This window comes from Dendrobates tinctorius, unplaced genomic scaffold, assembly GCF_039654945.1.
Source record: "Dendrobates tinctorius isolate UK_male_01 unplaced genomic scaffold, ASM3965494v1 ptg000062l, whole genome shotgun sequence".
NCBI classification, from domain to species: Eukaryota; Metazoa; Chordata; class Amphibia; order Anura; family Dendrobatidae; genus Dendrobates; species Dendrobates tinctorius.
Genome location: NW_027361730.1, coordinates 16,085,912 through 16,230,090, shown reverse-complemented (window position 1 = coordinate 16,230,090; position 144,179 = coordinate 16,085,912). Strand labels below are relative to the sequence as shown.

The window sequence follows — 144,179 nt, the reverse complement described above, 5'->3', positions numbered from 1 at the left end:
AATCTCAAGAGCCATTGTCAGACATTACATTGAACAATTATGCAGATTGCAATAAGGTGAACACTAGCTTGACCCGTGCAAAATTTTCGCACATTGGTCGTTGGGGGCGCAGGCAATTTCTGAAAAAAGCAAGCTGGTCAAATGTAAATGTATTTCATGAGCTGATGAACACAGACAGGCATTTATATATGTAGATTGGTGATACAATAAAATGTTTTGATAAGTAGAGGCCAAAAAAATGTTGTCCAGTTGAGGTGCCACCTGCAGGTCATTGTGTCTTTCTGCAGATTTATGAAAATGAATGTTTAAACTGTATTTTGTGATCAAATCATAGATGTGTGGTTTGTTTGGCTATTTTCTTGCTGAAGGGGGCAAGTTTACTTTTCAAATGGTGTATCATGTGTGGGTGTGGGGTGAAGTAATCATCAAAAAAGCAGTGCATGTTTACAAATGTGTTGGAAGTGTGCTTTGGGGTACTGTGGTGCCACCTGCAGGTCATTTTTCCTTACTCCAGGTTTATGAAAATCAATGTTTATACTGTATTTTGTGATCAAATTGTGGATGTGTGGCTTGTTTGGCTATTTTCTTGCTGAAGGGGGCAAGTTTACCTTTCAAATGGTGTATCATTTGTGTGTGGGTGCAGTATGAACGGGGATACAAAGGAATCACTGAAAAATAGTGTTTAGAAATAATAGAATAGATATTACATGTGAAGAGAATAAATTTATCTTTTTATGCTTCCACCAATGCTCAGTTAAAACTTTTTCCAATTCATAATGTCTGTATGAAGAGGAATTCCATGCATATGTGACTCTAATCACCTTAGGATTTCTTAAATATATCCAAATCTGAGGAAAATCTATCTCAAAAGATTAATTTAATTCCTCAGAGAAAAATTATATAATATGTACTGTATTTTAATAATTTTTAATTGAGAAATTAAGTTAATCTTTTGAAATAGATTTTCCTCAGATTTGAATATACCGTATATACTCGAGTATAAGTCGATCCGAGTATAAGTCGACCCCCCTAATTTTGCCACAAAAACTGGGAGAACTTATTGACTCGAGTATAAATCTAGGGTGGGAAATGCTCCATAGATTGTTCCCCCATATGGTGTCCTCAGAAGAAGCTCCATAGATTATTCCCCCATATGCTGCCCCCATAAGAAGCTCCATAGATTGTTCCCCCATATGCTGCCCCCATAAGAAGCTCCATAGATTGTTCCCCCATATGCTGCCCCCATGCTGCTGCTGCATGTAAAAATAAAAAAATAACATACTCACCTCTCCGTCGCTGGGTGTCAGATTCTCACCTGTCCTGCGTCCATGGCTGCTCACCACTATCTGCCACGTCATCAGTCAGTGACGTTCAGACTGCAGGGGGCGCGGCGCGCACTAACCACATCACCGCGCCCTCTGCTGTCTGAAGTCACTGACCGATGACAGACACAGACAGCAGCAAGCAGCCATGGACGCAGGACAGGTGAGTATCGCTATACTTACCCGTCCTGACGCTGTGTCTTGAGCCCCCAGCTTCTCCGCGCTCTCTTCCTGCCTTCAGCGGTCATGTGGTACCGCTCATTAAAACTCATGAATATGCGCATATTCATGAGTTTTAATGAGCGGCACCACGTGACCGCTGAAGGCAGGAAGAGAGAGCACGGGGAGAAGCTGGGGGCTCAAGACACAGCGTCAGGACGGGTAAGTATGACCTGACACCCCTGCCCCCCCTCCCCCTCCGACCCCCTTTGTATATGACTCGAATATAAGACGAGAGGGGGACTTTCAGCCCAATTTTTTGGGCTGAAAATCTCGACTTATATTCGAGTATATACGGTATTTAAGAAATCCTAAAGTGATTAGCGCTACATTTGCATGGAGTTCATCTTCATACAGAATTTACTGCCTAAGTAGATCCGAAGTAGGATCAGTACATAGTTCTCAAAAGTGAGCTGCACATCTTATTGGAATATACAAGACACGGAGAGGTGCCCAAAGAATTGATTGCTCGAGAATCGCAATGTGCATTTCTTACTGATTAAAAGTGAGCATAACCACAACTGAAGGGAATTTTTTTTTAATATTGGTAAAAACGTATTACGCTCAGAGGAAGATTTGCACCTGTCTTCTTTCCCTCTCTCCCTTAATTGGGGTTTTTCTAAAGAATTCCAATTCTTAATGACAGGCATAAGAATAAATCACTGAGAACACCAGCCAATTAACATTGGAAGAAATAACGAGAGAGGAAGTTCATCACTGACGGTAATACATTTGAGTAATGCAGTGCTGACAGCCTCAATTTGAAATTTTTTGAGTCAAATGTGATTTTTTTTTTACCTTTTTTTCACTCCATTGTAGTAGTGAAAGACCTTCAATTTTTAATAGAAAACTGCCATTTAAAAAGTTTAATCACAAAGATTAGTAACATACAGGACCTTTCTGAGAGAAGTGGCCCCAAGAGCAAAAGGAAAGTTCACTTTTGGACCCATAAATAAAGGACCAGTGAGGAGCTTCATGAATTTATAACCCTGATAAACACTAATGACAGTAATATTAAGTTTACATATAAGATCTAAGTCTAAAATTCTGCATGTCCATCAAGTTGAAAATATTGACTCTGGCCTGGGCTCTGAGCATGTAGGCAGCAAGAGTTCTAAGCTCCCACAGTCACATTCTAAAGCTACAAAGTAAGCGTGCATAGGGTTAACCAAGATAACCTTGCTGGACCCTATTTTATTTATGAAGTTTGGGTGCCCATTTTGAGACAAACAGCAGGACTCTGGTCCAAAGAGGACTGAAGAAAAAAGGATTTACAAGTCTGGATGGCTGCGGTGCAGCAGAAGCTGAGGGACATCACCCCACATCATCTGCCCTCCTGTGACGAGACCGGAGTGCCAGCGCAGGCTTTACTGAAGCCAGGATTGATCTGGAGGATCATTATTGGTACTGAGCACTTTATTTGGACCCCCCAGTAAGGCACAACGTAAATCCAGCTGTCTGCACGGCTTTCTGTCTGTGGTGTGTGGAGGATAACAGTGTAGCTGTGGCGGAGGGATACAGACTCCTGCATATTCATCCCTGCTGATTACACCTGATTGCCGCTGAATTCTGACTGCTGTAACATCAGGGTGCGGTTAGCGGAGACAGAGGAGCTTCCCTTGACATATTCTAGCATGGAACGCTGAAGAGGAAAGCAAAGACACCGGCGGGGACTCTTTCTTTGCCAAGGAGCTGAAGGGCGGAGGGATACCACCGGACTTCTAGGACCAGACCCCAGAATCGGCCAAGAGCAGCGCTATACAGCATCATAAAGGACCGGATAAGAGGCGACTAGCACCGGGGGAGCCTCTAAAAACTGCTGAGGTGAGGCACAACTGAAATCTGGTCACTAGAATCGGACGCTGCACACTGGTCACAGCCGCAATAGAACTCAATGGGAAGTAGTTCCGGCTGTGTCCAGCCTGTCAGCGTTGCAGAAACCTGACATCACAGGCCCCGCAGCACACAGCAAGTGGCCCCTGGTACTATAGGCTCAGCTATACCCCTGAACTGTGCGGCGCAGCAGATAGTCATCCCCAAGAGTACTGAGGAGGAGGATATAGATTGCGGGGAGGGCCCTAACTATCCCCACACAATACAGGAATACTGACTATTCTGCATATACCAGCAGCGCAGACTTATAACACAATAGTGACCGCAGTTTCTGGCTGGTGGCCCTGGTGCCCTATACTCATCTGTGTAGTGCACCTGTGGCGCCCCTGAGGGTTCAGTCGCCACAGAGGTACTGCACCTCCTCCTGAGGTGTGGTGCCCCACCATTCAGGTAAGGTGGAGACTCCTGACCACGCTCCAACACCTGCATCCCACACAACATAGTAGTGTAGCAAAGCACCCTTTGGTGGCTCCCTGCTTGGAACACAAAGAGTGCTGGGAGGTGGGTGGAGTTTAGTCTGCACCAAAAGAGTGGGAAGAGTTTAGGATTGAGGCAGTCTGACAGAGTCAGAGGAAGAGTGAAGATGCCCTGAGTGGGATGGATGAAGGAAGTGCTGCAGCCGACCTCAGTGACCTGGGTCCGCTGGCACAGGAAAGAGACATTGATAAGAAGCCTGACTCTCTCCATAAGAAGGAAGGATTAGTACGGAACGTAAGGAGAGGAGGACTAAGGATCAGGGTTAGAGCAGAACCCTTCCCAAGTTCACAGCACAAGGCCGGGGTCTGGTCCCCGAGGTTGTATGGATACTAATGGTCCTGCGGCAGACACCGGAGGAATAGAAGTTGTCACCACTTTATTCCCACACAAGACTTGGGGACACAACAGCAACGATAGTGAGCCGGGACTTGGTAGCAAGGAGTCCCCGAAGCAGACTACAGCTGTCTGCCGTACAAGTAGAGTTCATAGGAACATCTGACAGGAGGAACTCCATTGTAACTCAGTACTGAGAGTACTTCACTATAGGCGCAAAAGGGAGACGTTCAGAAAAGGCACCTATGTTGGCGGAGTGATGGAACGGAGTACTTCATCTTGCCTGGTGGTTGGCTGGGCCCCTGACCCGGAGGACACGGCACGGATGCGGGCACCTGTATGCTCAACAGACTGTGAGTAAAGCTTTGGAACTACATGCCCTGGTGTCCTCCACTTATTCATGTGCCAACAGACTCAGCACTGCTACATCGCTGTGCCTGACACTGCACCATATACGTCTCTTCCCTATCTCTTCACCTACACTGCCCTGGGACTACAGCCCTACCTGTGGAGGGCCACACCATCATTGCTGCACCACACCATCTGTCCCAGAGGATCTGTCTGCAGCGTCGACTTAACATCTTCATTGCCGAACACCACAGGTAGCGTCACGAATCATTCACTCATTAACGTTAATTAGCATTCACACACTCAACATTTCCCCCTTTTACAATGGATGCCCAGGGCCACGGACCGGGTCACAGCTACCGTGACAACTCCCATTGAAATCAACCGGGCCCAGCTCCGAGTACCCCGCCGACCTGGCAAGACCCTGGGGGAACTCCACACCATAATAGAGGATTATCCACTCTTCAAGCAAGGATCAGAGCTACAGTGGACTGCTTGCATTATTATTGAGGAATTGTGTGACTTTTGGCACTCTTTCTGAGGGTTTCTCAGTTGACTCCTTTTCTGAAACTTGTTTTTAGATCATTTTACTTAACTTGTCTGATTGATCAAGCTAAAAGGGTCATAGATCTGAGGCCAGGGAAGGCTGGCAAATTAAGATGCAGTCAGGCAGAAGCAGAATTAATAATAGCTCACACAGGGTGACGAAGCACAATTTGGGGGCATATTCAAAATCCTATGAGGATATCTCTAATGTGTTAAGCCCCACAAAATCTAGGTCACCTTTGAAAAGAGGTGAGCCCAAAACGCCTTATATAAAACAATCCCATAACCCTGCACCTGTCAAAGCTGCAAAAGGGGGATCAGGTATCAATAACCCATTGACCAAAACACTGCCTAAAACACAACCTGAAACACTTCAAAAAAACAAAAATTTGGGGGGACACATTAAAACTCCTCCTCCAAATCAGATCCTCACGGAGGAAATGGACACTTCCAAATCAAACAAAAGGAAGGGCCCAGACGATCAGGAAAACACCGAGAGTCTTTCTTCTGAGAACTCCAACAGTGTCTCAGCTGACTATACCCCAAACACAAGCCCTGAAAGGCAGAGGCCTAGAAGGGACACTGGAGGTCCATTTCCTTCATTTGAGGTTCCTCCTCCATCCATCAACCTGGGGGAATACAAGGGGTCCAATAAACAAGCCACCGAAGGATTCATGGCGGATCTCTTCCAGTCCTTCAGTGATGCCCTAAAAATAGGGTTTGAGACTCAGGCTAAGGCCCTACAGGAAACTTGCAGGAATCTTAGCCAAAAGGTTGAGAAATATGAGGTAAAGATGGTACAGGCGGAGAGGGACATAGTCTACCTCTCAAAGGAAAATTCTCTCCTCAAAACTGAGGTTATTTAAAAACAAATTAATGGATGTGGAGGACCGCAGCAGGAGAAATAACTTAAAAATACGAGGTATTCCTGAGTCGGTCTCCCAGGCAGATCTTTCAGATTACACTAAAAATTTATTCAAAAAATTATCGCCAAAATTGACAGACTTAGAAGTAAATATTGATCGTATACACCGCCTCCCACGTCCAAAAGGGGTCCCACAGGAAAAGCCTAGGGACACTATCCTCAGAGTCCATTTTTTTGAAACAAAGGAGAAGGTTCTAAAATCTCTGAGAGAGAGAGGTTCACCTCCAGAGCCATATAAAGATTTAAAGATTTTCCAAGACTTCTCCAAAGAGACAATGGACGCAAGAAGGTCCTTCAGAGATTTGACCTCTAAACTTAGAGAGCTCAGAGTGTCATATAGATGGGGTTTCCCTACCAAGCTATTAGTCTGGTATAATGACAAAAACTACCCCATCTATACTCCACACGAGGGTCAGAAGTTCCTTAAATTTCTGATGGATGACCCAGCATTTAGGGATAGGGATTAGGACTGATTTTTATCTTATGTTCGAATTTACATGGCGTATACTATTAATTTCCTTTTCATGAATATGAATATCTTATGACCCATATTTATGGTTTACTGATGTCACTGTGGGAACTTGCCACTTAATTTTTTCTCACTTTTTCCCCCACACTAAGGTGAGACACCAATCGGTTTGGAGTCCTCCAGGAGAACGCTCAAGTTCCTAATTTTTGTTTTCTGTATTTCACTGTTTTGCTTGTTTCCATATTTCTGTTTTGATATTGCAGTCTAACGATGAAAATCTTATCATACAGTGTTAGGGGGCTCAACAGTCTGAATAAGAGGTATGCGGTATGGAAGGAGATCAACCGAACCCGTGCCGAATTGGTATGCCTCCAGGAGGTTAAACTGGCCTCCGATCAACACCCGATCTTCCAGCACAAGAACTTTCCACACATGTACAAGTCACTGTCCACAAAGAAAAAGACTGGGGTCATTACACTGGTAGGTGGCACCGTTCCTTTTCAGCTCATCAAACAGATACCAGACTCGTTGGGCAGGTTTCATATACTCATATGCTTACTCCATGAAATGCCATGCACAATAGTGAATCTATACGCACCTAACAAGGGACACATTCGTTTCTTGAACAAGCTAATCAAAAAAATAGACAAAGTCAAAACAGGTGATCTGATCTTACTAGGCGATTTTAATATTGTCCCAGATAGTAGCATGGATTCATCCTCATTAGTTCGCCAAAAGGTTCCAGCTTTGAAAAACTGGTTAATTCAAAATGAGCTTTATGATGCTTTTCGTTGCTTGAACACATCGTCTCGTGAGTATTCTCACTTTTCAGATGTACATAAGACAGCATCTAGAATCGATCTACTACTTACTAGTATATTTACTTTAACCAAAATTAAAGATATATGAACTCGCTGAGTTCCTCATGGGTCCTCCCTCTGACAAGCCATTCCGCTGGAGACTTAACCCAGCCTTGTTATATATACCAAAGTACAAGCAAGAGATAGAAAATGTTCTCTTAAACTACTTCAAGGAAAATGTATCTGGGGAAGTAGATCAGTTCACGGTCTAGAATGCCCATAAGGCGGTCCTGAGGGGATGCCTTATGCAGATCCTCTCTAAACATAAGAAGAGAAATAGGGAAAAAATTACAAACCTACAGGCCCAAATTAATGATCTAGAAAAAAAACAAACCAACTTAAAAGTTCCTTCCCAAACCATCCAGGCTGAGATTTTGAGACTCAGACAGAGTCTGAGATCTGAAATCTACCAGGAATACGATGCAGCCATCAAAGCATCTAGGTATAAATCGTATACATCTCTCAACAAAAGGGGAGGGAAGAAAAAACTTCCTAAACAACAATTAAAGGTCAAAATTGTAAAATTGCTTTATTGGACACAGGGCAAGAAACAATACAACATGTTAAAGTAACTGATTTGTCAAAAAGACAACAGGACACCAATGCCCACACATGCTGCTTCAATAAACCTCAAAGAGGGGACACAGAGGGTAAGGGACCATCTTATGAGTCCAATAGACAGATAAAGCTCAAAAGGTTTGTGCTGATATCACAAAAAACATTAATATAGATATCAATATCCTCAAAGCCATATGTCCTACATTACCTTGTATATGCAAGTGCGCGCAGACAGGTGAGGGATTCTGGAGGTTTATTGAAGCAGCATGTGTGGGCATTGGTGTCCTGTTGTCTTTTTGACAAGTCATCAGTTATTTTAACATGTTGTATTGTTTCTTGCCCTGTGTCCAATAAAGCAATTTTACAATTTTGACCTTTAATTGTTGTTAAGGAAGTTTTTTCTTCCCTCCCCTTTTGCTATGTTATTTATACAATTGGTCTTTCCACAGTCCACAGTAGATATGTATGGGGTAATACATATTGTCTGTACTTTTTACAAATTTCCCATGTGACATTGATACTGTTGTGTGCTATCTTTTGCCTCTATCTTCACATCTCTCAACAAGCCTACCAAGTTTATGATGAGGAAATTAAAAAGAGAAAGAATAAAAAAAAGGATAATTAAGATTGTATCTCCCTCGGGTGATCCCAAAATTCACCCTAGGGACATTGTCAACTCGTTTGCAGATTTCTTTAAAAATCTTTATAACCTGAAAGATGACCCCCAAACACTGGTGGTTAACTCGAATTTTGTGGATTCTTTTCTACAGAGTATCGATTTACCAAGAGTTGATGAGCTGGACTTGAATTATGTCAACAGCCCTTTTACAGAGAGTGAAATAGTTGACGTTATCAAGAAACTGCAGTCCCAAAAATCACCAGGGCCGGATGGCTTCTCTGGGGAATACTATAAATCCTTTTCAAAAATTCTGGCTTCACAGTTGGCTTCCGTCTTTGGTCTGGCATCCTCTCAGGGTTCCTTCCCAAAGGAGATGTTAGAGGCAACAATTGTCATGATTCCAAAGGAGGGGGGGACCCCGAGAGGATACAGAACTATAGGCCAATCTCGCTCATAAACAGCGATATTAAAATCTACTCAAAGATCATCGCAAACCGACTAAAAAACATCCTTCCACTTCTGTTGGTGGATGATCAAATAGGGTTCACAGAGGGCCGCCAGGCCTCAGATGGGACTAGAAGGGTGTTGAACCTGATAAATTTAGCTAACAATTCGAGAACCGAAACTGCTTTTCTGGCACTGGATGCCGAGAAGGCGTTCGATAGACTAAACTGGCTATATTTAAAAACAACTCTCGCTAGATTTGGCTTTGACGAGGAGTTTCTATCAACAGTCTTCGACCTATACTCGGGTCCTAGTGCCAGGATCTATGCAAACTTCCTTTCTGACTCGTTCGACATTACTAATGGCGCAAGACAGGGGTGCCCCCTGTCTTCTCTTCTATTTGTGCTTGCCATAGAGCCCCTAGCCGAAAAAATTAGATTAAACAATGATATTAAAGGCTTTGAACTGCCATCACAAAATTTTAAAATCTGGTTATTCACAGATGATCTCTTCCTCACACTTCTTGATCCCACAAATTCCATTAAAGCCCTTTCAGATGAACTAGAAAAATTCTCTAGAGCATCCTATTTTAAGATAAACCCACATAAATCCAAATTTATAACTCTAAACATGAAACAATCCGAAATTAACGAAATAAAGACTCAAACCCAGTTCATTTGGGAGGAGAAAGAGATTGTCTATCTAGGGATTAGAATAGCAGGATCAATTCAAGCCACAGGTAGGGCCAATTTAGACAGCATTATAAAGACTATTACAGGCAATCTATCCTTTTTGGCTCAGTTAGAGACTTCCATTTTTGGGAAGATACTGGCAGTCAAAGCCTTTATCCGTCCCAAAATGTTATACATATTTAGGACTTTGCCAGTTAGCTTTTCACGCCAATCCATTGATAAAATTCAAGAGCTCATCCGACTATTTATTTGGAAAGGTAAGAAAGCAAGAATATCTGCAGACTTACTTTATAAAAATAAAAAACATGGGGGTGCAGGACTGCCCAACATTTACGCTTATTATCAGGCCTCACTTATTAAACAGAGCTGGCACTGGTTTATGGAAAACATGACACATCCGGCTTGGTATGGCTTAGAGAGAGATGCTAGTGATAGAGGTTCCACGCGAAAGCTTTTCTTTTACTTCCTTCTGCAAAAGCACAGTGTGAACTCATCGCATCCTATATTTCGGTCGATAATCTCAGCCTGGAGGGAACTCATTAAGCCGACTAAAAATATCAAAAAAGCAGAGCAAATCTTAAAACTACCCCTATCTTCATTTGCACTGTTGGATGATCTCCCGATGCCGGAGGTATGGGGGATATCTGGAATCAAAAAGTTGGGGGATGTTTTTAGTGGAGTGGAGTTCTTGAAATTCAGTGAGATCAAGGCTAAATATAATCTACCATCATCTGAGCTGGTCTTTTACACCATGTTGAAAGACAGAATTTTGAAAATCAAAAAAGGGAAGATTTTAAATTATGAAATGCTAACTTCACTGTTGTGCAACCTTAAAAATAAAAACCTCTGGAGTCTGCGTAATTTGTATAGATCTGTCGTCAAGGACCTAACGAGCCACAAAAACATGTACATGAAGAGATGGGAGTCCGATTTAGGTGCTGATATCCGTCTCGAGAATTGAAGCGATGCCATCAAATTCACTTACAATTCCAATGGAAGACTTGGAACAACAAATTCCATATCAAATAGACCTATTAAGAGGTATTATATTTTGAGGCCTAAACATGGCCGTTGTAGTACCGGGATGTTGTATCTTCTTCCAAGAATGTTACCCCATAATAAGGATTGGCGATTTTCTTTTCCTTTTATGTTGTTATTCGCTATATGCTATTTAATGCCTATTTGTGGGTTCTCTGGTTTTATATTTTTTCCGTACCTGTACAAGGTTCTTTATGTCCCATTCCCTTTCCTCCCTTCCTACCTTCCTTCCCTTACCCTGTTTAATTACTGAAAACCAATAAAATTATTTGAAAAGAGAAAATATTGTCTTTGACGTTTTAAGAAAGAGCATAGCAATGGACTCCTTATTCCATGCAACATTATGTCACCTGAAGCAACATCTCAGTGAGACAACTCCTTTCAATGAAACGGAAGGAAATGCATCTTTTAAAAACCAAGTACTTGGTCTATGTGGATGATTTTGAGAGAATTGTTAAAGAGAAGATTATATCAACAAAAGCTATATGTGTGATAAGAGAACAAGCAAGTCAGATTTACATTAACTCTAGTTATGTAAAGACCAACAAGGCAACAATAAGAGATGTGTATCCACATATAATGAACAGTGATCAAAATTAAAACAGACTTTATTTTCAGGGGATCAGGGGGTACTGATAGTAAATATGGCAACTTGAGGCCAAGAAATTGTCTCTGTGTCTGCCAACTATGGTGGCCTATTAGGCACTATCATAAGCAGAGCCTGATAGGCTATTTATCAATGTAAAACTGACATGTATAATAGGGTTTTAGAATGAAATAGCTGTAACGTTAGTCACTACTCACGAACAAGCCATGAGGTCCGAGGTCAACAGCCCAGTGGGTATGTCAAAGACAGAGTATTCAGGTAACTGTCCGAGGTGAAAATTCCAAGAAGGTAGTGGATCATGAGCCAGGGGGGTAGGCAAATGGATCATCAATATGATGAGCGAGTGTGCTCGTTACTTGAGTTTTCCGAGCATTCTCGGGTGTTCTCTGAGTATCTTCGGTGTGCTCGTAGATTATGTTTGTGTCCTCGCAGCTGCATGATTTGCTGCTGTTAGACAACCTGAACACATGCAGGGATTGCCTTTGTTAGGGAATCCCCACATGTATTCAGGCTATCTAGCAGTCACAAATCATGCAGCTGCGGGGACTCAAACATAATCTACGAGCACACCCAAGATACTTGGAGAACACCTGAGCATGCTTGGAAAACTTGAGTAACACGCACCTCCTCATTACTAATCGGCAAGCCAAATCCATGGTCAAGTAGCAAAGATCAGAATACAAGACAAAGAGCACAGAGCAAACAAACGCCTCTTGAGCAAAGCTACAATTGGCATCAATCTAAGACAGAGATCTGTCTAAAAAGCCAGGTAATTAATTTGAACATGAGATGCATAGATGAAGCCAGGACACACCCTGGTCCTGATTGGATGGCTAAACTGTCACTCAAGACACTGACAGCTCAGTATGCCCCAGCAACCGATTGGACAACTTATCTCTCAATCACCATACTGACAGCTAGCACGCTCCTGTTCTAGGCTGCATGGCAGAACTGTCATTCATAGCATCCAGACATTCTGATAGGAGTTGTGACAATAGCATTGTGGAGTATTAAACCAGCAATCAGCCAATTTAAAGTAATCACTGTAAAAATACAGTTTTTTCTTAATAAAGCCACACAAAAAATGGAATTAGAAAGTCCTATGGAAAGCAAAATGGTATTACTCAAAATATCAAATCATCATGCCAAGAACAAACCATCGCACAGCTTTTTCTACAGAAAAATAAGAAATAGAAATAAAAATTAATCTTTATTTTTTTATTCTGCCTCGAAAACTGGACCATGTAGCAATCTAAAAATGTTATGTAACCCAAAATGGTATCAATAAAAATGTCAACTCATCCTACTAAAAACAAGCCCCAGATAACGTTCGTGATCTGTCAATGGAAAGGGAAAGAATTTGCCTTCTACCTGCACTGATAAATAGTAGCGAATTATCAGGGCAAAAATAGGTTTGGGCTCCTAATCTTTTCCATATCTACACCTATACATTGTAACAACTTCACAGCAATTTGTACAGCAATTGTATTTACTTGTGATCTTAGTATTCGCAGCACTCATATGTGAACCCAACACTTAAAGGGGTTTTCCCACTTACAAAGCTAATTTTAATTAATATTTTAATCAATAGAGCTTTTAATAATAATAACTTCCACAATTGGATGTGTTTAAAAAATGTTCCTATGTTGAGATAATCTTATAAATGTGTCCCTGCTGTGTACTGTGTAGTGGCTGTGTCAGACCACGCAGGGACATGGTCTGATCATACCATAGCTGCTGGGCAGGGGAGGAAGCAATGGAGAAAGCAGACATTACAACATGGTATTGCAAATGATGTAAAAGACTCAGTATCTCCTTCCAAGCAAGTTGTCAGGAAGCCCGCACTGCACTTGCTCACTGAGCCAGTGCGTGTGTCCTGAGTACAAAAACAGTGCTCAAAGATACCTGTGGAGCAGGGCAGTAGCGGTGACAATGCGTGCTTCAGAGTATCAGGACCTGAAGCACGTGACTGCTGGGGGTGTGGCCTAAGCTCCACAGAGCTAGGAGCTGCAGGGAAACTCCTAGAAAGGTAACTACAGGACAATGTTACCAAGGGGCATAGACAGAGACAGAAACCAGATGAAGCCGGGGTCAAAGCACAAGATAGCAATACAGTACCAAAGGGTTAGAAAAAATGGATAGTCAAGACGAAGCAATAGATCAGAAAACCAGAACGGGCAATAGACGGTACAATAGGGACAAACTGTAACGGAGTAACGATAGCCAAGCCAGGAGGTCAGAACCAGAAAAGACAATAGTGCCAAAACGAGAGACAGAGTGAGGAGACAGACCTGGTCATACACGGGAAGCAAACAAGCAACGCAGAATACACGCACACCAGGGGTCAGACACACCAGAACAACAGTATAGCTGACAGAGAACCCTGATAAAGAATGAGTATAAATACCCCTCCCAGATCCAGAAAGAGGCCACGAACACTTAACCCTGTGAGTGCAGGGCAAGATCCCTGTTCAAACCATGACACAAGTACAGATGAGGAAACAGCTGAGGCATGCTCCACAGTCTCCAGCACAGATCAAGACTACAGCCCAGTCCATAGTTTGCGTACCTGAGTGTAATGTATAATGATTTGACCTGTCTGTTTAACAAAAGGAAGTCTTGTGACTAGAAGGTTATAGACAGGAAGTGGGTAGGGGAGTTTCAGTTTCAGTTTAGCCTGATGAGAGAAATATGATGCTACTGTATGTGCTGGAGGGAGAAAGAGAAAAATAAAATACAGTTAAAGCGTTCTCTCTTGAATTCCATATACCGTGTGGACATTACAACTGGCGACGAGGATGGGATGCAATCACCTGCTGCTGTGAGTACTAACCCCTGCTTTACCGCTTCACATGCTAGCGCCACTGAGAGACTCCATCATGGCTGACTACTTGCACACGTTCCCACAGTTTGATATGACTGATGTCATTAATCTCTCTCATAACTGGAGAAAATGGCTAAACCGGTTTGAGAACTTCCTGGAAGCTATGGACATAAAACAGGAAAAAAGAAAGAGAGCCACGTTCCTGCTCTGCGCGGGCACAGGAGTCTGTGACATATACAGCACGTTACCTGCAGCAGAGACAGACACGTACAGCAACTGCACCAAAGCTCTCACTGACCACTTCAACCCCAAACAGAACATCAGATATGAAAGATACAAGTTCAGGATTGCTAAGCAGTTTCCAGAAGAATCCATAGACACCTATGTTACAAGGCTAAAAGAGCTAGTACATGAATGTGCATGTACGGATGTTGTTGATGAAATCCTAACTCAAGTAATTGTCACCTGCTCGTCTAATAACATAAGGCGTAAAGCTCTGCAGCAGGATCTCTCTCTGCATGATTTACTCAAGATGGCCCGTGCTATAGAGATAGCAGATCATCAGGCCACCGCAATGGAGAATGGGGATAATTTACATGTGCATAATCTCAATCATAAAAGTGCACAAGACAAGCAAGCCCCGAAACAGAAGATATGCTATAGATGTGGACAAGATTTCCCTCATCACCTGAACAAATGTCCAGCTATAGGACAAACATGCAGTATATGTGGAAAAGGGAACCATTTTGCAGCTGTCTGCAAATCAGCGCACAACAAGTCTCCTCTGTCTATGACAAAGCCCACAAACATAAAAATGGTAGATCAGGATACAGAAGAAATGTCTGTGGCTGAGAACTATGTGTTCACTACCTCTGTCACTGGCTCAGTGCGATCTCCCTGTATCACGCTCACTATCTGCGACACGGATGTCACCTTTACAATAGATACAGGAGCTTCAGTGGATATCATAGACAGCAATGCATATCAACTGTCAGGATCCTGTCAGCGTCGGCAACTGCCACGGCTGAGCAGGGTGACTTACCCACACTGCGGGAGATCAAGGGGCCCAATACAGTAGTGAAGGTTTAAGCAGACAGGAACTGAGTCATGGAAAATAGTAAGGAGTACCAGGACCTACGATCATGTGACTGCAGGGGGCGGGGCTTAGCATCCTACTACTGCAGATAATGTAATGTACCTACTGCAGGAGTACTGTAGTAGAGGAGAGGAAAACGCAGGTCAGACAAGCAGAGGTCATACACGAGAGGGCGGTGCGGTACAAAAGGGATGAGCAGAGAATAGTCAAGTCACAAGCAGAGAGTCATACACGAGAGGGCGGTGCGGTATAAGAGGGACAGGCAGAACTCGTAACAGGGACAGAACCGGATCAAAACCAAACAAGCAACAAGTTATCAGGCACAAGGCACATGTACACAAGAGGTCAACTAACTAAGCCGAGGGCAGGAGTATAACTGACACTGGACCTAGGTCCAGTGAGCATTAAATAGCCACCATCTGCCAGAGAGAGGCAGAAACAATTAACCCTCTGTCTGACCAGGATGAGCCAAAGCAAAACCCCATCCTGGATCATGACAGTACCCTCCTCTCAATGGGGGGCCACTGGACCCCCAGGTCTCTCAGGATACTTGGCGTGAAAGGCCCGGACCAACCGATCCGCATGAACCGATCGAGCAGGAACCCACGACCGTTCTTCAGGACCGTAGCCTTTCCAATGTACCAGATATTGAAGGGCACGACGGACCAACCTAGAGTCGACAATTCGTTCCACCTCATACTCAGACTGCCCGTCTACCAAAACCGGTGGGGGGAAGCTGATGATCCCTCCCCACCGGACCTCACAGGTTTCAAAAGGGCCCTATGGAAAACATTGGGGATCCGTAGAGATGGCGGGAGATGCAACCGAAAAGCCACCGGGTTAACCGCTTCGGTAATTTCATAGGGACCTATAAACTTAGGTTCAAGCTTCGCCGAGGGGACCTTGAGCCTTATATTCTTGGTAGATAACCATACCTTATCCCCAATCTGGAACACCGGTCCCGCGGATCGCTTTTTGTCTGCAAAAAATTTAAATTTATCCTGGACCTTCGTAATGTTACTCTGGACCTCCCGCCATACCTCCCCCAACCGCTGGATAGTCTCATCCGCCCCAGGACACCCAGAGTTCAAACGGGAAAATTCTCCAAAGTGAGGATGAAACCCAGAGTTGCAGAAAAAGGGAGATGTACCTGTAGACTGGTTAATGTGGTTGTTAAACGCAAACTCGGCCAACGGTAACACAGAACACCAATCATCCTGTTGGGCTGAGGTCAAGCAACGCAGAATTTGCTCCAGAGACTGATTGGTCCGCTCGGTCTGCCCATTAGTCTCTGGATGATAAGCGGATGAAAAGGACAGACCAATACCCAACCTCTTACAAAAAGCCCTCCAAAATCTGGAAACAAACTGCACTCCTCTATCAGACACCACATTCAAGGGTACCCCATGCAACCGCACCACATGCTCAACAAACAATCTGGACAATGTTTCCGCATTAGGTAGAGTTGCCAAAGGCACAAAATGTGCCTGCTTACTAAACCTGTCCACCACAACCCAAACGGCGGTATTACCCTTGGAGGGGGGAAGGTTGGTGATGAAATCCATGGACAAATGAGTCCATGGTCTCTCAGGAATTGGCAGTGGTACCAATTCCCCGGCTGGCTGGTTATGGGGGGTTTTTGCATGGGCACAAACATCACATGCAGACACATATTCCCCAACATTAGAGGCTAAAGAAGACCACCAGAATACTCTAGCAATGGCCTTCCGGGAAGCCGAGATCCCTGGATGTCCACCCAGAACTGAGTCATGGAACGCCCAGAGGACCTTGAGACGAAATTGAGCTGGCACAAAAAGTTTATCCACCGGCTTAGCCGGAGGTGCAAGAGACTGCGCTTCCTGAATCTCCCATTCCAACATATTAGAAACACCTGCCACCACCACCCCAGGCTGAAGAATGGAGGATGGAGATTTGGGGAGACACCAGATCTAGACTGCGTGACAAGGCATCAGCTCTGACATTTTTGGATTCTGGCCGAAAAGTGATCGAGAAGTTGAATCGGGAAAAAAAAAGGGACCATCTAGCCTGTCTGGGAGTCAACCTTTTAGCTGACTCAATGTAAGCTAGGTTTTTGTGGTCCGTAATTACGGTTATAGGATGGACAGCCCCCTCCAAAAAATGCCTCCATTCTTCAAAGGCCAACTTTATGGCCAGAAGTTCTCGATTCCCAACATCATAGTTTCTCTCCGCAGGGGAGAATTTCTTCGAGAAAAAGGCGCAAGGTCTCAAATTGGTCAAAGTGGCGGGTCCCTGGGACAATACCGCCCCCACCTCTGAGGCATCCACCTCAACAATAAATGGTTCAGACGGGTCCGGTTGAATAAGAACCGGAGCAGACATGAAACATTTTTTTAAAAACTGAAACGCCGCTATCGCTGCGGCTGACCAATTCTTGATATCGGTCCCCTTTTGAGTCATGTCTGTGAGGGGTTTAACCACCTGTGAGAACCCCCTTATAAATTTACGATAATAATTGGCGAATCCTAGGAAACGCTGCAGAGCCTTCAAATCACAAGGTTGAACCCACTCGACAATGGCCTGCACCTTATTAGGATCCATGCGATACCCTTCAGCAGACACAATGAACCCCAGAAAAGACAGTTCCTGAACAAAAAATAAACATTTCTCTAGTTTAGCAAAGAGACAGTTCTCTCGAAGCCTTTGGAGAACTGCCCGAATATGACCAATGTGAGCCTGTTTATCAGGAGAGTAGATCAATATGTCATCCAAATACACCACCATAAAACGTCCAATAAAATCAGAGAACACGTGATGTATGAAATTTTGGAAGACCGATGGAGCATTGGTCAGCCCGAAAGGCATGACCAAATTTTCAAACAACCCTTCAGTAGTGAGAAAAGCAGTTTTCCACTCATCTCCTTCCCGGACTCGGATAAGATTATACGCTCCCCGTAGATCTAATTTCGAAAACCACTTAGCTCCAGACAACTGGTTGTATAAATCAGGAATAAGTGGGAGAGGATACGTATTTCTCACAGTTATCTTATTTAACTCACGAAAATTGAGGCATGGGCGTAAACCACTGTCTTTTTTCTTTATGAAAAAGAACCCCGCCGCCACGGGAAAAACAGAAGGACGAATGTGTCCCTTACAGAGACTCTTGGAAATGTATTCCTTCATCGCAGCCCGTTCTGGACCTGAAAGGTTATACAAGCGGGCCTTGGGCAATTTAGCACCAGGAACCAGGTCAATGGCACAATCAAATGGGCGGTGTGGTGGTAAAACCTCAGCCTCCTTTTTGGAGAAAACGTCCGTATAGTCTTTTAGGTACTCCGGAATACCTTCCAGAACCACGGACGACACAGACACAGTAGCAAGACATTTTTCAGAACAATAGGGACCCCATTTAACAATGTCTCGAGATTCCCAATTAATCACAGGATTATGTAATTGTAACCAGGGGAACCCCAACACCAGTCCCGCAGGCAGGTTGTCCATAACAAAACATGAAATATGTTCCTGGTGCAAGGAACTCACTTTAAGGAGAAACTCTTCTGTACGAAATGTGACATCATTCTTAGCCAGTGGTGTTTTGTCAATGGCAACAACGTGAATAGGAGTCTCCAACCTAACTGTCACTAACTTACACCTGGACACCAAGTCAGAGTCCATAAAGTTCAACGACGATCCACAATCCACGAAAGCAGAAGTGGTTGTGGAGACACTCCCACAACAAAGTTCCATTTGTAACAACATTTTAGAAAATGGAGAAAAGGGTACCTGAGAGCCTGGGTGACCTCCACGACAATCACCCGGGCTCAGTCGCTTGCAGGTTGGTGGACAAGAAGGGCAATCCTTTTTCCAATGTCCGGAATCCCCACAGAAAAAACAGCACTTTCCCAAGCGCTGTTGTCTATTTCCTTTCTCCTTGAAGTCGATGGTTCCCATCTCCATGGTTTCCAATGTAAGACTGGCTCCCCTTCCTTGAGAAAATAATGGGGTTTCAACCTGCATCACTCCCCTGGCCCATAGCTTGCGATCCATTCGGACGGCTTGTGTCATAGCCTCCTCCAGGGAATCAGATGGAGGGTGGAGAGCTAAGGCATCTTTTAGATGTTCAGACAGGCCTCTATGGAACAAACCTTGGAGGGCGGCATCATTCCAGCAGACCTCAGCAGCCCAGCGTCTGAACTCTGAGCAGAACCACTCGGCTGAGTGCTTCCCCTGACACACACTCATCACCCTGTCCTCAGCCATACGCATCCGATCAGGCTCATCATAAATATGCCCCAAGGCCTCAAAAAATGCATCCACAGTCATACGCTGAGGGGCAGTGGTAGGAAGGGAGAAAGCCCAAGCCTGGGGGGCTCCACTTAACAGAGACATAATGACCCCTACTCTCTGACTTTCATCCCCCGAAGAGTGTGGTCTCAATGAAAAAAAAAAGCTTACAGCCCTCCTTGAACACTTTGAATTCCCTTCTATCTCCAGAAAAAGTATCCGGTAACTTAACCAGAGATTCAGGGGAAATTACTGTAACCTCCCGAGCCCCTGATGATAAAACCCCCTGCACAGTGTCAGCGATCAGCTGCTGAGACTGAGCCAGGGCTAGTTGTTCCCCCAGGAGTCTCTGAGACATCTGAGTCAGGTGCTTTACCTGCTCAGAAAGAGCGTGCATAGGATCCATCACACACACAGGAGAAGGGGAGCAGAGAAAAAAAATGGTAATGGTCAGTTATAATGTCAGGATCCTGTCAGCGTCGGCAACTGCCACGGCTGAGCAGGGTGACTTACCCACACTGCGGGAGAGCACGGGGCCCAATACGGTAGTGAAGGTTTAAGCAGACAGAACCTGAGGCACGGAAAATAGTAAGGAGTAGCAGGACCTACGATCATGTGACTGCAGGGGGTGGGGCTTAGCGTCCTACTACTGCAGATGATGTAATGTACCTACTGCAGGAATAGTGTAGTAGAGGAGAGGAAAACGCAGGTCAGACAAGCAGAGGTCATACACGAGAGGGCGGTGCGGTACAAAAGGGATGAGCAGAGAATAGTCAAGTCACAAGCAGAGAGTCATACACGAGAGGGCAGTGCGGTACAAGAGGGACAGGCAGAACTCGTAACAGGGACAGAACTGGATCAAAACCAAACAAGCAACAAGTTATCAGGCACAAGGCACACGTACACAAGAGGTCAACTAACTCAGCCGAGGGCAGGAGTATAACTGACACCGGACCTAGGTCCAGTGAGCATTAAATAGCCACCCTCTGCTAGAGAGAGGCAGAAACAATTAACCCCCTGTCTGACCAGGATGGGCCAAAGCAAAACCCCGTCCTGGATCATGACATGAACAATTGAAAACAAAGCCAGTCTTACAGCAAGTGCATACTAAAATCATTCCATATGGATCTAAAACACCTCTAATTACCATTGGACAATTTGACGCTGAACTTAGCTATAAAGAAGATAGGCAGAAAACCACTTTTCACACATTACAAGGATTGGGAGGCTGTCTTCTCAGCTATCACACTGCCTTGAAGCTAGGACCCATCCAGATTATTCATACTACAACCGACCGAGCGGATCTGGATGTACAGGCCATGGTGAACAGCTTTCCCTCCTTATTTAGTGGTTTGGGAAAACTAAAGAACTCTCAAGTGCATCTTCATGTAGATGACAGTGTTCGTCCAGTAGCCCATGCTCACAGGCATATTCCATTTCACCTGAGAAAGAAGGTAGAAAAGGAACTCCAATTGCTCATGGATGAGGACGTTATTGAAACTGTTACTGGTCCCACTCCGTGGGTCTCTCCACTTGTGGCAGTTCCAAAACCAAAGACTCCAGAGCAGGTGTGACTGTATGTTGACATACGCCTGCCCAACACCGCTATTCAGAAAGAAAGACATATCTCACCTACAATTGATGATATTCATTTATTAAACGGAGCAACCATTTTTTCAAAGCTTGAATAAGGACTATCATCCAATCAGAATTGAGTCCTGAATCCAGATACTTGACAACCTTTTCCACCCACGTGGGTCTCAGAAGGTACAAAAGATTGACTTTTGGGGTATGCTCAGCAGCGGAAATTTTTCAAGACACGATAAGGAGCGTCATTCTACACATTCAGAATACCTTTAATTATAGTGATGACATACTGGTTTTTGGGAAAACTCAAGCTGAACACAATCGTGCTCTATATGCTATCTTCGAATGTCTGCTTTCTGCTGGACTTACTTTAAACAAAGAGAAATTTGAATTTGATAAAAGTTCATTGGAGTTCTCTGGTCACATCTCGGCAGATCGAGTACGACCTGATCCCAAGAAAGTGGAATCCATCAGAGCAGCCTCAATTCCTCAGAATGCCAGTGAAATGCGCTCTTTTCTTGGAATGACCAGTTATTGTGCTAGATATATTCCAACTTTTTCAACAATCAGCACTCCATTAAGGGAACTTACAAAACAAAGTTGTGTCTTTCAATGGTCCCAGGACTGTCAGGCCTCTTTTGAAACAATTAAAAATAAACTGTGCTCATCAACCACCATGGCCTATTTTGATCCAGCTCTTCGAACTGAACTCATTGTGGACGCCAGTCCTGTGGGACTGGGTGCTATTTTAGCGCAATACAAGGATGACAATCAAAGTCCCCACATCATTTCTTATGCAAAGCAAAAGCCTAGCAAGCACTGAAAGAAAATATTCACAACATGAAAAAGAAAGCTTGGCAGTTGTTTGTGGATGTGAACACTTTCACTTACTTCTCTATGGAGCTCCCTTCACCATTGTCCTTACAATTTTTGGAAATCCCCGAGCTAAAATGCCTGCACGGATCGAACGATGGAGTCTACGTCTACAGGACTACAATTACAAAATTGTTCACAAACCTGGAAAATATAGCAATCCGGCTGATTATCTCTCAAGACTTCCTGTGAATGATGATATACCTGGGCATTCCTCCATGGAAGAATACATACGATTTGTTACAGCTCCCGCCGTGCCAAAAGCTCTTTCTGTTGATCAGTTTGTGAATACAACAAGTGACAAGACACTCTGTGCCTTAATACAAATCATCCAAAGTCGAAGGTGGCATGAAATTCAAAAGGAAAAATTTCCTGATTCTGGGATTGATCTGAAGAAATTAAAACTATTTTCAAATGTATGTGAGGAATTGTCAGTCACTGAAGAGCACCTCATCCTTCGAGGTACCAAACTGGTTGTACCTAAGGCCTTGCGCAACTTAGCCATACAGATAGCACACGAAGGTCATCTAGGAATTGTTAGTACAAAAAAGTTACTTAGAGAAAAAGTGTGGTTCAAAAATATGGATCAATTGGTGGAAGAGAAGATTAGACACTGCTCCACTTGTCAACTAATTACTCCGTCATCAAGTTTAGAGCCACTACAAATGTCTCCGTTACCCACTGCTGTCTGGGAGGAAGTGGCAGTCAACATATATGGACCATTGCCAAATGGTCAATACATTCTAGTAACAATTGATGAATATTCTAGATACCCTGTTATTTCATTCATCTCTTCAACGTCTGCTAATAGTGTCATACCAGAACTGGATGACATATTCTCTACATATGGCTTTCCAAGAGTGGTTAAAACAGACAATAGACCTCCACTCAATGGACATATGTTCACACAGTTTTCTGATTACTTAGGGTTCAGTCACAGGAAAATCACACCTTGCTGGTCGCAAGTCAATGGAATTGTAGAACGTTTCATGCGCACTATGGGGAAACGAATCAAGGCAGCTAGTCTGGAGCATACCCCATTGAAACAGTCACTATACAAATTCTTGTGCAATTACCGCAATACGCCAAATTCCACCACTAATGCTGCTCCATCTCATCTAATGTTCAGCAGAACTCTTCGGATATGAATCCTTGATGTGACCAGCCATCCCCTACCAAGTGATTCTTCAGTGTGATTAACAGATTTCTCTAACAAGCAAGCCATGAAGCATTATGCAGACAGAAGGTGAAGGGCACAGCCAAGTGCCATCAAAAGAGGTGATGTCGTTGTTGTGCGTCAAAGATCAACCAACAAAACCTCAGCTATATATAGTCTGGGAAAATATAATGTTACTGAGAGAAGAGGCAACATGGTCACGGCTGAGCGAGATGGACACTCTTTAACCCGAAATTCCTCACATTTTAAAATCATACCGCCGAACAATGGTAATGAACTCCCATCGGTGGAAGATTTGATACCCGATGGTGGAGAGGGCCAACAGGGGGTAGTTGATCCGACAGCAATGGACACCCCCAATGAGCCCAGACATTACCCTACACGGGAAAGAAGGGCTCCATTGAAGAGATGTAATTAAAATGTCTGATTTGGAAATGAACAAATAAGACAATACAGACATATGTCTTTTTTTGGATGCTTCTTTCTTTTTTTTCTTTTCTTTTTCTTCTTTTCACGTAATTGCCTTGTCAATATTTTTTTGAGGTTGTTGGTACAGTATGTAGAAAAAAAAAAGAAATAGAGGGATGATGTAATGTATAATGATTTGACCTGTCTGTTTGAGAAAAGGAAGTCTTTTGACTAGAAGGTTATAGACAGGAAGTGGGTTAGGGGAGTTTCAGTTTCAGTTTAGCCTGATGAGAGAAATGTGATGCTGTGTGCTGGAGGAAGAAGGAGAAGAATAGAATACAGTTAAAGCATTTTATCTTGAATTCCTTATATCGTGTGGACATTACACTGAGAACTTTTGTTCCGTGGACCAAGAGAGTGCCACCACCTCTCCACAAAGAAAAGACCTACAGTCTCAGAAGACTCCTCCATTACAAGGGAAAAATGTGTGAGAAGCCTGCAAAACACCTGCGATGAAGAAGCTCACAGCTCCAGTGAAAACTGGCGCCCCTGCGGTTCCCCGCTCCATAGATCAAGGATGAGCCACTACTTCCACTAAGATAACATAAGCTTCTCTCACCTTCTAATGACATGATTGAAGCTTCCAAGGTGAATGTAATCCCTCTTCCTCAGCATAAAATATCTGTCACAGATTCCCAAGTAGTGCTGTGCTCAGGGACAACCACTGACAATCAAAATAGGAGTCTATACTTCTCTGCAAAGTGTCCAATGCAAGCAAAGCACTGGAGGGGATTAGAGCTGAAATAAAGAATCAGTCTGACCCCAAATTAACAGTGATAGACTCCCCTACAGCTGCTATAGGCAGCACTACAAGACATAATACGGAAACCAAACGTATTAAAGATTAAGCTGCTCTTCAGCCTGTGATCAGACCTAAGGAGAATATCCATATTCCTACATCTCAAGTATATGACACAATAAATACTACTAACTTCCCTAATGTGATACAATTAAAAGATACCCCTGCAGCATTACAATATGCAGATTGGGAGAGGAAAATGCCCTATACTTAAAGGACAACAACCTATAACCAGGATATGTCCCTTATTGAAGAAAATCACCCCAGATATGATTAACGTCATTCATCTTCTTTGAGTTCCCTAAGAACCTCATCCCTATCAGACTTTCTGAAAATAAGGATCAGAGAAGGTCTTAAACATGAGGACAACACATTTCTTAAAGGTGCAACTAAAGCTGCCATCAGGGCATTACTTCCCTTACTCCTGAATTTGGCTTGGTGAGCAGTGATACAGAGGGGGCCCCAGCCTCTTCTGCTTCTGCTCACTAGGCCCCATTGTTCACTAAAGTGGGGCCTGGGGGCTTTCTCAGGGTTCCAGGGCCATCTAACCCAGATGGCTGCGTAGCTCCTGTTCCCTTCCCTGGACTTATGGTGAAGAGCCGCACCTGCTGGGGATCACCTGTGAGGTAAGTATGAAAAATGTTTTTTTTTCTTAATAAAATTAATTAAATGGGTGAGGGGGCTGCAAATGATGGAGGAGGGCTGCAAATGATGAAGGAGTGGCTGCAAATGATGAAGGGGGATGAAAATGATGAAAGGGGGCTGCCAATGATGAAAGGAGGGCTGTTAATGATTGGAGGGGTGGCTGAAAATGATGATGGGGCAGTAAATTATGAAGGGGGCTGCAAATGATGGAGGCTATGAAAAATGAGGATGATTGACCTCATGGAGATCAACATCCGACACTGCAGAGACACCATCACGTGTTTCTCAATGCAGTGATTCTAGAGCACTGCCCCCATCCCTTATGGGAAATATGCAGAAGCATGCAAATCAGAAGCCGCGGAGACACCATCACATGTTTCTCAACGCAAGCAATGACTAGCCAGGTCTTTCACCGGGAAGGAACAACCACGGGAAGGGCAGTCTCCAATGAAGGAAACCACCTATGCCAAAACATGGTATCCATCCACAGACAGCTGTTTCGGGGTATTTGCCCCTCATCAGTGTGGAGTAGGAAACTGGCTAGTAGGAGCAATGCCTAGTAGAAGACTATGAAAAATGAGGATGATTGACCTCATGGAGATCAACATCCGACACTGCAGAGACACCATCACGTGTTTCTCAATGCAGTGATTCTAGAGCACTGCCCCCATCCCTTATGGGAAATATGCAGAAGCATGCAAATCAGAAGCCGCGGAGACACCATCACATGTTTCTCAACGCAAGCAATGACTAGCCAGGTCTTTCACCGGGAAGGAACAACCACGGGAAGGGCAGTCTCCAATGAAGGAAACCACCTATGCCAAAACATGGTATCCATCCACAGACAGCTGTTTCGGGGTATTTGTCCCTCAACAGTGTGGAGTAGGAAACTGGCTAGTAGGAGCAATGCCTAGTAGAAGACTATGAAAAATGAGGATGATTGACCTCATGGAGATCAACATCCGACACTGCAGAGACACCATCACGTGTTTTTCAATGCAGTGATTCTAGAGCACTGCCCCCTTCCCTTATGGGAAATATGCAGAAGCATGCAAATCAGAAGCCGCGGAGACACCATCACATGTTTCTCAACGCAAGCAATGACTAGCCAGGTCTTTCACCGGGAAGGAACAACCACGGGAAGGGCAGTCTCCAATGAAGGAGGGGGCGCTGCAAATTATGAAGGTGGGCTGCAAATGATGGAGGGGCTGAAAATGATGGAGGGGGCTGTCAATGATGGAGTGGGGCTGAAAATGATGGAGGGGCGCTGCAATTGATGAAGGGGGTTGCAAATGATGAAGGGGCTGCAAGTGATGGAGGGGCTGCAAATGATGGAGCAGGCACTGCAAATAATTAGGTGGGGGCTGCAAATGATGGAGCAGGCACTGCAAATGATGAAGGGGGCCTGCAAATGATGGATGGGTCGCTGAAATTGATGAAGTGGGCTGCAAATGATGGATGGGAGGCTTCAAATGATGAATGTGGCTGTAAATGATGAAGGGGCAGCAAATGATGGAGGGGGCTGCAAATGATGGAACGGGTGCTGAAAATGATAAAGGGGGCTTCAAATGATGGAGGGGGCTGCAAATGATGAAGGGGCTACAAATGATGAGGGGGCTGCAAATGATGGATGGGGGCTACATATGATGGAGGAGTGGCTGAAAATGATGAAGGTGGCTGCAAATGATGAAGGGGCTGCAAATGATGAATGGGAGGCTTCAAATGATGAAGGGGGTTGCAAATGAAGAAGGGGGCTGCAAATGATGAAGGGGCTGCAAATGTTGAAGGGGGCTGCAAATGATGGAATGGGTGCTGAAAATGATAAAGGGGGCTGCAAATGATGGAGGGGGCTGCAAGTGATGAAGGGGGCTGCAAATGATGGATGGGGGGCTACAAATGATGGAGGAGTGGCTGAAAATGATGAAGGTGGCTGCAAATGATGAAGGGACTGCAAATGATGAATGGGAGGCTTCAAATGTTGAAGGGGGCTGCAAATGATGAAGAGGCTGCAAATAATGGAGCGGGTGCTGCAAGTGATGAAGGGGGCTGCAAATGATGGATCGTGGCTGGAAATGATGAAGGGGGGCTGCAAATGATGGAGGGGGCTACAAATGATGAAGTGGGGGAGGGGGACTGCACATGAACGAAGAGACTGCAAATGATGGAGCTGCAATTGATGAAGGGGCTGCAAATGATGGACGGGGGCTGCAAATGATGAAGGGGCCTGCAAATGATGGAGGGGGCTGCAAATGATGACATGGGGGCTGCAAATGATCAAGGGGCTGCAAATGATCAAGGGGGCTGCAAATGATGAAGTGAGGGAGGGGACAGGGGACTGCACATGATGAACGGAGGCGGACTGCATATGATGGAAGAGGAGCTGCAAATGATGAATTGATGAACTGAGGGGGATTGTGAATTATGAAGTGAGGGGGAAGGGGGACAGCAAATAATGAAATGAATGGGGGGAAGGGAACTGCAAATGATGAAGTGAGGGGGACTGCAAATAATGAAGTGAGGGGGAGGAGGACTGCAAATGATGAAGTGAGGGACAGATGGGGACTGCAGATGATGAAGTGGGGGAGAGGACTGCAAATGATGAATTGAGGATGAGGGATGGGGACAGCAATTGAATTGAAGTTGTGGGGTTGGGAGAGCAAATGAGGACCTGGGGGAGAGCCAATAATGATGAATTTTGAGGGTGGTGGGAGTAAATGATGTATTGAATGTGGGGGAGAGCAGTTGATAATGAATAGAGGGTGAGGTGGGAGAGAGAGAAGACATGACAATGAATTGGGGCAGAAGGGTGTGCATGTAAATATAATGAATCGGAGGAGCAGGAGGTGCAGAGTGGGGGCCGTTGAGGATGCAGTGGCTGGTAATGAATTGGGGGAAAAAGTATGAGGGCTAATTAATTTATACTGTATATTTATTAGGTGAAGAAAATGGCTATTTATAGTTGGTGGGGTACAGTGGTGGATTACAATTTATATTTGGTGTGGTGGATTGCATAATAACTAGTTATATATTAATGGTGGGTGCACGTCTGTATTCAGCTGTGTAGTGTATAAGAAAGGGAAAAAGTGGGGAATGTGCTCTGGAAGGGTGCTCTAGCTAACTATGTGTTATTTTATGCAGAGAGGAGTCCTGGCTGGAAGAAGTGATGGCGATCTGCGATGCATGAAAAAGAAAAGCGAAGATGAAGGACATCAGCTAGAGATGTCACTGGTGAGTCAGTGTGTTACCTGTACACTGACACTATTCACTGACACTGTATACTGAGCTCCCATGTATAATGTCACTGATGATCATTGTATTATCTGCACACTGACACTACAGTATATACAGAGCTCTTGTGTATAATGTCACTGGTGATAACTGTTTTACCTGTACACTGACATTAAATACAGAGCTCCTGTTTATAATGGCACATAGCTTTGTGTTTTTATTTATTAATGGTCAGTATTGTAGTATTCTGTCACTATGTGGTGGTAATATGTGGTCTGGTCATAGTGTGGAGGTATTTCTTCCTTGTATGTGGTATTATTCAGTCACTGTGTGGTGGTAATATGTGGTCTGGTCATGGTGTGGCGGTATTTGTACCTTGTGTGTGGTATTATTCGGTCACTATGTGGTGGTAATATATGGTCTGGTCATGGTGTGAATGTATCCAATATATGCGGTACTATTGGTCATTATAAAAAATGTATGTAACTCATTCCCCTTAAAGAAAAATGAATAAAAATATACCTAAAAAGAGTATTGGATATTTTAAGAAATGTTTAATAGGTTAGAGTAGAGTTAGGCCCAGCCAAAAGAGTTTTTTGCCAAAACAAAAGCTGCTGGCTATGTAAGTGATCTGGTATTTTCTGGGAACTGTTAATATCTGATTGGTGAGGATGTGGTGCAGAAGTTGAGTTTTTCCAAGAGTGGGCGGTGGGACTGTGGATGGTTTGAGCGGTGGAGCCTGGCCGAGTCTCAAGGGGGCCTGAAAATTTTTCCAGTATGGAGCCCTGAAGTTCCTAGTGGCAGCCCTGGATAGAACATAGAAAAGGGGCAAAAGATAAGAAAGAGAAAATGACAATGTTATTCTTAAAAGAACCACAGCTAGTTCTAAATCAGATAAGGATGAAATAGATGAATTATGTGATGATTATGTAGAGTCGGTGGGCCGGGCTGGGGGGTGGTCCCTCTCTTTACCGCGCAGAGACAAAACAGAGACAAGATGGAGGCAGGTTCTGAGTGCAACAGGTCCAAGTTTATTCGTGCTCTCGCCGTCCGACTGACGGTCCTCACAAGGTGACACAGTACCTTCCTCATGGCCCTCCGTGTTCAGGGACACTTCACATACTGTACTTTTCACCTGACACGTACATGTACGTCCTGTACCTTTTCCACTCTTCGACGCTCCTGTCAGCTCCGTCACTGTGGCTGCCGTAGGCATGTACACCAACAGTAGTTTCACTTGTCAGACGTCGTGCCAAATACGGTGTCCTACACCCGGTGTCTCGTCTTTACTGCGGTTCTTCCTGTCAGGACCACCCCCCTGACTTTCTCTCGCCTCAGTCGCCCTGGTACGGTTTTCCTCACAGTGCGCAAACTGTCGTAGCTTTTCTGGAACTTTCTGGAACCCTCCTTCAAATTTATATCTTTCCCGGTTCCCTGTAACTCCGCCCCCCATGACCAATGGTTTCCTAAGCCCTAAGCTGATGTCAAGTCCTTTGCTCACACTCCTCCCTGCCCTCTAATGGTCAACCCAAGGTACTGCACGTCCACTACACTTTCTCAGCTGTTTCCCCACTGTAGTAACTAACACCTGTCTAAACTGTGCAAACCTCCCCTTCTCTATTCTGACAAGTCCGTCCGTCCTTGAGGTCACCTTCCCTACAATTATTTATCTAATAAATAATACACTTTACATAGCATCCAATGTACCTTTTGACTTACCAAGAAAATCATGAAAGATTTGATGTCAGCAGCTGCTACGCAACTCAAGCAAAATTTGAGTAAAAAAATTGACAACCTCCAAAACTCAAAGGATTCAAATAACCTCAAGATTATTGAGACTGAGAAAAAAAGTTGATGAAATCTCAACTATAACATGACGTCCTAGAGAAAAAACATGCCTCATTACTCATTAAAGGAGGAAGTGAAACAACTTAAATTTAAACTAATTAACATAGACTACAGGAACAAGTGGAATAATATCAAATTTAGAGGAATATCCTAAAAAAATTACCCAAACAACCTTCCATCATCAAAGATCTCATAAAGAAAACAATGCCATCAATGAGTGATTTAGATTTAACTATAGATAAAGCTCACAGATTACCCCAACCCAAATTTTTTCACAAGGATACTCCAAAGAAAGCCATAGCGAGACTGCATTTTTATCAAACAAAAGACTACGCAATGGGATTCTTAACGAAATACAACAACCTCCCAACCACATACGAGAATATCTAAATATTTACAGAACTATCAAGAGAAACACATATGGCACGCAAAAAGAAAAGACGGTATCAACTTTCTCTCACAATATGACCTGATCGAAGAAAGAGACAGAGATAAGAAGTTGATGAACAAAGAGGAGCAAGGTGAAACTTAATTTCATAATGTCATTTACTTTGTAACTTTGATATGCATATTTTGCAGCTTATTCTGCTGGTTTCATTTCTCATTTCGCTTAGGTAAATTGCAGGGATGACACTGAAATTTTTAGCTGAACTTTTCTCCCAACAGCAAGGCTAGTTTCACACTAGAGTATGGAGAAGCTGCGGAGGGATGCAGACTTCCTCAGTGAAGCTCAACCCACTGACGAGCCTCCTCCGTTCAGCTCTGCCTCCGTCGTCAGTCGGCCTGTGTACCCTATCTTTAGCATTGGGTACGCAGGCCATGCCGATGTATGTGGATGCCTCCGCATGCGTCGTTTTGACAGTACAGCAACCTGTGCCATTCTGTTGCGGTTGCCGCACCGTCAAAAAGATGCATGCATAGGCACCCGCATACATCGGCATGACCTGCATACCCAATGCTAAAGATAGGGTACGCAGGCTGCATGCCGACGGAGGTGGAGCTGAACGGAGGAGGCGCGGCAGTGGGTGGAACTTCACGGAGGAAGTCCGTATCCCTCCGCAGCTCCTCCATACGCTAGTGTGAAACTAGCCTAAAGCTTATATCTTTATATGGGTCATATGAGCCTAATCAGATGGTTTATTTTTGTTATTGGTTTGGTGTTTATTATTACATATGCTATTTGTATTACATTACTGTTGAAAAATACAGTGTTTGTACCCTTTGCCACACAATCAAAAGTTTTAGTTTTGACAATACTAGATTACCCCAAATATTTACAGATGTGCCAAAAAATACTGGAAGGTGGAACTACTTATGTTATCATGAGAAGGGACCTCACCAAGAACTTTTTTTTTACAAGAATTAGAAGGTTTATTAATTGAAGCAATTGACTTGAAAATAATTTAAAAAAAATGAAATGGAATTCATGTTTCCGAAGTTTTCTGACCTGGCCACATTATAACATAAAGCATATATATCAGGGTATGGCCCAGCATTTACAGCTTTGAATTGAAATTTCAATGAGGACCTGGTGTTTAAGGGAGTGGTGTAAGCCTTCTTAGCTGGGAGCCTTGATACCTCATGTAACACCTCCAATTTTTTTTTTTTAATCCCTGCCACACTCAGATGGCACTAACATAAGTTTCATACAATAATATTGGTAGAAAAATGTTACAAAAGTAACACAGGTAGTTGACAAAAAATAAGCGCAGGCCTGTCAGTCTGGGAGCTCTACATACACAGGCAACCCACCAGATAAGAGTCTCCACATTTAAAAATATAATTGTCACACACCACTAAAGTGGCATCAATTTACACTGAGTAGAAACAGTATAATAGGCCTCTGACAAACACCAACTACTACAGTTAACCCACCAGATGGAGACCCAGCTTGGAGTCTCCAGATTTAAAATAAAATTTGTAACATCAGCAACAGTAGCAACAACAGGCACAGAAGACACCACAAAGATGGCACAGACTATGATAATGTGAGATCAATGCATGAAACTAAAAACAACACCATGGCCTAGTCTGCCCTGTCAGTGACAGGGGTGCAAAAGCTATTGGAGATCCATGACTTGTTCTTTTTGATGAAAGGTAGGCTGTCTATACTTTCAGGGGACAGCTGGATGAACTTATCCATCAGGACACTACCAGCAATGCCGAAGACACGTTCTGACAGAACACTGGCTGCCGGGCATGACAGGTGAGCTCAGACCCCTCTTCCATTTTTGAAGACCAAACTGCAAAATGGTCCAAACTCACCATGATGGCAGTGATATTGAGCTCTAGATACTCCTGCACCATTCTCTCCAGTCGTTCACAAATTGTCAGACTTGTACTCTGTCCTGCTGGTGCACGAGCTAGTCTAAAAAATGTGTGAAACGATTCACAAAAATTGCTTATGCCATTTACATTGCTGCTGCTAATATTTTTGTGATGACGCCTTGACGTTCCCGGTGTTGGATGTCTAGAACTGGGATGCACACTGTGTGCCTCACTACTGTCTTGGGGAAAACCACTCTTAAAATTGTCTACAAGCATGCTATGATACTCCTGCATGTGCACATTCCTTTCCAGGGGGAGGGGAAGCAACTGGTTAAATTTACTCCTGAACTGTGGATCTAGCAGAGTGGCAGCCCAGTAGTCAGCACTATTTCTAACCCTAATAAAATGGGCATCGTGTTGAAGTGATGCAGCAAGAAGACACTCATTTGTCTTGTGCTTCCATGAGGAAGTCCATGGTGTGTTGGTGGGGGGGTAACACTAAAGGTTGCTTCCTTCTTCACCTTCTGCCAACCAAGGAACAACATAGAGAGAGGTTCATTATCCTCTTCATCTCCTAAGGCTGCGTTCACACGTTCAGGTTTTTTCGCAGCGGGTTTAACTGCGAGATTTTGCCGCGAAAATGCAAAAAAAAAAGCATCCCATGCATTTCTATGGGATTCCACAATGCTGTGCTAATGCTGCGGATTTTCCCGCGGCAGAATCGCATAGAGGACAAATCCGCAGCATGCTCATTAATTTGCGAAATTGCGGTGATTCCGCCAACATAGGAATGCATTGTTCTGCTTACTTTCCGCATGTGGCTGTGCACACCATGCGAAAAGTAAGCAGAACATTTGCAAATGGTACCCACGTTCCAGAGTAGAGGAGACTGTCCTCGGAGCTGTGGGTACCATATCCCTGTAAAACATAGAATTAAATTTAAAAAATCGGGTTATATTCACCTTCCGATGTCCCACGCAGCATCCCCAGGTTTCAGCGATACACGCGGCAGCTCCCGTTCCCAGTAATGCATTGTGATGACCTTTGCTGATGTTGGGTCTCGCGATGCTGTAGCAGTCTCGCGAGACCGCGACGTCATCAAAGGTCATTGCCGCAATGCATCACTGGAAACGGGACCTGTCGGAGCATCAAGGAGACCTGGGGACGCTGCGCAGGACGTTGGAAGGTGAATATAACCCAATTTTTTTTATTATTATTTTTAACATTAGATCTTTTTAACTACTGATGCTGCATAGGCAGCCTCAATAGTAAAAAGTTGGTCACACTAGTCAAACACTATGTTTGAGTGTGACCAACCTGTCAATCAGTTCTCCAAGCGATGCTACAGATCACTTGGAAAACGCTAGCATTCTGCAAGCTAATTACGCTTGCAAAACGCTAGCTTTTCCGTGGGAAAATCATGGGAATTTAAAATGCGATTTTCCCGCGGAATGGAATTCCGGAATTCTCACGATAACTTCTGCGGGAATTCCGCTACGTGTGAACTTAGCCTGACTGTTGCACATCCATCACCTTGTCTCCTCTATTTGTTCCTCGGCTCCTGCACCTTCACTAACAGTTTGTCTGGTACCGTGAGCCCCCCTCCATTGCTGTAAGCCACCCTCCCATGACATACGCCTGTGCGATGACAGTATGGAAATTTGAGATACTGTTATCCTTTCTTCTTCCACCTCTCCCTCTGGGCCCACCACCTCCTCATGCAGACTATTTAAAGTGTGCTCCAGCATGTAGATGACTGGGATAGTGATACTGATGACTGCATCATCAGCACTAACCATCTTAGTAGCCGTTTCAAAACAATGCAGAATGATACAGAGGTCCTTCATCTGTGCCCACTCACCAAGCATGATTTGCACCATGTCTGAACTGCATTGGCCCAGGTTAATCCAAAGAACATACTCCACCAGGGCTCGTCGCTGCTGCCACAGTCACTGCAGCACGTGCAGAGTGTAACATTGCAAATTAAACGGTTAACCTTTAGGTCGAAATATCTCTGTAGCGATTCAAGTCGATGACATGTGGGGTGCAATCGGCGGAAGTGAGCATACAGCAACCGTGATTTCTGCAGTAGCACATCCAAGTCGGGATAGTGGTGAATACATTTCTGTACCACCAGGTTGAGGATGTGAGCCATGAAAGGCACGTGTGTAAGGTTGCCCCAGCTTGGGGCCACCATGAGGTTTGCACCATTATCACACACAGCCTTCCCTGGCTCCAGGTTCAATTGATACAGCCATTGCTCTAACTCGTCCTGGATAACTGTCTACAACTCTTGACCTGTGTGACTGTGATCTCCATGGCATATTAATTTAAATGCTGCTTGATTGCGGTGAGCCATGGCTGCGCAGTAGGGTGCCAAGGAAATGCATGGTAAAAATTAAGTAGCAAGTTTTTGAAGGTCTTGCCTCCTAATTTTGTTCCTTTTTGGTCATAGATATTTTATAATTTTCTTTTTTTAAAATTAGTCATCATTTACTGGTTGTTCAATGGCACATCATATTGCAGTTTTAAATGTTTGTTTATTATTTATTGTCATGCATATCCCGCGTTGTGTATGGTATGTTATGCCGTTTACCGATCAGATTAATTGATTTTATATTTTGATAGATCGGGCGTTTCTGAACGCGGCGATACCAAATGTGTGTGTATATATATATTATATACTGTATATATATATATATATATATAAATATATATTTGAGCAAGTGGTAAATCTAAATTTAATGTCAACATATTTTACATGGTGAATACTTATGCCAAAAGGAACAGATTTGAGGGGTAAGACTTACCAATTTGCAAAGTTCATTTTTCCTTGGCACCATAATATATATATACATCTAATATATAAAGCTCAAAGTGTGTATGTATGTATGTACAGTATGTATGTATGTGTGTATGTATGTGTGTGTGTATGTCCGGGATAGGCATCCGCACCGTCGCAGCTACAGCCACAAAATTTGGCACAGTCACATGTCTGGACCCCGAGAGCGTCCTAAGCTATGTTGTGAGGTGAAATTTTAACCCCGCGCGTTCCAATTCACCAAACAATTTTTCCCTATCTTCATACTGGGGGAAAAAGTGTGTGCGCGTGAAGCCCCGCCCCTCATTATGATGTCACAAAGGTTGCCATGGCGACGCTGATGTCATCATAGGTTGCAAGCCCTGCCGCCGCTCATTATGATGTCATAATGGTTGACTATGGGATGGAGGATGTGTGATGGGTATATGGGCATTGGACTATGGGATGGAGGATATGTATGACGGGTATATGGGCACGGGACTATGGGATGGAGGATGTGTGATGGGTATATGGGCACTGGACTATGGGATGGAGAATATGTATGACGGGTATATGGGCACGGGACTATGGGATGGAGGATATGTATGACGGGTATATGGGCACGGGACTATGGGAAGGAGGATGTGTGATGGGTATATGGGCACTGGACTATGGGATGGAGGATATGTATGATGGGTATATGGGCACGGGACTATGGGATGGAGGATATGTATGACGGGTATATGGGCACGGGACTATGGGATGGCGGATATGTATGATGGGTATATGGGCACGGGACTATGGGATGGAGGATATGTATGATGGGTATATAGGCATGAGACTATGGTATGGAGGATATGTATGATGGGTATATGGGCATGGGACTATGAGATGAAGGATGTATGATGGGTATATGGACACTTGACTATGGGATGGAGGATATGCATGACGGGTATATGGGCACAGGACTATGGGATGGCGGATATGTATGATGGTATATGGGCACGGGACTATGAGATGGAGGATATGCATGACGGGTATATGGGCACGGGACTATGGGATGGCGGATATGTATGATGGGTATATGAGCATGGGACTATGGGATGGAGGATATGTATGACGGGTATATGGGTACGGGACTATGGGATGGCGGATATGTATGATGGGTATATGGGCACGGGACTATGGGATGGAGGATATGTATGATGGGTATATGGGCATGGGACTATGAGATGAAGGATGTATGATGGTATATGGACACTCGACTATGGGATGGAGGATATGCATGACGGGTATATAGGCACGGGACTATGGGATGGCGGATATGTATGATGGGTATATGGGTACAGGACTATGGGATGGAGGATATGTATGATGGGTATATAGGCACGAGACTATGGGATGGAGGATATGTATGATGGGTATATGGGCTCGGGCCTATGGGATCGTGGACATGTATGATGGGTATATGGGCACGGGACTATGGGATGGAGGATAATTATAATTTGTTATAACTAACCACAGTTAGTTACTATGCCCGGGCAGCGCCGGGCTCTTCAGCTAGTATAATATATACTTGATCAAGAGGTAAATCTAAATTTAATATCAACATATTTTACATGGTGAATCCTTATGCCAAAAGGAACAAATTTGAGGTGTAAGACTTATAAGACTTACCAATTTGCAAAGTTAATTTTTCCTTGGCACCCTACTGCACAGTACGGAGGTGGGGGGATTCTATCTCCACTGTTGAAACGCGTTTCTGGTTAAGGGAGAGGTTGAGGGCACAGGTGGAGGTCCTTGAGGAGGTGGAGGAACCAGAAGCAGTGGAGGAACTGTCCCACATGCCTTGAGGATTCAAAGACTTGTGGAGCAGCCCCTTGACCACCTGCCTGCACAGCCACCAGTCACCAGTCATGACCACAATTGCAGGACCAAGGGCTGGCTGCTGTGCGGAGAGAGGGTGGAGTACAGAAAACAAGACAAACTGCTGGACTGTGAGTGAGGTGCAGGTGGAGATGTTATGATGGATTGAGAAAGAGGTGTTGTGCTAGGTGACACAAAAGCAGCAGTCATGTCCACTTCCATAACAGCTGACAGGATCTCACTCACCCCGACTGTAAACAAATGGCGCTTCTATGGCCGGAAACCTGTGTGCGAAGACTTGGCATGGTGATGGAGGAGAAAGAAGGAGCAGATGGAGTTGAGATTCCCACACTAAGGCATGTTGATCGTGCATATGCTGGTTCATGCATGTTGTCAAATTATTGCAACTTTTGCCTGTACTGAGATTTTTTTTTTTGCAAATTTGACTGATAACGTGTGTTGGATCATCATTTGCGGTGTCAAAAAAGACCCAGGCTAGGTAACCCTTGCAGCCCCTACAAACTGCACACTCATGACCAGTGCTGACCACAGCCAGAGTTGGGACTGAGGATGCAGTACTTGTCGTGGTTGCATCACTTCATGTCTGTGTGGGAAGCTGCAACATAACCTCATCTTCATCCTTCTCTACCTCCTCTGCTGAGCTACTCAGCTGTGTAGTGCGTACCTCTGGGTTCACACCAAGTGAGATCTACAACCTCATTGTCAATCTCTCTGTTCTCATGCTCTTCAAACTCAGAGTCACCCTCCTCCTCCTCTTCCTGCCCTGACACCACAGTACAGTCGGGCACCTCTGGTATCTGAGTCTCATCAGGATCACCTCCACCCTTGGTGCTTAATGTCTGGTGATGAGGGTCTGGATTCTGCTCAGACCCTACTTCGTCCGGCCCCAGATTCAACATGAAAAAATTTTGGGCATCGGTGCAGAGGCTTTCCTCCTCTGGATTCTGTGATTATTCGCAGCAGACCTCTGATGCCCATGAAATAGAATGTTTGATCAGCTCTGCAGAAAGGCCCATCTGTGGTTCCCCACAGACAGTTTGGCATTTGGAAATTTTTGATGCGAGGGGAAAACAGAGGTGATTGGGGTGCACCTCTGAGGGTTGTACTGTGGGTGATGTTAAAGGGAACTTGTCCCCCCCCAGGCATTTTTAAGTAAAAGAGTCACCTTGTGCAGCACTAATGCTGCATTGTCAAGGTGGCACTGTTACTTAGCTTCCGTTCCACCGCAGAAATAATTGTTTATAAAATTGTTGAAAAATACCTGAAATTTGACAGGGGGGCAGGTCTTTCCCCCTCTGACAGACGCCTCGCATCCATCAGTCATTTTGTATTTGGCGCCGCCTCCTCAGTTTTCTAAAATGCTGGTGCATGCGCTGTACTATAGTTTCGTGGGCAGGCACAGTTAGTGCTGCCCGACGTGCCCATGCTCTCAGATCACATCCTGGCCTTCATATCGCGCGGCCACAGATCCCGCCCCGCAGTCGCTTATGATTTAATCACACTGCGGGGCTGGGAATCTTGGGCATGAGAGCCGCAGATAACTACTGCGCATGCCCGAGATTCCCAGTAGGGACCTCTCTGCACTGTGACACAGAAAGTAGAGTCAGCAAAACAAGATGTCTGCTTTTTATATGGACAGGGACATGTGACTTCAGCAGCCAATCAAAGAAAACCTTGTGTCATGATGTTGTGGATGGTTTCTGCGCCCTGATTGGCTGCCGGAACCAACACACAAAGTTAAGGGGAAAAAAGTGAGCGCCGCTCATCTAAACTTTCCACACGCTCCTCCCCTCACCAAACACGTCCCCCTGCTAATCATACAGCACCCCTATTCTAGCCAAAGTAAAAAATAATAACAAAAGCATTAATGGAAACACGACGATTTACCGAACTGTGACCAAATTTTGACGACTTTGACTAAAAATGCTGGTGAAAGCGAACACGAATCCAAATGTGCTACGTTCGTGCTGAATTTGAGATTGGTGAACATTTTCTGAACAAGTTCATTTCTCTCTACTCATCAGTGCAAAGTGTGAGAACTGATTTGACTAGGTGAGAGGCTCTGGACGGAGGTCTAAAACTTACTTTTTCTCCTTGTGGAGAGTGACAGACTTCAGTCTAGAGCCCCTTACTTAGCCAAATCAGTTCTCATACTTTGCACTGACGAGGGGCAATACCTCGAAACATCATGTCTGCAAATTGAGATTCTGATTTGGCTTTTATCTTAAATCATAGTGCAAGACTCGTTAAAGGGTCGACAGTGACTTGTAGGATTGCTGCTTCCAACAGATGGCGCTATACAGTTCAAGTCCTCTTCCTCTCTGAAGAGGCAATTTGCATATTAAATTACCCAGAGGTGCATTGCATTGTGAATAAGCCTCCTTACACTGGCATGTCATGTTACTCTCTACAAGGAGAAACATTACCCATTAGACTGAAATTTCCTATAAATTCTTCAAGGTACTTTGTTGTTAATGTTATTCATGCTAGTCCTGAGTCCTTGTCTTTATCACAATTATCTACAGCTTTTGTTTATACATCTTGGTTAGTGTTTTTGTATGTTGTGTAATCTTCAATAAAGAATTATTAAAAAAAAAATGGAAGGGCCTGCGTAATGGGGATTTAATTCCTGTTAAAATCAAAAGTAACTCATATGCAGTTGCTTTAAAATGTCAAGGAACCTTTATTCTAGTAATCATGAGTTTCTACAATTAGTCTTGAAATTCAAGCAATATTTTGCAAAAAAAGTGAGTATGCTAATTTTATTTAGGAATTTCCCTCGACTCAACGTAGGTCTTCAAGGGGTCCTCTTCCCATGCAGTCAGTGTGGACAATTTCTGACTGGTTGTTTCATCAATGGGCCATCCCCAGGTCTTGAAGAATGGGGACAAGTTTTTATTGATTACTTGAGAGAACTTTTCTGCCCAGAGATTCATCTTGTCTGTCTTCTCAGTGCTAACATTAGACATGGTCTGATAGTCAAAGAAAACTTGCTTGAAGGGATCCCAACCAAATCCCTCTTGTAGCTAAAAAATAGAAAGCACAACAAGTTATCCAACATAAAGTTAAAAATTGCAAAGAACAAAAGATAACAATTGTATTGATAATTGGCTGTTAAAGATTATGCTGAGGATTCCCTACTTCAAAAAAGGACCACAGCTTGTATTACACTTGCCCCGCACACGTTTGTTCTTAGCCATGGTTAAAGGGAATAATGTCGCCAAGTTTTCACTACCAAATCTAACAGCATCATAATGTGTATGTGTATGGCTCATTGATTAGCTTGCACATGAGTACAAATAGTAAAACCAATGAAAAACACATGAGTAAATATCCAAATATAACACAAAACAAAATTTATACAAAAAATATTAAGAAATAGGGTGACAAACACTTAGTTTTATTGTTTGGTAAATTGCTTTTACCTTTTGCAGCTATTTGTTATTGTCTCAATGTAGCCATAATAAAAATACTTAGAACTTTGCAAAAGCCTTGATTAAAAAATTGCAGACCTATATGCCTATACATTAATAGACATTAAACTCTGTAGCCTGATCCTTCAGGTCCAAGTTTGACCATTTGACAAAACATATGATTGAGAAAGGAGGACAATTTTTTAATCCCTTTACCCCCGAGGATAGTTTGCACCTTAATGACCAGGCCAATTTTTACAATTCTGACCACTGTCCTTTTATGAGTTAATAACTCTGGAATGCTTCAACTGATCTTGACAATTCTGAGATAGTTTTTTCACAACATATTGTACTTCACGTTAGTGGTAAAATTTCTTCAATATAACTTGCGTTTATTCGTGTAAAAAATGAAAATTTGGCGAAAGTTTAGCAATTTTCTATATTTGAATTTTTATGCCCTTAAATCAGAGAAATATGTCACACAAAATAGTTCATAAATAACATTTCCCACATGTTTACTTTACATCAGTACAATTTTTGACACAAAGTTTTTTTTTCGTTAGGAAGTTAGGCTAGGTTCACATTTGCGTATCATCCGCATGCGCAGATGCATGCTAAAACGCATGTTTGCGCAGCATTTTTTATGCACATCATCTTACGCATGACGGAAAAAAGCTGCATGTACATGCGTTTGTATGCGTTTTTACATGCGTTTGCGTTGTTTATGCGCATGCATTTGATATGACACCAGACAAAAATGGGCATGTCTCATGGGATTTCTATATGTATTTTGAATAACACATGCGTATCGAATGCATGAGAACGCATGTACTTGCATACCAATGCGCTCCCATAGACAGTAATGCGTTTTTATGCACTTACCTGCATGTGTATGCCTGCGCATATTTGACAAATTTTTCACGTCTCAAAAAATGCAACAGGTTGCGTTCGCCGCACACCATGAAACAACGCATGCATACGCAAAAGCATGCGAACTCATGCAAACGCATATCCCCACGTACACCATGTTAAATATATGTACGCATGACGCATGCTGATCTATGCGGATCAAACACTGCGCACACAAACGCTAATGTGAAACCAGCCTTATAAGGGTTAAAAGTTGACCAGCGAATTCTCATTTTTACAACAAAATTTACAAAACCATTTTTGTAGGGACCACCTCACATTTGAAGTCACTTTGAGGGATCTATATGGCAGAAAATACCCAAAAGTGACACCATTCTAGAAAAATGCACCCCTCAAGCTGATCAAAACCACATTCATCAAGTTTTTTAACCCTTCAGGTGCGTCACAGGAATTAATGGAATGTGAAAGGAAAAAAGTCAACATTTAACTTTTTTTCACTAAAATGTAAATTTAGACTATTTTTTTTATTTTCACAAGGGTAACAGGAAAAAATAAATCCCAAAATGTATAATGCAATTTCTCCTGAACATGCCAATACCCAATATATGGGGAAATACCACTTTTTAGGCGCACGACAGAGCTCGGAAGAGAAGGAGAAGGAAGAGAAGGAGCACCGTTTGACTTTTTCAACGCAAAATTGGCTGGAATTTAGATTGGACACCATGAAGAGCCCCTGATGTGCCTAAACAATGTACACCCCTCAAAAGTGACCCCATTTTGGAAACTAGACCCCCCAAGAAAGTTATATAGATGTGTGGTGGGCACTTTGAACCCCCAAGTGTTTCTCTAAAGTTTATAATGTATAGCCATGAAAATAAAAAAATCATACTTTTTTCCACAAAAATGTTCTTTTAGCCCCGAATTTTTTATTTTCCCAAGGGTAACCAGAGAAATCGGACCCCAAAAGTTATTGTGCAATTTGTCCTGAGTACTCTGATACCACATATTTGGGGGGAAACCAGTTTTTGGGCACGTGGCTGAGCTCGGAAGGGAAGGAGTGCCGTTTGACTTTTTTAACGGAAAATTGGCTGGAATTGAGATCAGATGCCATGTCGCGTTTGGAGAGCCCCTATTGTGTCTAAACAGTGGAAACCCCTGACAAGTGACCCCCTTTTTGGAAACTAGACCCCTCAAGAAACTTATCTAGATGTGTGGTGAGCACTTTTAACCCCCAAGTGTTTCACTAAAGTTTATACTGCAGAGTCATGAAAATAAAAAATCATTTTAGCCCCCCTATTTTTTATTTTCCAAGGGTATCCAGAGAAATTGGACCCCAAAAGTTGTTGTGCAATTTGTCCTGAGTATGTTGATGCCCCATAAGTGGGAGAAAACTACTGTTTGGGTACACGTTGGGGTTCGGAAGGGAAATAGTGATGTTTTAGAATGCAGACTTTGATGGAATGGTCTGCGGGCATCATGTCACATTTGCAGAGCCTCTGATGTGCCCAAACAGTAGAAACCCCCACAAGTGAACCGATTTTGTAAACTAGACCCCCCAGGGAACGTATCTAGATTTATGGTGAGCACTTTGAACCCCCAAGTGTTTCACTAAAGTTTATAACGCAGAGCCGTGAAAATAAAAAAATCATATTTTTTTCCACAAAAATGATCTTTTAACCCAAATTTTTTTATTTTCACAAGGGTAACTTGTGAATTCTCTTTCTGGCCTCCCTCTGGTTATTACTGAAGGTAGTGGAGCTGGTCAGATTGACAGAGGGGTTGTGAGTTCTCTTTCTGGGCTCCCTCTGGTGGTTAATGGACGTAGTGGAGCTGATCTGATTGACAGAGGCTGGCCACCTGAAAATGAGGATGACGATTGGAGATCTGGGCTTTCAGATTGGGATTTAAGACAGCTGACTCCCTCTATCCCTGCTGGTGATTTTCTTCCTGTTCCTTCTGAGGTCTGATGTCTCCTGCTCTGTTCCTGCATGGTTCAGCTAAGTGGTTCATTTACTATTCTGTTTGCATTTGATCTGGTTTTGTCTATCTCTGCTTTGTGCGAGTCAGCCAGCTCCGGCTGGCGCTGTGCTGAATCACCGCCCATATGTTACTGCTTGTGCCAGTTTGTTTTGTCCCCTGTTACATTGGTCTCTTTTTGCTTTGCTTTCAGAATATACCAGAGTGCTGATATAGTGGGGGTGAAGTCGTGTGACTTCAGTGTTTTTTGTGCATCAGACGTGTTGGACTTTTTGCAGGGTTTTTTTGCGTGATTGCAGACAGTGTCTTTCCTTTCCTGTCCTGTCTAGTCAGTGTGGGCCCCATCATTTGCTCAGTCTATTTTCCTGCCTGCATTTGTGTTTTCATCTTGTCTCACTGACAATATATGTTTGGGGGCTATCTATTCCTTTGGGGTTTGCTCCGGGGCAGTTTAGATTTCCCCTTTCTTGCTTTAGGCTGTTAGCTCTCCGGCTGTGCCGAAGCGTCTAGGATCATCGTAGGTACGCTCCACGGCTACTGCTAGTTGTGTGGATAGGATCAGGGGTCTGCAATCTGCTTAGTTTCCAACCTCTCTGGTTTTTTGTGGCTTAGCCTGGGCCTGCTATCCTCCTCCATGACCCATTCATAACAGGTAACAGGAGATATTGGACCCCACAAGTTGTTGTGCAATTTGTCCTGAGTACTCTGATATGCGATATGTGGGAGAAAACTACTGTTTTGGCACACGTTGGGGCTCAGCAGTGAAGTAGTGACGTTTTAGAATGCAGACTTTGATGGAATGGACTGTGGGCGTCATGTCGCGTTTGCACAGCCCCTGATGTGCCTAAACAGTGGCAATGCCCAACAGTTGCCCCCTTTTTGGAACTAATCTACTGTTTCCTGGTATGAGAATTTTATAATGTAGTGGCATACGTGAGTTTTGTAGTGTTTGTCAGGTTGTCATACGTCAGTTGTATAGTGTTCGGCAGGTTGTGATACGTCAGTTGTGTAAGTCAGAAATGAATTTAGTAGTGCATGGAGGTGTGGTACAGTCTGAAGCATTCTTTCACACACAGGCCAGGTTTGTTGGGGCAGGTGTCGCATTGTTAAATGTAGTCCTTGCGTATTCCCCTTCTATAACACACTTGGCACCTCTTTTGCAACCTTCCTTTTTTTCCACTTTGAGGAACCTCCCCCAGGAAATGTTGACCTGGTAAGATATGAGCACCTGATCTCCAAAGATTAAGATTAAGGCCTTCATCACTACCTCGAGGAACTTAAGGTACGACGTAGTGGTCTGACCTGCACATCGTGACAGCATGAAAGCGTTGAGCATTGCCAAATGTACAATGTGCATGGCCAGCTTCTTGTACCACACCTTGTCCTTTCTCAAATCGCTGTATGCTGTAATTTTTTTTTCTTTGTATTTTTGCATTCTGTGCAAGCTGGGGTGTGGCCTCCCTCTCCTGAGCTGGAAATTGGATTTAAAGGCATCCCCTGACTGGTGTCAACTGGTTGGGATCCGGTCCTTTTGTCTGCCCTTATTCACACACTGATGTCAACTTTGACACATGATAAGGTTTTTAATATTAGACAGTGTAGGACTGCCCCGATCACAGAGTCTTCTTGACGATGGTGGGACGGCTTTTATGCTATATTTGATCAAATACAGTATTACTAAGAACTCTGAATTATTTAAGTGCACTTTTCCTTTTTATTTATTTAATTACAGCAGAGTTTTTCTTATTTTGTCTTTTGTAGGTTTTGTATGCTTTATGGCCAATGTGAAAATGCGTTTATATGCTGCATGTATACCAACTTAAACCAAGCTCAATTTTTGTGCTTTTTTATTAGCAGTATAATGCAGGAATTTGTGGATGGCCTCAAAACATGTCCGGGCCATGACCATTCAGAACACTGTAGTGTTGTATAAACCATCAACAGTCCAATATTGCTGAAGTTCTGACTTCTTCAGGATCCCCATGTGAAGGAACAAGCCCCAAAACTGCTTCATTTTAACTGCGTCTACAGGAGACCAGTTAGAAAATGATGAATTGCGGTTTTGTGCCAAAAATTGATGAGCGTACAAATTAGTTTGGCCCACCATGAGGTTAACAAAATCCTCAGAGAAAAAGACTTTGAAAAGGTCTATTTCTTTGAGGCCGATGGTGTCAAACCTGATTTCTGATTCTGCCACAGAATCAGGAATCAGTGACTCATAATTTTCGGTGGGCGGGGTCCAAAGGGGGTCAGTAATGGGAGGCGCTGGTTCATCTTCTGGAATACGGGGCACTGTTTCATCTTCCTTCTTGGGACATCTGCGTAGCAGTTCAACAGCACCTGAGGAGGAAGAGGAGGAGAGGAAGAGAAAGAGGACGAGGATGACGAATCTGAAAAATAAAGAAATGTGGGATCCTCTCTCTCCCTATCAGTGTTGGAGACAAGGAAAGCATATGCCTTCTCCACTGAATAGCGTTTTTGAGGTGAACGGGACGAGCGGGATGACCTCTTTTTTTTGTATGTGGTGATTGTGTCAGTACTTTACTTGTGTGTGTGAGATAGTGCTTGGTGTAAACCTTTTTGTTTGAAAAGAAAAAGCTAAAAGAAAAAAAGCAGCAGCCAGGGAGAAAAAAAAGTCAGTGAAAAGAAAAGTGTAAAACAGCTGGCCCGAGCTCTGATGCGTGAACTGCGTCACTAATCAAAGCTCGGCGGCTGCTGAATGTGTGCACGGGTGTGGTGTAAAAGAAAAGTGTGTAAAACAGCAGGCACATGCTCTGATGAGTGAACGGCATCACTAATCAAAGCTCAACAGCTGCTGGATGTGTGCACGGAGGTGGCGCAAAGGGGGGTGGAGGGGGGTATAAAGAGGGGAGAAAAGTAAGAAGGGGAAGGGGGGATTGGGGTGGATGAGGAGAGATCGGGCAGGGATCAGGGATCAAAACACTTAACTATGTAACTATATGTAACAACTGTAAGTAGGTTGAATAAAGACCTATGTCCATCAAGTTCAACCTTTCTCCACCAACTGTACATTTCCTCACTAATCTAGCTATAGCACGCAATGTTATGTATATCAAGGAAATTGTCTAGCCCTTTTTTAAAAGCTGTTATATTGTCTGCCATTACTATGTCCTGTGGTTGGACATGCCACAGTCTAACTGCTCTAACTGTAAAGAACCCTTTCTTGTTTAGTCGTCGTAATTGCCTTTATTCCACCCATAATGAGTGCCCCCTAGTCCTCAGCACGGTCCTTGGAAGGAACAAGTCATGTGCCAGTGTTTTTTACTGGCCACACATATATTTATACATGTAAATGAGATCCCCTCCGAGTCGTCTTTTTTCTAAGCTTAACAAGCCCAACTTTTCCAATCTCTCCTCATATGAGAGGCCTTCCATCCCTTGTAATAATCTAGTTGCCTATCGTTGAACTGATTCTAACTTCTGAATATCCTTTTTAAAATGTGGTGCCCAAAACTGGATCCCATACTCTACATGGGGCCTCACCAGTGATGTATAAAGGGGTAATAAAATGATGGGATTGCGGGATTTTCTCTCTCTTTTTATACATCCTAAAATCTTGTTTGCTTTTGCAGCTGCTGCTTGATATTGAGTACTGCTGCTCAGCTTACTTGTAACGAGAATACCCAAGTCCTTTTCTTGAGCTGCAGTCCTGAGTATACTCCCATTTAATGTATATACAGCAATAGGATACTCTGTCCTAGGTGCATTGCTCTACATGTATCTATATTAAATCTCATTTGCCAAGTGTTTGCCCATTCAGTTATCTTATTCAGATCATTTTGCAATATTCTGATGTCAAGGTCAGACTTTAATATCCTACATAGTTTGGTGTCATCAGCAAAGACTGACACTTTACTCTCAATCCCAAAAAGAGGATTAAAAAGAATTGGTCCTAGCATAGATCCCCACTGCTAACTATATCCCATTTAGATAACATACCATTTCTGACAACTCTTTGTTTCCGGTCATTTAGCCAATTCCTTACCCATCTGCATATAGTTTCCCCCAGTCCTTGCTTCTGTAGCTTAAGTATAAGTCTGTTATGTGGAACTGTATCAAATGCCTTTGCAAAGTCCAGATAAATCACATCAGTCGCATTACCAATATCCAGATTTGCACTCACCTCCTCATAGAAACTCAACATGTTAGTTACGACTTATTCATCATGAATCCATGCTGGTTGTCAGTATATTATTGTCTGCCATATACAGTATTTCTGCAGATCATCTCTTATAATGCCGTCAAAAATTTTGCACACTACTGATGTCAGGCTTACTGGATGGTAGTTGCCTGGATCCACCTTCATACCTTTCTTACATATTGGTACCACGTGAGTCATCCTCCAGTCATGTGGCACCACCCCTGTTACAAGAGATTCTAAGAATATGAGATAGAGTGGTCAGTCAATTATTGAGCTCAATTCCCTCAGTATCTGTGGATGAATGCTATCTGTGCCGGGCGATTTGTCAATGTTTAAAATGCTCAGATGTAAATACACTTCTTTTTATGTTAAACTAATTATATCAGGTTGGGAATTTAGATTTTTGCCTTGTTGAATGATCCCTGTAACAGACAGTTCATTGGTGAACATGGATGAAAAGTGCCTGTTTAATATCCCTGCCTTTTCTTTGTCCTCTGTGATTATCTTGTTATTGTCATCTTTTAAGGGGCTGATACCATCTATTTTTTTCTTTTTGGCATTGATGTATTTATAAAAAATGTTGGGTTTTATTTTAATGTCATTGGCGATTTGTTTCTCTGTAGATAACTTTGCCAGCTTGATTTCTTCTTTACATTTCTTATTTAGATCTTTATACTCCTGCAATGCTATTTCAGTGTTCTTGGCTTTCAAGATTTTGAATGCCCTTTGTTTTTGTGTTATTAAACTTTGCACTGTCCTGTTCATCCATAATGGTTTCTTTTTATTCCATGACATTTTATTACCAGAGGGTATAAGTTTTTTGCAGGATTCAAGTAGTATTTCCTTAAAAAAGTCCCATTTATGTTCGGTATCCCCAGTTACCATGGCGTTGTCCCATTCTTTACGATTAAGTTCTTCCCTTAACTATTAAAAATCAGCTCTCTTAAAGTTCCAGGTTTTGGCATTTCCCCTTTTGAATGTTTGATTGAAAATTACATTGAAACTTACCTTGTTAGGCTAAGTGCACACGTACCGGAACTCTCGCGGAAATTACCACGAGAATTCCGGAATTCCAGTCCGCGGGAAAATCGCATTTTAAATTCCCGCGATTTTCCCGCGGAAAAACTAGCATTTTGCAAGCGTAATTAGCTTGCAAAATGCTAGCGTTCTCCAAGCGATCTGTAGCATCGCTTGGAGAACTGATTGACAGGTTGGTCACACTCGTCAAACATAGTGTTTGACAAGTGTGACCAACGTTTTACTACTGACGCTGCCTATGCGGCCTCAGTAGTAAAAGATAGAATGTAAAAAAAATAAAAAATAGTGTTATTCTTACCCTCCGACATCCCGCGCATCCGTTCCCAGTAATCCTTTGCGAAAATGCCTGCGATGACGTCAGTTCTCGCAAAGGACTACTGGGAACGAGAGCGTGAAGAGAAGCAGGAATGCTGCGCGGGACGCCGGAAGGTAAGAATAACAATATTTTTTATTTTTAAATTCTATTTTTTACAGGGATATGGTACCCAAAGCCCGGAGGACAGTCTCCTCTCCTCCGGACCGTGGGTACCATCCGCCATTGTTCTGCTTACTTTCCGCATGGTGTGCACAGCCACTTGCGGGAAGTAAGCGGAACATTGCATTCCTATGGGTGCGGGATCGCCGCGATTCCGCAAATTAATGAGCATGCTGCGGTTTTTACCGCGAAGCGATTCCGCCGCGGTAAAAACCGCAGCATTAGTACAGCATCGCGGAATCCCATAGGAATGCATGGGATGCTTATTTTTCGCGTTTTCGCGGCAAAATCGCGCGGTTAAAACCGCCACGGAAACGCGAAAAAAACGCCAAGTGTGAACTCAGCCTCATGGTCACTGCTTCCCAAATACTCTCTGACCTGTAGATCTGAAAATGTATCTGATCTATTTGACAGAACCAGATGCAGCAGATAACCTCACCTGGTTGGTTCATCTACCAGCTAAGAGAGGTAATTGTCCTGAACTGTGGATAAGAAACTGTAGCTTTTAGCACAACCAGAAGATTATATGTTCCATTGAATATCTGGATAGTTAAAATCCCCCATTATAAGAACCCTATTACTGTTTGCTGCCTTTTTAATTTGTTGTAGCATTTCATCCTCTACCTGTTCAGCTATGTTAGGAGGCTTGTAGCAAACTCCAATTAGCAGCTTTCCATTATTACCATCCCCATGTACATTTACTCACAGTGACTCTTCATTCCTGTAATGCCCCAAATGTCTTCATTGAGCACAGGTTTTAATGTGGATTTTACAAAGATGTTCATGACTAAGGGTGCTGTGACACCAGAAACGTGTTGATAACGCATTTTTTTGTCCGTACTATGCTGAATTTTATCCTCTATTTTTGCAAAAATCTGAGTGAAGAAAGAATTGTTTTTTCACTTGATCGTTGAGCTGGCTTTTCTCTTCATTTGAATCCTATACAACAAAACACGGCGGTTCCATGCTCCGAGCCTCATGATGTCCTTATCGGTGAGCTGGATTGTTTTACCGTATATACTCGTGTATAAGCCGACCCGTGTATAAGCCGACCCACCTAATTTTGCCACAAAAAGCTGGGAAAACTTATTGACTCGTGTATAAGCCGAGGGTGGTGCTGCACAAGGGTTAATGGTGGTCAAAAAAGATGCTCCATAGATAAATACCCCCATAAAATGCTGCAAAAGGGTTAATGGTGGCCCAACAAGATGCTCCAAGGATAAATACCTCCATATATTGCTGCACAAGGGTTAATGTTGTCCCAAGTAGATGCACCATACATAAATACCCCCATATGCTACACAAGGGTTAATGGTGGCCCAAGTAGAAGCTCCATTCATAAATACCCCCCATATGATGCACAGGGGTTAATGGTGGCCCAAGTAGAAGCTCCATACATAAATACCCCCATATGATGTACAGGGGTTAATGGTGGTCCAAGCAGAAGCTCCATTCATAAATAGCCCCCATATGCTGCACAAGGGTTAATAGTGGTCCAAGTAGAAGCTCAATACATAAAATACCCTCCCATATGCTGCACACGGGTTAATAGTGGCCCAAGTAGATGCTCCATATATATATACACCCCCCATATGCTGCACAAGGGTTAATAGTGGCCCAAGTAGATGCTCCATATATAAACACCACCCATGTGATGCTGCCGCTGCTGCTATAAAAAAAAAACAAAAAAAACACATACTCACCTCTCCGTCGCTGGGGGCCAGGCGCCGATGTAGCCGCTGGCTCAGGCCCCCGGCAATGGCTATATTTACCATTCCCGGTTCCATTGCTGTCTCCAGGTCCTGTGCAGTGACGTTAGCAGAGGGCGCGCGCTAACTATGTCACCACGCCCTCCACTAATGTCACAGCCAGAGGACCCAGAGTCATGGGGAGCGGTAAGAATTGCTCAGCTCCCCGTCATACTCATCGTCCTCCTGGCGCCCGGTCTCTTCAGTCCCTGCTTCCAGCATGATGTCGGCATCCAAGCTGTTCCTGCATTCAGCGGTCACGTGGTACCGCTCATTAAATATGTGCATATTCATGAGTTTAATGAGCGGTACCACGTGACCGCTGAATGCAGGAACAACTGGGACACTGAGATCATGGGGGAAGCAGGGGGGCTGCAGAGACCGTGCCAGGAGGGGGGAGTATGGTCTCTGACACCCCCCACTCCCCCTCCACCCACCGAACCTTGTAAATGTCTCGTGTATAAGCCGAGAGGGGGACTTTCAGCCCAAAAAAAGGGCTGAAAATCTCGGCTTATACACAAGTAAATATATACGGTATATTCATTTTACAAAGATGCACTCCCCTCCACCTTTTCTATCTTTCCTATCCTTTCTAAGTGTAGTGCACCTCTCTACATTTGTTACCCAGTCATGGCTCTCGTCAAACCAGGTTTTCATAATGCCCATCACATCATATTCTGTGACCATCATAAGAGTCTCCAGTTCATCCATTTTGTTTGCTAGACTTCTTGCATTTTCCAGCAGACATTTAATATTATTAGCACATTTGTTACTCTTATTCAGCTCCCTTCTTTCCTTACATATCCCAGCCCCCCTAAAATTTCATACTGCCTCCCTCTCTGTCTACTCTGTCTATCTCCTTATTAGAAAAACTACCCTCCCTTCCCCAGATCCTAGTTTAAAAGCTCCTCCATTTGTCTTACCATTTTTTTCCCCAAGCACAGAGGCACCCTCCTCATTGAGGTGCAGCCTGTCCCTATCATAGAGCCTGTAGCCGACAGAGAAGTCGGCCCAGTTCTCCAGGCAGAGGCGTATCCAGGGAGGGCAGCCGGGGCATTTGCAGTCGGGCTGCCTAGTGCAGCGGTCCGCAATGTCTCCCCTAGCGGCTGCGTTCTGCCGCCCCCCCGGCCTGAGAGTCGGCAGCTCTCTGTGTCAGCTGTCATGCTGACAGCCGGCGCAGAGAAGGTGTGCGTGCCAACTCCCGGGGATCAATTTACTGGCATTTATACAGACGCCAGTACAATTGAAGTTCTGACCGCCGGGCCAGAGCGACGTCAGCAGCGTGATCAGGTCATGTGATCACGCTGCTGACGTCACTCCCCGGCGCCCAGAGTGAACGCTGGTGGTAAGTGTGCTCCACTGTGGAGCTGAAGAACCACCGAAGATGGGAGATGGGGGGTGTTAATGAGTGGGGATGAGGGTTAATGTGGGGAAGGGGGTTAATGAGTGGGGATGGGGTAAATGTGTGTGGGGGGGTTTAATGAACGGGGATGGGCGTTAATGAGTGGGGATGGGGTTAATGAGTGGGGGTTAATGAGTGGAGATGGGGGTTAATGTGGGGATGGGGATTAATGAGTGGGGGTTAGTGAGTGAGGATGGGGGTTAATGTGTGGGGGGATTTGGAGTGGGGGGTACATAATGTGTGTGGGGGATTTGGAGTGGGGGTACATAATGTGTTGGGGATTTGGGAGTAGGGACGGTGGGTTATTGAGTGGGGATGGGGGATACTTAATGTGTGGGGGGCTTTAGAGTGGGGATGGGGGGGTTATTTAATGTGTGTGAGGGATTTGGAGTGTGGATGGGGGATTTAATGTGTGTGGGGGAATTTGGAGTGGGGATGGGGGGTACATAATGTGTGTGGGGGATTGGGGATGGGGGAATTGAATGTGTGTGGCCAGAAGTATACAAATCACATACTTGTGCTGACATGACTGTACATCGGCAAGGGAGAATCCTAAATGTGTGCAGTGCATTAGTTGTGAGAATTCAGAAGACTGCAATGTCAGGATTCAGCAGGTTCCAGTAGTCATCACATAGACACTTCACTCATATACGATTTTCATAGTTATGGTCTTGTGACAATGAGCTTCTCTACCTGCTTTCAGTTTTTTTCTGGAATTAATGTTCACCGCACACTCCAGTGGAATAACTTGCATAAAGAGTAAATTTATTGTGAGATAAATAATAAGCCAGGGAGCAAATATACAAATGCGATAAGAGGTTTGACTTTTCGACCCTGCCAGGGTCTTAATTATTAAAAAAAAAGTGTATAAATATAAATACAATACACCAAGAATTAATTGGGTACACAGATGACGAATCACCCCGGGTACAAAGTCAAGCAAAATTACAGAATGGAAGATATGTACAGTATATACAATATATACCAAGAGCACAGCTCTATGTAGTAGATAAATTTATACAGTTCATAGCACAACATAGTACGGAGCAAGTCAGAGGCATGAAAAAAGAGGTATTTGTTACCTTAAATTTCAGTGCATACACGAGATAGAGCACAATGGTGCAGTAAGAGTATAAAGCGATCCCACAGGCTGCAATGAATCATAGCATAATGAGAATATGAATTGTAATGAAATCATAATGAAGAAATGAGAAAAGTGGATACCTAATGGAATCTCGAAAAAATCATTACCCCACTAATCAAAACCATGAAAGCATTTTTACTGGACACTGGACATTTTTTGGGAATAATCAAACAGCTAGGCCAAATACCACCTAATAGCTTTCTAGTGACAATGGATGTCAATAGTCTTTATATGTCCATTCCACATGATAAAGGCATAGAAGCCACCAGACTACTTCTTGAAAATTCTGACTTATCAACTGATTCAATCGAATTATGCATTGATCTACTCAAACTAGTCCTATGTAAGAATTTTTTCTTATATGAAGACACCTTCTTTATCCAAAGATGTGGGACCGCTATGAGATCGAATGTAGCACCCGGTTATGCAAATGCCTTCATGAATCAGTTTGAAATTGAACATGTTTTTTCCCATGACCTATATATTAATCAGGTGATCGGCTACCATCGTTATATCGACAATATTTTCTTTGTTTGGACAGGTACTATAGATTCTCTCAACACCTTCCATCAACATCTTAATTCCACTTTCCCGGGGTTGGCTGTAAACCATACTCCAGAGTAAGGATCAAGTTCCTTTCCTGGATACATTAGTACTCAAGGATGAAAAAGGAACCCTGTCAGCTGACCTTTTTTGCAAACCCATTGACTGTAACACTTTATTACACTATTCCAGCTGCCATCCAAGAACAACTAAAAATAGCCTACCACGCTCACAGTTCAGTAGGATTTCACGCATCGTATCAGATCCAGAAACCCTCAACACCAGACTCGACAGCATGTCACAGAAATTTCAGACAAGACACTATCCAGTCGGTTTACTAGAGAAAGAAAGGAACCAAGTCCTCACACCAGGACCCCCTCCTTTACCAGTTCATAAAAGTGAGAGAATCCCATTCGTACACACTTATCATCCCCTCATGCCCAAGGTATACTCGATCATCAGAAAGCACTGGCCCCTGTTATCCAAGGCTTACCCAAAAATTGAGTCCTTCAACACTCCCATGTTGATCTGTACTAAGAGACCTCCAAATATTAGGGACAAACTGATACAAGCTGACATAGGCAGCACACGCCCTACCATTTCACAGGGATTAATTGGCGCAAGGCACAATGGCACCATTCCCTGCCTCAACTGTGCGGCATGTTCCAATGTAATCCGATCGGACAATGTCACCCACCCCAGGACAGGGAAAACTTACCCTGTCCGTGGATACTTTACCTGCGATTCGAACTTCGTTGTCTATCTTATCAAGTGCCCATGTGGTCTCCTCTATATAGGGGAGACCACACAACATGTAAAGGATAGAATAGCAAGCCACAAATCCTCTATCAGGTGTGGCAAGACCTGGCTTCCCTTACCGTACCACTTTACTAAACAACATCATTCTGTGGCACAATTGAAATTCCAGATTAAAATAGAGCAGGTCCCCTATCCAAGGAGAGGTGGCAATCACATAAAATTACTAAGACAAAGAGAATCATTCTGGATACACACCCTCGATACATTGGAACCTAGGGGCTTAAATACAGAGATAGATTGGCATGTTAAATGATGTTTCATTAATCTCACTCTCTTATTTTTTCAGATACGCTAATCTCTCAAATATATAGGTGAGTCACACATTATTCTTTATTTTTATTTTATTTTCATTTTTCATCAGCTTTATTTTTTCACTTTATATTCATTTTATTTTTCCTATTTTGGTCCGTTTATTCTCTCTTTTCATTATTTTATTTTATTATTTACTTTTTTTTATTATTTTCTATTTTTTTTATATTTTTTCATTATATTTTTTCATTATTTTTCCCGGTTTTTCTTAATTTTCATCTTTTCTCTCTTTTTTTTCTAATTTTTTATCATTTATTTTTATTTTATTATTTTCTATTTTTATACTTATTTAATTTTTTTTCTCTCTCCATTAATATCATTTTATTATTTTTTCCTCCTCAATTATTATTCAATTTTTATTCAATATTTTTTCTCCTTATTTTTATTTTCATTTTTACTTTCTTTATATTTCTATTTTTTCCTTCTGCCCATTTTCTGTCCTCTCTGGTTAGCCATTTCATTTGATATTCTACCCTATGTACAATGATCTACCTGATTGCAACATCCCTCTCACCAGTAGTAGCGTCACTCATTACTGTTTCCTACGTTGGGCGAATGCCTAAACATAGCCTGCTTGAGTTACGATGCCCTCCTGGGCTTTATCTCCTCCTTCCCCCATAATGGATTACCTGGTGTCCGGTGCGCAAGCGCTGACAAACTGCTAGATAGTTTCCATAACAACGGCTTCCCCTAGACATCATGGACAAGCGCAGTTGCCCCATAGACACTGGCTTACATCACTTCCGGTTTTAGCGCTAGACTTCCGGTCCCAGGCGCTTACAGGACTTAAATAGTGGGCTTTTCCACATAGATGCACACTGCCTCAGCAAGGCGCGGGAGCGCCGCTCTACAACACAGTGGGACAAGGTAATAACGATACTACACATTACCCTACTATAACCTACCATCTAGATTAATATTGGTGACCATATCCATGACTCTTGTAGGTCCTGCATTACATAAAGCGCCCAAGAACCAGCATAAGTGCTATTATAGCGCTTCTTTGGCACCTTCCTCATTCCATTAGGTATCCACTTTTCTCATTTCTTCATTATGATTTCATTACAATTCATATTCTCATTATGCTATGATTCATTGCAGCCTGTGGGATGGCTTTATACCCTAAGGCTGTGTTCACACGTAGCGTTTTTTTCGTGTTTTTTGCGCGGATTTGCCAAAAAATCCGCTCAAAAAAAGTTTAAAATAAGCTTCCCATTCATTTCTATGCATTTTGCACTTTTTGTGCATATTGATGCGTTTTTAAAAAACGTAGCATGCTCATTAATTTTGCTGATTTTTCCATATTTCTGGCTAGTTCTATGCGTCTGGAACAGCGCGGAAAAAAAACGCATAAAAACTGCGCGTTTTTGCGCAAAAAAAACGTGTGGAAGACGCGCAGAAAAAAACGCGCGGTTTCTGGGAAGGAATCCGGTTTTTATGCAGAAATTTTCTGCATACGTGTGCACATAGCCTTACTGCACCATTGTGCTCTATCTCGTGTATGCACTGAAATTTAAGGTAACAAATACCTCTTTTTTCATGCCTCTGACTTGCTCCGTACAGAAGACCCTATGCTATGTTATGCTATGAACTGTATAAATGTATCTACTACATAGAGCTGTGCTCTTGGTATATATTGTATATACTGTACATATCTTCCATTCTGTAATTTTGCTTGACTTTGTACCCGGGGTGATTCTTCATCTGTGTACCCAATTAATTCTTGGTGTATTGTGTTTATATTTATACACTTTTTTATTTTTATTTTTCTTACAGCGATATATGATTAAGACCCTGGCAGGGTCGAAACATCAAACCTGTTATCGCATTTGTATATCTGCTCCCTGGCTTATTATTTGTATCACAATAAATTTACTCTTTATGCAAGTTATTCCACTGGAGTGTGCGGTGAACATTAATTCCATTGATTTGGGGCCTTGGGTCTGTTACACCAGCACCTCAGAAATTCATACAGCATGCACGCCAGTCTATTTATCTATTCAGTTTTTTACTGAACATTGAGAGCATTAGGGAGAGCAGCTCGTGGGTACTTGGCTAAGTGTGCAAGTCGCATATGTACTTGGGGGGGGGGGGGGGGCAAACCAAATTCTTGCCCCGGGTGCCAGAAAGCCAAGATACGCCTTAGTCTCCAGGAACCAAAACCCTTCCTTCCTGCACCAATTTTTAAGACACTTATTTATCTCCCTATGCTCCCGCTGCCTATCTAGTGACGCTCGTGGCACTGGCAGTATTTCTGAAAACACCACCTTGGAGGTTTTGGCCTTCAGCTTCTCTCCTAGTTCCCTAGAATCATTCTTAAGGACCTTCCACCTCCCTCTAACTTTGTCTTTGGTACCAATGTGTACCATGACCACTGGGTTTTCCCCAGCCCCATCTAGCAATCTGTCTATCCGATCCGCAATACATCGAACCCGAGCACCCGACAGACAGCACACTGTTCAGCATTCCTACCACCAACATCTGTCTGGTCTTTGCTGCACTCCTATTTTCCTCCTTCCTACACCAGTCGTTTTCCTGGTTGCTAGGAGCAACGTCCTGCTGCAGTGATCCCAGTCCTGGGCTTGCATTCATAATATCAGCCAAACAGGCATATTTACTAGGTTGTGCCAGATCAGGACTGGGCTCCCTAGCATTTTTACCCCTACCACTACCCCTTCTTGTAACATTTTTCCAGCTGCTTACTTCTCTTTCCTGATCTTCACCACCTCCACCCTCCTCCATATCACTGGCCTCAGCCAGTACAAGCTCAGTGAGCTCTAAACTCCTCTCCAGGTTTGCAATGCTCCTGAGTGTTGCCAGCTGCACATTTTGATCCATTACCTGGGCTTCCAAACATGTAACCCGCTTGCATCGAGTGCAGACATATTCACACTCAAAGGGCTGTTCAAGGCATGCATACATCTCACAAGATGCACATGATGCTAACCATCTTTTAACCATGATCTTTGACATCATGCGTCGTTTGGCGCTGGGTTTTTTTTAATCCTGCATGTATTTAAACTATGTAAGTACACTGTCTCTTCATGTTGTATGTGGTAATTCCTGAAGAAGGGGTCATTGGACCCCTGAAACGCATTGAATAAACCACTGTATAATTTCACTTTCCTCTGTAATTTTATTAACATGGCAGCGCGGATTTAATCCATATCTCGTACCAAGTATGTCATTTTATATGGTCGGTAACCGGCCTGTGGATCTGCGGCAGCCGACATCTTTACAAACCCGTATTCAGCACCATCAGGTGAACAATTTTCTTGGTGTCTCCTTCATTGCTTGTGTGATAAGACCCTATTTGCGCTATGTGTCTCCCCCCTGTTTTTCAAATAATTGTCATCTTTCTTCTCAGTTCTTTGTTCTTTCTTCAGCAGTGAGGGATTGTGGTGTCACAGGCTTCTGTGGCACCACATGCACATGGCCCAGCACAGCGCCGATCCTAGGCTGTGCCCTGTGATTGGCGTGATTGATCGTGCCAATCATCGGGTCCAGGCCATGCCTGATGTTGCCAGGCACCAGCCAAGGATTGGTGCTCTTACAGCTCCGATACTAGGCAGGTCACAGCCAGGGCAAAGAGCGCTCACACTGCGGCTGTGCCCTGTGATTGTCGCAATCATTGTAATCGTTGATCGCTCCAATCAGAGTGGGTTCAGGTGCTGCCAGGCAGCAGCCTATGATCGGTGCTCTTGGAGCACCAATCTGATTTCCTGAAATGCTGTGATTTCTGAACAGCCAATCACAGCGATCGTGGTTGCAGGAGGGCGGTGACACCCACCCAGGAGGACGACACTATCTACCCAGAGGTAAGATGGCGCCGGAATTGTAATGTGATCACTTCGGCTGCAGTGTCGCATTAAATAAATTACTTAATGATCTGTCGCTGGTCAAATAGGCCCAGGGCACATGGACAGATCATTACGTCTAATGTCAAAAAGGGGTTAAGAAGATATTATCCACATACTGAAGTAGATTTTGTGTATTACCTGCAGATAAGTCTCTAGTGCTGTCCACAAATTCCAGTCTGCCAACTTTGCCCCATTCTTCAAATACTCTCTGATACGGGCTTCTCTTTTTTCTGGTTCCAGATCAGGATGAGCTTTATCCCTCGGGATTCCCAGCACATTTTCATGTACATATACCGACCACAGGTTACATGTGGCTTCTGTAGTGTGAGGAGGGAATTCCCAAGCACGCTGCTGCTGATTGTGCCCCAGTTCGTGTACGGGCCCCCATATTCCCTTCTTCATATGCTGAAGGTCTGTTATAGGAGTTGCTGAGGGTATATGGCACATGACAGGGTACCCAGCGTGCATCCATCCTATAGAAAAATAGGAGAAATGAAAAGTGATTTAAATATAAAGAAACAAACTGTGTCTGAATTGCCAACATCCATAAATTTACAGACAGCACTTCTGCAGTGCATGGAGTGTCAGAGAAACAACCCCATCCATGATTTTTCCTCCCTCTCCAGTTTGTACTGCACATGAATTGATATATGCAGTACAAACACAGCCCGAGTCAAACTTGGAAGCCAATTCGCCAAAGAAAGGAAGGAGTGTATTACTATGAGGAGGAGGTGGAGGGAGCAGTGATTGGCTGACAATCACTATACAGTATCTATGCTCAGCGCTACAACACTTCCCAGTCTTCATTCCTCAAGGCTCCAGCCCAGCACCATTCCTTACACTACAGTCACATCCAGAGGTGCAGTCACATCATGCCTTATACTGTATTCACATGCAGAGCTGCAACAACAACATCTATATACAACCTCAACTATATACAAGCTTTCAAGAGTATTTATCCTTTGAATTGTTTTGGGGGATTTTTTCTGATGTTTTGGTGTTATGTGTGAAGGAGTCATTTTTAGGCTATGTGCCCATGTAGCGTTTAAAACCGGACACTAAACCTGGACTTCTTCCCAGAAAACGCAAGTTTTTTTCCGCGCGTTTTCTGTGCGATTTTTCGCAGTTATTTTTGCATTTTTGCTGCGATTTTCGCGTGCAGAATTCAAGCACTTTCCAAACGATTTGAAGTATCGCTTGGAAAGTGATTGACAGGTTGGTCACACTCGTCAAACATAGTGTTTGACAAGTGTGACAAACTTTTTACTATTGATACTGCCTATGCGGCTTCAATAGTAAAAGATAAAGATAGAATGTTAAAAATAATTTAAAAAAATAAAAAATCGGGTTATATTCACCTTCCGGCGTCCCGCGCAGCCTTCCCAGGTCTCAGCGATGCTTCCGTTCCCAGTAATGCCTTGCGGCAGCAGCAAGGGCCTGTAATGACGTGAAGTCACGCGAGACTGCTACAATATCGCGAGACCTTTGATGACGAGGTCTCGAGATACTGTAGTGGTCTCGCGTGACTCATGTCATCACAGGCCCTTGCCGCTACCGCAAGGCATTACTGGTAACGGAAGCATCGCTGAGGCCCGGGAAGGCTGCGCGGGACGCCGGAAGGTGAATATAACCAGATTTTTATTCTTTTTTTTACAGGAATAAGGTACCCAGGGCCTGGAGGACAGTCTTCTCTCCACCACACCGTGGGTACCATCCGCACATGAGACGCTCACTTTGCGCATGGTGGGCATAGCCACATGCAGGAAGTAAGCGGATCTCATGCATTCCTATGGGTGCGGAATCGCGGCAATTCTTTGCAGAATCACGGCGATTCCGCAAAAAGAATGATCATGCTGCATTTTTTTCCGTGATGCGATTCTGCCGCGGAAAAGAACGCATCATTAGCGCAGCATGTGCGGAATGCCATAGGAATGCATGGGGTGCGTTCAGTATGAGTTTTTTAAGCATTTTCGTGCCGAAAATCGCTACAAAAACAAGTAAAAAGCGCAACCTGGGCACACAGCCTTAAGGGCATGGTTTTATTTCCCTAAAAAATTGAGGCTAACTGATTTTTGGTCCAGTTGGCCAAAAAAAAAATGTAAGAGTAGATGGCAACTCTGAGATGGGGTGTAAAAAAAGATGGCATAACTTAAAGAGGGTATTTCACCAAAGTGAAATAAACAGACTCAAGTTTGCCAACTTTATTTGTTTTGTATGGACAGTTTCTCAAAAAATCATGGACAGCCAACTTTATAGGACCATAATAAATCATTAAGATACATGTCTGCAGACCATAAATCCAATATGTAGACATTAGCTGTATTCATTGTTAATTGTAAAAGAATGATCAATACAGTCATAAAAATATTTACTCTAGTATAATCCTAGACACATTTTTTACGGACAAGGGAAAGTTCCTTATTTTATGGACTGTCCACTAATTTCTGGACAGTTGGCAACTAGGGATGAGCGAGCATTAAAATGCTCGGGTGCTTGTTGCTCAAACTGAGCAATTCGTAATACTCGCCTGCTCGTTTCCAATAGCAAGTATAATGTGTAACACTCGCACCCTGACTGGATGGCACGGGCGAGGGGGTGTGGCCCCACTGTGCCACAAACCAGACTACCATGGAAGGGGCGTGACTATGCAGCTACATTGGTGTTCACTGGAGCCTCTGATGGTGAGGTCAGGCTTGTGCAGCAGATAGCTGCTAGGTACCACTCCAGGATGGTGTCTGGCTGTGGCTGCTGATCCCACTGAGGAACAAAACACTTTGTGTAGTGCAGACAGGTACAGACAGCCACGACTGATACAAAGGCTGGCACAGCTGGTACTCTGGGCAGACAGGAGGGCATGGCTGAGACATTGGCAGGCAGGCGAGCACGGCTGACACTCTGGCAGGCAGGCATGGCTGGCACTCTGGCAGGACAGGCAGGCATGGCTGCCACTCTGGCAAGACAGGCGGCCACGGCTGACACTCTGGCAGGACAGGTGGGCACAGCTGCCACTCTGGCAGGACAGGTGAGCATGGCTGACACTCTAGCGGGACAGGCGGGCATGGCTAACACTCTGGCGGGACAGGCGGGCATGGCTAACACTCTGGCGGGACAGCTGGGCACGGCTGACACTCTGGCAGGACAGTCGGGCATGGTTGACACTCTGGTGGGACAGGCGGGCATGGCTGACACTCTGGCGGGACAGGCGGGCACGGCTGACACTGACGGGACAGGCGGGCACGGCTGACACTCTGACAGAACAGGCGGGCACGGCTGACACTCTGACAGGACAGGCGGGCACGGCTGACACTCTGACAGGACAGGCGGGCACGGCTGACACTCCGACAGGAGAGGTGGGCATGGCTGACACTTTGGCAGAACAGGTAGGCATGGCTGACACTCTGACGGCACAGGCAGGCATGGCTGACACTCTGATGGGACAGGCGGGCACGACTAGCGGGACTGGAACCGGTATGGGTAGGACAGGAGCATAGACAGGTATGAGTGTTATACAGGAAGGGGAGTGTCAGGATCCTGTCCGCTGAGCAGGGACTCACCCACACTGTAGGGGGGGCCGGGGTCAGGTACAGCCGGAAAGTACAGATACACAGGACCTGTGGACGCTGAAGTTTAGCAAGCAGTCACAGGACCTACGGTCATGTGACTGCAAGGGGGCGGAGCATAGCATCCTGCTTTCAGAGATGGCAGGACACTATACAGAAATACTCAGAGTCAGGCAAAACGGAGGTCATACACAGAGATATCAGTAAAGTACCAGGGATGAGACAGAACGGATAGTCAGGGCCAAGCAGAAGTCAAAACCAAACAGACATAGAAGGTACCAAGCAGAATCCAAAGGAATATCCAGAGAACAGACCGAGTCGTACACAGAGAATCAAGCAACCAGAACACAGCACAAACACACTCAGGGGTCACCACACAATGCCAAGGGCGAAAGTATAACTGACGGGGATGGGAGTGTCCTGAGGCTATAAGAAGCCTCTCCCAGAACCAGGGAGAGGCCACAATCACAGCCCCAGGTGTGCAGGTAAGCCTACACTGGGATCACAACCTTTAAAAAAATGCCAGTCATCAGCACTGGGTCCAGACATTAACCCCACGTGTGTAAGTCAAACCCGCAATGAGATCATGACAGGGAGGAGCTGGGACTGAAAAGGGAAGGACAGAAATGCAGAAAGATCAGAATAGTGGGAACAGGTAGGGACCTGTTCAGACTGGAGGAGCGGCGAGCAGAACAGAGTCGCTGCTTGCAGTGCAGCGAGCTGAACCACAAGGAGCACAGAGCAAAAGGCAGAGCTGCAAGAGCGCGGAGCAAAGGCAGAACAGATGTGCGGAGCAAAGGCAGAGCCACAGGAGTGCGGAGCAAAAGGCAGAACCGCAGGAGAGCAGAGCAAAAAGGCAGAACCACAGGACTACGGAGCAAAAGGTAGAACCGAAGGATTGCGGAGCAAAAGGCAGAACCGCAGACGTGCGGAGCAAAAGGCAGAACCACAGGTGTGCAGAGCAAAAGGCAGAAAAGAAGTCGTGCGGAGCAAGAGACAGAATCGCAGATGTGCGGCGCAAAAGGCAGAACTGCAGGTATGCGGAGCAGGACAGAACCTAAGGTATGCGGAGCAGGACGGAGCCGCAGGTATGCAGAGCAGGACGGAACCACAGGTATGCAGAGCAGGACTGAACCGCAGGTAGACGGAGCAGGTGCAGACGGAGAGGGCACAAGGATAGACACAGCAGGGAAAGGAGCCACAGACAAGGAGACCAACAGACAGAGGTAAGGACTGAGTGGAGACAAGGTCAGGTATAGGAACAGGATAAGATGCAGGAATAGAGCACACTACCCACAGGGATGGACACGGAGACAAATACAGGACAAGGACACAGGCCTGAGTATGCATCCCTCAAGAAGGCGAAAACAAGACACAAAGCACAGGGAAACAGATTTGGGTATGCAGCCCCCAGAGAAGGCAGAATCAGAACACAAAGCGCACGGAAACAGATCTGGGTGTTATGAATGGGTCACCGAGGAGGAAAAAACAACACAAGCCAAGTCTCAGAAAACCAGAGGGGTTGGTAACTATGCAGATTGCAGATCCCTGATCTTACCACACTAGCAGCAGTCGTGGAGCGTACCTACGATGATCCTAGACACCTCGTCACAACCAGAGAGCTACATAAGCCTAAAGCAGGAAAAGAGGAAAACTAACTGCCCCAGAACAGATCCCAAAGGAAAGACAGCCCCCCACATGTATTGACGGTGAAACAAGATGAAAACACAAACAAAGGCAGAAAAGTAGGCTGAGCAAATGATGGGGCCCGACTAACTAGAAAGGACAGGAAAGGAAAGACACCTTCTGCAATCTGCCAAAAACCCTACCAAAATAATGTCCAACACTTCTGATAGCAAAATTAACCCTGAAGTCACAAGACTTCTCCCACTATATCAGCACTCTGAAATATTCTGAGACAGAGCAAAAAGAGGCCAATCTAATAAGGAACCAAAAGGCAAACACAGATAAATAGGAGAGGACATTCAGCACAACCCCAGCAGAGGCTGGCTGACCACAAAAAACAAGAGCAAGTGTGAACAATAGCAAAAACAAACTTAACTTGAGAAGACTGGAACAGAACTGAAGTCCAAGACCTGAGAAGCAGACTGAATCACCAGCACCAGGATAGGGCGTCGGCTGTCTTATATCCAGTCTGATACTCCAGAGATCCAATCATTATCCTCCTCATCAGGTGGCAGATCACTACCAATTAAACCAACCTCACTACCTCCTGTCACCACCAGAGGGAGAACGGAAGGAGGAGCAGAAAATGAGTTCACAACATCTGGGTATGCAGCCCCCAGAGAAGGCAGAAACAGGACACAAAGCGCACAGAAACAGATCTAGGTATGCAGCCCGCAGAGAAGGTAGAAACAAGACAGGATCTGGCACCTCAGCAGCAAGGCACTGACTGAGGGAAATAGTTGCTCAGGCAGCTTCCACCGGGTGGAGCTGCCTTAAATACCAGAGGCCTCTTGGTAATAGGCTGGGAACACCATAGGCAGGTGCACACTGATTCTATAAGAACCAGAGAGTGCCGGTGCCACCCCCTTATGCACACAGCCAGGAAGTATGCAGAGAGCAGGCAGGAGACAAGAGGCATGCAGCCGGCAGCAGACAGAACTCACAGCATGGCCCGGAGTATTGAATAAGGCTGGTGGGGGATGGGAGGCCATGCAGTGATGCAAGCAGGGTTGTTACATAATGGAAGTCAATGGGATAGCTGGGTTTTTTTCCAGCAGACCCTACAAAGAGGTCTGGGGGCAGTGAAAGTGTTCAAATGGAAGGGAGGCGTGCTGAATAGAAGCAGAACAGCATGGGGAAGAACCCTGGAAGGATCTCTGACTCCCAGATCGCTGCTGATAACAATGTTATCACACTTTTACTCCACAGTAAGGACTGACAATAAAACATTCCAAACAGACGAGAAATTGCATTTTACAGGAAAAAATGTTAAGAATCATATAAGGCCAAATTTAAAAGATTTAAAAAAATATGTAATTTAAGTAAGCCAAAACTATTTTTTATTTATTAAAAAATAGGAAATTTCAGTTTCATTTATAAAAGGAAGCAAGAACTGCCAAAAATTAGGGACTCAGATGGACTCGGATACACACTGTATTAGACATAAAGGAGGGCCTCATACACATTCTGCTCAAATTGTCATGTATTGGTATTCAGACTGATAAAGGTTATACACTTCTGGGGGATATATACTAATTATTTGTACTCCATTGACTGGTCTATGGGTGAGCAATGTAATACTGAAAAATTTGTCAACAAGTTTTTTGAGGCTTATACACCACCAAAATCTACCCAACACCACATTATACTGTATATAATATTGATACATTTTTACAATGTTTTTATAGGCTTAGATACCTCCAAACTGTACCCAAGAAGACATAATACCCTATGGATGAGCAATATTATATCGATACATTTTTAAACAAGATTTTGAGGATTATATACCAACGAAATGTACTTCAGACCACGGAATAGTCTATGGATGAGCAAAATAATACCGATAAAGTTTTGAATCCGCTTTTGGAGGGGTATATAGCAACAAAATGGACCCAAGAACACGTAATAGTGGATGGGTGAGCAATATAATACAGCTAAATTTGTGAACAATATTTTGGAGGGTTAGATACCACCAAAATCTACCCAAGAACATGTAATACTCCCTGAATGAGCAATACAATACTGAGAAAATTTTAACTTTTTTTTGGAGAAGTAGATGCCATCAAAACGCACCCAACAAAAAGGAATACTCTATGGATGATCAATATAATAACAATACATTTTAAGAGGGTTATATAGTAAAGAAGTGGACCAAGAACATGTAATAGTATATGTATGAGCAATATAATACAGTTGAATTTGTGGACAAGTTTGAGGATTATATAAGAATGACATGTATCCCAGAAGACAAAATAGTGTATGGGTGAGTAATTTAACACAGCAAAAATTTGTAAAGCTTATTTGGAGTGTTATACCGTACATTATTTAAAAAAAATGTACACCAGAACACGGAATAGTGTTTTGGTGAGAAAAGTAACCCAGCAAAAATTTTTAACACTTATTGGCAGTGTTATAAATCTTACAAATGTACCCAAGACTAGAGTTGAGCGACTTTTGGTTTTTTAGGGTCGAGTTTCGTTTCGTGAAACCCGACTTTTCCAAAAGTCGGGTCGAGCAAGATCGGCCGATTATAGGGAAAAGTCGGGGTCGTCCCGAAACACGAAACCCAATGTAAGTCAATGGGGAATAAAAGTCGGCAGTGAGAGGAGGACAGGAAACATACCTACAGTGCCCATTTGAATGCCAAAAGCATCAATTCTTCTTACTTAAGCTTGTCAACCTTAATTAACTTCATAATACAAGTTACGCACTGAAAAATGGGGGTAATTTGGCTAAAGTTGTGGGGGGGTAGGGCTGGCTCCAGGTTTTCATGTGCCCTGGGCGAAAGAGCGCCCCTTTAACACATACCACAACTCATCATGCTCCGATACGGCAGAGAAATAGTGGTATAGTACAATGAAAAATACTTCACTTTTTACATCTCATGACGAGGCCCATCTATTTCTCCATACAGAATCATTGGTCCCATATAATGTTTGAAACAGTATATGATGAGCTCCACATAATGCTACAGTATATGTTGGTCCCCATGGATGAAGCTCCACTGTCTTATGGGCCCAATTAATGCTCCAAACATAATGTGCCCCATTTCTAATGCTCTAGTGTATAATGGGCCCTGTAAATGCTGCTCCAGTGTCTGATGTCCACCTTTGGAATGTTCCAGTGTATGGTGGGCCCCATCTATCATTCCCCAGAGTATAGTGCTCCAGAAAAATTGCTGTCCCAACATTGAAAACAATCAAATAAGTCTCCTCGCTAGGGAATCCCTGTACTAGTCTGGACTCCTCGTCGTCCCCATCTTCCATCTCACTGCACAGTATTTCAACCTTGCAAGTGCTGTGATCCTGAGCAAGCAGGGGGGGCCCACTCGTTGGCGACGGCACTGGCACAGGGCCCCTGATAGTACGGTGGTGTGTCTGATGGCGGGTGGGCCGAACCTGCACTTTCATCTGCAGCTTCCTCTTTGTCACCGTGTAAGATGGAACTGTATATGGGAAGGGTAACCTGAGTTTCATCAGGGTCAGATTCAGGCCATGTAGCGTGCGAGGGGAATGTAGTGGTCTGGGTCAATGTACCAGCAGATTCATCGAGCAGTGGCTGGGCATCAGTGCACTTGTGTCGCCCCCAGGAGTACGGTCGCCACAGTGGCATTACCTTCCTCCTAGGGAGTGTGATGTCATGCTTGGGAGCAACGAAGGATCTCTCTAGCAGGTTAACTGATTGGGCGGCGTTATTCCCACGAGTCATGACCCTCCAAACAGCATTCATGAAGGCAAAGTGTTTGTTTTACGTGGGCAGTATGGTTGCAAAGCTGAACCTTAAAGGAATGTCCAGAAGGGCACCACCAGGAGTGGAGCCTACGGTTAAATTCGACTCCACCTGGGAAACCTCAACCATGCCAGCTACAGAACAGATGCACACATTGCAAGCTTAATTCCGTTAACGAACGAGACTCCGTCATGCCCCGCAGTCCGAGTCCGGCTTACTAGAGGGACACGTGAGGCTCTGGCACATGAGATTGGCCAATAACTGGTGTGTCATGCCCTTACATGTTCGTGGCTGCATGTGCGCTACACTGAAAAGGCCAGCGTTTGTCGCTTACAGGTGCAGATAACCCGCTGAACAACGTTAGTGATGGGGATCACTGATTACAATTATTACCCGCGAACGATGATTTCCCAGTAAGTGCAGGTCAACCGCAGTTCCGGAATTAGGCCTAACCGTCATTCCTGAAAAAATGAAAAACTTATGTGTGCAAACCACAGGTGCTGTAGCTTGCTTAACAGCGAGCCAGCCGTTCTCACGCCCAGTATGGATTACATGTGATTGCACAAAGGTGAGAAAGGGTACCGTATCCCAGGATAACATGTATGGATAGTGTACACATTCAAAATATATGTCTATACATCAGGAGGCAGGCTCAGACGGTGTTAGGCCCAGTATGGCTTGCACGTGATTGCACAAAGGTGAGAAAGGGTACTGTATCCCCGGATAACATGTATGGATAGCGTACACATTCAAAATATATATCTATACATCAGGAGGCAGGCTCAGACGGTGTTAGGCCCAGTATAGCTTGTACGTGATTGCACAAAGGTGAGAAAGGGTACCGTATCCCAGGATAACATGTATGGATAGCGTACACATTCAAAATATATGTCTATACATCAGGAGGCAGGCTCAGACGGTGTTAGGCCCAGTATGGCTTGCACGTGATTGCACAAAGGTGAGAAAGGGTACCGTATCCCCGGATAACATGTATGGATAGCGTACACATTCAAAATATATATCTATACATCAGGAGGCAGGCTCAGACGGTGTTAGGCCCAGTATGGATTGCACGTGATTGCACAAAGGTGAGAAAGGGTACCGTATCCCTGGATAACATGTATGGATAGCGTACACATTCAAAATATATGTCTATACATCAGGAGGCAGGCTCAGACGGTGTTAGGCCCAGTATGGATTGCACGTGATTGCACAAAGGTGAGAAAGGGTACCGTATCCCAGGATAACATGTATGGATAGCGTACACATTCAAAATATATGTCTATACATCAGGAGGCAGGCTCAGACGGTGTCAGGCACAGTATGGATTTGACGGCCCAGACTACACAGCGGAGGAGCAGGGAGAGGTAAAGATTGCAAATGCTGGGGCCCTGCCCAAGCAAGGGGGGCCCACTTGTGGGCGTCGGTACTGGCACTGGGCCCCTCATAGTACGGCGGTGTGTCTGACGGCGGGTGTGCACCACCACTGTCAGAGACACTTGATTGCACTATGAGGGACCCTGTGCCAGTGCCCGCGCCCAAGAGTCGGCCTACCCACCTGTCCAGGGCAACGGCACTCGCACGGTGTCGTGCGCTAGGTGGTGACCCCGGCCATGGGGGGGGGAGGCAGCACAGTTAGGGAGTTTTAGAAAGTGGCATATGTTGATGTTGGACATTCAGCTGATGCAAAAGGCGAAATAGGTGAAGTCCCAGGAAGAGGTGGACCAAAGCAAGCCATTTTTCTGTCACCCTATGTGTCATCAGGGGAAGGTGGGACAAAATCCTTGGAAACCCATGCATGGTTCATTTTAATGAAGGTTAGATCATCCACATTTTGGGTTGACAGACGGGTCCTTTTTTCTGTCAGGATTGATCCAGCTGCACTGAAGACTCTTTCCGATAGCACACTTGCAGCTGGGCAAGCGAGCTCCTGTAAGGCATATTGTGCCAATTCAGGCCAGGTGTCCAGTTTAGCGGCCCAATAGTCAAAGGGGAATGACCTGTGTGGGAGAACATCGATATGGGAGGAAAAGTAGTTTGTAACCATAGTTCACAACTGCTGTCTCCTGTCACTTTCCATCGATGCAGTATTACCAGTTGTGTGAGCGGTCCGTGAAAAATCAGTCCACAACATTGTCATGAAACCCCTGTCTCCAATGCCACTTCTGCTGTGTGCACCATGAACACCTCTGCCAAGCTGCCCCCGGCCCGTACGGCTCGTGTGAGAACCATCACCGCTGCTGTGTGCTGGGAATGCCTCAAGCAACCGATTTACCAGAGTTGCTTGTTTATTAGCCAATATTAGGTCAAGGTTCTCCTGTGGCATGATGTTTTGTAATTTGCCTTTTATAGCGTGGATCCAGGATGCTGGCCAACCAGTAGTCGTCATCGTTCATCATTTTGGCAATGCGGGGGTCCCTTTTTAGGATCTGCAAGGCATAATCTGACATGTGGGCCAATGTTCCCGGTGTCAATGATGCACTGCGAGTGCTGGGTGGAGGAGCACTTTCTGGCAAATCCACACCCCTCCAGTCACGCACAAACCCTGTACCAGACCTTGCCACGCCAACATTTTCACTTGCCCCACGAGATGCATCCTCCTCCCCTAAGTAATCATCCCCATCATCATCCTCCTCTTCTTCCTCCACCTCGTCCAGGAGAGGTCCCTGAGCAGACAATGGCTGAATGTCATCAAGGATTCCCTCCTCCTCTTCCTCCTCATCAACATTGGCTGCAGACGCCTGCTCCTTAAGGTGCGTCAAAGTTTGCATGAGCAGACGCATAAGTGGGATGCTCATGCTTAGGATGGCGTCGTCTGCGCTTACCAGCATTCCTCAAGACACTGAAGGACTTTACAGAGGTCTTTCAGCTTCGACCACTGCACACCTGTCAACTCCATGTCTGCTCTCAAAGTGCCTGGCCGTGTATCCTCCCACAAATGCATTATGGCCTGCCTCTGCTCGCACAGCCGCTCCACCATGTGCAGGGTGGAGTTCCACCTTGTTGCAATGTCGATAATGAGGCGGTGGTTGGGAAGGTGGAGCAATCGCTGCAGCTTCTGCATACGAACGGAGTGTACAGGCGACCGGCGGATGTGCGCGCACAGTCTTCGCACCTTCTGGAGCAGGGCTGTTAACTCCGGATAATTTTTGAGGAAGCACTGCACCACCAGGTTCAAGGTGTGAGCCAAGCAAGGTATGTGGCTGAGTTTTGAAAGGGCTATGGCTGCCACAAAATTACGGCCGTTATCACTAACTACCTTGCCTGCCTCAAGATGTACACTGCCCAGCCATGACTCAGTTTGTCGCTTCAAGTACTCGGCCAGCACCTCGGCGGTGTGTCTGTCGCCCAAACACATCATCTGCAACACAGCCTGCTGACGCTTTCCACTAGCTGTTCAATAGGGGGACACCTCGTGTGCAACAGTGGCAGCTGCAGATGGAGTGCTCGTACGACTGCGCTCTGTGGACGAGCTTTCGCTTCTGGAGGAGGAGGAGGAGGGTCGAACGCCTACAGCCAACTGTTTCCTATACCGTGGGCTAGGCAGCACTGTCCCACCACCGCTGTCCCCTGTGGACCCTGCATCCACCACATTAACCCAGTGCGCAGTGATGGACACGTAACGGCCCTGGCCATGCCGACTGGACCATGCATCAGTTGTGAGGTGCACCTTTCCACTCACTGACTGCTTGAGTGCATGGACAATGCGGTCTTTTACATGATGGTGGAGGGCTGGGATGGCTTTGCGAGAGAAGTGGCGACTGGGTAGGTCATAGCGTGGTACTGCATAGGCCATGAGTTTGTGGAAAGCTGCGCTTTCCACCAACCGATAGGGCATCATCTCAAACGAGATTAGTTTGGCAATGTGGGCGTTCAAACCCAGTGTACGCGGATGAGAGACTGAGTACTTTCTTGACTTACTCATAGTGTCTGGGAGGGTGAACTGGACTTGAGAGCTGCATATGGTGGAAGTAGCGGTGGACAGGGCGGACTGAGAGAGGGTTGATGATGGTGATGGAGTTGGGTTCTTTCTGATGGCCTAGATTCAGTATTTAGTTGATATAACAGTGGGATTCCCTGACTGCTGTGGCCTTGCAACGACACCTCAACATTTGCTGCTGTGCTAACCGGTGGGCTTACAGTGGGGGAAACAATGTAGCGTTGTTGACTACCTTCTTTGTGATCAGTTGCACATGTGGCACTTGAGGTTTGGTGTTGTGTCCACGCTTGCAAGTGCATGCTGGTTAAATGTCTAAGCATGCAACTGGTATTCAAATTTTTCAGATTTTTCCCTCGGCTAAAGGTCTTTGCGCACTTCTTACAGATAACCTTGGCCTGATCATGAGGATTTTGTTCAAAAAAGTGCCACACTGCACTCTTCCTACTTTGGCACACATTTTGCGGCCTAGCACGCTGTGATCTTTTGACCGTCTGGACAAGCTGTCCAGCAACTCTTTTGATTTTTGGAACCTGTCTTTGGAGTGCTCCGGGCCTGCCAGATAACAACTGTTGCGATGTCGATGTCTGCTGTGGATGCTCCTCCTCATCTGAGCTATTGGAAGCAGCACCCTCTTCCCCCAATGGATGCCAATCTGGGTCAACAACTGGGTCATCCATCACCTCCTCTTCAATGTCATGTGCACCTTCCTCTGTGTCACCGTGTATGGTGGTATAGTGTGCGGGAAGGGGCACCTGAGTCTCATCAGGGTCAGAATCTGGCTCTGTACACTGCGAGGACAATGTAGTGCTCTGAGTGAATGTACCAGCAGAATGATCTATCAGCGGCTGTGCATCAGTGCACTCCATGTCAGATTCATCTTGGCCTGGGTAATTCACCATTTCACTTGATAATCCAGGCATGGTATGTGAAAACAGCTCCATGGAGTAATCAGTAGTATGGCCTGCGTCATCCTTCAATCTTGGTTGGGGTGAAGGACACAAGGAAAGGTGTGGTTCATGAACATGAGCCTCCAATGACGACTCAGTGCTTTTATTTTTTACAATTTCAGAAGAGGAGGCGATAGAGCTGGAGGCTGAGTCAGCAATGTAAGACAAAACTTTTTCCTGAAGCTCTGGCTTTAAAAGCGGTTTGCCAACTCCTAGAAAACTAAGCCTTCGAGGCCTTGTGGAGCCAGATGATGACGCAGGCTCAACACCTCCTGCATTCGGTCCTATTTTGCTTTTGCCACTACCATCAGATCCACCACCAACACCATCATTACCAGCTGCCAACCCCCGCCCAATTCCACGGCCTCTTCCACCAGCCTTCCTCATTTTTGGTAGAAATGTAGACAAAATCCAACAAACTATATAGTAATGTAAAACAAGGTACAAGGTGTCTATAGGACAGGGGAGATTTTGAATTTCTGCAGACACTTGTGGATACTGGACACTTTTGGATTGTGTGAGGCCCACTGAATAACAGAGCGCTATGTCACAGGCTCGATGGCACAGGTGTGAAAAAAGTGACCACAGGATAAGGGAGATTTTGAATTTCTGCAGACACTAGTGGACACTGGACACTTTTGGATTGTGTGAGGCCCACTGAATATTAGAGCGCTATGTCACAGGCTCGATGGCACAGGTGTGAAAAAAGTGACTACAGGATAAGGGAGATTTTGAATTTCTGCAGACACTAGTGGACACTGGACACTTTTGGATTGTGTGAGGCCCACTGACGCTGTATGGTGTGAAAAAATGCACGCTCAGTACCTCAGCAGGACAAAAAAAAAATTGGGATTGCTTTTAAAAAAGCAGTTTGCAGAGCAGTGGGTAAACAGCAATGCAGCTGTCAGGAAGCCTTAGAAGGCAGCCTAACAACCAACACCGCTGATCCACCACAATATAGCCTCCCCTTGCACTGCACACACAGTGACTGGTGTGTTGTACAGGCAAAATCGCTAGCAGCAGAAGCAGTTTTTTTTTCTTCTTCCCTGCCTAACGCTTTCCCTACAGAATCAGCAACTTCTCCCTATGCTAAGATCGGCAGAAGTAAGATGGCGTTCGGCGTGCACGCCCTTTTATAACCCCTGTGACGCCCACCAAAGCAAGCCAATCACTTGCATGCCCTTCTGAAAGATGGTGGTGACCCCTGTCTATGTCATCACGTTGCCCACAGTGTCCGTGGATCCTGATTGGCTGAAAAAGAGCGCAAAACAAACTTTTGAAACGCGACTTTGGCGTGTAAGTCGCCGACCTCGTGGCCGACCTCATCCTAGGGTCGGGTTTCGTTTCATGAAACCCGACTTTGCCAAAAGTCGGTGACTTTTGAAATTTTTCGACCCGTTTCGCTCAACTCTACCCAAGACCACATAATACTCTATTGCTGCAAAATTTAACCCAGCAAAATTTGTTAACACTTTTTTGAGTGTTATATGACAAAAATGTACCCCAGACCAAAGAATGTCTGGGTAAGGCTACTTTCACACATCAGGTTTTCGGCGTCAGGAGCGATCCGGCGTCGTGCCGGAATGCCGGATCCGGCAAATGTTTTGTAAAACCTGATGTGCCGGATCCGGTTTTCTGCCGGATCCGTCTTGTTCTTGACAGACAAAACCGGATCCGTCTCATCCGGTTCATCCGTTTTTCTATCCGTTTTTCGCCGGATTACGCCGGATCTGGTTTTTAAAATTGACCCTTGTGGCCTTCCGAACGGGATTGGCTACTGGAAAACTATATATAGCATGTTCCTACAGCCCTTCTTTGACAGGTTGTAGAGGAGAAAGTGCAGGTTGGAGAGAAGAGCAAGTTACTGGCGAAGATGGATGTTGTCATTGGAAATATTACCACTAGAAGTTCTGTGACGGTTTCAGTAATGAGGGACAATTTTGCACTATACTTTATGTCACCTCAAGGCAGAGTACACTGGCAGGATGACAGAGTGTGAAAGATTTGTGCCCTACCAAACTTGTGTATCTTCTGGACCAACAGTATATACCTTTGCCAACCAAAGTTGGCTATCTTGTCATGGTCTTAATATTTTTAGCTTTAGGCCACAGGTGTGTACCTGGTTGTGTTTTATGCAAAGTATTTCACCTTTTAACAAAAGTTGTGTACATTGTTAGGAAATCACCAACAATAAACACAACTTTTCAGGTGAAATACTTTGCTTCAAACACAACCAGGAACACAACCGTGGCAAAAAGCTAAAATTTACCCACAGTTATATACCTGGTTTTGAATACCTTTTTACCTTCTAAATACCCTGTATTTAACCTTTTTTTTAAACATATTTCGCCGCAGAAAGAAATGACAGACAACCAGTGTAAACAATAATTTAACTTTTATTTAAAATTTTTTTTTTTGTGTAAACTGTTTTTAAAGTTAAAAAAACTTTTTTAATAAAGGTTTGAAACCAACCAAATGGGCATTTTTATTACAAAAAATACATTATAACTCGGTGTAGTGTGGGGTGGAAATACTGCTGGAGGGGCTGCGGGACACTTCGACAATGGGAGTGTGGAGAGAGGACTGGGATCGTGGTGGGGAAGGAACAGTTAGAGGTGATGGTGTAGAAAAAGATACAGAATGGGTGGACATGTGGGAGGCAGAAGAGGTGGTGGGCGGTGGAGTGGAGGGTTGGGCAGGGACTGTAGGAGCAGATGTTGATGGAAAGTTGTATGGGGAAGGAGTTTGGTACGGGGATGGAGTTTGGTACGGGGAAGGAGTTTGGTACGGGGCAGGTTGCTGGAAGTGGGGAGATGTCTGGTACTGGGGAGGTTGCTGGTACTGGGAAGGTTGCTGGTACTGGTGAGGTTGCTGGTATGTAATAGGAGGGGGAGGATGGAAAGTGGCTGGAGGGGGTGCAGATGTAATAGGAGGGGGAGGATGGAAAGTGGCTGGAGGGGGTGCAGATGTAATAGGAGGGGGAGGATGGAAAGTGGCTGGAGGGGGTGCAGATGTAATAGGAGGGGGAGGATGAAAAGTGGCTGGAGGGGGTGCAGGTGGAGGAACTACAGTGGTGGGAGGTGGAGGTTGGGAGGTAACCTGCTGTAGAGCACCGTGGCACGAATGCATTACATGCATCTGCTGGGTAGGAGATAGTGTTGCCATGCGCTCCACAACAGAACTGAAAAAGGTGTGGTTTGGCAAAGATCTTGCTTCTGAATGCATGGTTTGCAGAAGTGTCTTCACCTCCAGAATGCTGGAGTTGATCTGCTGAAAGCCTGCGGAGATTTGCTCTGACAAGACTTTTAGACAGTTCTGGAAAGATGCATTCAGATGCAAGAACTCTGGCGCATAACTCTTTTCCTGACCCCTCTGCCGCTGCCACCCAGTACCCGCAGGTGTACTAGAGGTGGCAGGGGCAGAAGGGTGGGGTAAAGGGAAAGCGATCTCCTCACCAGCAGCTTCATGTAATGTAGGCGGCCACTATGCTCCTGTGCTGGTGGATGGGACAGATGGGTCGAATGTGTGGGAAGGCTGGGAAGGTGCAGATGTACCGGGGTGGTCGAAGTGTCCCTCGGTGCCGGTCTCCTCAGGGATCGCCTCAGAAGGGTCCAATCGTGCAGGCTCCCGAGTGCTGCTCACCGTGCTGTGGAATAAAGAGAAAAAAAAACAATTAAAATACTGACATGGTATGGCCCTGGCTGAAAAAAAAAAGTTACATCTAACATTTTTTTTCACATGTGGTGTGTAATATTTACCTTCTAGTGACCATTGTTTCCCGGAGGAACGACAGGGCTTGTGCGTACTTGTACTTGCTCCTGCGTCCTCCAGATCCACTCGGGGCCCGCATCTCTTTATTGAACTCCTTCTTGAAACGATCCCTCACAGACCGCCACCGATTCACAATTCTGTTCCCTGAAACGAGAAAGGAGTGGTTAGTATACAACATCAGTGTTTCACAAACTCCAGTCCTCATGGTCCCCAGGGGTCATGTTTTCAGGATTTCCATAGTAAATAGAAATCCTGAACACATGATCCGTGGGGACCACGAGGACTGGAGTTCGGGAAACACTGGTTTACATCAAGCAACCGGTACTGTATATACTTACGCTCTTTAATCTGGGCCCGAACATCGAGGTCCTCCCAGCGGCCCACAAGGAGCGAACAGATTTCCTCCCAGAGTCGTCGGGTAACGATAAGGTCAGCGTGGCGGCGGTCAGCCATATTCCAGAGCGGCTCCCTTTCTCTGACGAGATCGATGAGGTGGTCCACATCGAGTCCTCCATCCTCACCGTCAGAGTCGGGAGCACGCTGTGAAGGCTGTTAAAGAAAAAGACAAAAATAACATAATTAGCCTCCACAAAAGAAATGAAATAAAAAGTGCAAAAAAACAAAGCAAAAATATTTATACTTACACGCTGGTGACCGCCGCGTTGCTGTCGCCGACGACCCTGGGAGGCACTGCGAGGACCTCTTGGCCGAGCACCAGATTGGGAAGACTAGAGAAGAAAACAAAAAATGTTATGTCTTTGGATGTAGGCATTTGTTTGCTGTGTGTGGTCTGCAGAACATTGTTTTCTATGTGTTGTGTGTAGTGTGATGTTGTGTTTCTGCGTTTGATGCAAAAAACTTACCAATTGTGAGCCCACTCCAAGCGTCTGTCCACCCCTTCCTTCTTCTTCTGGGAGCTCCTCTTCATCTTGTGAATCCTGTTTTGAAATAAAAGGCAATGAATAGACATATATTACAGAGATGATGGATTTTGGAAATAAAAACTTACCGTCAAACGCTGACGATGCGAGGGAGGGCTCCCAGAAGATGATGTGCTGTCTTCCTGGTGGCCACACTCCATGCCTGTGGGTGGTGTTCCACCTGCTGCCATTGCTGCTGCTGCTGCATCTATTGGGCGGCTGTTGAATAAAGAGAAACAAAGGGCCAATGAATATCTTGATATTCAATAGCCCTAGTTTGGAGGAATGGGGGATTTGATAATTACCGTCTCTCATCTGCTGCTGGCCTCCCCTCCTCAGCATGTTCCATTTGCTGCTCCATTTGGGGTGGTGGTGGTGCTGATGGTGCTGCAGTGGTCTCCTGCCTTCTCCTGCTGCGCTTGGTTGCTTTCTTGGGTGGCATGTTGGGTGTGGCTGTGGGTCCCACTGTCTTGCTTTTACAGTCATATGTAAAAGTTTGGGCACCCCTATTAATGTTAACCTTTTTTCTTAATAGCAATTTTGGTTTTTGCAACAGGTATTTCAGTTTCATATATCTAATAACTGATGGACTCAGTTATATTTCTGGATTCAAATGAGGTTTATTGTACTAACAGAAAATGTGCAATCTGCATTTAAACAAAATTTGACCGGTGCAAAAGTATGGGCACCCTTATCATTTTCTTGATTTGAACACTCCTAACTACTTTTTACTGACTTCCTGAAGCACTAAATTGGTTTTGTAACCTCATTGAGCTTTGAACTTCATAGCCAGGTGTATCAAATCATGAGAAAAGGTATTTAAAGTGGCCACTTGCAAGTAGTTCTCCTATTTGATTCTCCTATGAAGAGTGGCATCATGGGCTCCTCAAAACAACTCTCAAATGATCTGAAAACAAACATTATTCAACATAGCTTTTCAGGGGAAGGATACAAAAAGTTGTCTCAGAGATTTAACCTGTCAGTTTCCACTGTGAGGAACATAGTAAGGAAATGGAAGAACACAGGTAAAGTTCTTGTTAAGCCCAGAAGTGGCAGGCCAAGAAAAATATCAGAAAGGCAGAGAAGAAGAATGGTGAGAACAGTCAAGGACAATCCACAGACCACCTCCAAAGACCGGCAGCATCATCTTTCTGCAGATGTTGTCACTGTGCATCGGTCAACAATACAGCGCACTTTGCACAAGGAGAAGCTGTATGGGAGAGTGATGCGAAAGAAGCTGTTTCTGCAAGCACGCCACAAACAGAGTCACCTGAGGTATGCAAAAGCACATTAGAACAAGCCAGTTACATTTTGGAAGAAGGTCCTGTGGACTGATGAAACAAAGATTGAGTTGTTTGGTCATACAAAAAGGCGTTATGCATGCGCTGTATTGTTGACCGATGCACAGTGACACCATCTGCAGCAAGATGAGGCTGCAGGTCTTTGGAGGTGGTCTGTGGATTGTCCTTGACTGTTCTCACCATTCTTCTTCTCTGCCTTTCTGATATTTTTCTTGGCCTGCCACTTCTGGGCTTAACAAGAACTGTACCTGTGTTCTTCCATTTCCTTACTATGTTCCTCACAGTGGAAACTGACAGGTTAAATCTCTGAGACAACTTTTTGTATCCTTCCCCTGAAAAGCTATGTTGAATAATCTTTGTTTTCAGATCATTTGAGAGTTGTTTTGAGGAGCCCATGATGCCACTCTTCATAGGAGAATCAAATAGGAGAACTACTTGCAAGTGGCCACTTTAAATACCTTTTCTCATGATTTGATACACCTGGCTATGAAGTTCAAAGCTCAATGAGGTTACAAAACCAATTTAGTGCTCCAGGAAGTCAGTAAAAAGTAGTTAGGAGTGTTCAAATCAAGAAAATGATAAGGGTGCCCATACTTTTACACCGGTCAAATTTTGTTTAAATGCAGATTGCACATTTTCTGTTAGTACAATAAACCTCATTTGAATCCAGAAATATAACTGAGTCCATCAGTTATTAGATATATGAAACTGAAATACCTGTTGCAAAAACCAAAATTGTTATAAAGAAAAAAGGTTAACATTAATAGGGGTGCCCAAACTTTTACATATGACTGTATATATGTCTTGTGGGCAGAGCTACTGAGCATGCTCAGACCAAAAAAACCGGATCCGGCCACCGGATCCGGCTTTCGCCGGATCCGGCGCACTGCGGCGCTCATAGACTTTCATTGTGTGAAAAAGCCGGACGCGCCGGATCCGGCGTGTCCGGCTTTTACGCCGGAGACAAAAAACGTTACAGTAGCTGTTTTTTCCAGACGCCGGATCGCGACACATTGCCGGATCCGGCGAAAACCGGATGAAACGCATGGCCATCCGGCGCGATCCGGCGCAAATGCAAGTCAATGGGGGGGAAACCGGATCCAGCATTGCATTTCGCCGGATCCGGTTTCTGTCAAAAGCGCCGGATCGCGCCTGACGGCGAAAACCTGATGTGTGAAAGAGGCCTAAGAAAGTTAATCAAGCCAAATTTTTAAACGCTTTTTTGGATTTATATATACCACCAAAATGTGACAGAACGCACATAATATATGGATGAGTAATCTAATCCAGAAGTATTTTTCAATGCTTTTTGTGAGTTTTACATACCACTATAATGCAATAATAGCAGTGATAACTGTATGGATGACTCATTGAATCCTTTAAAAAAATTGAACTAAAATATTTAGAAAATGTAGTTAATGTACTTAGACAGTCATAAAGCCTTTGCAGAAAGTACAAAATCGCACAGAAATAATGAGGGTCATCCATAGACCCCTGAAAGGCAACAACTTGTGGGCTTCATTAAAATATTGAACACTAGCTGAAGAGCCCGGCGCTGCCCGGGCATAGTAACTAACTGTGGATAGTTATAACAAATTATAATTATCCTCCATCCCATAGTCCCGTGCCCCGTATACCCAACATAGCTATCCTCCATCCCATAGTCGAGTGCCCATATACCCATCACACATCCTCCATCCCATAGTCCCATGCCCATATACCCATCATACATTTTCTCCATCCCATAGTCCCATGCCCATATACCCCTCATACATATTCGCCATCCCATAGTCGAGTGCCCATATACCCATCACACATCCTTCATCTCATAGTCCCATGCCCATATACCCATCATACATATCCTCCATCCCATAGTCCCGTGCCCATATACCCATCATACATATCCACCATCCCATAGGCCCGTGCCCATATACCCATCATACGTATCCTCCATCCCATAGTTGAGTGCCCATAAACCCATCACACATCCTCTATCCCATAGTCAACCATTATGACATCATAATGAGCGGCGGGGCTTGCAACCTATGATGACATCAGCATCGCCATGGCAACCATTATGACATCATAATTGGCATCGGCAACAATTGGCGGGGCTTGATACACACACACTTTTTCCCCATTATGTAGATAGGGGCAAAATTGTTTGAATTGGAATGCGCAGGGTTAAAATTTCACCTCACAACATAGCCTATGACGCTCTCGGAGTCCAGACGTGTGACTGTACCAAATTTTGTGGCTGTAGCTGCGACGGTGCGAATGCCAATCCCGGACATACATACATACATGCATACATGCATACATACATACACACACTTGAGCTTTATATAATAGATTACAAACATTTTATGTACTGCTGACATCTGGTGGTGTGGAAAAGTGTGAGATAATCCAGGCTTTGTTCATTTTTTGAAGATTGAGCCTGTCGGCATTCTCAGTTTCCAGGCGAAAGCGGCTTTCTGTTATGACCCCACGGTGGCAGTAAAAACCAGCTAAGACAAGACGCTAGTGGCAGAGCAGCACAACACATCCAACGCATAGAGCGATAGCTCATGCAAGGTGTCCAGCTTTGAGACCCAATAGTTGAAAGTCTCAGAGGAAGTAGGGGTACACTTGTTTGATTGGCCAGGTATTGCTATACCATCTTAAATACTCTGCTGTGTTTCTCCCTGGCCATTCCTCCTTGGTTGGGCAAAGAAGCTTTCCCCCTGCCACTAGCGTTGTCTGATAGAAATTTTCTCAATATATTTTCCACAATGGCATTCTGGTATATCACCATTTTGGAAGAGTTCTCCACCTCAGGAAGGCGAGATGCAAACTTCTCCTTGTAGCATAGGTCTAGCAGGGTGAATAACCAGTACTCTTTTTTTGGCCAAGATGAATGTAACGTGAAGGTCACGGGAAAGGCAGCGGTACATAAGGTAAGCCATATGTGCCAAGCTCCATACAGCCAACGACTCTCCATCTCCTCCTCATTCCCATGGTTTGAGGGGTGGGGGCCGAGCTGCGGTGGAGGTAAACCTAGAGTGCAGCCTGGGAGGAGTCTCAAGGGGGCCAGAAAATTTTGCCAGTATGTCGCCCTGAAATTCCGGGTGGCAGCCCTGTAATAATATGTGAGCTAACCTTTACCAGGGCTACAAAATGTCATTTGAATATTTTACAAAAAGACAGATCCTCTTACCAGCTGAAATTTGCACATCGGCAACAATTCTCTCAGGGCGTACAAATTTTTTAGGAATAGCAGCAAGTTCAGCAACTGCATTCATTATGTTGTCCCATTCGGACAGCAAAGCTTCTGGATCATCTAAAGATTGGATCACATCGGAGGGAACAGTCAAAATAATATTGTCTGTTATCAGTTCAGCCCAAGGAGCTGGGTATTTGCGAATTGTATCCAACCAGGTAGAAAGGTTCGTCTGACCTGAAAGAAAAAAAAAGAAATTGCTTAAAATTTAAGAAGAGTGATGTTATTTTCATCATTTATAATAGTTAATAATAATAATAATAAACATAGATACATGTCTGCGCTGAGATATCCTTAATATATCACCCTAAACTAACCCTAAATTAAAAACATGAACATATAAATATAAAAAATATATGCAGAGGCATTTATATAAATAAAGATAAAGGTAAAATTTAGAAGCAGTAAATTATAAAAAAAGAGCCTGATGGAGATTTACCTGAAATATGTCCAGTGCATTACTGAGATTTGCATTGAAGAGAGAGGGTGATACCTCTGGTTTAGTGTGTTGCACTTGCTTGAGGAAAGGGTTAAAACGCCAATGCACAGATGGTTGCTGGAGCACTGCCCCTCCTACGTGCTGTGCTGCGCTTGCTTGAGGACAAAGCAGGGTTAAATCTCCAACACACAGTTAGTTTCTAGAGCACTGTCCCGGCCGGTGACAGGCTCTCATATTAATCACTGATCCCTCGACGCGCTAGCGTGGTTCACAGCGTGGAGCTGCAGAATGTCTGCAGGACCTTCGTGATGTCAATAGTCACGTGGTGGGATCCAGAGAGCAATGCAATGCGGCAGGCATTCTTTTATTAGTACTAGCGCCCCCAAATATATATATTTTTCTTCTAATAATAATAATTATTATTTATTGGAAGTAGGGTCAGAAACTATATTAGTTTTCTTCAATAAGAGCCTAGGAAAAAATACAAATGCTTAAAGAGGACCTGTCACCAGGTCATATTGTATTCCCACTGCTTCCCTAAATATTTTATTTGTTTTTCCTTTTTTGAATATGCCATACTGTTCCAGAGATAAAGGTCTTTTTATCAAGTGCTGAGTGGTATGGTCTTTGCAAGGGGGCGTTGCTCAGAGGGTATTTTACAGAGCAGCCTAAAGATACGCCCCAGAGAATCATGTGAGTCACGCCCCCTTACTAAAGACCATAAAAACTAGTACTAAATAAAAAAATATTTATCTCTGAAACAGTAAGGCGGACTTAAATGAAAAAGAAATTGAATAATCAGAGGAGCAGTTGGAATAAAATAAAAGCAACTTTTATCCTGACAGGTCATCTTTGAATTAAAGGTATTTTTATAAACACCTTGTGTTGTTAGTATGTTGAATGCATTTCTATCTTTTTTTTTGCTTTCTTGCTCATGATTGATGCTAGTAGCTATTTTTTTTAATGGTTGGCATCTCTCCTCTGGAAAAATAGGGTCACTAGATCACTGTGGCAACCCTGAGCACATTTCTATATATTTCTCACTTGCATACACACCAAGTGACTATCCGCTCAATAAAACCGACTATGGAAAAATATGATTTCACATTATTATTATTTATGGGACTAGAAATATGTATTGCATTTGTTGAAATGGGATAGATAGATAGATAGATAGATCTTACTTTATAGATGTCTTATGCTATTTAATATGAATTACAGTGTACATAACATGTGGAATAATTTACCAGAAGAAAAATAAGTTTATTAATTGCAATTATCTTTGCTATTTATAGCCTTTTACTAACCATCATCGTATGAGAAAAATAATTGTAAGAACACTGGCTGTAGTGTAGTATAAATAACAAGTAAATCCTACTAAACTCTACTTACCTTTTATAAATGTTGGAGCTGGTTCTGATCCATAGACTGTAACAGGAACTATTCCCAGCTGACTTTTCCCCTTGACAATAACATACAGGAGTCCTCCCCAGACATTGGATATCACAACTTTCTCTGCTATGACATTCTTACGGTTCACAACCACTGGGGCGCGACACAAGTCTTCCGCTGAGCTCAGGTCATCAGAATGGCAGCCAACCTGCACCTGAAACAAGACTATAGGTGAGAATAAAGCTGTACTTTACTCTAATTTACAGCCTCAACTTTATTATTGACGTTATTAAGGCTGTGTGCCCACGTTAGCGTTTTTAAACTGATAGAAAACGCTACTCCTTCCCAGAAAACGCACGTCTTTTTTCCGCTCATCTTCTGGACTATAGGAAAAGGCTAAAAACGCGGACTGAAGCGGAAAATAATGAACATGCTGCGTTTTTAGCCGCTAAGCGTTTCCTATGCGGAAAAAAAACGCATCAATTGGAACAGAAATGCAAAAATGCATTAAAACGAATGGGATGCTTATTTTAAGCTTTTCTGAAGCGTCTGATCCGGCACAAACGCTTCAAAAACACTTACAAAAATGCAACGTGGGCACACAGCCTAAATGTTTTGAACTGTCTCCATAGCATAAAAAAAATTAAAGCTGTAGTTAGATGTTAAAAAGTTAAGTATGTGCACTGATTAGTGTTATGTACTAAGGGCACAACAACAATGTATCTGCTACATGTAATGTAACAAGGAGCTGTCGCACATGGCGTGATCAGAAGACTGGGATTTTGAATATTTTCTCCACTTCCAATTAGACAGCAACAATTTATTTAATTAAAAAGTTGGCTTTTATTGTGTTAAAATTGTTCCTTTCATAGTTGTGCTGAATTCTTTATCAGATACAACACAAGTAATGTTCCACCTTATGAGAAAACCAGTATGGCCTGGAAACAAGTCATTTTAACCCAATAAAAGCTAATTTTGAATATATAAATATATATTTCCTAATGGGCGATACCGCTTTTTTCTAACTCCTCTTACCTTATATTTATTTACCTTTCAGTGTTATAGTGTGTCACTTAATTGTCTACTCATGTGAATAAGCATGATATTACAGTCAATTTCTCATGTATCAGCCTGGAACATGGGGTTAAGCGGTTGCACCTACTCTTGTCAGTCTATTGCTAGTAATTTTATATTTAAAGCAAAAAAAAAAAAAGTTTCTTTGACGGTACAAAACTGGACTGAAAATTAAGCTGGGGCACAAGTAGAACAATGCAGGCAGATACCTGGAGACCTTTTCCCACAGTTGAGGCTGGAAATATAAATGTTGCTGGTTTTCCAGGAGGCAGGTAGAGTCCTGTACTCCTCCATGCATCGTCACCTAATAATGAAACACCATAAACACCCAATTAAAATGTTCAAATAAGTAAAGTTATAGCCTGCTCACCCAGTCTGTCATCTTTAGGAGATCTGCTCACTGCCAGGAAGCCTCACAGCATTGAAATGGGAGAGGCACACCCATGATCAGGGTCGGTCTGGCCTGGCGGGTACCAGGGATTCCCCCGGTGGGCCCTTGGCTGTGAGTAGGAGGAGGAGAAGAACAAAAAAAAAGGCTGCAGTTTTAAGGGGAGCGGGCGCTTTAAGAGCGCAGGTCATGTATGTGCAGGGGTGCGCACACGCAGTGTTCATTACCTGAATCACTGTAGCGCACGTCCCGATTGATACTGGCAAGTGTGCGCCTGTCGTCACGGCGTATGATGTCCGTGTCGTGCGCCGCATGCGGCAGGCGCACACATTGACCGCTGACCTGTGCTATGTCGCCGACCATTTTACAATGAGCGCACCGACCTGCAGAGGAGGACGATGCCGCCGGAAGCGCAGCCAGGTAAGAGTAACAACAATGTTTTTTTATTTCTTCTCTCTGTCTCATACAGGGGAGGGGGGCCCTGGATGGATGCACATACAGGGGAGGGGGGCCCTAGATGGATGCACATACAGGGGAGGGGGACCCTGGATGGGTGCACATACAGTGGAGGGGGGCCCTGGATGGATGCACATACAGGGGAGGGGGGCCCTGGATGGGTGCACATACAGGGGAGGGGGGCCCTGGATGGATGCACATACAGGGGAGGGGGACCCTGGATGGGTTCACATACAGTGGAGGGGGGCCCTGGATGGATGCACATACAGAGGAGGGGGCCCTGGATGGATGCACATACAGGGGAGGGGGACCCTGGATGGGTTCACATACAGTGGAGGGGGGCCCTGGATGGATGCACATACAGGGGAGGGGGACCCTGGATGGGTTCACATACAGTGGAGGGGGGCCCTGGATGGATGCACATACAGGGGAGGGGGGCCCTGGATGGATGCACATACAGAGGAGGGTGCCCTGGATGGATGCACATACAGAGGAGGGGGACCTGAAAGGATGCACATACAGGTGAGAGGGGCCTGGATGGATGCACATACAGGGGAGGGGTGCCTGAATGGATGCACATACGGGGGAGGGGGGCCCTGGATGGATTCTCATATGGGGGAGCCCAGGATGGATGCACATACAGGGGGGCCAGGATGGATACACGTACAGGGGAGGCCAGGATGGAAACATGTATGGGGGGCCAGGATGTATACACTTGGGAGCCAGGGGCAGGACAAGGGGCCAGGATGGATATACAATGGGAGCCCAGATGGATACACATGGAGGCAGGACAAGGGGCCGGATGGATACATATGGGGGGCCAGGATGGATATATGGGGCAGGATAAGAGACAAGGATGGATATATGAGGGAGCCAGGATGCATATATGTGGGGGGCCAGGATGGATTTATGGGGGGGCAGGACAAGGGACCAGGAAGCATATATATGGCGGGTCAGGATGCATATATGGAGCGGCTAGGATGGATATATGGGGGAGGGGGCCAGGATGGATATATGGAGAGGGGGCCAGAATGCATATATGGGGGGCCAGGATAGATATATGGGGGAGGGGCAGGAAAAGGGACAAGGATGCATATATATGGGGGGCCTGGATGCATATATATGGCGGGCCAGGATGCATATATGGGGTGGCCAGGATGAATATATGGGGGGTGGGGGTGGCCAGGATGAATATATGGAGGGGGGCAGGATGGATACATATGAGGAGGCAAGAATGCATATATGGGGGGCCAGGATGGATATATGGGGGAAGGACAGGACAAGGCATCAGGATGCATATATATGGGGGGGCCTGGATGCATATATATGGTGGGCCAGGATGCATATATGGGGCAGCCAGGATGGATATATGGGGGGGTGGCCAAGATGGATATATGTGGGGGGTGGCCAGGATGAATATATGGAGGGGGACAGGATGGATATATATATAAGGGGGCAAGAATGCATATATGGGGGCCAGGATGGATATATGGGGGGAAGGGCAGGACAAGGGACCAAGATGGATATATGAGCAGCCAGGATGCATATATATGGGGGGACAAGATATATTTATGTGGGAGGGGGGCAGGGCAAGGGACCAGGATGCAGATATATGGGGAGAGGTGGGGATGGATATATGTATGGGGGGTAGGTTGCATATATGTGGGGCCAGGATGACTATATGGGGGAGCCAGGACAAGGGACCAGGAAGGATATATGGGGGTGCAGGAGAGATATATGGTGGGGCAGGACAAGGGACATATGAGGGCCAGTATGTATACCTGGGGGAGCGAGATGGGTATCTGGGTGCCAGTCTGGACAAGCATATTATAAAATATAGGGGGTCAGGCTGGGCGAGATTATTAAATAAAGGAGGCCAGGATGAGGGACTTTATTACTGTTTTGGGGCCAGAATGAGGAACATGCTATATTAGTTTATGGTGATAAGTGGGGAACATAATTTCTTTAGGGTCCAATTAAGGCACACTGCTGCTATATGCGTTGTGAGAATCATGTGGGAATAGTGGATGAGGGCAGGTATATCTCGCCCAGATTCCTTTCCTATGTGGCCTAGTCTGGTCAGTATCGCACCTGCTTGCTAATGAATAATGGGAGGCGGATATAAAGGGATGCCAGGTGGTTGTGTGAGTGTCTCAGTCTGGGAACACAGAGAGCCTGTCTGTGTGAGAGACACACGTGAGTGGAAGCAGTGCCCACGGCAACTGTGGTTTGGCTGGACGGGAGAAGCCCGCCAGTTGGTAGTTAGGTTGTACTTTGTTTAGTTAGTGCCGGACAGGCCAGGATTTGTTTTATGTTTTATTTCTTTATGCATTGCTTTCACCATTAATAAACCTGACCCAGAGTCAGTTATACCCGAATCCCAGCTCTGCGCCTGAGTTTTATGCTGAACGCACGTGACCTTTGACCCCAGCAAAGGCGATCCCGGAGTGTTTTATCACAGCGTGCAGACAAGGGTATTACTATCTTGGACACTGCTCACACTTAAGACCGAGAAGAAGGCCTAAGAAGGTCAAAACGCGTTGTCTGCACGCATATAGCAGCAGTGTGTCCTTTGTTTGACCCCCTGTGTATAATAAGGATTTCTGCCAAATGGAATATTTTAAAGATGGAACAATAAAATGGATTTTAATTGCCAAGTAGGAAGAATCTGTTGGAATTATTTGTTGTTCTCTGTCAATTAAAATGTTGTTCTCTGTATTATAATTCATGCATGCAAGCATACACATGTTTTAGCTTAACCACATAAATAAAAAAGAATGTAAACATGTTTGGTATCTGCAAGCTCATAATGACCTGGATAATCAAAATGGCAGGCCAGTTTTAGCATTTAGTGAACATGGTAAAAAAAAAACAACCTAAAAAACAATTGCATTTTTTTGCAATTTCACTGCACTTGGATTTTTTTTTCCATTACATTATATGATAATATTAATGAAGGTGTTCAAAAGTACTACTCATTCCACAAAAACAAGCCCTCACATGGCTATATTGACAGACAAATGAAAAACTTATGGTCCTGGAAAGAAGGGGAGCAAGAAACATAAATGCAAAAAACGGAAAATCCCAAAGGTCGTGAAGGTGTTAGATAAAACTGAAAAAACTATGCTCTTGAATGATCTTCTGCACTGACTTAGACATTATATACACAAAGTGTCATGATAATTTTAACCCCTTTACACCTTGGGTTTTTACTTTTTTGTGTTTTTGTTTTTCGCTCCCCTCCATCCCAGAGCCCTGCGAGGGCTTGTTCTTTGTGGGAAGAGTTGCACTTTTGAACGACACCATTGATTTTACCATATAGTGTACTGGAAACTGGGAAAAAAATGCCAAGTGTGGTAAAATTGCAGAAAAAGTGGAAATCCACAATTGTTTTATGCTTTTTTACCATGTTCACTAAATGATAAAACTGACCTGCGGTAAGATTATCTAGATCAGGGGTCCTCAAACTACAGCCCGCGGGCCACATGCGGCCCACCAAGGACTTTTATCCGGCCCCCCGCCAGGCCGACATTGAACTTATGAACTGCACTGCAGTTCAATGCCGGCGGGCCCTGTAATCGCGGGCGGGACGAGGCGCCGAGGAAAGGCGTTACGCAGCCCTCCGTACGCAGCAGAGCACAGTGCACACAGACGGCCTGATTATCATCACTCCGCCTGCGCGGCCTGATGACGTCACGCCGCCTGTGTGCCTGTGCAGGAAGAAGACTGAGATGAGCGGGCGCCTCTTCAGAGCAGCGGGGGACATAGGTGAGTACTTTTTTTTTTTTTTTTAATGCCGGGTCCTATTGGGGTCATTTACCTGTCTAATGGGGACATGTGCTGCCTAATGGGGACCTGTGCTGCCTATTGGGGACATTTATCTGCCTAATGGGGACATTTACCTGCCTAATGGGGACCTGTGCTGCCTAATGGGGACATTTACCTGCCTATTGGGGACCTGTGCTGCCTAATGGGGACATTTACCTGCCTAATGGGGACATTTACCTGCCAATTGGGGACCTGTGCTGCCTAATGGGGACTGTGCTGCCTATTGGGGACATTTACCTGCCTATTGGGGACCTGTGCTGCCTAATGGGGACCTGTGCTGCCTAATGGGGACATTTACCTGCCAATTGGGGACCTGTGCTGCCTATTGGGGACCTGTGCTGCCTAATGGGGACATTTATCTGCCTAATGGGGACATTTACCTGCCTATTGGGGACCTGTGCTGCCTAATGGGGACATTTACCTGCCTAATGGGGACATTTACCTGCCTATTGGGGACCTGTGCTGCCTAATGGGGACCTGTGCTGCCTAATGGGGACATTTACCTGCCTATTGGGGACCTGTGCTGCCTAATGGGGACTTGTGCTGCCTAATGGGGACATTTACCTGCCTAATGGGGACCTGTGCTGCCTAATGGGGACTGTGCTGCCTAATGGGGACCTGTGCTGCCTAATGGGGACCTGTGCTGCCTAATGGGGACATTTACCTGCCTAATGGGGACCTGTGCTGCCTAATGGGGACATTTACCTGCCTATTGGGGACCTGTGCTGCCTAATGGGGACATTTACCTGCCTATTGGGGACTTGTGCTGCCTAATGGGGACATTTACCTGCCTATTGGGGACATTTACCTGCCTAATTGGGGACCTGTGCTGCCTAATGGGGACCTGTGCTGCCTAATGGGGACATTTACCTGCCTATTGGGGACCTGTGCTGCCTAATGGGGACATTTACCTGCCTAATGGGGACCTGTGCTGCCTATTGGGGACCTGTGCTGCCTATTGGGGACATTTACCTGCCTATTGGGGACATTTACCTGCCTATTGGGGACCTTTGCTGCCTATTGGGGACATTTACCTGCCTATTGGGGACCTGTGCTGCCTATTGGGGACATTTACCTGCCTATTGGGGACCTATGCTGCCTATTGGGGACATTTACCTGTCTATTGGGGACCTGTGCTGCCTATTGGGGACATTTACCTGCCTTTTAGGGACCAATGTTGCCTATTGGGGATTCTTGCACCACACCAGTCTGAGCCTGATGGGCATTGATGGGCACTGATCAGGCTGCATTGATGGGCACTGATCAGGCTGCGCTGATGGACACTGATCAGGCTGCGCTGATGGGCACTGATCAGGCTGCATTGATGGGCACTGATCAGGCTGCATTGATGGGCACTGATCAGGCTGCATTGATGGACACTGATCAGGCTGCATTGATGGGCAGTGCAGTCTGTATGTCTCTGTGTGGGCAGTTTTATTGCTGGTATATTGTTTTGGTAGCGCTGTATATATGTTGGTATTTTACTAATAGCAATTTTGAATCCCTAGGAAGCAATGATATCAAGAAAGAGAAAAAATTGACTCGAAGTGTAGGATATTCGAAGAACCCAAAAAATCGGTAAGTTTGATGATTTAACTTCATTTTTAATATAGTATTTGTTCCTATTTTTGTTTTATTACCTCTAAATAAGATATGTGCAGTGTGCACAGGAATTTATTCATAATTTTTTTTAAACTATATTCCGGCCCTCCAATGGTTCGAGGGACCGTGATCTGGCCCCCTGTTTAAAAAGTTTGAGGACCCCTGATCTAGATCATTGTGAGTTCGTAGATACCAAACACATGTAAGCTTTTTTTTAAGTGGTAAAAAAAAAATCCAAAGTTTGTAAAAAAAAATAAATAAATAAAATAGCGCTATTTTCCGAGACCCATAGCGTCTCCATTTTTCGGGATGTGGGGCCAGATGAGGGCTTATTTATTGATACCATTTTGGGATAGATACGAAATGTGTTTATTGCCTGTTATTGCATTTTATTGCAATGTTGCAGCAACAAAAATGAAATTTTGGCATTTTTATTATTTTTTCTCATTACGTGGTTTACCGATCGGATTAATTCTTTTTATATTTTGATAGATTAGGCGTTTCGGCGATAGCAAATATGTGTTTTTTTTATTTTTTTATTTTGAATGGGACAAAATGAGAGTGATTTGAACTTTTATATACTTTTTAATATTTTTAAAAACTTTTTTTTTTACATGATTCAGCAGTCTCCTTAGGAGAGTTGAAGCTGCGATCATCTGATCACCTGTGTAACAAATACAGTATGTTCATCTCATATGAGTGCCGGCCACGGGGTGCCACTCATAGCAGTTCAGCAATGACACCCACAGTGTCTCCTGAAGACCCCAGATTGACATGCCAACCCATCGGCGCCCTGCAATCATGTGACGGGGCGCCAGTGGGCGTGGTTTGTGATGCTTTTCCGGTACAGGCATGTTAAATGTCGCTGTCAGAGATTGACAGCGGCATTTAACATGTTATCAGCCGAGGGTGGATCTCATGAAATCAGCTGTCATGTGCCTGAAAAGGTGCGGGTGACATATGACATACCTATACGTCATAGGTTGTAAAGGGGTCAATCAAAGGTAAATTCTATGGGTTTACCCATCTGGTCATAAATAAAAAAAATTATGAAATCTTTTGATGGTCTTAAAATTAGGTAAATACACACTTTGATGAATAACAGTACATGACAATTTATAAAAAACTTAAACCAAAACGTTGAAGCAGTGTGTGAAATACTAAGCACACCACATAAATAAATAATTTGTACAACTATCTTTAACATCAAAAATGTGAAGTAATCTCTTCCTGTATGACTTTTCAGGCTCTCACATTGTTCTGGAGGAATTTTTGCCCTCTCTTACAAAGTTACTTAAGTTTATTGAGGTTTGCAGACATTTGCATCTACACAGCTTTCTTAAGGTCCCTCCACAACATTTCAGTTAGGTTGATGCCTACCCTCAAATGGGCCTTTTTCAGCCATTCTGATATAGGTGTGCTGCTCTGCTTGGAACCATTATCTAGTTTCATGACCCAGTTTAATCCAAAGTTTTAGCTTTTGAATAGATAGCCTCACATTTTACTCTAAAATGCTTTGGTATACAGTTTATGGTCGACTTAATGGCCCAGATTCAAAACTTGTGCTTCTCCTGTTTTCTGGAGTTGAAAATTACCTCAAATCATCATCCATCCATCCACTACTGTAATGGACAATTAGTATGAGGAGTTTATGCTGAGCTTGGTTTTTGAAAACGTGATGCAGGACATTATTGCCAAACATCTCCACTTTGGTCATATCTGTTCAAAACACATTGTTTTCAGAAGTCTTGTGGTTTGTTCAGATGCGAACTTTAGCCATGCCCTAATGTTCTTCACAGAAAGGTTTTCCCCTAACAACCCATCCATAAATCACCAAACAAGAGCATTCAATAGACATAAAAGTTATAGAACCTGCCATCAGATGAGCTCAACAACTGATTTAACTATTGGAAAAAAAAAAAAGACGCCAGCAGCAGTGCCATTGCAAAACTAATGGCAAAGAGAAGCCACTTCAGGAAAAAAAGACCACCTGCTTTTTCCATAGGCGGTTTCAGACTTTGGCAAGTTCACCAGTGTCTTAGAAAGAGTGTGTGCCCATTTTGTGTTCTTTCTGTGCTTTGCAAGACCTCTGAGGGAATTGTAGCCCTATAGATTGCATGAATTTAAAAGTCAGTGAAAATAAGTCAGATATTTAAAAATTGATTGTGAGATTTCCTTGACTAGTCCGTGACTGCCATATTCCCTTATTTTGTACAAGATAAAACTTATTGATATTTTTTACTGAGCACCACTGACTTCCTAAGTGAACATCATGTCCATGCACAGCTTGTGGGACTTTCTGCTTGTTTCAAAATGTAAGTGTAACATCTTTAGTAAATTTGAAACACTTTACAAATCCTCTTTAGGGTATGTTCACACTAGGCGGTTTTTCTTTTTTTCGCAGCAAAACTCATTCTATTTAAACAGGTTTCGGCACAAAAAATGCTGCAAAACCTGGTACCTGCGTTTTTTTGGTGCAGATTTTCAACGTTTTTCACCACCCATAGCTTTCAATGGGTGAAAAATGCAAAAAAAAAAAACGCAGAAAAAATGCTGAAAGAAGTGACATGCTCTATTGTGCAAGAAACCATGCAAAGCACAAAATACTGATGACAAAAAAATCATGCTGCATGCATGAGATTTCTGAAATCTCATAGACTTTGCTGGCACTGTAAAACGCAGCTGAAAATTTGCATAAAAAACTAATTAAAAAACCTGAAGAAACGCCTAGTGTGGACATAGCTTATACTCTGCAGTCACAAATTTATTTTGCTCTATGTACTGTCCTTGGTGAAGCAGACAGTACATGGACCCAATGTTAACTTATCTGCTATTGGGCATGGGTTATTGGTCACACAGATCTCTAGTCCATGTGGAAAAAAATGCAGCATATGCTAGTCTGGTGTGTTTTATGAACGAGACTAGTGCTGCTCCTATGCTCGTCCTCTGTGCACACGGGTACACAAACAATAATATTCACAGATTGCAGACATAACTGGCTGAAGTTTTAAAAGGGTGGTCTGAACTTACCTTAAGGGAGGCAATACACAGATTAAAATTGTATGAATTTACCTATTTTCATCATACCAAATGATCATTAGCTTTTTCTCAGTAAACAAAATTCTTTTCTGCCAGCAACTGACCAACAAATTTTTAAATTGTTTAAAACACCAGCCATTGATGAACGGTCATTCAGTGACCCAGTTTCATCTAATGTGTAGCCTTTAAGCCACATCGAGGCTACAACATTGTTAATTATATTTTTTTTGTTTTATGACTTGACTTATAAGGATACATTACCATAATTTGTAGCATCAATTTCTACTGTTATACAGTTTTTGTCTGTGCAAGAAATATTGCAGAATGCTGGATCCTCTAGACAGCTGACTTCTTGGGCCAAGCACATGATAAAAGCTTCTTTGGAGCAGTTTTTCACTGGATGTTCTTTACCAACAGTTGGTAAATTGCTTTCTTGGACCAGATATGCAAGTTCTTGCCTTATTGATAAAATTAGAGGACTTGCTGATAGCTTAAAAAAACTTGCCACATCCTTTCTGAGCTGGGACAGCCAGAAACTCAAAGGAGGTTTTAACTTAGACCCATTTTTAAGTTCCCTTAAAAGATGACGCAATGTTCCAAGGAAATGATAAATGTTAGCTACTGCCTCAAAATCAAGTGATTTATGCGATTTTCGATCAATTGTTCTGGGTAGAATACTTATTCCAAATTTGTTAAGGATTTTATTTCCTGGATATTGAGAAACCACATCTGGATTGGAGTAAGACCAACTCCAAGATTGACCAGCAATAAGAAGACTTCCTCCCTCTGCCACAAACTGCTGGATTTTTTCTGCTTCCATATCACTGTAAGATGTACAGCAATAGACACTGAGTCCCGGAACCAACTCGGATAATACACAAGGTAAGCCTTCTTTCTCTAAGATGTTAGCAAGGGCTCCCAACTCTTTATTCACTCCAATTTTTCCCTTTCTACCCATGTCTAACCAAGAAATTGTATTTATCGTTAAAGTTTTAAGTTCAGGTTTATCTAAAAATGTTTCATGCCCCCCAACAACAACACGTCCCCTGCCATAAAAGGCAGCACCAACAAAGCATCGATAGTCATCAGTTATTCCAACTGGAAAGGTCAGAGGTCCATGAAGCAAAAGTTCTGAAGGAACACTTCTTCCGCTAATGTCCAAACTGGTTATGTCTTGCAGAAAAATCTTTAGGTCAGTTGAAAAGTTCATACTATCAAGAGAAAATCACAATATGCTTCAGCAGTGAATATGAGATATTTAACACATTTACATAAGAAATGTCAACTCAATGTATACGGTACATAAACATGAACTGCTTATTCAAGATTGGTGCATTTCAGCTGATTTATTTTTTCAATTTTGTAACTATCTCACTGGCTAGTAGCTATAAAGTTTTTTTTTTTATATTGACACATACAAAAAGAATAGGATCATAGGAAATAGACTGATGAATGAACGATCGTCAATCAAACTATCATTGGTCAAATCGCCTATGCACAATTCTGATTAAATCAGTCAAAGGCATTGTTCAATGCAGTTAATGCACATCAGTGGCTAAAAAAAAAAAAAATACAACATGCCTGACTATGGTTCTGAACGATTATGATCATTCGTTGGTTGAAATAAGCAATAGTTCATTTCATCAATCCATTCGATGATTGGTCATTATAGTCATAAGCAGCCATTTCCATCAACTTTGATTTAATGTGTTAACTGAACTGGCAATAAGGAGGAGGATGGAGATATCACTGAGCTCCTGAAACACTTATATATTTCTAATTTTTAACTACATAATGAAACAAAATGGGATCTAAGGAAAGGGAGAGAAAAAAAGAAAGAAAAAAAAGAAGAGACGTTGTGAAAGAATGAGCGACAGCAAGGGCTTGCGCACATGATAGTTTAAATCAGAAAAGTGCTATCCATGGTATTGATGGATAGCAATCGTACCCATGTCATGTGGGGCTGTACACAAGTCTGATTTTTTTCCTCCGACCAAGTAGTCCAAGGAAAAAATCATGGACATGTCCAAATTTAATCTGAGTGTCGGATCATAGTCAACAAAGACTATAGGGCGGTGTAAAACATCAGACCGCACTTGGATGGCATCCAGTCTGATTTTAACGTACTGACTGAAGATGATGAAAAAACTGTTGTATGACCCTAGCCTAAGTGACAGAAAGAGAGAAAGTGAGACAGAACAAGAATTCCTTAATAGAATATTTTAAACGAGACTGCAACGGCAACATTGTTAGAAACATTGTGATCTGTCTGTACTCACTCATTGCACCATGGTGTTAATGGCATTTGATTACTGATATCAAAATTTCCTCTTTCTCCATAACCATCTGTAAAATACACTCCAGCAACAGAAGTTATCTTATTTCCCGGAAAATGAAACAGGACATTATCTGGTTTGTGCTTGTAGGCCCAATGCCAGGCTTGAGCTCCAATAAGAAGACCTCCTCCTTTTTTCAAAAATGTGATAATGTCATCTGCCTGAGCCTCATCATAACCGGTTGTACAATAAACTCCAAAATCTTTCTTCAGACCAGTGATTTTCTCAACATTGTGGCCAGAGGCAGAGAGTGTTTTCTCCAAACTGCTGAAATTCTTGTCCACACCAATTACTGCTTCTGAGGAAGGTTTTAGCCAGGATATTGCGTTCTTCAGGAAATCCATAAATTGAGGATGATTAATATATGTTTCATGAGCCATGACTATGATTCGGCCTTTTCCGTACTTAGAGGCAGCAATAAGGACATGCTTTCCAGGACTCACTACCACTGGGAATGCGGTGTCACCAGTTAGAAGAAGACTGCATGGCACACTGCTCCCAGAGAAATCTAGATTTTTGATGCCCTTGACAAGGGAGTAGTAATCTTCACTAGAAGACATCTTTCAGTTATGAGCTAAAAAAAAAAATGACAAAAAAGGGTGAAAGCATTAAGAAAAATATTTCTTCTAAGGGAGCAGACAGGCGGCAGTATTTCTGGTGCGAGAATCCCATGCAATCCTTGAACTGGTTTTCTGCCCTCCTGACCTGGGCTTGACAACTGCATAGAAATACACAAGGCTGTCAAGCTCAGATCAGGAGAGCAGCCAACCAATCCATGTACAGTGATGCGATGTTCACATGAATTATACGGCCGGCCGTCTGCCCTCTATTTATAGGCCGTCTGTTTGCCCCCTAAGACTACCAATTACATTTTAATTTAGACAATCTAATATATAAAGCTCAAAGTGTGTATGTATGTATGTATGTGTGTATGTATGTGTGTATGTCCGGGATAGGCATCCGCACCGTCGCAGCTACAGCCACAAAATTTGGCACAGTCACACGTCTGGACCCCGAGAGCGTCCTAAGCTGTGTTGTGAGGCAAAATTTTAACCCCGCGCATTCCAATTCACCAAACAATTTTGCCCTTATCTACATACCGGGGAAAAAGTGGGTGGGTGTCAAGCCCCGCCCCTCATTATGATGTCATAATGCCCCTATTTGCATAATGAGGAAGCAGTGTGCGCATATCAAGCTCCACCCCTCATTATGATGTCATAATGGTTGCCATGGCGATGCTGATGTCATCATAGGTTGCAAGCCCTGCCGCCGCTCATTATGATGTCATAATGGTTGACTATGGGATGGAGGATGTGTGATGGGTATATGGGCACTGGACTATGGGATGGAGGATATGTATGATGGGTATATGGGCACGGGCCTATGGGATGGCGGATATGTATGATGGGTATATGGGCACGGGACTATGGGATGGAGGATGTGTGATGGGTATATGGGCACTGGACTATGGGATGGAGAATATGTATGACGGGAATATGGGCACGGGACTATGGGATGGCGGATATGTATGATGGGTATATGGGCACTCGACTATGGGATGGCGAATATGTATGATGGGTATATGGGCATGGGACTATGGGATGGAGGATGTGTGATGGGTATATGGGCATGGGACTATGGGATGGAGGATGTGTGATGGGTATATGGGCACTGGACTATGGGATGGAGGATATGTATGACCGGTATATGGGCACGGGACTATGGGATGGAGGATGTGTGATGGGTATATGGGCACTGGACTATCTGATGGAGGATATGTATGATGGGTATATGGGCACTCGACTATGGGATGGCGAATATGTATGATGGGTATATGGGCATGGGACTATGGGATGTAGGATGGGTATATGGGCATGGGACTATGGGATGGAGGATGTTTGATGGGTATATGGGCACTCGACTATGGTATGGAGGATATGTATAATGGGTATATGGGCACGGGCCTATGGGATGGAGGATGTGTGATGGGTATATGGGCACAGGACTATGGGATGGAGGATAATTATAATTTGTTATAACTAACCACAGTTAGTTACTATGCCCGGGCAGCGCCGTGCTCTTCAGCTAGTTGAACATAAAAGTGTACTTTTCAGTATTGTATCCCTTTTTAAATGTAGCAGAGTCTCTTGTTGCCAGCCAGAAAATGAAAGTGTGTTAATTACATATATATTCTTCCTGTTAGTAATATGAACTTTCCTAAATAATAAAGATCGATAATTCAGCTTCCTTTGTGTAGACTGTTTCCATTGAGTTTTTTTTATACATTCAAAAATTGCTATTTTTTTCAGGCTTAAACCACTTTAGCAACTTCCTTTACTTTTTATTAAGTTTTCGGAAGATTATGTTGTTTTCTGAACTCATTTTGAAGATTTTTTTTAACATATGACCAGCAAAGTTGTTTTACAATAGAAATTAATCGTAACTCGTAAGGCCGTGTGCACACTGATTTTGTTGAGGAGTTTTTGGAGAGGAAACTTTACAGATCCTCTTCCAAATATCAAAACTCCTAAAAAAAAACATTGCTTCTAACCCAAAATCTCAGCAAACTACTGTAGATATACTGTAACCCCAGAGTATTTAGAGCATTTTTAAGTGATTTATTCAGGCAGTTTTCGCAGCATACCTACAGTACTTCAAAAAAAGCTAAAAAAAACCTGAGTGCACATACTTTTAAGGCTTTATGCAGACAATCTTTTTGCTGAGTTTTCAAAGTAGAAACTGAGATGTAACCTCAGAGTTTATGACAAGTTTTGAGATTTTAAGCTTCTGCTTCAAAAACTCCTATGAGAAAGAAAGCCAATGCATAAAAGCAGCAATATACCCAAAATGCTAGTCGACAATATCATAATGAAATAATCACGAATAGATGCTGCAATCATAGGACTAAATGTGGACTAGTCGCACATAGAGCATAAACGAGACAAAAGGTGGTCTGTCAGGACCACAATTATGACCAACAAAGTCCATTATTGAAAATATATAACTCTTTATTCGACAGATATACAGGAACAAACAGTGTCAGTGGTTACAACCATTAGGCACATTGTCGAGGACAACAATGGTATAAGGAAGGGGGAGTGTAGGGGAAGTGGACTGACCTATGGACCCGTCTGCAGCAGGAGGGTAAATGTACAGTGTGCTTGATGTGGACTGCTGTATATGAAGGTGGGAGACAGCTGGAAATAGTAAAGGATGGTGAAGTACTGGGTTTGGCCACTAGGGGGAGACCAAAGATAGCAGAAACAGAAGACGGTGTAATACTGTAGTTTGGCCACAAGATGGCAGCAGAGAGCATTGAGAAAAGGGCTTAACATCAGCTTAAGGCTACGAAACCGCAGAGTCATGGGGGGCGGAGTTACAGGAGCTCTAGAGGGGAATTCCCAGAGAGAGGGGATATAAGAAGGGGTAGAGAGTTTCAGAAACAAGCCAGTCCAGGGAGAGGAGCTTAGGAGAAGAAGAGAAGTAAGGAGGAGATGGACAGAGAAGAAGCTCCAGCAGGGACTGAGGAGGAAGACAGTCAGGGGGATGGCCCTTACAGGAGACCCGCATGACAGAGAAGGCCCAGGGGTACCAGACGGATGGACTCAGACGGGTGAAGCGCTGTGGTGGTAGGCCTAGGGCAGCCACAGTGAAAGAGCCGTGAGGGTCATCAATTAGGAAAAGGAAGAAAGTGAAGGTACCTGTTGAACGGTGTCTGTCTTGAATCTGTTTGCGGCGGAAGAAGGACCACCCCCCAGTCGGCTCTCGTATCTACAGGAATACATAGATATATCAATGGTATAGTTACCTGACAATATAACTCCGGGGAACCCACCACATGCGACGTGCGTTTCACTTAGAAATGCTTTGTCCAGCGTGAACACAAAATTTGTAACTTGTCTATTGAGGTCTGACACTTTATACACTACTAGAAATTAAAATTTAACCAGGCACATTATGCAGGAACTTAAAATATTTTGCTGTAGGCTGCAAAAGAAATTTAATTGCAGGATCAGACAACACACTATATTCTAGTCTTTCTGACATATACAGTAAATACATGGTAACATTAGTATTATGATATATGTATAGGCTGTTTATCTAAATATCTGTGCAATACTACGTAACTACATTACACCATTTCCCAAGTGTTACTTTTATATTTTTTATTTGAGATACCACTATTTTGTATGAGCCCTCTGCCATCTTGTAGCTGTTCATGGTAATGCGTTACATTTAAATGTACTGTGTCCTGTATCAGCTTCCCCCAATTTCTTACGTTTTTACCTACACATGTTCTTTTAACTACTTGTGTCATGCTTTTCAATAAATTACTAATCAGATATATATTTTTTGTCTTATTTTATATAATAATGGAGTAATTGTTAGGCTGTGTGCCCATGATGCGATTTTTAAGCGTTTTTGCCGCGATTTTCGGCGCGAAAACGCTGCGAAAACATTTAAAAATCTTGTACAGAATACACCCCATGTATTCCAATGGCATTCCGCACATGCTGTGCTAATTCTGTGCTTCTTCCGCGGCGGAATCGCATCGCGGAAAAAATCGCAGCATGCTCATTCTTTTGTGCGGAATCGCAAACAATTGCCGCGATTCCGCACCCATAGGAATGCATGAGAATCGCTTACTTCCCGCATGTGGCTATGCCCACCATGTGCGAAGTTAAGCGTCTCATGTGCGGTTGGTACCCACGGTGTGGAGGAGAGGAGACTGTCCTCCAGGCCCTGGGTACCATACCCCTGTAAAAAAAGAATAAAAAATCGGGGTATATTTACCTTCCGACGTCCCGCGCTGCCTTCCCGGGCCATAGCGTTCCCAGTAATGCCTTGCGGCAAGGTCCTGTGATGACGTAGTCTCGTGAGATCGCTATAGCAACGCGAGACCAACGTCATCACAGGTCTCGCAAGGCATTGCTGGGAACGGGAGCGTCGCTGAGACTGCGCGGGACGTCGGAAGGTAAATATACCCCGATTTTTAAATTTTATAATTATTTTTGACATTCTTTCTTTTACTATTGATGCCGCATAGGCGGCCTCAATAGTAAAACCCTGGTCACACTTGTCAAACACTATGTTTGATGAGTGTGACCAACCTGTCAACCACTTTCCAAGCGATGCTTCAAATCGCTTGGAAAGTGCTTGAATATAGCAGGTGAAAATCGCGGCAAAATCGTGAACATAATCGCGGTAAAATCACGCGGGAAAAAAACACGCGATTTCTGGGAAGGAGTCTGGTTTTCAGTGTCCGGATTTAAACGCAACGTGGGCACATAGCCTTATATGGATATATTGTATGGTTCTGTTTGCTCCTTTTCAATTTGGATCTACTTTTGGTGTATAGATTTATTAAAAAACATAATTTACTATAGTTCAGTCTTGAACAATGTATTGTGGCATGGCACTCATTAAGCAATGCAGGCTGAGTGATATCTTATTTAAAAATGTCAGGTAAAAGAAAGAGACAAATGCATGGAATACTGCATAAGGCAACTCCTATTCCTCGTCATCTGCCAGTAAAAATCAGGCTTTAGTGCAACAGTAGAAGAAACAGTTCGGACCGTATTAGCAGATGCAGGCCACAGTTGATTTTTTAAGTGGATATTTTATTGGATACATAGTTAATATTTTTTGATGATTTAGATCATTTTTAATATATACTTTTATTTTTTTAAAAGCATAAAAAATAAGTCTATGCAGTGTGTTATTAAAAAGGCATTAACTACCGGTTATCATTCTATTACCCACAGTCATATATGTTGATGTCACTGTCACATCACAAATGCTGTCCTTGTGTTAAAGAGTTTTAAAGGTATTGGATACAGTCCTATGAGAGCTCATAGTGTCCTACCCATCATTCCAAGGCAATTGGAAGCTTTGGAGCACTCAATTTGTACCAAATTGTTAAGATCAAAATCTCATTTTTGGGCCAAATTGCAACTGCAACTGATTTTGGAAAATTCGCTCATCTCTAATAAGAACCATCCACCCACCCTTTAGATAAGAAAAGAAAGGAAGTAAGATGGATGTCAAATGATGTACATTGATGTGGTCGGGACAAGAATTAAAAATGTCAAGGCCTGATTACATGGGTCAATTTATGCCAGTTCACGTAGACCAACACAATTGTATTGAAACAGAACGATTTTTAGTACAATCATTCTTTCCCCATACAGCACACACGTTGTCGGCACCAATTCCCTGTTTTTAAAAGCTGTAAGGCTAAGTTTCCACAATTAGTTTTTGTTGAGTTTTTAAAGCCAAGTATTTTCAAAAAGTAATCTATTTTATTTAATGGTTGAAGAAAATCCTCAACATTAAAAACTCACCAAACATGGAAACGTAGCAACCCAAGTCAAAATACAATATAAAAAAGTGACTAAGGCTGTGTGCCCATGTTGAGTTTTTGTTGATGTGAATTTTCACTGCGTCAAAAATGCTGCAAACTACGGCTCCAGCAAAGTGGATGGGATTTCTAGAAATTTAAGGTAACGTGCACACATTGAGTTTTTGGTGAATTTTTTTACCTCAGTATGTGTAAGCCAAAACCAGGAGTGGAACAATCAGATGAAAAGTAGAATACAAACACGTCACCACTTCTGCAATTTTCGTATTTCTCACCCACTCCTGATTTTGGCTTACAAATATTGGGTTAAAAAACTCACCAAATACTGAATGTGTGAACGTGGCCTACCAGAATGATGATGTTTCTGAAGTTTTCCATCCGCTCAATAACTTGGGCTGTAACTTTTCATTCAGATCATTTGCACTGTTAAAAATACATGCAATGATTTGTAGAAAAACTTGTTATACAAGTGTTACTAACTCAAATAACTATGGAAAATGACAAACGGATCTTGTCCTGTACTTTGCTTTGTGATGACATGGCTGACTAGCGACTGTAACACACACTATATAAACAAAAAGTACTGTAGAAAAATAAATCTATTAAAAAAAATTAATATAGCGTCAAACAAAGCTAGAAAATCTTCAGGCCATTTTTAGCAATGACACTTGTAGAAGATGCTTTCATTCCAGACAGAGGTTAAATGGTCTTTGTGTTACCAAGTAGTGTAGATACTGCACTTTTTAAGTTTAGTTTTTCTTCATTTATCAAGTTGGATGTGATTTCATGAAAACTCAAGTCCATTTTGTCGTTATAAATTTTCCCTCGGCGCTCGTACTGACATCACATAGGTGAAGTGAGTTAATTGGCCATGAACTCGCAGGATCTGTCAGATGGCACCGCGAGCAGGAGAACTTTCTCACGCTTGCGGTGCAGTCAGATATGTAATAGGAGTTCACAAAGAGACGCTGAGCACACGGTGCTCAGTGTCTACTGGATGACAGGCTGCATGGTCATATCATGCAGCCTGCCATCTAGATGTAGCAGAGCTAGACCTGTCATAGGACAAATGGATTTAAAGCATCTCTGCGAAAAGGTGAGGAATTTTGTTGTTTTTTTTTACCTCTTTTGCAGATGATGAGGGCGTCAGTGGAATTAGGCGAGGTCATAAGTATGGTTTACTTAAGACTATTAAAGGAGTGTTTTTCTTTCAATTAAAGGACTTTTTTTCTGGGCGTCTGTGTTTTTTTACAATGTGACTATAGGGTTAGTAATGGGGGCGTCTTATTGATGCCTCTCCATTACTAACCTCTGGGCTTGATGTCACCTGGCAATACAAAGGTGACATCATTCCCCCAACTGTCACCTCACTTGCCACCGCTACAGGGCAAGTGGGAAGAGCGAGGCTAAGTTAAAGAATTGGCTCGTCTTAGAGATTTAGAAATGCATCTTTTCTGGGGTGGCTGAAAGCTAATGTTTTTAACCTGGGGGGCCAGTATCCATGGCCATTTCCTAGGCTATTAATATAAGCCTGCAGCTGTCTACATAGCCTTTGCTGGATATTAATTATATTGGGACCCTACGTAATTTTTTTAGGGTCCCCCATTTTAATAGCTAGTAAAGGCTAATTATACAGCTGTGAGCTGATATTAATAGCCTGTGAATCTCCATGGGCATTACCCCCTTTCCAGGCTATAAACATGGGCCCCCAGCTGTCGGCTTTCCCTCTGCTGGTTACGAAAATTGCGTGGGAGCCCACTCCATTTTTTTCCGAAAAAGAATATTTTATTAATTAAATACATGTACAGTAAGCTGCACACACTGTACTAATTGTATTTGTCAAAGACATCTATATATCTACCTATACTGTTTGTATTTACTGTATGTAATCCATATCTTCTATCCTGTCACTGTAGTGATTTTACTGTATACAGCAGATGAATTGCTGGCTTTTATTCCATCTATCTATCTATGCAATATAAATACATTATATATACAGCTCTGGCAAAAACTAAGAGACCACTTTCAAATGTTCAGTTTGTCTGATTTTTCTCTTTATAGGTATATTTTTGAGTAAAAGGTAAATTGTTTTTTTAGTCTACAAACTTCTGACAACATGTCTCCGAATTTCCAAGCAATAAATTTTGTATTTTTTTTTCTGAAAAGAAAAATGGTCAAAATTAAAAAACAAAAAAAAAACAGTGCTTTCAGACCTCAAATAATGCAAAGAAAACAAGTTCATAATCATTTAGAAACAACAATACTAATGTTTTAACTCAGGAAGAGTTCTGAAATCAATATTTTGTGGAATAACCATGATTTTTTAAAACAGCTTTCATGCGTCTTGGCATGCTTTCCACCAGTCTTTCACACTGCTTCTGGCGCAAAAATGTAAGCAGTTCTTCTTTGTTTGATGGCTTGTGACTATCCATCATCCTCTTGATTACATTCCAGAGGTTTTCAATGGGGTTCAGGTCTGGAGAACTGGCTGCCCATGATAGGGTTTTTATGTAGTGGTCTCTTAATTTTTGCCAGAGCTGTATATGTGTGTGTCACTGACATCTATATATCTATTTATTCTATGTGTAAATATCTATTCTAGTCTAACCTGTCATGCTGTGATTTTACTGTACACCGCACATGAATTGCCGGCTTTTCCAAGGACACCAGTGCATAAAAAATCGAACAGCACGCACATGGTTCGAGTGCTGTGCGATTTTTTTTTCTCGCACCCAAAGGCTTGCATTGGCGAGTCTTGGCCGAGTCTCGATGATAATCGCAGCATGCTGTGATTTTACACGCGCACTGAATATGCCTGAAAAAATAAACGGTGATGTGAGCTGCCCCATAGATTAACAGTGGGCCAAGTGCTATGCGATGTTTTCTCGCATAGCACTCGGCCGTATTCCATGGTGGTGTGACTCCGGCCTAATACTGACCATGTACAATGAGCATTTTTTTTTAAACAAATTTACCAATAATTTCATCATAATAAATATTTATACACATGAAACCCACTTCACATTTATGACCATGTGTTCAGTAGCATATAATTGTAGAAATGATAACTGAACATATAGACAAATGCATTTATCAGAGAAAAGTTTTAAGCAATTACATGTCAAATTTTGATAACTTAGGGCAGTAAACATATAAAAAAATTAGTTACATTACTGAATGTTCAATGTAGAAAGTTGCAGTTTTGTTGCAGCTAGATGACCAAATTATCTGTATGTGTTTTGCCTTTTTTTACATAGTCTTTTTCCAGTATAGAATCTGACAAAATAAATCATCTGTTCCATTGTGTATTGTATAATGGAGATACATGTCTGTAATAGAAGTGCTTTCTTAAAAATGTACTGACAGTATTAGGTCTACAACACCCAGACACCATGTGGTTAAACATCACAACAGAACTTGGATCACCTTGTAACTCCTGGGAAGGCAGTCATATCCTCTCTACAAATATCTAATTCTATGATGTAATTTATTGTAATTCGAAAATTCTACAAATTCTGCATCACTATGTGGAATGCTAATGCATGTGTTTGGGGTTTTTAGGTAGAAGAGGGGCCATAAATCAATGTGGACAAATGTTTGCTCAAAGTCTATAGCAAAAAAATGGACAAATAAGAGGAAAATACCTAAAGAATATTGCAGATTGTCATGTGGTTTGGGATATGTACAGTACCTGAGAGGAGCTGGAAACTGAACTGTGAGACACAAGTGATGACCAGTACATTCCGAATAGTCACAATAGGTGCGGCTCACAATATATATAGACAGCAAGGGTGCAGAGGGTGGGAACAGTGGTGAGGGAGTAGTTGCATGGGTAAAGGAATGACATAAGTTTTTCTGAGGTTGTTGATCTGAAGGCTCTTTTGTTGAACGTGTTTTATCTGTGCAGTTGGAGCAGCTGTTTATCAACAAATGTTGAACAAAAAGCATCGATTATATCTGCTCAATAGACATATGTATATTATTATATGGAGTATGCATCAGAGTATGTGCAAAATATAGTAAAAAAAAAATGCACTGAAAAATCGTAGCAAAACTATTGGTATTTTACTTTCTACAGCACTTGAAACCACTGCACAACACTAATGTTATTACAGTTTATTTTTCCCAAATTCCATATGAAACATGAAATAAATATTGTGAATCTATAAATCTGCCTGTGCAACACTATTGGTATCACTGCCAGTGTAATAAAGTGCAGGTGCTGGGTATGTCACCACGGAACAGACGGACCACAGTTAAAGGGAGGTTTATTTACAGGGATTAACAATAGAAATATAACAGTGCGAGTATAAGCAAAGTGAAACAGGTTCTCAGACAGGCAAGCAGTATAAACAGTAATAGATGGTATTTCTTGGAAGAACTTATCAGTCAGAAAGGGACTTACTTGAAGGGTCAAACTTCTCCCACGTTGGTACCAAACAACAGCGGCACTTGTCTCTCCAGTCTCTGTGAACTCTGTGGTCTTTACTAATCCCCAGCTTGGGTCTCAGGGGTTACTGCGGGAGCCAGAGGGGAAACGAGGCAAACAATGTCCCCTCTACTCTGAGTCCTTCATTCCAACACTACAGTTAAGTCTCTCCACAGGAATCAGGGGCTCTGCACCTACACCGCGGGCACCGGGGCTTCGCGCGGGGGACACTGTCTCTGTACTGGCCGCTGTCTCTGCACGGGCTGCTGTCTCTGCACGGGCCGCTGTCTCTGCACAGGTGGCTGTCTCTGCACGGGGCACAGTCTTTATACGGAGGGCAGGACACACCTCAACTGTCACTGCAGACTCCAGCTTCACGTAGTCACAGGCTACGGTCTCTCTGTGCGGTCCCCTGGCCTTTGCCTTCTGAACAGGAGCACTCTCTCTCCCCCGGTCTGCAGCTGCGTCTTGTCCTGACTGCTGCCAGGCTGCTCTGAGGTCAGCGTGCGTGCTTTTCCTGCTCTCTGACTGGCTTCCTTCCTGTGCAGCACCACTTCCTCCTCCCCACTGCTACTGACAGGCCCATGATGCAGTCGGTCCAGGTCAAAAAGTCTTCCCCTTGGCCACTCTACTGTGCAGCTATATGGTTCTGGGCATGGTGCAGAGGAAGTAAACCCTTTCTTGTCCTTCTTATGCTTCACCCCCTTACATTGCCATTACAAGCTGACCTATTCAATTATCACGTTACTGACCTCACACAATGAAGACTGGAAAAGAATAAATGGAAAAATAAATAAAATTGCCAGAATCTGAAAAATGTAATAAAAAAAGTCACAAATCCTATGTACACCAAAATGGCACATATAAAAACTAAAACTTGCTCCACAAAAATAAGCTTTCGCTCAGCTCTGTCACTGAGAAAAATAAAAACAATAGGGGTCTTTGATCTAGGCAACATACAGTACTGCGCAAATGTTTTAGGCAGGTGTGGAAAAATGCTGCAAAGTAAGAATGCTTTAAAAATAGAAGTGATAATAGTTAGCAACATGCATAATGAATGAACAAGAGACATAAATAAAATCATTATTTGGTGTGACCATCCTTTGCTTTCAAAATAGCATCAATTTTTCACTTGTACAAAGTCAGGGTTTTGTAGGATTATAGACAGGTGTATGAGCAACCAGTTATACCAAACAGGTGGCAAAGATCATTATTTCCATATGTAGGTTAAAACGCAGACAATAACTATACTGAAGCAGCTGTGTAGAAGGATTAAAACTGACTGAGGAACAGCCAAACTCTGCTACAACAAAGATGAAAGAGATTAGTGGATGGTTTCAGCGCTTGCTGATAGTTATTGAGACATATATTCCAGTGAGGTTAAACAAAGCAGTGGTTTATTCAGCATGTTTCGAAGTACAAATGGCTTCTTCTTCAGGAAAGACCACAAAGTATACAGCGACAGCAAAGGTATTGCTTAACCCCTTCCTGACATCAGACGTACTATCCCGTCCATGGGACCCGGGACCCTATGCCCATGGACGGGATAGTACGTCTACCGCGATCAGCGGCGCCCACGTGGTGAGCGCCGCTGATCGCGGCCGGGTGTCAGCTGATTATCACAGCTGACACCCGGCACAATGTGTCCGCCCCGACACGTTAACCCCTTGCACACCGCGATCAAACATGATCGCGGTGTACCGGGGGTTAAAGGGAAGCATCGGCAGGGAGGGGGTTCCCTCCGTGCTTCCCTGAGCCCCCCACGGCAGCGCAATGTGCAGCGCTGCTGCGGGGGGCTCCTTTCCTGCAGGCCCCCGAATCCAAGATGCGACGGGGGCCTTCGGGGGCCTGCAGGAAGCTGGCTTCCTCAGTGCTTGCAAAGCGCAGGCATGAGGAAGCCTTCGGCACTGCCTGTGACAGATCGCTGGTCCGTCACAGTGATCTGTGATGTGACAGATCAGCGATCTGTCACAGGACAGTGATGTCCCACCTGGGACTATTTAATAAAGTTAAAAAAAAATAAAAAAAAAGTGTTAAAGTAATTTAAAAAAAATCGCCAAATAAATTAGAAAAAAAAAAAAATATTCCCCCAAATAAATCCATTTTTTGGAAATAAAATAAAAAAAACAATAAAAGTACACATATTAGATATTGCGGCGTCCGTAACGACCCGCCCTATCAAACTGTCTCATTAGTTAACCCCTTTAGAAAACCCCTTAAAAAATAAAAATAAAAAACGAAGCAAAAAATGATTTATTATCATACCGCCAAACAAAAAGTGTAATAACGCGCGATCAAAAAGACGCATATAAATATCCATGGTACCGCTGAAAACGTCATCTTGTCCCGCAAAAAACAAGCCACCACACAGCATCATCAGCGAAAAAATAAAAAAGTTATAGCTCGCAGAATAAAGCGATGCAAAAATAATTATTTTTTATATAAAATAGTTTTCATTGCATAAAACCGACAAAACATAAAAAAAACCTAAATGAGGTATCGCTGTAACCGTACTGACCCGAAGAATAAAACTGCTTTATCAATTTTACTGCACACGGAACGGTGTAAACGCACTCCCCTAAAAGAAATTCATGAAACGCTGGTTTTTGTTCATTCTGCGTCCCAAAAATCGGAATAAAAAGCGATCAAAAAATGTCACTTGCCCGAAAATGGTACCAATAAAAACGTCAACTCGTCCCGCAAAAAATAAGACCTCACATGACTCGGTGGTCAAAATACGGAAAAATTATAGCTCTCAATATGTGGTGATGCAAAAACTATTTTTACAATAAAAAGCGTCTTTTAGCGTGCGACAGCTGCCAAACATAAAAACCGCCATAAATAGTAAATCAAACCCCCCGTTATCACCCCCTTAGTTAGGGGAAAAATAATAAAATAAAAAAAATGTATTTATTTCCATTTTTCCATTAGGGCTAGGGTTAGAGCTAGGGTTAGGGTTAGGGTAGGGTTAGGGCTAGGGATTGGGGTTAGGGTTAGGGCTAGGGTTAGGGCTAGGGTTAGGGTTAGGGCTGAGATTAGGGTTAGGGGTGTGTTGGGGTTCGGGTTGGAATTAGAATTGGGGGTTTCCACTGTTTGGTCACATCAGGGTCTCGCCAAATGCAACATGGCGTCTGATCTCAATTCCAGCCAATTCTGAGTTGAAAAAGTCAAATGGTGCTCCTTCCCTTCCAAGCTCTGCCATGCGCCCAAACAGTGTTTTACCCCCACATGTAGGGTATCAGCCTACTAAGGACAAATTGCAAAACAATTTTTGGGGTCCAATTTCTCCTGTTACCCTTAGGAAAATAAAAAATTGGGGGCAAAAATATCATTTTTGTGGAAAAAATACGATTTTTTATTTTCATGCCCGGGCATTATAAACTTCTGTGAAGCCCTTGGGGGTTCAAAGTGCTCACGACACATCTTGATAAGTTCCTTAGGGGGTCTCGTTTCCAAAATGGGGTCATTTGTGGGGGGTTTCCACTGTTTAGGTACATTAGGGGCTCTCCAAAGGCAACATGACACCCGCAGAACATTCCCTCAAAGTCTGCATTCCAAAACGTCACTGCTTCCCTTCCGAGCCCCGACGTGTGTCCATACAGTAGTTTTCTCCCACATATGGGGCGTCAGCGTACTCAGGACAAATTGGACAATAACTTTTGGGGTTCAATTTCTCTTGTTACCCTTGGGAAAATAAAAAAATTGGGGACTAATTGATCATGTTTGTGGAAAAAATACGAATTTTTTATTTTCACGCCCGGGCATTATAAACTTCTGTGAAGCCCTTGGGGGTTCAAAGTGCTCACCACACATCTTGATAAGTTCCTTAGGGGGTCTCGTTTCCAAAATGGGGTCATTTGTGGGGGTTTCCACTGTTTAGGTACATTAGGGGCTCTCCAAAGGCAACATGACACCCGCAGACCATTCCATCAATGTCTGCATTCCAAAACGTCACTACTTCCCTTCCGAGCCCCAACGTGTGCACATACAGTAGTTTTCTCCCACATATGGGGTATCAGCATACTCAGGACAAATTGGACAACAACTTTTGGGGTCCAATTTCTCCTGTTACCCTTGGGAAAATAAAAAAATTGGTGACTAAAAGATCATGTTTGTGGAAAAAATACGAATTTTTTATTTTCACGCCCGGGCGTTATAAAGTTCTGTGAAGCACTGGGGGGGTTCAAAGTGCTCACCACACATCTAGATAAGTTCCTTGGGGGGGTCTAGTTTACAAAATGGTGTCATTTGTGGGGGGTTTCCACTGTTTAGGTACATCAGGGGTTTTTCAATCGCGACATGGTGTCTGATCTCAATTCCAGCCAAAAACGTCAAATGGCGCTGCTTCCCTTCCGAGCTCTGCCATGCGCCCAAATAGTGGTTTACCCCCACATGTGGGGTATCAGCGTACTCAGGACAAATTGCACAATAACTTTTAGGGTGCTGTTACCCTTGGAAAAATAAGAATTGAGGGTGAAAAGATCATTTTTGTGGAAAAAATATGATTTTTTAATTGTACGGCTTTATGTTATAAACTTCTGTGAAGCCCTTGGGGGTTCAAAGTTCTCACCACACATCTAGATAAGTTCCTTAGGGGGTCTAGTTTCCAAAATGGTGTCATTTGTGGGGGGTTTCCACTGTTTAGGTACATCAGGGACTCTCCAAACGTGACATGGCGTCCGATCTGAATTCCAGCCAATTTTGCATTGAAAAAGTCAAACGGCACTCCTTCCTTTCTGAGCTCTGCCATGCGCCGAAACAGTCGTTCCCCCCCACATATCAGATATCAGCGTACTCAGGACAAATTGCACAATAACTTTTGCAGTCCAATTTCTCCTGTTACCCTTGGTAAAATAAAAAAAATTGAACCTGAAGTATTTTTTTTGTGAAAAAAAGTTAGATGTTCATTTTTTTTTAAATATTCAAAAAAATTCCTGTGACGCACCTAAAGGGTTAATAAACTTCTTGAATGTGGTTTTGAGCACCTTAAGGGGTGCAGTTTTTAGAATGGTGTCACTTTTGGGTATTTTCTATCATATAGACCCCTCAAAGTGGCTTCAAATGTGATGTGGTCCTAAAAATAAAATGGTGTTGTAAAAATGAGAAATCGCTGGTCAACTTTTAACCTTTATAACTTCCTAACAAAAAAAAATTTTGGTTCCAAAATTGTGCTGATGTAAAGTAAACATGTGGGAAATGTTAGTTATCAAGTTTTTTGTGTGCCGTATCTCTGTGATTTAAGGGCATAAAAATTCAAAGTTGGAAAATTGCAAAATTTTCAAAATTTTCGCCAAATTTCCGTTTTTCTCACAAATAAACGCAAGTTATTTGAATGAAATTTTACCACTAACATGAAGTACAATATGTCACGAGAAAACAATGTCAGAATCACCGGGATCCATGGAAGCGTTCCAGAGTTATGACCTCATAAAGGTAAAGTGGTCAGAATTGTAAAAATTGGCCCGGTCATGAACGTGCAAACCACCCTTGGGGGTGAAGGGGTTAAATAGGTTGAAACAAAGTTAGCATCATTCAAAATCAAAAGAACTCATAGGTAGAGAGTTAATTATGTAACCACCTACCGTCCATCCAAACCAAATAGGATGGCGATACCGCCTTGTGCGTTATGCAAACACACTTCTCTCTACCTATGAGTTCTTATGATTTTGAATGATGCTAACTTGGTTTGAACTCTAAAGGATAAACACTACTGATACTGAGCAATGTTATAATAGCGTCTGACCCCAGTGTGAGAGACATTCACACTACTACCTCTGTAATATGGAGGAAGTGTTTTCTTGGATGACTGGGGCATCTATATATTGGAGGGATTTTAGTATGTTACCATGCAGCATCTTATTATCCACCTCCTGATGATCCGTTAAGGAGAAATGCGTCAAGGTTTTCTTGATCATCTACCAACCTTAAGTACCCTTTAACTTGCTGTTATCAACATGATTTGAACATACACCATTGTTATATATATGCCATTCAAACTAATATCTGTTTTTTGGCTTTTTCATGTTTTTATGTTTGTTGCCTTTATCATTTGGCTTCCCTTGTGATCACAAATTAGTGACATTAGGGATTCCAAGGGACAGCCGCCGTGGAGCGGGGGCGCCATTCCGCTGACCAGTAGAGTGCCAATCTCCACTGTCAGGAAGGCATACAGTAACAGGGAACAGCATAGTTAGGTACTTATTTGTTTTTTGCACTTGTCACTTTATTGTCTGTTACCATCACCTTTTTTCTGCACATTTGTCTATTGTTGCCTACCTAAAAAATATCTCTCATTGGCAACCTCTATATGTTCCTTTCCTTGGTTAAATGAGTGACCACATGCTGCACCAGCTACGGACATATAGGAGCATTAGGGTCAGCTGCCGAGGAGCAGGGGGCGCCAATCTCGATTGTGTGTAGGGTGCCAACCTCCACTGGTAGGTTGTTTGTTACTAAGGTTTACATGTAAGGTTATGGTAACCAGCACAGTTGGTTGTTTTTTTATGCTTGGTAACGTCTTGTGTTTTAATAGGCATAATAAAAGGTAATTTTTTTCTGATATAATGTATATATAAGGTTCCTTGATAGAATACGAAGCAAGGCAGGTAACTTCAATTTATAGGCTACATCATTGATGCGTCCAAGAATCTCAAAAGGACCAATGTAACGAGGACCCAGTTTGTAGGAGGGAATCTTCAGTCTGATATATTTGGAAGAGAGCCAAACCTTATTGCCAGGTAAGTAAGATGGAGAGTCCAAACGCCTCTTATCAGCATGTCTCTTCAACCGATCTCTGTCCTTTTCGAGCGCTTCTTTGGTCTCTTTCCAAATTTTGGAAAAGCCCATAGATAAAGAGTCGGCTGCGGGTACACCAGGAGCTGAAGATACTGGAAGAGGAATACCTGGATGTTGCCCAAAGACAATGAAAAATGGAGACTTGGTTGAAGACTCACTGGAGTGGTTGTTATAAGCAAATTCTGCCCAGGGAAGGAGGCCGACTCAGTCATCTTGATGAGCATTGGAAACATGATGCAGGTAGGATGTTAACACCTGGTTAATTCGCTCTACTTGACCGTTGGTCTGGGGATGGTACACAGAGGAGAAATCCAAAGACACATCCATGAGTTTGCAAAGAGCTCTCCAGAACCAGGACGTAAACTGGACTCCTCAGTCAGACACGATATGTTGCGAAATCCATGGATTCTGAAGATGTGGTGAATAGACACTTTCTCTAACTCAGGAGCCGAAGGCAACTTAGGTAGGGGAACAAAGTGAGCCATTTTAGAGAAACAGTCCACGACCACCAAAATAGCTATACAACCAGAGGAACGAGGGAGGTCGGTGATAAAGTCCATGGCTATATGTTGCCAGGGAGCCGATGAAACAGGCAGAGGAAGCAGAAGACCCAAGGGTAAGCATCTTGGGACCTTGGCCTTGGCACAGGAGGGACAAGAGGCAGAGAATTCCTCAACTTCTTGGTGCAGAGAAGGCCACCAGCAGTATCGTGAGATAATGGCGAAGGTCTTCTTAACTCCGGCATGACCAGTTTTAGAGGAACGTCCCCAACGTAACACTCCTCTTCTGTCAGCCTTGGACACAAAAGTCTTGCCCAGCGGTGGAGTAACAAAGTTCAAAGGAGCCACTGTGATGATCTTGGTAGGATCAATAATGTGCGCTGACTCTTCTACAGCATTAGACTGAAGTGATCTTCAAAGTGTATCTGCCTTGATGTTCCTATTGCCTGGCCGGAAATGGAGCTAGAAGTAAAAGTGGCTAAAAAACAGAGGCCATCGGGCTTGCCAAGGGTTGAGCCTTTAAGTGGACTGAATATAGGCCAGATTTTTATGGTCGGTGAAGATTATAAAGGAGTGAACAGCCCCCTCAAGCAGATGGCGCCATTCCTCCAGAGTCAACTTTATAGTCAATAACTCACGATCTCCGATTGAGTAATTGCATTCAGACAAAGATAAAGCTTTGGAGAAGAAATCACAAGTGACTAATTGCCCAGACGAAGATCTTTGGGAAAGATCCACCTTGAGGATGAACGGCCTGCTAGCCATGGGACGATATAGCACAGGAGTGGCCGCAAAGGATTCGGGGTCCAGACATTGGGATTGGCTCCCTTTTGAGTGAGAGAAGAGATGGGCTTGGTTAGCAAGGAGAAATGAGGAATAAACTGCCTGTAATAGTTTACAAAACCAAGGAAGCATTGAATGGACTTAATTCCAACAGGACATGGCCACTTGAGAACAGTGGACAGTTTCTCGGGATCCATCCTCAATCCAGACTCGGAGATAATATACACCAAGAACGGTAGGGAAGTTTGCTCGAAAACACATTTCTTGATCTTGACATAGAGGCGATTCTCCCGCAGTCACTGCAACACCAGTCGAACACTTTTCCTATAGGAAGAAAGGTCTGAAGAAAAGACAAGGATGTCATCAAAGAACACCATGACACAGGAATAAAGCAGATCTTGGAAAACATTGCAGAGACCAAGGTTGGGGCGGGATCCGAGGAAGATAGGAACAAGGGAACAGAGCAGGAAAAGGAGACCACCAGGAGCAGACAGAGGAGACTGAGGCTGTAGGAGACACAAAGCAAGAAACTCTAATGACCACAGGGTAGACTTCACACTAGACCTTGGAAATCAAGGTCCCAGTCTGGAGGAAGAGTGGAGAGACAGACAATCCAAGCTGCTTGAGGCCTAGTGTGAAGTTTCCACAATCAGTGATGGTTTGGGGAGCCATGTCATCTGCTGGTGTGGGTCCACTGTGTTTTATCAAGACCAAAGTCAGCGCAGCCGTCTACCAGGAAATTTTAGAGCACTCATGCTTCCCTCTGCCAACAAGCTTTTTGGAGATAGAAATTTCATTCTCCTACAGTGGGATGTAGTGGTGGCATTCTGCTTCATCCAAGACATCGTGAGGACTATTAAGCATCAAAAGAACCCTGGATGCTGGGAGCAGAAGTAAAAATCGCTGACATGGTGGACAGGACTTGATGTCTAAGAAGTGCAGCGCTAATAGTCTCATCTCTACTATGAGGCTGGTGAGTTTGGTCAGGGGTCAGGAGACCCATAGTCACTCCAGGCATCATAGTACATGCTCAAGCCATGTGTGAAAATGGCCTAAATTGGGGGAATTGCATTTTTGTTTCCCTTGTAATTAAGCTTGCTGCATTAGACATCCATTAGTTGAGCTTATTTCAGCATTGCAAAAAGTGAGCAAGCAATGAATTGCTTGAGTGCTCAGTAAATGAATCAAGTAGGTTGGATGCCCTAACGGGCTTGACTCGAGCACAGACTGTAATGGAAGTCAATTGGAAACTCAAGCATTTTTCTGGAAGACCCTAACAGGAGATTTGGGGGCAGGAAAATTGCTGAAATGGATGGAAAAGTGCTCAAATGGAATGGGAATTTACTCAGCCAATCAACAAGCTTTTAGGCTGTGGGCACTTCCAGAGCCATCACAGCCATGCCAACCATTTGCATTGCTATGATTCGCCAGTGCAGCATGTGACCCAACTTGTATAAATGCAGGATCACGTGTGCCACCGCCATTCTGCTCTGATTAGTGTAGGGACAAGGCGCTGCTGGAGTGAGGAACAGAATTAGGTTGTGCAATCTGCCATAAAGCCACTGTGTGAATTCTGCACGTCTGAGTAGGAGTACTGTACCAAAAAGCCACTGTATGTACACTCTACACCCATATCTGTGGGAGTACTGTGCCAAAAAGCCTCTGTGTGTACTCTGCAACCCTGCCTTTGGGACTACTGTGCCTTTAAGCCTCTGTGTGTACTCTGCAACCCTGCTTGTGAGAATACTGTTCCAAAAAAGCCTCTATGTGTACTCTGCAACCCTCCTGTAAGAGTAATGTGCCTTTAAGCCTGTGTGTGTACTCTGGAACCCCACCTGTGGGAATACTGTGCCTTTATGCCTCTGTGAGCACTCTGCAATCCCGCCTTTGGGAATACCTTTCTGTTAAGCTTCTGTATGTACTCTGCACCCCGCCTGTGGGAGTTCTGTGCCTTTAAGCCTCTGTTATACACTCTGCTTCCTCGCCTGTGGGAGTACTGTTCCAAAAAATCTATGTGTACTCTGCAGTAGTGTGCCCCAAAATGTTCTACTCTGCAGCCATCTTTTTGTGAGTAGTGTGTCTAAGAAATTTTTTTAGGTGGACCATCATACTATATACAGGGCTGTAAGGTGGACCATCATACTATATAGGGGTATGTGAGGTGGACCATTATACTATTTAGGGGCTGTGATGTGGACCATCATACTATATAGGGGTCTGTGATGTGGACTATCATATTATATAGGGGGCTATGAGGTGAAACATATGAGCTGTGAGGTGTACCATTATACTATATATGGGGTGTTAGGGGATCATCTTACTATATAGAGGGCTGTGAGGGTCATTATTATAAGGAGCCACAATGGGGAGAGGGGATCATAATAATAATAATCTTTATTTATATAGCGCCAACATATTCCGCAGCACTTTACAGTTTAACAGTTTCAAAACACAAGTCATAAGTAACAATGTTAACAATGCAATAATTATAGCAAAATAAGATGACCCTGCCTGTGAGAGCTTACAATCTACAATGAAGTGGGGGAGATACAAAGTACAGGTGTGTATTTACAATGGTGTATTTACAATGATTGTCCAGCCATTTTGAGGGAGTGAGGGATGGATGGATATAGCGAATGGGCTACACATGCACACTTATACATAGAATGACTTTGATTAGGGAACGTGATAGGCCGCTCTGAACAAATGTGTTTTGAGGGAGTGCCTGAAACTATGCAAATTGTGGTTAGTCCTTATTTCTTGGGGTAGAGCATTCCAGAGGATTGGCACAGCACAGGAGAAATCTTGGAGTCGGGAGTGGGAGGTGCGGATTAGTGCAGAGGTTAGTCGAAAGTTGTTTGCAGAGCGCAGCGGTCGGTTAGTCCGATAGACAGAAATGAGGGAGGAGATGTAGGGGGGTGCTGCACTGTGGAGAGCTTTGTGGGTGAGAACAAGTACTTTGAATTTGATCCTATAATGAATGGGCAGCCAATGTAAGGACTGGCGAAGAGCGGACGTGTCCGAGTACCGATAAGCCAGATAGATGACCCTGACTGCTGTATTAAGTATGGACTGGAGAGGGGATAGTCGAGTAACGGGGAGGCCAATTAATAGAGAGTAGCAGTAATCCATGCGGGAGAGGATCAATGCTACAGTGAGGGTTTTTGTTGTTTCCATGGTGAGAAAAGGGCGGATTTTAGAGATGTTCTTTAGGTGTAAGTGGCAAGAGCAGGCAAGAGATTGTATATGGGATGTGAAGGAGAGATTGGCGTCAAACATAACACCCAGACAGCACGCCTGCTGCTGGGGTGTTATTGTGGTGCCACCCACGGAGACGGAAATGTCAGATTTACGGAGTTTAGTAGACGGCGGGAGCAGAAGTTCAGTTTTGGAGAGGTTGAGTTTCAGATAGAGAGCGGACATGATGTTGGAGACTGCGGACAGACAGTCACTGGCATTCTGTAGTACAGCGGGGGTAAGGTCGGGCAATGACGTGGGGTGAAATCATTATATTTATAATAATATTGACTCATTGCTTCCCCATAATCATAAGAGAGTTCAGGGGATATTTTTATTATTACTATAAGGCGGTACATGGTCATTATTATAAGTGGTGAAGAGGAAACATTATTAAAGGAGGCACAGGGGAATTATTATAAGGTATCCCAAGTTGCGGTTTCTGTAAAGGTGGTAGAATGTGAGGAGGGTCCTGGAAAATCAGTAAAGTGAAGAGGTCTGTTACATTTTGCAGGGACGAGATATGGACTGAACGCAAAGCAAAAGGGAAAATGAATGACAATCAGGGAGAAGGTAACTGGTGAGTCCCTTCACAATATACACATATACTATATGTTCTGCAGAGCACTGGTGTAAAACTATTATTACCATTGTATGGTCACTGTATGGTGGTAATATCAGTGTTGGTACAGTGTTTTTGCTTATAGTAGTTGTCCAAGCTTGAAGTTAAAGTCTGCAGTGACTGTGTACAGTAACTGCGGACTTCTGAATCCTCACCGAACTCGCGCGCTGTGAGGATTCTCTGGTGCTGGCACTTGGAGTGAGTGACCATGTGCAGTGGTTTAACTTGAACAACATGGGCCCCAAAGCAAATGCTCTAATGGGCCCCCCAATTATTGCAAGTCGGCATTGGTATATATGCCAAAATGATTTTTGGATCCCCCCTAGGCTCCAGGGCCCAGGTGCGATTGCAACCCTCACACCTACTATAGTTACACCCCTGATCATGCGACCCCAAGTATATGATCACATACTAACTAGACATGCACGGCCTTGCTCTATAAAAGTGAATTTAGCAAAACCTAGTACAATCAGTCGGGATGTGGACGCAGGTGTAAAAATCACATACTTGCGGTCACATGATGGCACGTTCCCAACGCCGGCACCGGAGAATCCTCATAGGATTCAGAAGCCTGAAGTTGCATGGACTTTAATCTCAACCCCTTTAACGATCAGTATGGTGGTGTCAATACTGTACATGCTGGTAATATTTGGCTATGGTTTGTTGGTATTTGCAATATTGAAGTATTATTTTAATATTATAGAATCATAGAATCATAGAATGGTAGATTTGGAAGGGACCTCCTGGGTCATGTGGTCCAACCACCTGCTCAAAACAGGATTCAAAGCAGGATTCATTCCAGACAGATGTCTGTCCAGCCTCTGGTTGAAGACTTCCATGGAAGGAGAACTCACCACCTCTCATGGCAGCCTGTTCCACTCATTGATCACCCTAACTGTCAAAGTTTTTTCTAATATCTAATATGTGTCTCCTCCCATTCAGTTTCATCCCATTGCTTCTAGTCATTCCTTGGGCATATGAGAATAAAGATGATCCTTCTACAATGTGACAGCCCTTGAGATATTTGTAGACAGCTATTAAGTCTCCTCTCAGTCTTCTTTTTTGCAAGCTAAACATTACCAAATCCTGTAACGGATCCTCATAGGATATGGTTTTCAGACTGGTCACCATTCTGGTCTCTCTTCTCTGACCTTGCTCCAGTTTGTTGATGTCTTTCTTTAAAATGTGGTGCCCAAAACTGGACACAGTATTCCAGATGAGGTCTGACCAAAGAGGAAAAGAGGGCAATAATGACTTCACGTGATCTAGACTGCATGCTTCTGTTAATACATCCCAAAATGGCATTTGCCTTTTTTGCTGCTGCGTCACACTGTTGACTCATGTTTAGTTTATGATCTATTAGTATACCCAAGTCTTTTTCACATGTGCTGTTGCTTAGCCCTATCTCTCCCAGTCTGTATATGCTTTTTCATTTTTATTGCCCAGATGTAGTACTTTGCATTTTTCCCTGTTAAAAACCATTCTGCTAGTTGCTGCCCACTGCTTCAGTTTATTTAAATCTTTTTGAATCCTCTCTCTCTTCTCTAGTATTAGCTATCCCTCCTAGCTTTGTGTCATCAGCAAATTTAATAAGTGTACTCTCAATTCCTTCATCTAAATCATTGATAAAGATGTTAAGCAATAGAGGGCCTATGACAGAACCCTGTAGTACCCCACTTGAGGCATTTTTCCAACTAGATGTGCAGCCATTTAAGACCACTCTTTGGGTCCGATCACTAAGCCAGTTATGAATCCACCTAACAGTTGCCTTGTCCATTGCATACTTAGTCATTTTTTCAATAAGGATGGTGTGAGATACTTTGCTGAAGTCAAGATATACTATATCTACAGCATTTCCCTGATCCACCCAGTCAGTGATTCTGTCATAGAAGGAAATTAAGTTAGTCTGACATGACTTATATTACTTACAAACCCATGCTGATTCTGATTATTCACTTTATTCTTATCCAGGTACTTACATACATGTTGTTTAATAATTTGTTCAAAGAGCTTTCCTGGTATAGAAGTCAGACTCTCCGGTCTATAGTTCCCTGGGTCCACCGTCTTCCCCTGTTTAAGATAGGAACAGCATTTGCTCTTCTCCAGTCTTCTGGGACTTCTCCTTTTCTCCAAGATATTTAAAAGATTATGGAGAGTGGTTCAAAAATTTCTTCTGCTATCTCCTTCAGTATTCTGGGGTGTTATTCATCTGGACCTGGAGACTTGAATTCATTTATGTTAGCTAAGTGTTTCCTCACTATCTTTCTGTTTATAGATTCCTCTATTCCTTTAATAGGATAGTGAAGGTCAGTTGATGTTACTTTATAGCACCTTTGATTTTTCTTTTACTTTTGACATATCCCCAAAATAATTTTTTATTGCTTTTGACTTCTCTTGCAAGCCTTAATTCATTGTCAGCTTTAGCAATCTGATTCATGCCCTGCAGGTTCTGCAGACAACATTATATTCTTCTTTAGATATGCCTCCCTCTTTACCATTTGAAAAATATTCATAATTGAGAGTCCTCAGTGGTTGATACCTTTTAATGGCTAACTGAAAAGATGGAAACACATTGCAAGCTTTCAAGACTACTCAGGTCTCTTCATCAGGCACTGACTAGTACAACATTTGAAAACTCACATATATATGCACAACACAGCACAGAAAAAATGCAATAGATAAAACAAGTGACGTGAAGCAGAATTATCATTATGGGATAGGGAGAAACATAAATATTGGACCTCTTCATAGATAAGGAGTCTGGATGTTTTATTGTCCTCTGATTGGGGTCTCCTAATGTGTTGTGATGCCCCCACAAGGTCTTAGGAGCAAATTCCTTAATTGATGTAAAAGGACAAAAATCCATGCGACTCATTCATTCCAGCACTGTGATTGTCAAAGGTCGTCATAAATTTATACTCCCAGACCCACGTGTCTCTCTGAGATGTGAAGTTACTTTTCAATACCAGTAATTTCATATCCATGGTGTTGTTGTGATTAGGCATACAAAAATGTTTTGCCACAGGTAGATCCATTCTTTTTTCTCTTATTGTGTGACAATGAGCATTCATCCTTGTTCTAAGCTTTTGCCCTGTCTCCCCCACATACAGACCCCCAGTTGGACATTTAGTACAAATAATTAAGTACACCACATTAGATGTAATGCAGCTGAAAGTATCTGGGATCTTGTAGTCCTAATGTGAATTGGGGATCTTTATCGTGTCCGTGGTCATTATAAATGGACAAGTTTTACATTTTTTCTGATTGCAAGGAAAGGTTCCTGCAGCTTTTGGAGAGGACAGGGAGCTTCTGACAATGATGCTTCTTAGATTTGGGGGCTGCCTAAAGCACAGTAGTGGGGGGTCTGGAAAAATGGATTGTAATCGGACATCTTTTTGTAGTAAAGGTTGTAATTTCTGTGCAGCTCCCCTTAGCACTTCCAGATTTGGGTTGTAGGTGACTACTAGAGGCACCCGGTTATTTTCTTCTTTAGCTTTGTAATGTAGCAGGTGATTCTTTGACATTCTGGTGGCTCTTGTAATTTGGTTTTCAATTGTTCTTGGATAGTAGCCCTGATTCAAAAAAAGTCTTTTTGAGGTGACCTAGGTGTTTGTCTCTTTCCTTGGGGTTGGAACATATACGATTGTATCTGATGGCTTGGCTATAGATAATAGAGTTCTTTATGTGTTTTGGATGGAAACTGTCCCATTTAAGGTATGTTGGACGGTCGATTGGCTTCTGATACAGGGATGTCTCTATTTCACATCCATGGTGGCCAGGATGGTTCCTTCTGGTAGAGGATCTATTGCTGCTAGTTTATTCAATAGGTCAGTTGTGTCCTGAATGTAGCTGGGTGTATCCTTCACGAGTGGTTTAAGAATACCCTCTACCCATCCAGATACCTGCTCAGTAAGGGTGCCCACACATGAAATAACTGGTCTTCCTGGATTTCCAGATTTGTGGATTTTGGGAAGCATGTAGAATGTCCCTATTCTTGGACTCTCTGGCATCGGGTCATCACCGGCTCATATGGACTGGTCAGGCAGACAAGATATCAACTTGTTTAGTTCCTTGTAATAGTACTGTGTAGGATCCGACTCCAATTTTCTGTAGTAGCATGTGTCCATAAGTTGTCTGTTTGCTTCCTTCATGTAGTCTGACGTATTCATCATGACTATTGCACCTCCCTTGTCAGCAGGTTTAATGATGATTTCTGTGACGCCTCTGGCAATACGTCCAAGAGTGGACCCCCTGGATCGCGGATCCGGAGCCCCTGGGCCGAGCGCACCTGGTGAAGACCGACCCCTGTACAGGGATCGTTAGGGGCAGGACCACAGGGGGCGGAACCGCGACAGCCGGAGCCAGCAGGGACGACTCGGAGGACTGGCAGACAGAGCAGGAGTAGCGGGGAGGAAGGCAGAAGGTGATGGCAGGAAGACTACAGGAAAGGTACAGGGAGGACCACGGAAGGAGACAGGCTGACGGACAAGGACCAGGAACAGGGCAGACAACGGAGCAACAAGGATAGGCAGGGAACACTGAAAAAGGTGAGGCCGATGGGTGCTGCGAGTCACAAACAATCATCAGGCGCCCTCAGAATGGAGCGGGCGCCTGATATATGCGGAGACCGGAAGTGCGCCCTACAGACCCTCCCCTAGCGACGCCCCCTGCCAACAGAGGCCGGAGGAACGCGCGCGCGCGGCCTAAGGCCGGCGCGGTTACCCGCAGCAGAGCGGCAAGCAGCGCGGAAGGACGCGCGAGCAGGGGGAGGCAGGTGAGAGGAAGCTGCGGCGGGCACCGCCGCTAAAGGGGCATCGGCGGGTACGGCCGCCGATGTCACAGTACCCCCTCCCATATGCCCTCTCCTTCTGAGGCTGGTCAGAAATCTTTTCATGATAAGGGGGGCATCGACATTTTCTCGGGGCTCCCAGGACCTCTCCTCTGGGCCAAAACCCTTCCAGTCGATAAGAAAAAGAGTCTTACCCTTGACCCTTTTCATAGCCAGAATGTCCTTTACTTCAAAGACATTGTTAGAACAAATTGGCGAGGGAGAAGACATGGAGGTTGGTTGGAACCGATTCAAGACCACAGGTTTGAGGAGCGAGATATGGAAGGCGTTAGGGACCCGGAGTGACGCCGGCAACCTCAATTTGTAGGCTACCTTGTTAATGCGCCCAAGTATTTCAAAAGGCCCGATGTACCGAGGACTTAATTTGTAAGCAGGGGCCTTCAGGCGGATATGTTTGGTAGAAAGCCAGACTTTGTCCCCGGGCTGGTACGGGGGTAGATCCCTTCGTCTTTTGTCCGCGTGTCTCTTAATTCGGACGTTGGCCAGCTCGAGCGCCTCTCTGGTCTCCTTCCAAATTTGTGAAAACTCCTTGGCGAGAGTGTCTGCTGCAGGAACTCCGGATGATGCGGAAAAGGGCAATGGAACCCCAGGATTTAGCCCAGTTACCACAAAGAACGGTGTCTTGGACGTTGATTCGCTGGAATGATTATTATGAGCGAATTCCGCCCAAGGAAGAAGAGAGACCCAATTATCTTGATGGGCGTTAGAAAAGTGGCGTAGGTAGGTGGTCAGAATTTGGTTAATCCGTTCCACTTGGCCGTTGGTTTGAGGATGATACGCTGAGGAGAAGTCGAGAGACGTGCCCAGGAGCCGACAGAGGGCCCTCCAGAATCGGGAAGTAAACTGGACCCCACGATCGGTCACGATTCGCAGAGGGAGACCATGTAGCCGGAACACGTGGTGGATAAAGATTTCGGCCAACTTTGGAGCAGATGGCAGTCCGACCAGGGGAATAAAATGGGCCATTTTGGAAAAGCGGTCAGCGACGACCAAGATGGTAGTGCATCCTGCAGAGCGGGGCAGATCAGTCACGAAGTCCATGGCGATTTGCTGCCAAGGAGCCTCTGGCACAGGCAACGGATGAAGGAGGCCGGAGGGCAGAGTCCTTGGAATCTTGTTCTGAGCACAAGTCCTGCAGGAGGCTACAAAGTCCTTTGCATCCTGGTGGAGAGAGGGCCACCAGTAATACCGGGACAGAAGCAAAAGAGTCTTCTTAATCCCAACGTGCCCAGCAACCTTGGAAGAATGACCCCAGCGCAGTACTTCCAGACGTTTGTTTGGAGGAACGAAGGTCTTGCCAGGCGGGGGGTCAGAGAACCTCACGGGAGCCACGGAGATAACTTTAGCCGGCTCGATGATATAAGATGGGTCCTCCTCCTTCTCTGGTGGCTGCAAAGACCTGGAAAGCGCGTCAGCTTTGATGTTCTTACTGCCGGGCCGGAAATGGAGCTTAAACTCAAAACGGGAAAAATACAGAGCCCACCTGGCTTGTCTGGAGTTGAGTCTCTGGGCAGATTGCAAGTAGGCCAGGTTTTTGTGGTCCGTGAAGATAGTAAAGGGGTGCACTGCCCCCTCGAGCAGATATCGCCATTCCTCCAGCGCCATCTTAATGGCCAATAATTCCCGGTCCCCAATGGAGTAGTTGCACTCCGCGGGAGAAAAGGATTTGGAGAAGAACCCGCAGGGGACAAGACGTCCAGATGGAGCCTGTTGGGAGAGAACTGCCCCAGCTCCAGTGGAGGAGGCGTCAACTTCCAGGATGAAGGGCCTACTAGCCACTGGACGGTGTAAGATCGGAGCAGAGGCAAACGAGCGCTTCAGGGTCAGAAAGGCGTCCTCGGCTTCAGAAGACCAGACGTTAGGCTTCGTCCCCTTACGGGTCAGGATCGTAATGGGCTTGGTGACTGTAGAGAAGTGGGGTACAAACTGCCGGTAATAATTAGCGAAGCCGAGGAAACGCTGGATGGCCTTTATGCCAACTGGACGAGGCCACTGGAGTACCGCGGACAGCTTCTCCGGATCCATCCTAAGACCGGACTCCGTGATGATATACCCCAAGAAGGGTAAGGCTGTTTGCTCAAAAAGGCACTTCTCGATCTTGGCGTAAAGACGATTTTCTCGAAGGCGCTGCAGGACCATGCGTACACTTCTCCGATGGGAGGAGAGGTCGGTCGAGAAAACGAGGATATCGTCCAAATACACCACCACGCAGGAATAGAGTAGGTCTCGGAACACCTCATTTACGAATTCCTGAAACACCGCTGGAGCATTGCAGAGACCGAACGGCATGACCAAGTATTCATAATGGCCGTCCCGGGTATTGAAGGCCGTCTTCCACTCGTCCCCCGCTCGGATTCGGACTAAGTTGTAAGCTCCCCGCAGATCCAACTTCGTGAAGATTCTGGCCCCCCTCAGCCGGTCGAAGAGTTCAGGAATCAGCGGGAGCGGGTACCGGTTTTTAACCGTGATGTTGTTCAGGCCCCGGTAATCAATACAAGGTCGCAGGGACCCATCTTTCTTCCGGACGAAGAAGAAGCCTGCGCCCGCAGGGGACGAGGACTTCCGGATGAACCCCTTGGCCAGATTTTCCTGTATATATTCCGACATAGCCGAGGTCTCTGCTGGGGACAAAGGATAAGTTCTCCCTCTGGGAGGAGTGGCACCAGGAACTAGGTCGATAGGGCAGTCATAGGAGCGATGAGGGGGTAAGGAATCCGCCTCCTTCTTGCTAAACACGTCGGCAAACGTGTGATAGGGTGCGGGTAGACCCGGGAGGTCGGCAGGCTTCAAGCATGGACGGGGACGCGTGAGAGCCCGTAGGCAGTGCTCCTGGCAGGAGTGCCCCCAACGGAGAACTTCCCCAGAGCGCCAGTCAATCACAGGCTCGTGCCGTCTGAGCCAGGGAAGCCCTAGGAGAACAGCATGGGCTAGTTGTGGCAAGACATAGAAGGCAATCTTCTCGAGGTGGAGAGCTCCGATTTGAAGGTCTACTTCGGCGGTAACCATGGTGATGAGTCCGGGTAAAGGTTTACCGTCAACGGAGGAAATAGCGCGAGGGTTCTTCAATACCAACACCGGAATCTGGAGTTTATCAACCTCCTCCTGGCGGATGAAATTACCGGCAGCACCCGAGTCCACATACGCCTCCACAGATCCACGCCCCCGACCTGTAATTAGCAAAGCAGAAAGGGTAAGGGGAAGAGAGGAATTTTGATCACCTAGGGGGTCCTCTCTTACCTGACCTAGGTGGAGGCATTTCCCGATCTCTCTGGCTTCTCCGGACAAGTACGCACAAAATGGTTGGCACCCCCACAGTACAGGCAGAGACCCTTGGTCATCCTCTCCCTGCGGCGTTGCTCGGACAGCCTGACACGATCGACCTGCATAGGCTCAGGAGCGGTGCTAACGGGAGATACCGGGAAACGGGGGACAGGGGCCTGATACAGCCTAAAGGACCTCCTCTCTCCGACTGCCTCTCGAGCGCGCTCCTGAAAGCGGAGGTCTATGCGAGTGGCTAGCGAAATAAGGTCCTCCAGAGTGGTGGGAGTGTCACGCCCGGCAAGCTCATCCTTGATCTTACTGGAGAGGCCTCTCCAAAAGGCTCCTACCAGAGCCTCATTGTTCCACCCCAACTCAGAAGCGAGGGTCCGGAAGCGGATGGCATATTGCCCCACTGTGAGGGAACCCTGGCGGAGGTTAAAAAGGGCCTCAGTGGAGGACGCTAAGCGACCCGGTTCATCGAATACCTTGCGAAAGGTTTCTAAGAAGGTCTGTATGCTTAACACGACGGGATCATCTCTCTCCCATAAGGGGTTTACCCAGGACAGGGCCTCACCCTCGAGATGGGACACAACGAACGCCACCTTGGCGCGGTCAGTGCGGTACTGAAGGGGGGCAAGCTCAAAATGTAGCCTGCATTGATTTAAAAAGCCCCGGCATAACTTGGGATCTCCACTGTACCTGGGGGGTTTGCCCAGACGGGGAGCCGGGGTAGAGGCTACATCCGGGGAGGAAGTTGCAGCGGCAGCAGAGGATTGCAGGGCCTGTAATCGGTCATCCACGGATGCCATGTAACCCAAGATGTGGGATTGGGCGTCGCGCTGCTGCGCGAGCTCCTGCTGAAGGCTGACTAAGAGGGGAGCGTGTCCGGGGTCAGAGGTCTGCAGGGCGGACAACCGGGTGTCCATAGACTTCATAAAGGACATTATCCGGCTCTGATTTTCACGAAGGAAAAGTAATTCCTTTTGTGTGGTGGCAGCGGCACCGGCGGGATCCATGGCCTGATGATACTGTGACGCCTCTGGCAATACGTCCAAGAGTGGACCCCCTGGATCGCGGATCCGGAGCCCCTGGGCCGAGCGCACCTGGTGAAGACCGACCCCTGTACAGGGATCGTTAGGGGCAGGACCACAGGGGGCGGAACCGCGACAGCCGGAGCCAGCAGGGACGACTCGGAGGACTGGCAGACAGAGCAGGAGTAGCGGGGAGGAAGGCAGAAGGTGATGGCAGGAAGACTACAGGAAAGGTACAGGGAGGACCACGGAAGGAGACAGGCTGACGGACAAGGACCAGGAACAGGGCAGACAACGGAGCAACAAGGATAGGCAGGGAACACTGAAAAAGGTGAGGCCGATGGGTGCTGCGAGTCACAAACAATCATCAGGCGCCCTCAGAATGGAGCGGGCGCCTGATATATGCGGAGACCGGAAGTGCGCCCTACAGACCCTCCCCTAGCGACGCCCCCTGCCAACAGAGGCCGGAGGAACGCGCGCGCGCGGCCTAAGGCCGGCGCGGTTACCCGCAGCAGAGCGGCAAGCAGCGCGGAAGGACGCGCGAGCAGGGGGAGGCAGGTGAGAGGAAGCTGCGGCGGGCACCGCCGCTAAAGGGGCATCGGCGGGTACGGCCGCCGATGTCACAATTTCATTGTTGGTTTTTAAAGACTGTATGGCCTTTCTCTCCTGGGCACTGATGTTGGATGCTTGTCTCCTGTTAGTGTCTATGATTTTGGATTTTATCAAATGTCTGAATGAGTCTATATATTTATCCAAATGAGCGTTGCGTCCAGGTGGAGGTGTCCAGTTTGACCTCTTCTTGGTTGTTAGGATCCCTTTTCCTTCGGTCTGAGTGTTTTCTGAATCTTCTGTATCATTGAAATATTCCCTCAGGCGCAGTCTCCTGAAATAATGTTCCATATCACTGCAGAGTTCAGTTTTATCTAGGGCCTTAGTGGGACAAAATGAGAGTCCTCTTTCCATTTGATAAACATTTCTTTCTTCCTTTTTAGCATGTGTTTAAGTTCTGTGTTCATCCATCCTGGTTTCCTTAAATGCTTCGTATTCTTCCCTCTTTTTGGAATTGTGCTTTGAGAATCTCATTTTTCAAGATTTCCCATCCTTCCTGGACATTTTTGTCCTTAAGGATATCCAGCCATTGGATCCCTCTGATTCTCTTTCTGAATCCCTTAAAATCTGCCTTTCTGAAATCTAACCTTGAAGTCAATAATAATTATGTAATCTTATATAGAAATATTATTGCTATTAGAAATAATCCGATATTTGATCAAAAACAGTGTTACTAAGAACCCTATGTTAGTTATATAAATGCACTTTTGCTTTTATGCTTATTTAGTTACAGCAGGGTATATGATCATTTTGTTTTTAGTAGGTTTTCCTCATTATTCTATAAAATGTAAGGCAACAAGGTTAGGGCGCTCTCCCCTCTGTATCTGTCTGTAACTATTAGTTTGCTCATTCTAATTTCTATTTGTGTTTTGTATGTAACCCCTCATGTACAGCACCATGGAATCAATTGTGCTGTAAATAATAATATTAATAATAATAATAACCCAGTCTTCATTCTTGCCCTCTTTACCTGTCTACACACAACAGAAAACTGCAGCAGTTTGCACATGTATTTCATCATCGTCATCAAAGGTGTGCTGCGGTGATCCGCTGACCGTTTGCACTACCCCTCCCACGTACTCATACTCATCCTCAAGCAGAACAAGTGACTGGGCTTCAGTGCACTCCATCTATTCCACTTGTGAGGCAAAGTCAGGCGGATGGGCCACGGAACCACAGCCAGCAGAGTCATCAAAAATCAGAAGTGACTGCTGTATGACTTGGGGCTCAAACTGCTTGCCTTATTTGCAAGGGGGGTGTGGAAGACAGATGCCCATGGGCCGCAGGTGCAAACTGCGCTTTCAACCAGGAACCAGGTGGAAGACAAAGTTAAGGAACTGAAGGCACTCTTAGCCAACCAATTTAAAACCAGCTCTACTTATTCTGGCCATACCATTCTTCCTGTCTATGAAATTACACAGAACGTCCTGTCGCCTGCATTCACTAGAGGAAGGTGTTTCATTTGGACACACAGCAGGCACAGATTGACCACGGACTCTCTCTTCCTGCAGCAAGCTACACCACCACCAGCAACATGGCCATGTTCCCTATTTGATGCTCTCATCATTGTTTTCACCAAAAAAAAAAGTGCAGAGTATTGCATGGCCTGTATACTGAGAGAGAGTGGCCAGCAGATTATTACACACCCTGTTTTCAGAGTAGCCTCAAAAAAATCAATGAAAATAAACAATATAAAAACAGTGTTGGCTACCTCCGCCACCTCTTCCACCTACATAACCACCTCCACCTCTGCCTAAATCTCATCCTCCACTTGGACCTCCACCTCCTGATTCAAGATTATATTTTTTTTAATTATTTATTTTAAGTCATTTCCCTATCCACATTTTCATGCTTGGCAATTGTCCTGCTCTTACCCCAATTTAGTTTCCTTTTGCAGCCCCTTAGCCCTTATACTGACCATTTTACAGAAATTTTAAAGCACCAATGTTCAGGTCGCCACTGACTTACAGTTGTGTGAAAAAGTGTTTGCCCCCTTCCTGATTTCCTATTCTTTTGCATGTTTGTCGCACTTAAATATTTCAGATCACCAAACAAATTTAATTAGACAAAGATAACACAAGTAACAAAAAAGGCAGTGTCATGGTATAGGATATGGTTAATGTCCTGCTCTCTCAGGGTTAACTTTTGCTGGCCTCCCTTTGGATCTGGGAGGGGTATTTATACTCACTCCAGACTAAGATTCCCTGTCAGCTATACTGTTGTTCTGACTGTGTGTCTGACCCCCTGGTGTGCTTGTATACTTCATTGCTTGATTGCCTCCCATGTATGACCTGGTCTGTCCACTCACTCTGTTCTCTGTCTCACATTTTGGTACTATTATCTTCTCTGGTTCTGACCTCCTGGCTTGGCTATCATTACTTCGTTACAGATTGTCCCTATTGTACCATCTATTGCCCGTTCTGGTTTACTGATTTCTTGCTACGTCCTGACTATCCGCTCTGGTTAATCCTTTGGTACTCTCATGCTATCTCGTGCTTTCACCCCGGCCTGATCTGGTTTACATCCCTGTCTATGCCCCTTGGTAACTTTGTCCTGTAGCTACCCTTCTAGGCGTTTTCCTTCAGCTCCTAGCTATGCGGAGCTTAGGCCATGCCCCTAGCAGTTAGGTGCTTCAGGTTCTATCTGGCCTAAAGCAATCTCAGTTGTGAGCTCATTTTCGGGTTTGCCTCTGGCTTCTGGTGAGGGTTATGGAGCTGGCTGTGCTGACAGAGGAGTAGTGAGTTCTCTATCTGAACTCCCTCTGTTGGTGAAGGGAGGTAATGAAGCTGATCTAAATGGCAGAGACCGGCCACCTGAGGAAGAGGACTGCGATTGTACATCAGGAGTTTCTGATTGGATTTAAGGCAGCCGACTCCCTAGTTTTTTGCTGGTAATTTTTCTTGACTGTGGCTCCTGGTTTTCAGTTTCGTTCCTGCCTTCCTAAAACTAAGTTTTCTCTGCTATTGTTCATATGAGTTTTTGTCTGGTTTACTTAGTTTTTGTGTTCAGCCAGCCCTGGCTGGGACTGGGCTGAATCCTCATTTTGTCTCTGATCAGTTGATCTCTTTTGCTCTGTCTTCAGAATATACCTAAGTGCTGATATAGTGTTTTGAAGTCTAGCGACTTCAGGGCCTTTTTCTATCAGACGTGTTGGACATTTTTTTTGGCGGGGTTTTTTGCGTGATTGCAGACAGCAACTTTTCTTTCCTGTCCTTTCTAGTTAGTGAGGGCCCCATCGTTTGCTCAGCCTATCTTTCTATCTGTGTCTGTGTTTTCATCTTGTTTCACCGACAATACATGTTGGGGGCTGTCTATTGCTTTGGGGTCTGCTCTGGGGCAGTTTAGATTTTCCCTTTCTTTCTTTAGGCTTATTTAGTTCTCCGGCTGTGATGAGGCATCTAGGACCACCGTAGGCACGCTCCACGGCTACTGCTAGTTGTTGTGGATAGGATCAGGGGTCCGCAATCCGCTAGTTACCAACCTCTCCGGTTTTCTGGGCTTAGCTTGCTTTTTGTTTTTTCCTCCTCGGTGACTCATTCCTAACAGAATCACCAACCATACCGCAGATTCTAGGGTACTCAAAAGCAGGAGAGAATTGTAAAAAAAAAAGTGTCAGAATTTATTATTTTTTCTTTTATACAGTATGTATATTTTCTCCTCTTTTTCTCTGGGGCCGTAGGACGATTCTTTTTTTTTTCTTTTTCTCCTTGATGGAGATTAAGCAATTGTCTGATCGTGTGGAGCAGCTCGCTGCTGAAGTGCGGGGAATTTCCGCCTATCTCACTTATTCACATGCTGTTGAACCAAGGATCCCTGCTCCTGATGTGTTTTATGGGGATCGGTCCAAATTTTTTAATTTTAAGAATAATTGTAAATTATTTCTTGCCTTGAAGCCTAACTCATCGGGGAGCTCTGCGCAGCAGGTTAAAATTGTCATCTCCTTGCTGCGCGGCGATCCCCAGAATTGGGCGTTTTCTTTGACACCTGAAGATCCTGTTTTGACTAATGTGGATGCATTTTTTCAAGCCTTAGGGTTGTTATATGATGAACCTAATGCTATTGATCAAGCTGAGAGAGCCCTATTGGCATTGAACCAGGGTCAGGATCCTGCAGAGTTATACTGTCAGAAATTCCAAAAGTGGGTGGCCCTTACTACATGGAATGATAGTGCATTGGCAGCTCTCTTTCGGAAGGTTTTGTCTGAGACTTTAAAAGATACTATGTTGGGATTTCCAGTTCCCTCTGGTCTTGATGATTCTATGTCATTAGCCATTCAAGTTGATCAGCGTTTACGTGAACGCAAGACTACACGGGAGGCGCTGCCACATTTTGAACAAATGTCTGAACCTATGCAATGTGATGGAGTTTTGTCTAGGGCGCAACGTCAGGAGTTTAGAAGGCGTAATAAGCTGAGTTTTTTCTGTGGAGATGCCTCTCATGTTATTTCTGTCTGCCCTAAACGAGAGAAACGTTTTGCACACACATTTGCTGTGGGTGGTGTACAACCTAAGTTTCTTTTGGCAATTACTCTGATCTGCTCCTTATCCACATTTTCTGCGAAGGCTTTTGTGGATTCAGGAGCGGCCTTGAACCTAATGGACTTGGATTTGGCTAAACGTTGTGGTTTTCCTATGACACCTCTGCGGACGCCTATTCCTTTGAGGGGTATTGATGCTACTCCTTTGGTGAAGAATAAACCTCAGTTTTGGACCCAGGTGATAATGCGGGTCGCCCCAGACCACCAAGAAAATTGCAGATTTTTGGTGCTGCATAATTTACATGATACCATTCTTCTGGGATTTCCCTGGTTGCAAATCCATAATCTGGTTTTGGATTGGAAATCTGTTTCTGTGGTGAGTTGGGGTTGTCGGTGTGCTCTTGGCGACACTCCTGTTTTCTCCACCTCTCCCCAGTCGCATGATGTTCCTGACTATTTGGCTGATTTTTATGATGTATTTAGTGAGAGCAAGTCTGCGTCTTTGCCTCCCCATGGGAGTTATGACTGTGCAATTGAGTTGAGACCTGGGTGTAAATTTCCCAAGGGTCGACTTTTCAATTTATCAGTACCAGAACACGAGGCTGTGCGATCTTATATTAAGGAGTCGTTGGAGAAGGGTCATATTAGACCATCCTCTTCGCCCTTAGGTGCTGGGTTTTTTTTTGTGGCCAAGAAAGATGGTTCATTAAGGCCTTGTATTGACTATCTTTCCCTCAACAAAATTACGGTTAAATTTCAGTATCCGTTACCCCTGATTTCTGATTTATTCTCCAGTGTTAAAGGTGCTTGCTGGTTTACTAAGCTTGACCTCAGGGGGCGTATAATCTTATTCGCATCATGCATGGGGATGAATGGAAGACGGCGTTTAATACTCCGGAGGGACATTTTGAGTACCTGGTGATGCCTTTTAGGCTCACTAATGCCCCTTCTGTCTTCCAATCCTTCATAAATGATATTTTCCGGGACTTTGTGGATAAGTTTTTGATCATCTACCTGGATGATATTTTGATCTTTTCCAGGGATTGGGATTCTCATGTGGAACATGTTCGGACTGTGTTCCGGATTTTGAGTGAGAATTCCTTGTATGTTAAGGGATCTAAGTGTCTTTTTGGTGTACAGAGGATTTCATTTTTGGGATTTATTTTGTCTCCGTCAACTATTGAAATGGACCCGGCCAAGGTACAGGCATAAATGGTTCAACCCACTTCTTTGAAGACTCTCCAGAAGTTTTTGGGTTTGGCTAATTTTTATCGTAAATTTATGGCTAATTTTTCTGGTATTGCTAAACCACTGACTGATTTAACTAAGAAGGGTGCTGATGTGCTGAATTGGTCTTCAGAGGCTGTTTCGGCCTTTCAGGAGCTGAAGCGGAGGTTCATTTCTGCTCCGGTTTTGTGGCAACCTGATGTCTCACTTCCTTTTCAGGTGGAGGTAGACGCTTCAGAGATTGGTGCAGGAGCTGTTTTGTCCCAAAAAGATCCGGTGACATCTAAAATGAATCCCTGTGCCTTCTTTTCCCGAAAGTTCTCCCCATCTGAACGCAACTATGATGTGGGGAATCGGGAATTGTTAGCCATGAAATGGGCATTTGAGGAGTGGAGACATTGGTTGGAGGGAGCTAGACATCAAGTTGTGGTCCTCACTGACCACAAGAATTTGATTTACCTTGAGTCGGCCAAACGCTTGAATCCTAGACAGGCTGGGTGGGCCTTGTTTTTTATGCGTTTTGATTTTGTGGTCTCCTTTCTTCCAGGCACTAAGAATGTTAAGGCAGACGCCCTTTCTAGGAGTTTCTTTGCTGATTCTCCTATTGTGACCAAGCCTACTACCATCCTAGGTGAGGGGGGTAGTTCTTTCTGCCATCTCGCCCGATTTGAGACGTGCTCTGGAAGAATTCCAGGAGGACAAACCTGAGCGTTGTCCTATGGGAAAATTGTATGTTCCTGACCAGTGGAGGAAGAGAGTGATGTCTGAAGTTCATTGCTCCGCATTGGCTGGTCATCCAGGTATTTTTGGTACCAGAGATTTGGTGAGTCGGTCTTTTTGGTGGCCCGCCTTATCTCGTGATGTTAGGAATTTTGTGCAGTCCTGTGGGACTTGTTCCCGGTCTAAACCCTGTTCTCGCTCTAGTGGGTTGTTGATGCCCTTGCCGGTGCCTAAGAGGCCATGGACCCATATTTCAATGTATTTTATTTCTGATCTTCCTGTCTCTCAGAGAATGACTTATCTGGGTGATTTGTGATAGATTCTCTAAGATGGTCCATCTTGTACCACTCCCAAAGTTGCCATCTTCCTCAGAGTTGGTACCCTTGTTTTTACAACAGGTGGTTCGGTTGCATGGGATTCCTGAGAACATTGTATCGGACAGAGGAGTTCAGTTTGTTTCCAGATTCTGGAAAGCCTTTTGTTCCAAGCTGGGAATTCAGTTGTCCTTCTCCTCTGCGTTTCACCCTCAGACCAATGGGCAGACAGAGAGAACAAACCAGACTTTGGAGTCCTATTTGAGATGTTTTATATCTGATGATCAGGATGATTGGGCTTCATTTTTGCCCTTGGCCGAATTCGCTTTAAATAATAGAGATAGTTCTGCCACCTTGATGTCGCCCTTTTTCTGTAACTTTGGTTTTCATCCTCGATTTACTTCAGGGCAAGTGGAATCTTCAGCCTGCCCAGGTATTGACACTGTGGTAGAGAGAATGCAGCAGATTAGGGACCAAGTAGTGGATAAGTTGTCTCTCTCCCAGGAAAAGGCCCAGCGGTTTTCTAACCGGCATAGGACCATTGGTCCCCGGTTTAAAGTGGGTGATATGGTTTGGTTGTCATCAAAGAATATCTCTATGAAGGTGGCTTCTCCAAAGTTCAAGCCAAGATTTATTGGACCTTACAAGATTTTGGAGATTCTTAATCCGGTTTCTTTTCGATTGGCTCTTCCTGTTACGTTTAAGATCCATAACGTGTTTCATAAGTCGCTGTTGAAGAGATATGTTGAGCCAGTAGTTCGTATGGCTGCACCTCCTGACCCTGTATTGGTTGAAGGTAATGTGGAATATGAGGTAGAGAAAATACTGGATTCTCGTCTGGCTAGACGGAGACTCCAGTATTTGGTCAAGTGGAAGGGTTATGGCCAGGAGGACAATTCTTGGGTCTCTGCCTCTGATATTCATGCTGATAGATTGGTTCGTGCTTTTCATCGGGCCCATCCTGATCGGCCCGGTGGTGTGGATGAGGGTTCGGTGACCCCTCCTCAAGGGGGGTACTGTTGTGAGCTCATTTTCGGGTTTGCCTCTGGCTTCTGGTGAGGGTTATGGAGCTGGCTGTGCTGACAGAGGAGTAGTGAGTTCTCTATCTGAACTCCCTCTGTTGGTGAAGGGAGGTAATGAAGCTGATCTAAATGGCATAGACCGGCCACCTGAGGAAGAGGACTGCGATTGTACATCAGGAGTTTCTGATTGGATTTAAGGCAGCCGACTCCCTAGTTTCTTGCTGGTGATTTTTCCTGACTGTGGCTCCTGGTTTTCAGTTTCATTCCTGCCTTCCTAAAGCTAAGTTTTCTCTGCTATTGTTCATATGAGTTTTTGTCTGGTTTACTTAGTTTTTGTGTTCAGCCAGCCCTGGCTGGGACTGGGCTGAATCCCCATTTTGTCTCTGATTAGTTGATCTCTTTTGCTCTGTCTTCAGAATATACCTAAGTGCTGATATAGTGTTTTGAAGTCTAGCGACTTCAGGGCCTTTTTCTATCAGACGTGTTGGACATTTTTTTTGGCAGGGTTTTTTGCGTGATTGCAGACAGCAGTTTTTCTTTCCTGTCCTTTCTAGTTAGTGAGGGCCCCATCGTTTGCTCAGCCTATCTTTCTATCTGTGTCTGTGTTTTCATCTTGTTTCACCGACAATACATGTTGGGGGCTGTCTATTGCTTTGGGGTCTGCTCTGGGGCAGTTTAGATTTTCCCTTTCTTTCTTTAGGCTTATTTAGTTCTCCGGCCGTGACGAGGCATCTAGGACCACCGTAGGCAAGCTCCACGGCTACTGCTAGTTGTTGTGGATAGGATCAGGGGTCTGCAATCCGCTAGTTACCAACCTCTCCGGTTTTCTGGGCTCAGCTTGCTTTTTGTTTTTTCCTCCTCCGTGACTCGTTCATAACAAATCTCTCTCTGCTCCTGCTTCCTCTGAGAGACCTGTGGCCGGCCCCGCCCCTTGGCAGTCACATGCTTCAGGTCCTGTTTGTCTGAAGCATGCATCTTCACCGCTGCCCCGCTCCACAGGTATCTTAGAGCACAGTTTGTTTTACTCAGGATACGCACACTGGCTCAATGAGCAAGTGCAGTGCGGTGTTCCTGACATGCAGTTTTTAAATGAAGGTCTTTATTATTAAGGGAAAAATACAGTGGGGAAAAAAAGTATTTAGTCAGTCAGCAATAGTGCAACTTCCACCACTTAAAAAGATGAGAGGCGTCTGTAATTTACATCATAAGTAGACCTCAACTATGGGAGACAAACTGAGAAAAAAAAATCCAGAAAATCACATTGTCTGTTTTTTTTTTCATTTTATTTGCATATTATGGTGGAAAATAAGTATTTGGTCAGAAACAAAATTTCATCTCAATACTTTGTGATATATCCTTTGTTAGCAATGACAGAGGTCAAACGTTTTCTGTAAGTCTTCACAAGGTTGCCACACACTGTTGTTGGTATGTTGGCCCATTCCTCCATGCAGATCTCCTCTAGAGCAGTGATGTTTTTGGCTTTTCGCTTGGCAACACGGACTTTCAACTCCCTCCAAAGGTTTTCAATAGGGTTGAGATCTGGAGACTGGCTAGGCCACTCCAGGACCTTGAAATGCTTCTTACGAAGCCACTCCTTCGTTGCCCTGGCGGTGTGCTTTGGATCATTGTCATGTTGAAAGACCCAGCCACGTTTCATCTTCAATGCCCTTGCTGATGGAAGGAGGTTTGCACTCAAAATCTCACGATACATGGCCCCATTCATTCTTTCATGTACCCGGATCAGTCATCCTGGCCCCTTTGCAGAGAAACAGCCCCAAAGCATGATGTTTCCACCACCATGCTTTACAGTAGGTATGGTGTTTGATGGATGCAACTCAGTATTCTTTTTCCTTCAAACACGACAAGTTGTGTTTCTACCAAACAGTTCCAGTTTGGTTTCATCAGACCATAGGACATTCTCCCAAAACTCCTCTGGATCATCCAAATGCTCTCTAGCAAACTTCAGACGGGCCCGGACATGTACAGGCTTAAGCAGTGGGACACGTCTGGCACTGCAGGATCTGAGTCCATGGTGGCGTAGTGTGTTACTTATGGTAGGCCTTGTTACATTGGTCCCAGCTCTCTGCAGTTCATTCACTAGGTCCCCCCGTGTGGTTCTGGGATTTTTGCTCACCGTTCTTGTGATCATTCTGACCCCACGGGGTGGGATTTTGCGTGGAGCACCAGATCGAGGGAGATTATCAGTGGTCTTGTATGTCTTCCATTTTCTAATTATTGCTCCCACAGTTGATTTCTTCACTCCAAGCTGGTTGGCTATTGCAGATTCAGTCTTCCCAGCCTGGTGCAGGGCTACAATTTTGTTTCTGGTGTCCTTTGACAGCTCTTTGGTCTTCACCATAGTGGAGTTTGGAGTCAGACTGTTTGAGGGTGTGCACAGGTGTCTTTTTATACTGATAACAAGTTTAAACAGGTGCCATTACTACAGGTAATGAGTGGAGGAAAGAGGAGACTCTTAAAGAAGAAGTTACAGGTCTGTGAGAGCCAGAAATCTTGATTGCTTGTTTCTGACCAAATACTTATTTTCCACCATAATATGCAAATAAAATGAAACAAAAACAGACAATGTGATTTTCTGGATTTTTTTTTCTCAGTTTGTCTCCCATAGTTGAGGTCTACCTATGATGTAAATTACAGACGCCTCTCATCTTTTTAAGTGGTGGAACTTGCACTATTGCTGACTGACTAAATACTTATTTTCCCCACTGTATATCCAAACCTACAGGGCCTCGTGTGAAAAAGTGATTGTCCCCTAAACATTGTAGCTTTCACAAAATGTTGGAGGAGCCCCCGCGCCGCTGAACACCAGCTTCAATTAGCCTGGAACCAGCAGCATCGCCCACTCCTGTAGCAGCAACCCTGGGACCTTACTCCACTGCAGCTGGTAAGCTACATTCGGATTAAAAGGTGAACCCCATTTTCCACCCAAATATAGGGGAATCAAGTGCATCTTACAATCTGAAAAATACGGTAATTGAAATGCATTTATATATCACTATAAATTTATTTATGCATTGATACTACATTACTTGTGCATTGATGTTACACTGCCATAAAAAAATTACATAGCTAAGGTGCATTTCAGATGTAATTAGCAATGTTTTCTGACTGGCCCCTGCTTGTTTTTAATGGATCTGCGTAATCAATGTGTAATTTGTATAATCAAACACTCTTCCACTGTTTAACTCTGCTGCCTGATTAATCCACCTCTACCCCTGCTACTCCTCTGCTTCTGCCAATGCCTTCACTGACTTGAAATTCCCCAGCAAATCCAGTTTAAACTACTAACAATGACTTACAAGACTGTCCATAATCTGTCCTGCTGATACATCTCCAAGTTAATCTCCCAATACCTTCCCACGCATAATCTCCAGTCCTTACGATACCTTCTTCTATCCTCTTCTCTTGAGCATTCATTACCCAATCGCCTCCAAGATTTTTTCCCGAACATCCCCCCATCCTCTGGAATTCAGAGTCTCATCATGTCCAAATGTCTCCCACAACTGAAACCTTTAGACACAACGTGAAAACTCATCTCTTAAGAAAAGCCTACAGCCTGCAATAAGACACCACTACCGGAGCTGCTTCCTAAAATTCTGTAGATTGTAAACCTGTGAGGGCAAGGTCTTCTTCCTTCTGTACTAGTCTGTCACTGTTGTTCACTGTAATTTCTATATGTATTTTGTATGAAAACCTTCGTCATATGTGCAGCACCATGGCATTAATGGTGCTTTAAAAATAAATACTAATAATCAGCTAAAGTAAGGCCACGTTCTCACTAGTGAAAACAAGGTTCATACATAATTAACTCATTTTAAACAAATGGACTACTAAAGGAATCACTTTATTCTTATCTAAAGTTAGTGCTGGTTTTCTTTTGATTATAAACCTCACTGTAATGTCTGTGATCAACTATTACAAACGGAGCATTTCTGTAGACTGATTCCAAAGAGGGCGTAAAAAAAAGGCCTAAATGGAACCAATTCATCCTCCCAACCATGGGCAGCAAAAATTAGGATCCAGACCCTCATTTCATATAGTCATGTATCATTTCAGAGATATTATATTTTAAGTTGTGATTGGGGAGTCATCTCCCCTACAGTTACTCTCTGCTCAAAGGTTTGCAACCAGGGAGAAGGTCCCCTTTTTATGACCCTCGTGGTTGTAATGTGACTATCATGACAAGTTCACTTGAACACCCAATGTTTAGGAAAGAGCAGTCATCTAGAACTCATGCACATTAGGATGCCCTGAACACTGAAAGGTTTGCATTATATTGTAATAATACTGGAGATAATGGAACCACTTTCAACAAATTATATAATCAGTGTACATTTAATGACCAGAGGTCCGAACAAGATTCAGAAGGTCACAAACGGGGACTGAGGCAGAAATCCCAGAATTGTCTTTACTCAAATAGCAGATAAAGCAGAACTTATTATGTGGAGGAAACAGATTGAAATACCCTAACACAGTACACTCACTCAGCCGGAGCTGAAATCACTATGCCAAACCAAGGTTCCCTGAAAAGTGTATTACACTGGAATTTAAAATAAATTTACCTGTCAAAAAGGTCAATTCAGGTACTCAGGGAACAGATGCAATCGAATGTAGTGATATCAAGGGTCCCCCTGGGATGGCACACTGACTATAACCTACACAATTGTTGTGAGTTCATTTTCCCCTTCACCGTCGATGTCTGATGAACTCCCTCTTCTGGTGAAGGAAGGTAGTGAGGCTGATTACCAAACACCTGATCTGGTAGATGATGACTGGGTAAAAGGAAATTCTGACTGGATATAAGGCAGCCGACGCCCTTCTGAGTCGCTGGTGATTTTTCTGCTGGATTCTTGGAGACCAGTCTGATTCCTGCTTCTCAAAGATAAGTTTTTTGCTCTGCTAGTGAACTGTGATAAAACACTCCGGGATCGCCTTTGCTGGGGTCAAAGGTCACGTGCGTTCAGCATGAAACTCAGGCGCAGAGCTGGGATTCGGGTATAACTGACACTGGGTCAGGTTTATTAATGGTGAAAGCAATGCATAAAGAAATAAAACATAAAACAAATCCTTGCCTGTCCGGCACTAACTAAACAAAGTACAACCTATCTACCAACTGGCGGGCTTCTCCCGTCCAGCCAAACCACAGTTGCAGTGGGCACTGCTCTCACTCACGTGTGTCTCTCACACAGACAGGCTCTCTGTGTTCCCAGGCTGAGACACTCACACAACCACCTGGCATCCTTTTATATCCACCTCCCATTATTCATTAGCCAGCAGGTGCGATACTGACCAGACTAGGCCACATAGGAAAGGAATCTGGGCGAGATATACCTGCCCTCATCCACTATTCCCACATGATTCTCACATATCCCCCCCCCTCTGCTCAGACCACTCTGGTCGAGCAATGACACCCGCCAAACAGTGCACTCGGGACAGGGCATCTGCATTTCCCATCTGTACCCCTGGGCGGTGCTCCACCGTAAAAGTGTAGGCCTGCAGGGCAAGGAACCACCGGGTCACCCGGCTATTCCGTTCCTTGTTCAAGTGCATCCACTTGAGAGGGGCATGGTCAGTGATCAGCCTGACCTTTCGGCCCACCAGGTAATATTTGAGGACCTCTAGAGCCCACTTAATGGCGAGGCACTCTTTTTCTACGACTGCATACCTTTGCTCGTGTTTATTCAGCTTCCTGCTGAGATAGAGGACTGGGTGTTCCACTCCGTCCCTCACTTGTGAGAGTACGGCCCCGATACCGGTATCAGAGGCATCCGTTTGTACCACAAACTCACTGCGGAAGTCCGGAGTCACCAGTACGGGCTGAGAGCAAAGTGCCTGTTTTAGGCTATGGAAGGCTTCTTCAGCCGCTAAACTCCATTTAATCATGACGGAGTCTTTCCCTTTTGTAAGATCCATCAGGGGGGTAGCGATGGCTGCAAAATTGGGTATGAACCGGCGATAATAACCGGCGATCCCCAGGAAGGCTTGCAGCTGCTTCTTGTTGACAGGTTGTGGCCAGTCCTGAACCGCCTGAATCTTATCAACCTGGGGTTTAACAACACCCCTCCCAATTACATACCCCAAATACTGGGCTTCTTCTAGCCCGATGTGACATTTCTTGGGGTTCGCGGTTAGACCTGCCTCCCACAGGTCATCAATCACAGCTTGTACTTTCTGGAGATGAGTCTCCCAGTCCAAGCTGTAAATTACAATGTCATCCAAATAGGCCGAAGCGTACCGCCTATGTGTCCTCAGGACTCGATTCATCAGTCTCTGGAAGGTCGCCGGTGCCCCGTGCAGTCCAAACGGCATATACACATACTGAAATAAACCTTCCGGCGTAGCAAATGCCGTCTTTTCTCTGGCAGCCTCAGCCAGAGGGATCTGCCAATACCCCTTTTTTAGATCTAGGGTCGTAATATACCGGGCTTTTCCTAACCGATCTATTAACTCGTCGACCCGGGGCATAGGATAGGCATCAAATTTTGAGACCGCATTCAGTTTCCTGAAGTCATTGCAGAACCGGATGGTGCTGTCCGGTTTAGGAATTAGCACAATCGGGCTGGACCAAGCACTGTGCGATTCCTCAATGACACCTAACTCTAACATTGCCTTCACTTCTCGGGAAACGGCTTCACGGCGCGCTTCCGGGATTCGGTAGGGCTTTACGTGAACTGTGACACCAGGTTCCATTACGATGTCATGTTTTATTAGCGTAGTCTGCCCGGGTTTTTCTGAGAAAAACTTTTGGTTGTGAAGTAGAAACTGCCTGACCTCAGTCTTTTGCCGCTCCGAGAGAGTCTCTGCAACCCGTACCTCCGGTACGGTATGCGAGCAGACAGGACGGGCCAGCTCCGCTGACAAGGCAGACCGATCCTTCCAGGGCTTTATCAGATTTACATGATAAATCTGTTCAGGTTTCCGTTTACCTGCCTGGTATACTTTGTAGTTTACTTCACCAACTCTTTCCTTGATCTCAAAGGGGCCCTGCCACTTTGCCAGGAACTTACTGTCCACCGTGGGGACCAGGATCAACACCCTATCTCCGGGTGCAAACGTACGGATCTTGGCGCCCCTATCATAGATTCTTTTTTGGGCTCCTTGAGCCTGTATCATGTGTTCTTTGACGATAGGCATAACAGCCGCAATACGGTCCTGCATTTGTGTGACGTGATCTATCACTGTTTTAAACGGAGTGACCTGACCCTCCCAGGTTTCTTTTGCAATGTCTAACAGTTCGCGAGGACGTCGGGTGTACAATAACTCGAAAGGCGAGAATCTCGTGGAAGACTGGGGTACTTCCCTGATGGCAAAAAGCAAATACGGAAGTAAATAGTCCCAGTTCTTCCCATCCTTGTCTATCACCTTTCTCAGCATCTGCTTC

At 44.3% G+C, this 144,179-nt stretch overlaps 1 protein-coding gene across 1 annotated transcript; it reads right to left on the bottom strand.

The window, feature by feature from the left end:
* Positions 1-39,776: 39,776 nt before the first annotated feature.
* On the bottom strand, positions 39,777-97,111 carry LOC141092950 (TRPM8 channel-associated factor homolog). Its single transcript, XM_073579326.1, has 7 exons — positions 96,487-97,111; positions 94,469-95,418; positions 85,104-85,198; positions 83,821-84,034; positions 81,927-82,166; positions 59,012-59,346; positions 39,777-40,139 (listed from the first exon to the last, which is right to left on the bottom strand). Exons 1-7 carry the CDS (start codon positions 97,101-97,103, stop codon positions 39,876-39,878), a joined length of 2,715 nt encoding a protein of 904 aa, XP_073435427.1. The 5' UTR covers positions 97,104-97,111; the 3' UTR covers positions 39,777-39,875.
* Positions 97,112-144,179: the final 47,068 nt, after the last annotated feature.

Excerpts from the sequence above, each read along its gene's own strand:
- LOC141092950 (XM_073579326.1), bottom strand. The coding sequence starts at position 97,103 with ATGTCTTCTAGTGAAGATTACTACTCCCTTGTCAAGGGCATCAAAAAT. Across the intron at positions 82,167-83,820 it reads AGCTCCAACATTTATAAAAG|GTCAGACGAACCTTTCTACC; the intron begins GTAAGTAGAGTT and ends TTTTTCTTTCAG. Across the intron at positions 59,347-81,926 it reads CGATGTGCAAATTTCAGCTG|GATGGATGCACGCTGGGTAC; the intron begins GTAAGAGGATCT and ends ATTTTTCTATAG.